Below are 144,179 nucleotides of genomic sequence, written 5' to 3' on the forward strand. Positions count from 1 at the left end.
TATAATGAATGGATACAGTTCAGACACACATTCTATCCCTCTTAGTGATGCTAAGCCTAAGAATCTAGGAGTATAGAAACTTTAGCAAAATCCCGTATAAATGGACTGCATAGACCACATGAGCTGTGTTGTGACTTCCCTGTGAATGAGATGGGTCACACCATAAGATGATAGATAGTATCAAAACTTTGCAAAATTTATAATTAGTGGTACGGGGGGGGCGGGGGGGAAGTAAGACATTTTTTCCTTGCTCATCAAAAGGTTCATGGTTGGTAACTTCTAACAAAAGACAGATTCGCAACAGAAAAGTATAGCAAATTTACTTAGTAGAAGTTTCATGAGGCATGCGAGCCTTAAAAGTATGATTAGAACATTTAAAAATATGATATAATGGAAATAAACTTAGGAGGAGGACTTAGTGAGGTTTGTTCAGATTCTTAGTGGCCTCCCCATGTGACATTTTTTTCCCTCTGGGCATTGGTCAGGGCCCCTCTGGAATAAAGGGCTTATTACCTTCTCTCAGAACAGGTAGGTCTGAGAATTCTTTTGTGGACAGCTCTCAGGGGAGAAGGGCAGAAAAAATCAGAAAGTGACCTTTCTACCTCTTCAGTTTTCTCAGTTTTCTTCAGCTTATTTAGTACGTCAAGTTTGCATCTGATGAAAAAGCTGAACACTGTAAAATATTTAAAGAGGTTTATTCTGAGCCAATATGAGTGATGATGGCCAGGGAAAAGCCTCAGAAGATCCTGAGAAAGTGTTCCCAGGGTAACTTCTGTCTCCCTAAAACTTAGGGAAAGAACTTGCAGGCAAAGTCATAAATCAATACATGTAAAATATACATTGTTTCAGCCTGAAAAAGCAGGACATGAAGTGGAAGGCTTATGAGTCATAGGTGGATGCAAAGATTTTTCTGATTGGCAATTGGTTGAAAGAGTTAAACTAAAGACTTGAAGTCAGTAGAAAAAAATGTTTGAGTTAAGGTAAGGGAGTTTGTGGAAGCTAAGATTCTTGTTACATATATGAAGCCTCCATGTAGCTGGCTTCAGAAAGAATAGATGGTAAATGTCTCTTTTTGGACCTTAAAAGGTGTGCGCCTCACAGTCTATCTTTCCTGGATCTGGAAAAGGCCTAGCTGCACTAATGGCAGATGCAAAATTTCCCCCACAAAAGATAGCTTTGCAGGGCCATTTTGAAATCTGTCATATAAATATATTTTGTGGTAAAATATTTTTATTTCTTTCAGTGTCTACTATCTGTCATGTGATGCTATATGGGAGTTAGGTTGGAATTTGGTATCTTATTGTTTTGTCAGTCTTGTGATCTCTATTTTAATGTTAATTCCAAAATGGAGGGAGTGCAACAAGGTGTGCCCAATCCCCCTTCCCTCATGGCCTGAAATTTACTTTTTCAGATTGCTCTCAGCTCCACTGGCCAAGAAGGGGAATCCATTCAGTTGACTGGGGGGCTTAGGATTTTACTTTTAGATTTCATCAAGAAGCCATATTTGGAAGGATCATGTTCTGAGCCCTGACAGAGGAGTTTAAAATTTTTCACATCTGTCTATTAACTCATCATAGACTAAACTAGTTTACGCAGTTAAATAAAATAATGAACTATTTCAAAACAACATTTGACTCTAGTAGACAGTGTCTGCACAATCATAGCAATCCAGTTGTGAAAAATGTTATAAAAGAACCAAGAAATAACCGTGTGACTACAAAACAATGAGGGATTAGGCATCAGAAGACTAAAAATAAGCAACATACTTGAGTGTGCTCTATTTTCCATCTCTCTCACTTTATTGTATTTACTCTTGCATTCCATGAGACAGTGTTTCTGCCTCTATCCAAAATTAGACCTCCTACTTGGGCTCTGTGTTGCAACCTCAGAAAATAATAATAATAATAATAATAAAATAAATCCCAAGCCCTGTAGTTGACTGAATGGAAACTCTCTTGCCCAGGGAGATCTCAAAGAAATCTGAAAAACTAGTTCATGCCATGACAGGAAGGGAGGTCAGACATGACTCCTTGTACTCCGTTTGTTTGGAGTTTAGGTACAACTGACCAGCATTAACATTAACACAGTGATTATAAGACGGACAAAACAGACTGTGGCAACAATAGCAAATTCCAACCTGACTCTGATATAGAATCACATGACAGATAACAGGCCCTGAAGGAAATAAAAGTATTTTACCGCAGAATGTATTTCTTTGACATGTTTTGGAATGGCCCTGCAAAGCCAACTCTTCTGGGGGAAATCTGAATTCTGTATAGAATCTGCTTCCCTTTCTATGTCTCATAAGGATCCAGAAAACATTTAACTAAGAGTCTGACACCTTTTACCATCTATCCTCTCTGAAGCCTGCTACTGAGAAGCTTTCATAGGTGGATTAAAAAGTTTTTTGACTGGCAATTTGTTGAAAGAGTTAAGCTAAATACTTGTGGTCTCTAGCATTTCCATTGAGTGCTAAATGACTGACCAGCATTAACATTAAAACAGAGATCATGAGACTGACAAAACAGATTATAGGTGGTAATAAGATACTAAATTTCAACCTGACTCTCATATAGCACCACATGACAGATAGCAAACCATGAAGTAAATAAAAATACTTTACCCTGAAATATATTTATTTGACAAATTTTGAAATGGCCCTGCAAAGCTATCTTTTGTGGGGGAAATTTTGCATCTGTAGAGAAACTTTATTAATGCCGCTAAGCCTTTTCCAGATCCAGGAGAGAGTATCTAAGAACCTGACACCTTTTAAGGTGAAAGAGAGACATTTGCCAACTATTCTTTCTAAAGCCTGATACATGGAAGCTTCCTCTACATGACAAGAACGTTGGCTTCCGCAACCCCATTATCTTAACTCAAGCATTTCTTTCTATAACAAAAACCTTGGCTTCCACAACTATGTAATCTTATGCATTCCTTTCTACTGACGTTTTAAGTCTTTAGACAAAGCTTAACTCAACCAATTGCCAATCAGAAAATCGTTGAATCTATTTCTGACCTGGGAGCCTTGACTTTAACATGTCTAAATTTTCTGGAACCAATATATACCCTTCATGTATTGATTTATCTCTTTGATTATAACTTTGTCTCCCTAAAATGTATCAAACCAAGCTATAACCCAACCACAATGGACACATATTCTCAGGAACATCTGGGGTTGTGTCCTGGGCCATGGTCACTCATGGCTCAGAATAAACCTCTTCAAATATTTTAGAGTTTCACTTTTCTTCATCAACATTATTTGGTGCCCAATGCAGGACCTCAGAGAAGACTAAGGACTGTCCTCCCCAAAAGGAGTTGTGTGAACTTGGAAATAAGGTACCAATATGGGCTTGTTACCAGTGGAGGGTCTTGACTACAAGTTGTCCAGGTCCTGCTCCCAGACCTTGGTGTTTTCTCTTTTAGGAAGTTAGCATAAATTGGCCTTAAGTTCCCTGTCTCCAGGTCTCCAGATCATATTCTCCTGCTGCAGGCTCATTGAAAGCCTCCTGACTTTGAGCTTCTTCATAGGTGGAACTGGTAAGTAAGTCTTCCTGAGCCACAGAACCCTTACGTGGTTAATGGTACTTTGGTTTATTCTGAGCTGGTCTTTTCCTGGGAACTTGTTGTTTCAGATTCTAATTTTGGATTCACAGGTTCATTCTAGAGTCTTCTCATTGCTTTTTTCTCCAAAAATTAGTCTCAATTGGTTCATCTGTGCATTTGCTTGAAAAACCTGACTTTGTGTAAATGAATGAGAGACAGCTTCTGAGCCCCACTGCACTGAAACCCACACTACAGTCTGGCTCCTCCATTAAAAAAAAAGAAAACCTGGGAAGCAAATCCTCTAAGACTGAGAAAAGACAAGGAGATGACCTCCTTTGGGGCACCCATGGGGGTTTTATGGCACTTGCAATTGTTTGTGTAAATGTGAAGTTTTGAGAGCATGCTTGGTTTTCTAGTACTCTGGCTGGTTATGTATTATAATCTGTTCTGGCACATTTGTAAACTGATGGGTAAATTCAGAGCTCAAAGTTGACCTGCAACTATAGAATTAAATATGGCATCTGCTTAGTTCTTGATTTCTCTATTTTCTTTTTCTGTTTTAAATGTATTGTTGCTTTTCTACTGGTATTGAGATAAAACCCATTGTTTAAATTAAACCATCTTTTGCAAGCTGGTGAATCTGTATTGCTGTCTTGTGACTAGAGTTCTGAAATAAAATCTATGGGATCTTTGTATCCATGTATCTATGTTGAGTTGTGTTTATGTTACATGTACATGTATTTTCTTATATGTTGTAACTGCAAGGTATCAAATGGGCTTAAAAATAAAGGATTACTCATAAACTAATAAAGTCCAAATGCTCTTCAAGTTCACATGACAAGTAAATCTTCAATAAGTAATCTGGTTTTATAATTATTAGTAAAATAAAATTTGAAATGCCTTCAGAATTGTCAGCATACATTTTTGTCTGGATTTATTGGTAAAATAGTTTTGTATTTAGCTGTGTTGATATTATAAGGTACCAAACTTTGTCATGAAGGTTATAAAACTATAAAACCCATCCCTTAATGATCTTTGCATAATTTTTTATAAATAAGACATTTAATATTGTTGATTTATTGAAAATAGGTAAAACCTTAGCTGGCAAAAAAAAATCAAATAAACATATATTTAACATTTAGGTTCTTATGTAGGTAAACACCTGAAATAAACACAGCCTATAAGAATGGTTAGCTGAAAATAACTAATGATGACTAGCTTTGTCTAATATGTCAGTTTTTATAAGTAACCTAGGAAAACTATTTTAAAAAATAAGTTAGTTAACTTTAATGGGATAAGTGCTTATAAATGAACTTGTCATATAATTTAAAATCTTAAAGTTAAATTAAATAATACTCATTAAGTGTCTGGATCACTTCTAATTTAAAAAACAGAAAAACATATTTCTAAAATAATATAAAACGGTTCTCATCTATAAAATACTGATATATGACAGACAATTCAAGATTTACTACTTCCTAGGTTTTCACAAAAATTTAAGGTTACTAAGAATAAAAATTCTTGTTAATATATAATTCTGTATTCAAAGAGTGCCAAAGTAAGTTTTTTTATGAAAAAGAAATTATAATAAAGACATAAAAATATGTTCTTATTAAAAGGAAAATAATCTTTGTCAAATTCAAAGGCTATTATACAAATCCAAAGATGTATTTATTTTAAAAAATGGGTAAAAAGAATAATTTTGTATGAGAAAGAGTCTTGTATAGTAAATTTAGTCCTAAAAAAAAAAAAACTCGTTATTTAAGAAAGAGGGAAATTTTGGACAAAACAGAAAGTCCAAGTATGTCATAAATAGTCTGTGTAAGATATGATAAAGTTTATAAAGAGAATTTATGAAAGAAAAGTTTTGGAGGCTAAAGCTACTCTTTCTTAGATGGGAGGCTCAAGTAACTCCATCTTGAATGGTGATCTGCCCTGTTGGCTTCTGATTAACTCCAGGTGGGAAGGCCTTTAAGATTTCCAGTTTATTTATTGCTCCTTGTGTAAGAGCAGGTACTTATTATAAATCCTGCCCTTAGGACAAACAACTTTTACATTATCATACTTCAGTTGTCCCACACATGCCTTCTGAATCATTCCTTCCCTATGGCATATAAGCCCTGGGTTCTGGGGTTAATGGCACAGGAATTTACCATCTTATCTCACTGCTGCCTGAGACACAGACATGGCTTCTGTTCATAAGTCCCTGTTAATTGTTTCTGCCTAAGAAACTGTATTTATCAGCCTCTTTCTTCAGCATCTCAGCTTCCTCCAACTTTGGATAGGTTTGTATAGACCTGCTCACTGCAAAACAATTTTGTATGTGATTAAGCTGGTGATAATTTAAAAAGAATTATTCGTATTAGTGTTTTTAGAGATTGGGATTTAATATTAAAAATACAAATAGAAAAACCACCTATTGGGTACTATGCTTATTACTTGGGTGATGAAATAATCTGTACACCAATCCCTTGTTACATGCAATTTACCTATATGACACCTACCCAAGTACCCCCCGAACCTAAAATAAAAGTTCATAAAATACATGAATATAAAACTGAAGAATTGGTTAGAACAAATATATTTTCTTAAAGTATTGATTTACTTTTGATGAAATTACAAAAAGCTTTACATTTTTAATTCTATAATCTCTTTTTGAAATTTCTCTGAGGCCAGGCATGGTGGCTCATGCCTGTAATCCCAGTGTTTTGGAAGGCTGAGGTGGGTGGATCATGAGGTCAGGAGATTGAGACCATCCTGGCTAACACGGCGAAACCCTGTCTCTACTAAAAATACAAAAAATTAGCTGGGTGTGGTGGCGGGTACTTGTAGTCCCAGCTACTTGGGAGGCTGGGGCAGGAGAATGGCGTGAACCCAGGAGGTGGAGGTTGGAGTGAGCTGAGATCGCGCCACTGCACTGCAGCCTGGGTGACAGAGCGAGACTCCATCTCAAAAAAAGAAAGAAAGAAAGAAAGAAATCTCTCAGATTGATATTTCAGAAGCTTAACTCCTGATATACCCCACTGTTTTCAGCTTTTCTCCCTTTGAGAAGGCCTGGAATGGTAACTCCCTCTTTTAACTTTTGTTGTCTCCTATAACTTTTTTTTTCTTCAATTCTAACTGTGTTATAGCCTGATACTAAAATGTTTTCTTTTGAAGATTTAAAAAAGCGATGTCTTCCTCTGTTGTAACTTAATTTGTTACTCTTGACTTTTCTTAAAATGTGTAGGGCCCAGGGTCCCTTTGAAGGTTCACTGAAAAATCAACTCAAAAAAGACAGATTCATTGAGAAGCAGATATGCAGTTTTTTGGGCATGTATACATGGGTGTGCTCAGAACAAAGATCCAATAAATGGGGGAAATTGTGCATTTTTATGCTTAGGTTCAAAAAATTAGGGACATCCATCTAAAAATATGATGGAAAAAGGGTATAATTCAATGTTAGTGGACTGTGTGGGGAAACCCCAGCAAGGCCTGCCTGTGTAGATTCTTCTTAACCTCCTTGAACATTCATTTTCTTCCTTCTCTGTGTGGGGGTCTTACACTCTACAGTTCAAAAGGAAGATCAGATAATTTCCTTATGTTCTTTCACAGAAAGGCAGAGAAAATATTGGAGTAATATTTTTAGGTTTTATGGCTGGCTTTGAGAAAAAGGAGTTTCAGTTTTGAGGACTCATCTTGGGAAAGAGAGATTCTAGTTGCTACGACCTGCCTTGAGGGAATATGGGACTTGCAAACAGGAAGCTAGAAGAAGGCCAAAGAAAAACTTTTACTTCTGCAGCTGCCTCTAAATCCTTCATTTTGGGATATTGTTTTCTGAGCTCTAACATAGGTTTAAAAGTGCTCAGTATACCCAGGCAACATCCCATGCTGTTGCTAAGAGTCACATATTCCCCTGCTCAAGGTCTCTATAACAGTGTTCACTCATGACATGGAACACACTCTTCCTGTGTCTGATTAATTCACATTATCTTTTCATGAGGCTTGACTTTCAGGTTATCCAAATGGGCTTCCAATGACTCAAAACAATCACTCTGCATAAGGTTTTTCTTTACTTTTTGACAGCTAGCCTAGGAAATACAGATTTTAAGATAATTACTGTGTTGTTATAAAACCCTTAACCATTTTAAAACCTAAAAGTTTAGGTTTAAAACCAGGTAGGGTTTTATATTCATGTAACTTTCTATATTGCTTTTGAAGTCTTTTGATTACCATTCTGGTTAAATGAATAACTATTATTTTACAATGACTTTTGATTCATTTTAATCAAATGTTTTGAGCCTTTCAATATCTTTTGACAAACATCCTCAAAAATCAAATTCTAAGTTAAGTCTCTGACTTAGACTTATTGCTGGGGGTTCATCAAAACTATACAAATTAATTACCCAGCGCTATACCATCTTTTTACAGTTTTCAATTAAGTCATAAACTCCACTATCACCACCTCCAGCCTGATGATTAGATGTCACCTAAAAAACTCCCTCCAGCCTCATTGAAAAGGGTCTTTATCAAATATTGTTACTAACCTTTTTGCTCTTAAGTTTCAGGTATTTGACTTCTGGGTACACATATCTCATTTAAAAAGGAGCACTGACTCCTACTGAATCTTAAATGTCAATGCTGACATTGAAGCGAGAAATTTTCCCTGAGCCCTTTGTGGGCAGGAACTGGAGTGCATGGTGCCAGCAGGCGCAAACTCTGTTCACTCAAACCTGCTGTGATCAACCCGTCATGGGAGGGAGCATGCAGCTGAGCAGGTGCAGGAGCTGGGGCTAGCACTTTTGGGTGCCGGCAGGAACAAACTTCATTCTGGCCCCATGGCAGCGTCTAGGGGAGTGCCTGTGACCCCCAAAGCCCCAGAAGGAGTGTTACAGTCAGTGCCCTTTTAGCTTTGACATCCACAGATGGCTTAAGTGTTAATAGCTTAGTGGAGGGTAAGTGTGACAGCCTTTTGCACCTGCACCCAAGTTCTTGTCTGACATCCAGGAGGAATGAGGTTGCAGGAACAAATTGGAGATGGTAAATGCGGGGATTTCATTGCTGATGAAAGTGGGTCTCAGTGGGAAGAGGAGCAGAAAAGGGAATGGATTGGGAAGGTAAGCTTCCCCTAAAGCTCTGAAGCTATACCATCAAGCTGTCTCTCTGAAATGAAGCCAATTTGCTCCAATATCCAGGCATAGTCACTGATGTCCTGCTGCTTCTCTTCTTTGCCAGCTGAGCCTGGTATTTTATGGGCACAGGATGATGGTGGGGACAGGCCATTGGTAGTTTTAGAAAAGGCAACATTAGAGTGGGAAACAGGAATGTATGTTCTCACTCTGGGCCACGGTTCCAGGTTTGAGGGTGGGGCCCTCACCCACCCTCTTCGGCCCAGAATTTTTCTGCTTCCTGTCGCTATCAGTATCTGACATCAAATGTAAGTTAACCAAAGCCTCATCTTCAGAGCTGGGAGAAGATGAGAGTGAAAAAAACTGCTTTTGTATGACACTAAACCAGGCTTGTATACAAAGGCATGAATACTCATTTAATAATTTTTTCTCTATCTAAATTAATATAATTTGTTCTATGCCTCAATGTTAGACAATAAATGCTAGCTACCTGTGAGTTTCCGTCTTCTGTCAGAGCAAGGCAGGAATTAAGCTCTTTTTCTTTAAAATGTTGCTGATTCCTTACGTTTTGTTTTCCAGACTAAAAAAAAAAATGCCTTTTCCTTTTGAGCTATATGTAGCTTACAAAATTGGTAAAACAACACAGATAGATTACCTTTGTCTCTCTACCTAATATCTGCCAAATGTAAAACCTACTTAGACTCTCACTGGGCCTGATCTGTCTTCATTGCTAAAACCTTGCTGCTAAGGCTACATAGGCATCTTCCCTCTAGTCCCAGGGGCTACTGTGGAAGAGGTGGGCAGGTGAGCTCGTAAGGGATTAATTTCAGAGACAGAATTATTTCAGAGCCTCCAAATCAAGGACAGGCATCCAGATGCCTAAACAGCTGGCAAGGTAGGGGCCTTTTCCTCCTGGGCTGTTACATGGCTGCTTTCCATCCATCCCAACCATATAGAATTTTATGCTTGTCCCAGGATTAAAAGAAAATTACCAAGAGCATAACAAGAAACCTCGTCACAAAGCCTCCTGGATATACTGCTCCTAGCTGTGAGATTTATGCAGATATATGTAACTTTTTAAATCAGCCACCTCAGGACAAATGATGAAAAAGACCACGAAAAAGCACTGCAGCACAAAACAAGCCTCTGTGTTCTTTAGCTTAAATGGTTTCAACAAAATGCGTTTGTTATTTACAGCTAATTGCTAGAAGTCTGTAACAAAAATCAAGATTATTGTATTACTCAATGCATCGAATGTATTGATAAGTCAATTTTGTAACCTTATCTTTTGGTTTTGGGCTCTTATATTGCTTAAAGATCGTAAGGGCTGATAAATGCCTGCCCACCTCCATTCTCATCCGGCCCTACAACATTTAAATTGGCTATAAGTCTTTTGGCTCTAAGCCCCTTGGCCATACAGATCCCACCAAAGAACATGATGCACCTGGGGCAGATAGCCATAGCCACACACTCTGGCAACAATAGAGGACAAATAAAACTTTGGCCATCAATGTTGCCTCTGGAAAATCTTGACCTGAGGGAGTATAATGTAAACGAAAAATAAAAGTATAAGCCCCCGCCCCAACTGACACTCTCCTGGTTAAGGAGGTCGCAAAGAAACCAAACAACTAGAAGAGAGTTCAGACATGACTCTTTCTACCCCCTCTCTTTGGAGTTTAGGGACAACTGAGCAACAGTAACATTAAAATAGAGGTCCTGAGGCTGACAAAACAGACTCTCTGCAGCAACAAGATACCAAATTCTAACCTGACTCTGGCATAGTATCATATGACAGATAGCAGGTCCTGAAGAAAATCAAGATCTTTTACCCCAAAATATATTTTTTGACACATTTTGGAATGGTCCTGCAAAGCCATTTCTTGTGGGGGAAATTTGCATTCTGTAGAGAATCTCCTTCCCTTTCTGGGTCTTTTATGGACCCAGAAGATACTTAACTAAGAGTCTTACACATTTTACAATCTATTCCCTCTGCAGCCTGCTACTTAGAGGCTTCATCTACATAACAAGGACTGTGGTTTTGAAAACCATCTTACCCTAACTGAAGCATTTCTTTCTACTGATTTCTTAAGTCTTTAGACAAGGCTTAACTCTTTCAACGAACTGCTGATAATAAAATCTTTGAATCCACCTATGACCTATAAGTTGTCACTTCCAGAAGTCCCGCCTTTCTGTGCCAAACCAACATACATCTTACAAGCATTGATTTATGTCTTTGCCTCTAATTTCTGTCTTCTCCTTAAAATGTTTATTGCCTGTAATTTCTGTCATCTTAAAATGTATAAAACCAAGCTGTCACCTGACCAATTTTGGTAAGATTATTCTTGGGATTTCTTGAGGCTGTGTTACAGGCCATGATCACTCATATCTGGCTCAAAATAAACCTCTTCAAATATTTTAGAGTTTGGCTTTTGTCAACAGCATATATATATATATATATATATATATATATACACACACACACACACACACACACATATATACACATATATAAAATATATATATATAACATACATATATATTATATGTAATATACATAATAAATATAAAAATACATACACATATATGTATATGTACATATACATATATAAAAAATATTCCCTTAACCCCATGTCACTATCCATGTATAACTTTATATTTGTTCCATTATTCAGAGCAAACTTTTGTGATTTTCTTCAATTTTTGAGCCTCCTTTCTCCTTAGTCTACTTCACAAGATATTCTGTCCAATCACTCCATCGAAGCCCCTCTGTGAAGGATAGGAATGACTGCACTCTTGCACTCTCAGGCAATCAACTTTCTGTTTCACGTTACTTAAACTTTACCCAAAAACTCACATGTAGACCCCTCCCTTCTATTAAAAAGACTGTCTTTTCTAAGCTTCTACCACACCACACTCCTCTGGGTGCTCCACATCTTTTTTATCTCTTTCTTGTCACTTTTTTTGTGGTCTGACATTTAAATATTGAAATTCTCTTGTCCTGTTCTTTAATTCTCTTAACACACAATCTGCATATCAATAATTCTCAAACCTATCTTCACATCTACCACCTAAAATGATATCTAGACTAAAATATCTAGCTGCTTGACATTTTTATTTAGATATTCAATAGACATTTCAAACTTAACATACTCATAATAAAGCTCTTAATCTTATACACACACCCCACATTCCCCTGCAGATGACCGTGCTCATAAGAAAAAATATTGATGCATAAAATCATTGGATTGAGGTAAAACAGAGCTTTTTGGGGGTTTTTTTCTGTGTTTTCTTTTTTTTATTATTATACTTTAAGTTTTAGGGTACATGTGCACAATGTGCAGGTTAGTTACATATGTATACATGTGCCATGTTGGTGTGCTGCACCCAGTAACTCTTCATTTAACATTAGGTATATCTCCAAATGCTATCCCTCTCCCCCCGACCCCACAATAGGCCTTGGTGTGTGATGTTCCCCTTCCTGTGTCCATGTGTTCTCATTGTTCAATTCCCACCTATGAGTGAGAACATGCGGTGTTTGGTTTTTTGTCCTTGAAATAGTTTGCTGAGAATGATGGTTTCCAGCTTCATCCATGTCCCTACAAAGGACATGAACTCATCATTTTTTATGGCTGCATAGTATTCCATGGTGTATATGTGCCACATTTTCTTAATCCAGTCTATCATTGTTGGACACTTGGGTTGGTTCCAAGTCTTTGCTATTGTGAATAGTGCCACAATAAACATACGTGTGCATGTGTCTTTATAGCAGCATGATTTATAATCCTTTGGGTATATACCCAGTAATGGGATTGCTGGGTCAAATTGTATTTCAAACAGAGCTTTTTGAAAATGTTAAAGTTTTGAAAACATTACCCAAAGATTATTTTTGAAATGCCAAGATGCATAACCCAAAAGAAAAGTTCATAAGATGTATCCATCACTAGCCATTAAAAAGTACTTTAAATCAATAAAAGTATCTATCGCTAGCCTTTCCTAGGTGTTGACTTATGATATCTTCCGTCATTGAGAGTCAAATATAGTAATAACTGCTTTCTAAATGCTACTGCTTTTTGCTTTTTTTTTTCTTTTCTGAGACAAGGTCCCACTCTGTCATCCAGGCTGGAGTGCAGGGCACGATCATGGCTCACTACAGACTCAACTTCTCGGGCTCGATAAATGCTACTGCTTTCTGAAAGGCAAAACTCATCATGCTGTTATCATCTCTTGCTTAACTTGATACAATCAAAGCACAATATTCCTCAAAAACATAAAAAATAAATTAAAAGTATAGAAATGTCTTCACTCCATTTCAACAAATAGATCCACTATCAATTTTGTTGCTCAAGCTTAAAACCTGGGCACTCTTCTGGATTCTATTTCCTTCAGACCTCATACTTTATTAATCATCACCTGTTATTCACACCTTCAAGTGCATCCCAGTGATACTACTTCCTGTCACCTCTACTCCTAAAACTCTAACCCGTGCTGAAAGTGTCTCTCTTTAGAACGCAGGAAAAGCCTCCTAACAGGTGTTTTTAGTTCATTCTTTATAAAGCAGCTAGAGTAGCATTCTCAGAATGTTATTTATAATCTGTCTTTTCTTTGTTTGAAACCTCTCAATGGTTTTTCTTTACAAATTAAGTCAAGTTCCAACTTCTGTACCACAGCATGAAAGGCCTTTTCTGATCTGTTCCCTACCCATGTTTTCAGACTTGTCTTCTCCACCCATTACTCATTCGGGATCTGCATCACTGTCAAGCCTTCTGAACACATCATTGCCATTTCAGAACATTGGCACGTGTTATTCTTCCTACCTGGAAGGCTCTACACCTGGATCTTTCTATTCCTGTCTCTTTTTTTTTCTCAAATACAGCCTCAGAAACCTTCTTGAACACCGTATCTAGGGTAACCCTCCACCTACCTCCACTATCCCATTATACTATTGTATTTACCACATTATTATGAGTTATATTTTAAATTTGTATCAGAGCATAATGTACACACAAAAAGGTATTCAATATACAAAAAATTTAGACTTGATTGATTTTCTTAAACTGAACATTGGGTATACAATCAGCATTGACATCAATAAACAGAAATTCAAGAACATGCTCATGCATCCTTCCAGCCACCGGCCCTCCAACAGTATAGGATAGTTTTGCTGTATCTGTACTTCATATGAAGGTACTCTTTTGTAGCTTGCTTCATTAGTTCAACAGTATGTTTGTAAGTAGTATTAGAACATCTATTCTTATTTTATGAACATGTCACAATTTATCCATTTCACCATCAGTGGGCTTTTGATTGCTTCCATATTTTATGTTACCATATGTCTTTTGGTAACATTATGCATACATGTTGTCTGTTTTTTGTCATTGTAACAGCATATCTGAAGCTGAGTAATTTAAATAAAAGAGATTTATTTAGCTCACATTTCTGCAGGATATACAAGAAAAATGGTGCCAGTATCTGCTCAGTTTCTGGTAAGGGCCATGTGCTTGGTCAAAACATGGTAAAGGTCACAGGGTAAAGCAGATATGTGTGAAGAGAGAGGCAAAAACCAGAGGAACATCTGGCTTTATAGCCACCCACTCTCCTAGGAACTAATCTATTTTTGTAAGAACTAATCCAGTCTTGCCAGAGTGAGAACCCACTCACTATCACAAGAATGGCATGAAGCCATTCATGAGGGATATGACCCCATGACCCAAATATCTTCCACTAGGCCCCACCTCTCAACACCACCACATCGGGAATCAAATTTCGACATGTATGTTGGTAGAGACAAACCATGTCCCAACCATAGCATTCTGCCTCTGACTCCAAAAACCAATGGCTTTCTTACATACAAAAATACAATCATTCCATCCCAGTAGTCCCTAGAGTCTTGACTTGTCCCAGCACCAACTCAAAAGTTTAAAGTACAAAGTCTCATTTGAGACTGAAGGCAAGCTCCTTCCAACTATGAGCCTGTGAAAGCAAAGCAAGTTATTTACCTCCACATTACAATGGTGGGACAGACATTTGGTAAACATTCTCATTCCAAAAAGGAGAATTTGACCAAAAGAAAGAAATGACAGACCCCATGTAAGTCTGAAACCCAGCAGGGCACACATTAAATCTTAAAGTTCCAGAAAAATCTTACTGGACTCCATGATCCTGGGCACACTGGTGTAAGGGATGGGCTCCCAAGGCCTCAGGCACCTCCGCCCTTATGGAATTGCTGGGCATAGTCACATATCTGCTCTCACAAATTGGAGTTCTATGCCTGCCACTTCTCCAGGCTGAGATTGCATGCTGCTGGTGGCTGCAACATTCTGGGGCCCCACTCCCATGCTGCCCCCATGGTTCTGTTAACCATTGCCCCAGTAGGGACTCTCTGTGGCAGCTCTGGGCTCACATTTCCAGTGGGAATTGCCTTAGTAGAGGCTCTTGGCAGTGGCTCCACCCCTGTGGCAGTTTTCTGACTGGACTTTCAGGATTTCCAAGCTGTCCTGTGAAATCTAGGTAGCACATGTAATATCTCCATGGCTCTTTTAATTTTGGCACTTGCAGACTTACCATGTGGAAGCTATGGCTTACCATTTGGGCTCTCTGGAGTAGCCAGAGACACATATGGGGCTTTTTGAGCCACTGCTAGATGTACGAAGCAGGGTCCTGATGCAACACAGGGCACCAGGCTTAGGATAGTCTTTCAAAATAACTCTGTTTTCTCAGGCCTTGGGACTGCAAAGGGAAGGATAGCATGGAAGAGCTTTGAAATGCCTTTGGGATTTTGTTCCCTTTGTTTGGACTATTAGCACCTGGCTCCTTTTCATCCACACTAATCTCTTTAGCAAAGGGTCTGTTGGCTGTACCTCTGGTTTCCTCTCTTGAAAACACGAATTCTTTACCACATAGCTGGGCTGCAAATTTTCCAAAAATTTACACTCTGCTTCCCCTTTTCCTGGCAGTTAACCTTATGCAGTTAGAAGTAGCTACATAGCAGCATGAGAGCTTTTATGCTTAGAAATTTCTTCCACCAGATATTCCAGTTCATTACTCTTAAATTCAGTCTCCCATAAAGTCCTAGGCCATGGACATCATGGACCCAAGTTCTTTGCAACTGTAGAACCAGGTTGACCTTTCCTCCAGTTTCCAGATAAATACTCCTCATTTCCTTCTGAGAACTCATCACAATGGCCTTTACTTGTCTACATTTCTAACAGCATTTTGGCCAGAACCGCTAAAACAATTTCTAAAAAGTTGCAAATTTTCTCTTGTCTTTTTATTTTCTCCTGAGCCCTCTCTTTTCCTAAGCCCTCACAATAATTGTCCTTAATGCACCCTTCATGGTAATGCAGTTTTTTTTTAGCCCCCTCCTCCAAACTCTTCCAAATTCTGCCCATTACCCAATTCCAAGCCACTTCTATATTTTCATGTATCTTTATAGCAACACCCCACTCCCTGGTACCAATTTTCTGTCTTAGTCCATTTTATGTTGCTATTGAAGAATACCTGAGACTGAGTAATTTATTTAAAAAAAAGAAGCTGATTTTGACTATCGTTCTGAAGGCTGAGAAGTATGAGAAACATGGGGCCAGCATCTGTTTGACTTTTGGTGAGGGACAAATGCTAGCTCAAAACATGGTGGAGAAGGTCAAAGGTGGAGCAAAACCTGAAGGATGTACTGGCTTTATAACAACCCACTCTCCCAGAAATGAATTAATTCCTCCAAGAGGTAGTTCAGACTTGCCAGGGTGAGGACTCGCTCACTAACACAAGAATAGCACCAAGCCATTCATGAAGGGTCTGCCTCCATGACCCAAACATCTCCCACTAGGCCTGACCTCCCAACAACACCATATTGGGGATCAAATTTCAACATAAGTTTTGGTGGGGGCAAAATAAACCAAATTCAAACTATAATATATCTATTAAGAATTCACTCAAGAATGGACCTGCAGGGGTGCAGGATATGGATATGTTTAGCTTTAGTCACAGCTACCACACACAACATGGTGGATATATGTGTTTTTTTGCTTGCTCACTTGTTGTATTTATTTTTGTTCATTTTCTTTTCCACACTGGAATGCAAATTTCTCAAGTGCAATTGCTTTGTTTGTCTTGGTCACAGCTATAAAGCATGAATGAATGAATGAGGAAGCTGTATCTGAAGAATATAGTGTTCTATCAATCACATTTCTTGAAATTCTGCCATCTAGTCTATTAATTAGAATTATTATCCTACAGAATTTTCTTGCTTCCCTGAAACTTACTGTTCTTACATGTAAACTATGACTCATAACAAGTTCTGCTTCCTTTGTTATGAAGTTGTTAAAGGATGATGAACCTGGCAAGGCACATAAATTTTTAAGTTTTAGATAGAGATTGATGAATATGATTATGATTATGACCATGATGATGTTTGTATAATGATAACCCCACATGGTGAATTATAATTTTGATAAAGTCACCCTTTAGTTGATGAGTGAACTCTTTATATAATTGGGATACGAACCATGTATCGGCACATGCTTTCTTTCCTCAATTCCTGGATCCATATGGAACATGAATATTAACTATGCCCTAATACTATTACATGGCTGATATATGCTTAATCTTGATGATCTCATGAGATATTTGAAAAGCATTTTACTGCCTTCCTAACCCATCCCCCTGTATGTTTCTGCAGTGTTTTAGAAACCCCGTTACCCCTCAGATATGCAGTGTTCTCATGATGTCTTTTCTGGGCAATGTCCTTTGCTTTCATCCATTTATTTTAAGTTATCTGACAAATAGTTTTCACTAATGTGTTGCAAAATAAAAAAAGATAAATACCATACTTTTACTGAAAGTAATAAGCACCTGATTGTAGTGAGTACAATACCTATTTAAGAAGACTATGTTCAATGACTCTTTCTACCAGCTTGCAGATGGAAACACATTTTTGTGTTTATGGAGCCCTCTTGTATTTATTTAGAATACATGTGAACATGGCAGGAGAAAGGGAAGGTATAAGAAAAAAAGAAAAGAGAAGGAAAAGAGATCAAGAGGACTTTTTTTACATTAGTTTTTTTTTTCCACCAAGTTGTACGCTCTTTGAGGAAAAAAACACATGACACTGTTTTTCCTCTGCTTCCACACCACACAACCACCAACATATAAGATGTATGGGACCAAATGAGTGGGGGATTTTTGATACACACCAAGTAAACAATCATTTCTGCAGTGGACACCACTTGGTGTCCTCCAAATCAATTCCATTCGGTCACTATCTACAGTCAAATGCACTAGCCCAAGCTAAACTCCCATGACCATCGGCCACTATCTACAGTCAAATGCTCTAGCCCAAGCTAAACTACCATGACCATCTGCCACTATCTACAGTCAAATGCGCTAGCCCAAGCTAAACTCCCATGATCATCTGCCACTATCTACAATCAAATGCTCTAGCCCAAGCTAAACTCCCGTGACCATCTGCCACTATCTACAGTCAAATGCACTAGCCCAAGCTAAACTCCCGTGACCATCTGCCACTATCTACAGTCAAATGCGCTAGCCCAAGCTAAACTCCCGTGACCATCGGCCACTATCTACAGTCAAATGCGCTAGCCCAAGCTAAACTCCCGTGACCATCGGCCACTACCAACAGTCAAATGCTCTAGCCCAAGCTAAACTCCCGTGACCATCTGCCACTATCTACAATCAAATGCACTAGCCCAAGCTAAACTCCCGTGACCATCGGCCACTATCTACAGTCAAATGCGCTAGCCCAAGCTAAACTCCCGTGACCATCGGCCACTATCTACAGTCAAATGCGCTAGCCCAAGCTAAACTCCCGTGACCATCGGCCACTACCAACAGTCAAATGCTCTAGCCCAAGCTAAACTCCCGTGACCATCTGCCACTATCTACAATCAAATGCACTAGCCCAAGCTAAACTCCCGTGACCATCGGCCACTATCTACAGTCAAATGCGCTAGCCCAAGCTAAACTCCCGTGACCATCTGCCACTATCTACAGTCAAATGCTCTAGCCCAAGCTAAACTCCCGTGACCATCGGGCACTATCTACAGTCAAATGCGCTAGCCCAAGCTAAACTCCCGTGACCATCTGCCACTATCTACAGTCAAATGCGCTAGCCCAAGCTAAACTCCCGTGACCATCTGCCACTATGTACAGTCAAATGCTCTAGCCCAAGCTAAACTCCCGTGACCATCAGCCACTATCTACAGTCAAATGCTCTAGCCCAAGCTAAACTCCCCTGACCATCTGCCACTATCTACAGTCAAATGCGCTAGCCCAAGCTAAACTCCCATGACCATCTGCCACTATCTACAGTCAAATGCTCTAGCCCAAGCTAAACTCCCGTGACCATCTGCCACTATCTACAGTCAAATGCGCTAGCCCAAGCTAAACTCCCGTGACCATCTGCCACTATCTACAGTCAAATGCTCTAGCCCAAGCTAAACTCCCGTGACCATCTGCCACTATCTACAGTCAAATGCGCTAGCCCAAGCTAAACTCCCGTGACCATCTGCCACTATCTACAGTCAAATGCTCTAGCCCAAGCTAAACTCCCGTGACCATCTGCCACTATCTGCAGTCAAATGCGCTAGCCCAAGCTAAACTCCCGTGACCATCTGCCACTATCTACAGTCAAATGCTCTAGCCCAAGCTAAACTCCCGTGACCATCTGCCACTATCTACAGTCAAATGCTCTAGCCCAAGCTAAACTCCCGTGACCATCTGCCACTATCTACAGTCAAATGCGCTAGCCCAAGCTAAACTCCCGTGACCATCTGCCACTATCTATAGTCAAATGCGCTAGCCCAAGCTAAACTCCCGTGACCATCTGCCACTATCTACAGTCAAATGCTCTAGCCCAAGCTAAACTCCCATGACCATCTGCCACTATCTATCTGGAGATAGTGTCAGATCCCACAGGGTGAGGGCTCAGTCCCATAACACTGCCTTCCATTTCCAGTGCCAATTAAAAGCCCCAAGTTGTCCTGTACTTTTGACCAAGTGATTGTAAATTGGGGATCCCACGGCCCTTCCTTGGGTTCAGTTAGTTTACTATAAAGGCTCACAGAATTCAAGGAAACACTTACCTATGTTTACCATTTATTATAAATGATATTACAAAGGATACACAGAAACAGTCAGATGAAAAGACACAGAGGGTGAGGTCTGGAAGAGCATAAGAGCTTCTGCCTCTGTGGAGTTGGGACATGCCACCCTCCAGGCACATGGATGGGTTCTTATCACCCTCCTGTTCAGCTTCATGAGTTTAGCTGTCCAGAAGTTTTCTGTCCTCTCCTTTTGGCCCTTATATGGAGACTTTATTGAATAGTCACGATTGAAGCATGGACAATTGCATAGAAATATGATTGAACAAAGAGTATGACCTAATGTTGATAGAGTGAGTGGGGACACCCACGAAGGCCTGTCTGATCGGATTCTTCTTGGCCTCTCTGTATAGCATTCCCTCCCCCAGGGTATGAGAGAAGACCTCTTTTGAAACAGAGGTCTTATGACATACAGTCAGACAAGGTAGTCAGATAATTTCTTTGTGACCAAAAGCGGGGAAAGATTGGATTATATTTTTAGTTTCTAAGGCTTTCTTTGGGGAGAAAAAGAAGCAGGTGAAAAGAGGGAAGGCAAAGATCACAGAGAGAGATTCAGTTTTCTGAGGCCTAAAAAACCACAACATCATAACATAACTATGGAGTTATGAACCAGAAACCCTAGCCAAAAAACCAATATTGTAATCATATGACTCCCTCCCTTTTTGCTTCATCTTTTGATGAAAGCACAGCCACAGTGACCACAGAGTCTCCCATTTACCATATGCATGGGAAGGAGTCGACTGTCAAAAGACACCTCCTGACACCCTTTGAGGACCCTTGAACCTCCCCAAGGCCCTCTTCAGAGCTCCAGTCACATCCTTGTTTCTAAGGCTGTAGATGAGGGGGTTCAGCATGGGTGTGAGAATGGTGTAAAACACAGAGAGGACTTTGTCCTGGGCTGGCTTGTGGTAAGAATGTGGCAGCATGTAGGTGTACATGGCAGCCCCATAGAACAAGGACACCACAGTCATGTGGGATGAACAAGTGGCAAATGCCTTCTTCCTGCCCTCCACTGAGCTCATGCACTGAACTGTAGTCAGGATTCGGGCATAGGAAGCAAGGACTACAGAGAAAGGAATCAGCAGCATCAAAACACAGCACACATACATCACTGTCTCATAGAGGGCTGTGTCTGCACATGCCAACTTCAGGACTGCTGGTGCCTCACAGAAGAAGTGGTTAATCTCCCGGGAATTGCAGAAGGGAAAGCTCATGGTGATGGGGGTTAGGAGGAAGCCATCCAAAGAGCCCCCAAACCAGGAACCTGCTATAATCATCCAACAGACCCGGCGGCTCATGAGGACAGGGTATCTCAGAGGGTTGCAAATGGCCACATAGCGGTCATAGGCCATGAGGCCCAGCAGGAAGAATTCAGCTCCCACAAGGGTAAGGTAGAGGAAGTGTTGAGCTGTGCACCCCACAAAGGAAATGGTCCTTTGATCCAGCAGGTAATTAACCAGCATCTTAGGCACAATAGTGGAAATATACATCATGTCAATTAAGGAAAGGTGGCTGAGGAGGAAGTACATGGGTGTATGAAGGCGCAAATCTGTTTGGATCAGGAAGATCATAACCCCATTGGCCATCAGTGCGGTGAAGAAGATGATAGAGATGATGGCAAAAATAAGACCTGAGGTTTCCTTTCTGTTGAACAGCCCCATGAAAGTGAAGTCTGTAGAGGATGTGTTGTACTCTTCCATTGATCCTACAGTTGTCCCGATATAAGGTAATATCTTCCAAATAAGATGATAGCATTCCCAGGGCAGTAAAATAACAACATGTGAATTAATTGTTAGGGAGCAAACTTTTAAAAGTGGGAAGAAAACATTTAAAAAATAGTATTCTTGCCACATTGAGACTGATATCTAGCATTTAATCTATTCCAGAAGGTTTTTAAATAAAATTGGTCATTATTAATCAATAATTGCTTAAATACATTGGAGAAGATGAGGTCAGCAGATGATACTGTATTACGATGATGTGCATAACAATGCCTAAGGTTGCATACCATGCTACACAGCAGTTACACATACCATGGTCCAGTGTATGCGTGTGTGTATTACCTTAGATGCATTTAAATTTGTATTATTATTTAATGCGTCTTTGTATGGTCGGCATCACCACTACTTTCAAAACATCTTTGGTGCTGGCTGTGAGTAGCTCATGTCTTCCATTTAGCTACAAGTATGGGTTATCTAGCATTTGGATCACCAGTCACTGTCTACATCATGAGAGTATACTTGGTGTTAGTTTATCCATGTCCCAGACAAACTATAAGGGATGAAATAAAAAGGGCAACAGAAACTCAATGGAAACTACTCTTGCAAATTTAGACATAAAAATTATTCTCAAGAGACATTCAGTGTTGTAGAATTTTATTTATTTCCAATTTTAAGATGATGAAGAATTAGCATTAGGATTATGATTAGCATTACCATTAGAAATCAGTATTAGCAATTAATATTCAGAGGAAATACCACAGGGACGTAAACATTGAGCTATAATTCACTGATTATTTTTGGAAATTAGAATTTTTCATAGTTCTTCATAATTAATAAAAACTGAGTGTGTTTTATACAATTTCAGGTTACAATAAAGAAACAAATATCCACAACAAACTTCATGGAAGGAAAGGATGATTTTTCACATTGTTTAAGGCTAAAAGTGTCCCAAGAAAGACATTTTACCAACATATTTGGGAGTAAAATTTATCAAACTAGTCTAGTGCTCCTCTAAATATTCTAAAAATATTAGCATTTGAGTCAATTGCCCAGAAAAAGAAGTTGCTATTGAGAATAATGATGATGACATCGTGGAGTTTATTTTGCAAAGTGTCATGCTAAGAAGTACTTTGTAACTATTGACTCCCTGATCTTCACAATAAAACTAAGAAGTGAGGAGCTATAAAAGCCTCTCTCACCAATGACAGCATTGAGGGTAACGTGTTGGTGGTCACGGGGTCTGTTAGTGCCAGGAGTGTTTGGACTAGATAGTCTCAATTCATTATATATTCATACACATGGCATTGTGTATATAGGAAGCTTTATATGGGAATAGCAGCTAGACATTTACTGTAATTAGCAAATAAAATGTACCAAGCATGTGAACCTGCTAAATTGTTAACAATGTAATAACTAATGTGACTACTGAAAATTAGTCATACTTGAGAGTAGATCACATAAATTATTATAATCAGGATTGCTGTTTTATGGATATAAACTATGTGTACAGATATACACACATATATAAAAATGTACACATAGATACATCATATGTATATTTTATATATATATATAATGTATATTTTGCCAATTCAGAATATTTGGTGTCAGGTTTTATACATTTTTATGATACTATGTACAATGTCATCATTACTTACAACCTCCCTCATTTTACTTTTTTTAGGTTTCATTAATGGAACCTATAAAAATATATTTCTAAAGGGAAACTCCTCTCCAGTTTATGTCGCAGCCTAAATATTAGCAGTATTTCAACTACTTCCACACTTCCTACATTATGGGTTTGACTTTTATCATGCGATAAGACACCAGAAACAGAGGGAAAATCGTGTGCTGCTTCACAAAGTCAAACAGTGGTCTCTGCTGTCTGTTCACGCTTACTCCCATTTTATACACACACACACACACACATATGTAATAGCGCCCTCTGCTCTCTGTTCACGCTTACTCCCATTTTATACACACACACGTATATGTAATAGCGGGCTCTGCTGTCTGTTCACGCTTACTCCCATTTTATACGCACACACGTATATGTAATAGGGCCCTCTGCTGTCTGTTCACGCTTACTCCCATTTTATACACACACGTATATGTAATAGCGCCCTCTGCTCTCTGTTCACGCTTACTCCCATTTTATACACACACACGTATATGTAATAGCGGCCTCTGCTCTCTGTTCACGCTTACTCCCATTTTATACACACACATATATGTAATAGCGGCCTCTGCTGTCTGTTCACGCTTACTCCCATTTTATACACACACACGTATGTAATAGCGGCCTCTGCTGTCTGTTCACGCTTACTCCCATTTTATACGCACACATGTATATGTAATAGCGCCCTCTGCTCTCTGTTCACGCTTACTCCCATTTTATACACACACACACGTATATGTAATAGCGGCCTCTGCTCTGTTCACACTTACTCCCATTTTATACACACACAGACACACACACACACACACAAACATATATATGTAATAGCGCCCTCTGCTGTCTGTTCACGCTTACTCCCATTTTATACACACACACATATGTAATAGCGGCCTCTGCTATCTGTTCACGCTTACTCCCATTTTATACACACACACGTACATGTAATAGCGGCCTCTGCTGTCTGTTCACCCTTACTCCCATTTTATACACACACACGTATATGTAATAGCGCCCTCTGCTGTCTGTTCACGCTTACTCCCATTTTATACACACACACGTATATGTAATAGCGCCCTCTGCTGTCTGTTCACGCTTACTCCCATTTTATACACACACACGCATATGTAATAGCGGCCTCTGCTGTCTGTTCATCCTTACTCCCATTTTATACGCACACATGTATATGTAATAGCGCCCTCTGCTCTCTGTTCACGCTTACTCCCATTTTATACACACACACGTATATGTAATAGCAGCCTCTGCTGTCTGTTCATGGTTACTCCCATTTTATACACACACACGTATATGTAATAGCGCCCTCTGCTGTCTGTTCACGCTTACTCCCATTTTATACACACACACGCATATGTAATAGCGGCCTCTGCTGTCTGTTCACGCTTACTCCCATTTTATACACACACACGTATATGTAATAGCGCCCTCTGCTGTCTGTTCACGCTTACTCCCATTTTATACACACACACGTATATGTAATAGCGCCCTCTGCTGTCTGTTCACGCTTACTCCCATTTTATACACACACATGCATATGTAATAGCGGCCTCTGCTGTCTGTTCATCCTTACTCCCATTTTATACGCACACATGTATATGTAATAGCGCCCTCTGCTCTCTGTTCACGCTTACTCCCATTTTATACACACACACGTATATGTAATAGCAGCCTCTGCTGTCTGTTCATGGTTACTCCCATTTTATACACACACACACACACACGTATATGTAATAGCACAGGGACATACATATTGAGGTATAACTCACCGATGATTTTTGGAAATTGGAATTTTTCCGTAGCTCTGGCAATTAAGAAAAACTGAGGGACTGTTTTATACAATTTCAGGTTACAATAAAATCCACAACAAACTTCAAGAATATAAAGGATGATCTTTTATCCATTATATATATATATATATATAAGTATATACATTCATAATTTCCTCCCATAGATTTATATATGTATATATGTAACTCTTCTGTGGTTCTAGCTTTTTCTATGGCCAGCTAGCCCTGCAAACCTAGCAATGCAAAGGGAAATTCTAAAGTCTACTCCATTTTGCAGCCAACTGGCCTTACTTTTCCTATCTGCATACAAAAGATCTAATTTATCAGAGAACAAGCCCTCCTCAAAGTAAATTATGATTTTAAGTAAAATGTTTTGTAAAATTAATTATCTGCTCTCTCACTAGAGTGAGCACAATAAGTAACTATACTTGTTGAATATCTCCTGGGCATAGATTGTACAGCTTTGCTATGGTTTAGTACACATAAAAATAATCAGAAAATGTTTGGAATGATTCTGTGACTTTATATAGGCATTTGTTTCTGAAATGATGAAGGCAACATACAGTAAAACAAAATTTAGAATTAAATGAATTGAGTTCTTCCTCTGGTCACGACATTAATTAATTCTGTGACCTTGGATCCTCTTCCTAAACACCCTGAGCCTCAGTATCTGCTTATATTAATTGATATAATAAACATTCAGGGTTACTTTAAGAATCAAATAAGAAATTTATAGTTACAGGTGCAAATATTTTATACAATACCAAGTAAAATGTAAGATATCTGCAAATTATTTCAAAACTATTGGTAAATGGGTGCGAATTCTCAATCTCTCATTTAAGCAATCTACATATTCAACTAAAATCTATGAATTTAAATTGCAAATACCTCCTGATCTTCAGAAAAGGTCTGTAAACCCAGGTGCTCCCAGTGAAGTTACATCAGCAGTTAAAGTCTATCTTTTCCCCCAAGTATCCTTTGACTTGAAAGGATTGTTACTTAGTAGAAATTCTCAGAAAAAACTGTGCATTTCAATTAAGCTCGCAGAACATCTAAATGCCTTTGAAGAGCAGAAGTATGCTTGGCCTGCAAATTTTGAGAAAATTATTTTTAAAAAGTTAGTGGATAAAATAGACATAATTTTATTGGATAAGATTGTCTTTTAGGCCTACCTAAACTATTTTTTATTGCATAATACCGTACACCAAGAGATAAATCAATGCATTTATGTTATCCTGACATTTGTAAATATTCTCTACTATTTTATAAGGGGTACATGTTGGTTGAGTAGGGATGGCCGCAAATATTTTCCTCCCACATCACTACAATTTGAAGGTAGGACACAATGCTTGCCCAGGACTGTGATAATCACCAAGCCCATCCTTTAAATCAAGTGACAAGATAATTCCTAACTTGTAAGTTGCAGCCTTTGCTTGCTTCCCTATGACCACTGGTGAAGTTTCCGCCAAAGAAAAGAGCAAGCTGCATGCTCCTTCAATGCAGCAGCCTTGTTAGGAAACTCTGCATTAGCTTAGATTAAAGCTGCTTCATGCAGGATTCTTCCTTGCCTTCTGAATCTGCTTGGAACCAGTTTTCTCTCTTTGCAACATTCAACATTTCATAATGTGAATATGACTACAAGGTTTTCTGTCCTCCTTCTCTATACCAGTCATACTTCTCCAGTTATTTTATGCATTCATGTATGAATTTTTTTCCAAAGTGCTCAACTTCCAGGTATTTACCGGGGATAGCTTTTGCAATGTCTATTTTAGAATATAATACCTCAATTTCAACAGATTACTGTAGGTGTGGTTTTTCCTGTACAGAATACACTGGCAATATTACTTTTCTGTTGTTATCCCAGACACATTGAGTCATTATATACACATTCAAACTTACAGTTACCTTTTCACATGAGAAGTTCTCAAGACAGGTCAATACAGTGTTGTGCAATTTTGAGACTAAATACAAAAGTATATGTTCCTAGTTTTTCTCTGTGTTCCTAAATTCTGTTTAGTATTTCAAAAAGTTGGAATCATTAAGAATGAACTCATATTGAAATAATAATCATACAATTATTAGATAATAAAGCACTAATGTACTCTGACAATTTTAGAGTAACTTAGAACCACATTCTTCAACCCACACACACCTACAAGACCCACAAAGAGACTACACACTAGAATAAACCCCTCTACTAGAGAGACCTGTTATTTCTGATGAGAGTTTATTTTATGCTTGGTGTGATGGACACTAAAAAAATGCCTGTGAATCACTGGCAAAGTGGATCTGAGAAATCCAGGTGTCTGCACATTCTTTGAAATCATTGTGGAAAAAAGGATTTTTAAAATGCTTGCACGTTTGACAGTCAGGCAACGAGTCTATGCTGGAAATTAGAATGCCTGTAGGAGTCTGCCTTACGTCAGCTCTGTGTCTTTAATGCAAGCATCTTCAACTCTCCAGTCATCAGTGTTCTTATCTGTAAAATGAGGGGAAGGAGACAAAGACAATGCACTGTTCAGAGATTCAGGAAGCCTGGTTCCTAGTCTGTACTTTAGAAACTAGGAGTAAGTACAGGTTTTTCCTTTAGATCTTTTGTGCCTTTCGAACAGTATTGTCCTTATCCTATCTAATTCATAAGACTAAGGTTTCCTTAAATTATTTTTTTAAAAAAAGCAGCAAACATTTAAGAAAAGATTCTTTGCACTGTTACACTCAATGGCATCCTTATACCTGAGATTTACAATACTCACTCCATGTAATTCCCACAGATAATCAAACAGGCAATCTTTTTCTCAATGCACTTGCATTTGGCATGGAGGGAATGGGACAGTCATTCCTCATTATACTTGTGCCTGAGATTTCCAGCCCAGGAGTTGCAGACAACTCTGCCTCAACTTTCTTAGATCCAGTTTACGTAAATCTTGTTTATGTCATATAAAGAACGTAAATTCAGTCAGACCACAATGAAATGTTCTGGAAACCCAGTCATTTGCATATGCACCAAATATTTAAAGTGCTACTATGAGGAGGAGTCAGTCTAGGTGCTCATCAGCATTTGACTTCTTACCTGTGAAATTCCTGCATAATTCCAAAAGACCTGGATTTTCATTAAGGGAATAGGAAGAGTGGAACAAACAAAGTGAGTCTAAGTACAGCAGAAGCTCCTAGATGATCCATTTTAATTGCCTAATTTTACTCAGGGATGTTGCATCATTTAGACAAAACCGTAACTATTAAATCCAATTATTTAATTTTCAAAGAGCTTCATAATGTATTCATGTGTTCTATATGTTCTCACATTTCTCATATCTCCTCTCATTCATGCAATCTGAATGCTACCCACTCAAAACAGCATGTGACACACATCACTAAGTAGACATCAAGGAATAGAATATACATAATTTTCATAAAAATTATCCAAATATCTAATTTTATTCCAAACTGTATTCCAACAAAAGATGATTATCTGTCACTTACAGAGAGCTGAATCTGTTAGGATAGCCATTCAGAGTAGTAGATAGAGAAGGTTATGTATAATTTAGTAAATCAAAAACTTACTGATAAACTACATCAACTTTATGTAACTAAACAAGCGATGAAGAACTAAGACTTTTTAGAAGGTTGAAGGTGATATTTTGCTAGAAGGAAAAATGATTAGATTTAGTAGACTTAAATTTTCATCTAACTTATACCAAGAAGAAAACACACAAAGCAATTCATAGTCATTGGTACCCACAACAGGAAATCCTTCAACATCTAGGCCATCTGGATGCCAAAGTGCTGTCAGCATGTTACCGTGAAGATCCAGTATGCATAGATTTCTAATTTGGATTTATGAACTTGGCATGACTGAAGGTATCCTTAGCAACTGATGATGGAGTTAGGACAAAGAGAGACATGCAACAAGTTTATTAGGAGCTATTTTTGTAATATAACTCTGCAGAAGGAAGTATTATTAAGCCAAACAAATAAATGCCACCTTAGAAATCCTTGAAACAATTTGCATTGCCAGGACAAATTGCATAAATTCTCCAGCCTTCTAGAAACATGTAATAATGTCTATTTCTTATCTTTACAGGGAAATATTTAGCAACTAAACAGGTCTGAAAAACTAAAAATGCAGGGAGAAAGCAGCAGACCAGTAAAGAGTGCCGAATTATTCTGAGTGTTCTGCTTTTGAGATCCCTGGAGCGACAAGGGAGCGCCCAGATTGAAAAGAGGCATGAGTTTAAATAGTTTTCTTTGAGGGACATGGAATGAAGTGCTCTGGGAAGGAGCAAGTTTCTCCCTTTTGGATCTCAGGAGACTTTAATGAGACGGACTTATTACAGCTAATGAGAAGTGTATCGATGGAGTGGAAAACAGTGAACATTTAAGTGACATGGGCTTTGAGAACGTGTTTCGACTCCTGTGCTTCGAAGTGTAAAACTGATTTCCTGAGTGTTTCATCAGAAAGTTCTGCCAGCAGCTCTTCCTCACAGAGAAATGTGGGAATAAATGTGGAAAGCCATTAAAAAGATAAAAAGTAGCTTTATTTCTATTATATTTTAGTAACATAACATCTGTTATGTTTATTGGTAGTTTAATAATTATTATTTTATTTGAGCATAAAGGTAATGCATACCCATCGGGAAAAACATAATACCAGAGAGGGTTATCGAAAACACATCATAGAGATGATTATCCTTACAAAATTGCACTTATACTGTATGTGTTTGTTTGTGTGTGTGTATGTTCGTGGGTATGTGTGTGTATGTACCAGTAAACTACAAGAGCTTTATGTAACTAAGCAAGAGGTAGAGAACCAACAGAGAGACACATGCAGAAACTTAAACACTATAAATAGATATGGCATTTACACAACAACATATATGTGTGTGTGATGAGTGTCTGTGGGTTTACATGTAATTCCACAATTTGCATTGTTCACAAAATACAACATAAAAAGTGCCCCGATGTGAAATATTCTCCCAAATGTAGCATGCACTATCCACAAAGTACTATACTTTATGGATATGCTCAATATTATTTAATTAATGCTCCATTTTTATAACATACATACAGTTTTAATTTGGGGGACTAAAAAATAATATGCTGATTAAATCCTTATGTCTAATTTGAGTATAGATTTTGGAAGTTTTCTTCATTAACTTTTCCTCAGTCAATATTATTTAATTCATTTGTGTGAATATTTTTAAAGTTTTGATTTTGTTAAGTTGCACCTCAAAAATATTATCAATTTATTTTTTATATTATCAATTCATATCTATATATCAATCATTTCATCTATCTATAAATAAATAAACACAAACACACACAGATCTGGAAATTCTGATGTAAAAGGACTAGATTTAATGTTTTCTGTTGTTTTTCCTAGAAAGGTTGATTACTTTTTTTAACTTCAACTTTTTTTTTTTTTTTTATTATACTTTTAAGTTTTAGGGTACATGTGCACATTGTGCAGGTTAGTTACATATGTATACATGTGCCATGCTGGTGTGCTGCACCCATTAACTCATCATCTAGCATTAGGTATATCTCCCAATGCTATCCCTCCCCCCTCCCCCCTCCCCACAACAGTCCCCAGAGTGTGATGTTCCCCTTCCTGTGTCCATGTGATCTCATTGTTCAATTCCCACCTATGAGTGAGAATATGCGGTGTTTGGTTTTTTGTTCTTGCGATAGTTTACTGAGAATGATTGTGGAAGTCAGTGTGGCGATTCCTCAGGGATCTAGAACTAGAAATACTTTTTTTTTTTTTTTTTGAGACAAGAGTCTCACTCTGTCTTGCCCAGGCTGGAGTGCAGTGGCATGATCTTGGCTCACTGCAGCCTCCACCTCCAGGGTTCAAGTGATTTTCCTGTCTCAGCCTCCCGAGTAGCTGGGACTACAGGCACACACCACCACGCCTGGCTAATTTTGTATTTTTAGTAGTGATGGGGTTTCACCATGTTGGACAGGCTGGCCTCGAGCTCCTGACCTCAGGTGATCCATATGCCTTGGCCTCCCAAAGTGTGGGAATTACAGGCATGCACCACTGCACCCGGCCAACTTTTATATTTTTACTATTCATTTATTTAACTTCTTTTTAAAAAATCATTTTATTTATTTATTTATTCATTCCACTTTATTTGAGATTCATGGTGTACATGTGCCTGAGTATATTGTGTGATGCTGAGGTTTGGATTATAAATGATCCCATCACTCAAGTAGTGAGCATGGTACCCAACAGTTTTTCAGCACCTACCCCCTCCCTTCCTCCCACCTCTAGGATGTAATCGTTGCCATCTTTGTGGCCAGGTGTTCAATGTTTAGCTCCCATCTATGAGTAAGAACATCCAGTATTTGGCTTTCTGTTCCTGTGGTAATTCACGTGGGATGATGGCTTCTGGCTCTACCCATATTGCTGCAAAGGACAGGATTTCATACTTTTTTAATGGCTTCATAGTATTTCGTGGTGTATATGTGCCACATTTTCTTTTTTTTTTGCCACATTTCCTTTATCCAATCTACCATTGATGGGCAACTAGGTTGATTCCATGTCTTGCTATTGTGAATAGCATGGTGTTGAACATATAAGTACATGGGTCTTTTTGGTATAATGATCTATTTTTCTTTGGGTATATACCCAGTAATGGGATTACTGGGTCAAATGGAGCTCTGTTTTAAGTTCTTTGAAAAACCTACAAACTGTTTTCTACATTGGCTGAACTGATTTACATTCCCACCAACAGTGTATAAACATTACCTTTTCTCCACAACCTCAGGAGCATCTGTTGTTTTTGGCTTTTTAATAATGGCCATTTTGACTGGTATGAGATGGTATCTCATTGTGATTTGATTTGCATTTCTATGATGATTAGTGATGTTGAACATTATTTCATGTTTGTGGCCAATTATATGTGTTATTTTGAGAAGTGTTTTTTCATGGTATTGGCCACTTTTTAATGGCGGTGTTTGTTTTTGCTTGTTGAATTATTTAAGTTCCTTATAGACTGCAGATCTTAGACCATTTTGGCATACATAGTTTGTGAATATTTTATCCTTTTCTTTTTTGGATTAAACGAATTTTTAAAATTATACTCTAAGTTCTGGGGTACATGTGCAGAATGTGCAGGTTTGTTACATAAGTATACATATGCCATGGTGGTTTGCTGCACCCATCAACCCGTCACCTACATTAAGTATTTCTCCTAATGCTCTCCCTCCCCTTGCCCCCCACACTTCAACAGGCCCCAGTGTGTGATGTTCCACTCCCTGTGCCCATATGTTCTCATTGTTCAACTTCCACTTATGAGTGTTAACATGTGGCATTTGGTTTTCTGTTCCTGTGTTAGTGTGCTGAGAATGATGGTTTCCAACTTCATCCATGTCCCTGAAAAGGACATTGACTCATTTTTTAAATGGCTGCATAGTATTCCATGGCGTATATCTGCCACATTTTCTTTAACTAGTCTGACATTGACAGGCATTTGTGTTGGTGTCAAGTCTTTGCTATTGCGAATGGTACTGCAATAAACATATGTGTGCATGTGTCCTTATAGTAGAATGATTTATAATCCTTTGGGTATATACCCAGTAATGAGATTGCTGGGTCAAATGGTATTTCTAGTCCTAGATCCTTGAGGAATTGCCACACTGTCTTCCACAATGGTTGAACTAATTTACATTCCCACCAACAGTGTAAAAGTGTTCCTATTTCTCCATATCCTCACCAGCATCTGTTGTGTCCTGACTTTTTGATGATTACCATTCTAACTGGTGTGAGATGTTATCTCAGTGGTTTTGATTTGCATTTCTCTAATGACCAGTGATGAGCATTTTATTATATGTTTGTTGGCCATATAAATGTCTTCTTTTGAAAAGTGTCCATTCATATCCTTTGCCCACTTTCTGATGGGGTTGTTTTTCTCTTGTAAATTTGTTTAAGTTCCTTATAGATTCTGGATATTAGCCCTTTGTCAGATGGATAGATTGCAAAAATTTTCTCCCATTCTATTGGTTGCCTGTTCACTCTCAGGATAGTTTCTTTTGCTGTGCAGAAGCTCTTTAATTTAATTAGATCCCATTTGTCAATTTTTGCTTTTGTTGCAATTGGTTTTGGTGTTTTAGTCATGAAGTGTTTGCTCATGCCTATGTCCTAAATGGTATTGCCTAGGTTTTCTTCTAAGGTTTTTATGGTTTTAGTTCTTACATTTAAATCTGTAATTCATCTTGAGTTAATTTTTGTATAAGGTGTAAGGAAGGGATCCAGTTTCAATTTTCTGCATATGGCTAGCTAGTTTTCCTAACACCATTTATTAAATACGGAATCCTTTCTCTATTGCTTGTTTTTGTCAGATTTGTCAAAGATTAGATGATTGAGCAACCCCAAGACACGTAATTGTCAGAGTCTCCAAGGTTGAAATGAAGGAAAAAATGTTAAGGGCAGCCAGAGAGAAAGATCGGGTTACCCACAAAAGGAAGCCCATCGGACTAGGAGTGGATCTCTCTGCAGAAACCCTAGAAACCGGAAGAGACTGTGGGTCAATATTCAACATTCTTAAATAAAAAAATTTTCAACCCAGAATTTCATATCCAGCCAAACTAAGCTTCATATGTGAAGGAGAAATAAAATCCTTTACAGACAAGCAAATACTGAGAGATTTTGTCACCACCAGGCCCGCCTTACAAGAGCTCCTGAAGGAAGCACTAAATATGAAAAAGAAAAACCTGTACCAGCCACTGCCTAAACAAACGAAAATCTAAAGGCCATTGACACTATGAAGAAACTGCATTAACTAATGGGCAAAATAACCAGCTACCATGATATTGACAGGATCAAATTCACGCATAACAATATTAACCTTAAATGTAAATGGGCTAAATGCCCCAAATAAAAGGCCCAGACTGGCAAATTGGATGGAGTCAAGACCCATTGGTGTGCTGTATTCAGGAGACCCATCTCATGTGCAAAGACATACATAGGCTCAAAATAAATGGATGGAGGAAGATTTACCAAGCAAATGGAAAGCAAAAAAAAAAAAAAAAAAAAATGCAGGGTTTACAATCCTAGTCTCTGATTAAACAGACTTCAAACCAACAAAGATCAAAAAAGACAAAGAAGGACATTACATAATGGTAAAGGGATCAATGCAATAAGCAGAGCTAACTATCCTAAATATAAATGCACCCAATACAGGAGCACTCTGATTCATAAAGCAAGTTCTTAGAGACCTACAAAGAGACTTAAACTCCCACACAATAATAGTGGGAGACTTTAACACCCCACTGTCAATATTAGACAGATCAATGAGATAGAAAATTAACAAGGATATTCAGGACTTGCACTTAGCTCTGGACCAAGCGGACCTAATAGACATTTACAGAACTCTCCACCCCAAATCAACAGAATATACATGCTTCTCAGCACCACATAACACTTATTCTAAAATCAACCACATAATTGGAAGTAAAACACTCCTCAGCAAATGCAAAAGAATGAAAATCGTAACAAACAGTCTCTCAGACCACAGTGCAATCAAATTAGAACTCAGGATTACAAAACTCACTCAAAACCACACAACCACATGGAAACTGAACAACCTGCTTCTGAATGACCACTGGGTAATTAATGAAATAAAGGCAGAAATAAGTAAGTTATTTGAAACCAATGAGAACAAAGACACAATGTACCAGAATCTCTGGAACACAGCTAAAGCAGTGTTTAGAGGTAAATTTATAGCACTAAATGCCCACAGGAGAAAGTGGGAAAGACATAAAATTGACACCCTAACATCACAATTAAAAGAACTAGAGAAGCAGGAGCAAACAAATTCAACAGCTAGCAGAAGACAAGAAATAACTAAGATCAGAGCAGAATTGAAGGAGATAGAGACACAAAAAAACCCTTCAAAAATTCAATGAATCCAGGAGCTGGTTTTTTGAAAAGATTAACAAAACAGAATGCTAGGCAGACTAATAAAGAAGAAAAGAGAGAAGAATCAAATAGACACAGTAAAATATGATAAAGGGGATATCACCACTGATCTCACAGAAGTACAAACTACCATCAGAGAATACTATAAACATCTCTATGCAAATAAACTAGAAAATCTATTTTATCCCTTTCTATAGGTTGTTTGCTTACCCAGTTGATAGTTTCTTTTGCTGTGCAAAAGCTCTTTAGTTTAATTAGGTCCCTCTTGTCAATTTTTGTTTTGGTTGCAATTGCTTTTGAGGATTTAGTCATACATTATTTCCCATAGCCAATGTTCAGAATGGGGTTTTGTAGGCTTCCTTCTGGGCTTCTTAGTTTGAGTTATTACATTTAAATCTTTATTTCATCGTGATTTAATTTTTGTATATAGTGAAAGGCAGGGGTCCACTTTCATTCTTCTGCCTATGGCTATCCAGTATTACAGCACCATTTATTAGGTAGGGAGTCCTTTCCCCATTGCTTGCTTTTGTCAACTTTGTCAAAGATAAACAGGGTGGAGGTCTGTGGCTTTATTTCTTTGTTCTCTATTTGGTTCAATTTGGTCTATGTGTCTGTTTTTATACCAGTACCATCTGCTTTGGTTACTGGAACATTATAGTATAGTTTGAAACCAGGTATTGTGATATCTTTAGCATTATTCTTTTTGCTTAGGGTTACTTTGGCTTTTTGGTCTCTTTTTTTGTTTCATCTTAATTTTATAATAGTTGTCTCTAATTCTGTGAAAAATAAAGTCTGTAGTTTTTTATGAATAACATTAAATCTGTAGATTTCTTTGGGCCACTTTAATGAGATTAATTCTTCTAACCAGTGAGCATGGAATGTTTATGTGTTTGTTTGAGTCTTATTTACTTTCTTTCAGCAGTGTTTTGTGGTTCTCCTAGCAGAGATCTTTCACCTCTGTGGCTAACTGCATTCCTAGATGTTTTATTTTCGTGGCTGTTGTAAATCGAATTGAGTTCTTGATTTGGATCTCGACTTGAATGTTTTTGGTGTTTAGAAATGTCACTGAATTTTGTACATTAATTTTGTATCCTGAGTCTGTTCTTGAAGTTGTTTCTCAGTTCCAGGAATCTTTTGGCAAAGTCTTTTGGTTTTTGGGGGGTATTGAATCATATTATCAGCAAACAGACATAGTTTGCCTTCTTCTTTTCCTTATTTAGATGCTTTTTTTTCTTCTTGCTGTGCAACTGCTATGCTATAAACCATTAGATGGCACTTGTGGGTAAGAGCTGACTGCAGCCAATGTGGCACCCCATGCCCTAGAACTCATCCCGAGGCTCCCACCTGTGTCCATCCTGGCTAATTAGTTTACATCACTCTTCCCACAGAGCCTACATGTGACCTCAGAAAAATCCTCAGCACAGCAATCCAAAAACCTAGCAGTGATCTTTGCAACTAGCATGTACCAAAAACTCATCAGTTTGACAAAACTACCTTGAATTCTTCTCCTGTATTAATAATTCTTCACATTTCATTTGAGCATCATTGTGAATGCCTGATGCTTGTCAGGCTGAATATCTCTGGATAGGTCCTAGAAGGCGCCAGACTCCTGTTGCTCTATGGTCCCCAATCATTCCACCTACACTCCTTCCCATGCACAGTCCTGCATTTTTTAATGTAAAACCATTGACTTCTTGAGAACATCAATTCATATCAAAAATCACTCTATGTGCTACACAATGCCTACATATTTCTAAAGTCTAGTAATAAAATGACATATATTTATGACATTATGAATTTCAGAATAGTGACAAAAACCTTTAGAAATGTTACTCACGTTCTTCCTCAAGTTTCCAAAAGGGTGGTGCATGACTTGATAGTTGGCGTGTTAATTTTGTTCTGAGGGAATCGACAACCATATCTAGGAGAGTATTCCCTATTCACTTCAGTAGAAACTCAGGCTAAGGCAACAGAGTCATCCAAATGGTAGACTGAGTTACTGGGAGAGCTAAAAGAAAAATTAATCTCTCTTCTAGCCATTACTAATTCTTCTTTGAGCACAAATTATGCATTTTGCTAGCTGGTTCCAACCAGGGGAAGCGCAAGTTTCTAAGAGGTTTCCCGCAGAGTCAGGCTGAGTTTTGAACTGATTTTCCTGCAGGGATGGCCAAATGGCCCACAAGTGGCTTCACATTCCATCAAAGGCTGAATATCTGAACTCGAGATGAAATTCCCAATGATGGGTCATGAATAATCAAATTCTTTAAAAAAAATTCACTCACTCCAAAAAGGCCTTCTCCTGAAGCAGCATCCCTCTTTTAATAGGTTTTGGTTTTCTGGTGTGAGGTAATATAGACATTTTCCCCCCTCTTCCATATACAGATGATGCATTTCCAGTATTTTCTTATATATGCAGAACAGGGAAGGAATGCTAACTTGGAATGAGGGGCTCCTACCATATGCCCCAACCATAAAACTAATTAATATTTGGCCCATGTTCTTCTAACTTTCCAGGAAATATTAGCCTCACTGCTCCCGCGTCTTCAAAACAACATATAACCAAACTCCCAAAACAAGACCAATTAGATTAACAAACTTTTATTATTTCATCCCCATCCCCTATCCTAACTTCTACAAACACCACAATTCTTTGATGAGAACTCCTAATGATTTACTGACTGAAATCCAATCAAGAAATATAGTATCAGAGAGTTATATAATTGTTAGAAAACTGTTTTAAAATGAAATTTTATATTTTAGAACAATGAGGTTTACCAAAAAATTGAATGGATAGTTCAGAAAGTTTTTATATATCCCCTCTCTTTTCCCTATTGTTAACATCTGGCATTAGTGTAGTACATTTGTTACAATAGATGAATCAATTTTGATACATTATTATTAATAGTTCATATTTTACATAAGGATGAGTCTTTCTGTTCCAGAGTTGTATGTTTTTTTCCACAAATACATAGTACCATGTAGCATAATCTTATGTAACATTAATTACTGTGTCATATAGAATAGTTTCACTGCTCTAAAAGTCCTCTGTGCTCTGTCCGTCCATCCATACTTCCCCCAGACCCCTTGCAACACTTATCTTTTTCCTGTATCCACAGTTTTGTTTTTTCCAGGATGTCATGCAGCTGGAATCACACAGTATGCAGCCTTTTCAGATTGGCTTCTTTCACTTCACAATATGCATTTAAATTTCCTCCATGTCTTCCAATGGCTTGATAAATCATTTATTTTTAACACTAAATAATAGTCCACTGTATGCATGTGCCACACTTTATCCATTTAATTTCTGAAGGACATTCTGATTAAGTCTATGTTTTGGAATGTATGAAAAATCTACTATGAACATAAGTTTCCAAATCAGCAGAGTTAATACCAAGAAACACAATTGCCAGATCATATGATAAGATTATGTTCAATATTGTAAGAAACTGTCAAACTGTATTCCAAAGTGGCTGTACAAGAGAGTGTGCTTTTGTCTGTAACGGATCGATAGAAATGAAAGAAATTGTAAAAACTGAATATAAAAGTCAATCATCTTTTCAAAGAATAGCTGAAATAATGACTAGCATTTATAAGGTTTTATTGCATTCATCATTTTACTTGATTTTAAAATCTTACAAGAAAAAAAGTATGTATTAAGTCAAATTTTATAAAAAAGAAAGTTGGTCCTCAGAAGCATTGTATGATTGACAGAAATTCACATGGTATTTACGTGGAGCTGAAACTGATGATCAGTTCTTATGGGCCAGCCCTCTCCTTCTCTTCTGATTTGTTGTGTTTTTTGTACCTCAACATCTTCTTGGTTGGAAATGCTCCCTCATATTATCTGGCACATACTGTTGTCCAAGACAGTCTGACAAGATTGAGGAGATGTTGAGCCTCCAGCTGAAGAGCCTTGGAAAAGCTCTTCCTGGATTTCAACTGAAAACCCTGCTCTGTTAGGCAAGACCAGGTCTATTTTCTTGATTAAATGCTCAGCCCAATGCCAAGCTGAGCTGTTCTATTTGGCTAAATGTTTTGTCAAATACCCAGCAGCTTTTTTCAGTACAAAAGGAGGTGTGGCTATCTTTCATTCACCCACCATCTTCAGTCGCTGCAGAACATCACTGAACCCAGCTTGGATTTTGTTAAACCAATGACAGTACAAAGCCTGGCACAGCAGCTTGTAGAGGTGGCCTGAGGGGTTTGGGATGTGGTCCTGGTTTTTACTACTGTGTCTACAATTTAGGCCAAACATTTTTTCTCCAGTTCTTAGCCACTTAAAAAGAAATCATACTAAGTGTATAGAACACCCTTGACGTAGCCAACTCAATCTTAGAAAAAGACTTTATTTTATATTTCATAGAGCACTTTTCCAACAAGGATAAGATGTGTTGTCTACTAAACAAATTAAAAAATAAAAGACTGTATCCAACCAGATAAGGACTCAAACAAGCACACTCTTCCATGATCAGTTCTCATGGGAGGACTCTGTAACCGTAAAAGAGCAGGCCTTCAGCAGCTCGAAATAGCCATGTTAACTGACACCATCTTGCAGTCACTGGTGATGAAAACTTGACATCTGCTGCTGAAGTCTCTGCCACCTCAGAGACTCTTTCTTGCAAGACTGATGGACCACCCGGCCTGGACCAGGACCGCTTTTCTCTTCTTCTCTCCCCCTGGACTGGTTTGTGATCCTTTCTCCTATCCCTTTTCCTTCTTGTGTTAAATGTTAGTTTGTTTGTTGTGAAATGTTAAACCTATAACATTTACATATTGATTAAGTATACTATTATGTATGGTTTGCAATATTGACTGACTTGTGGAGTGGCTTGAGTCTGTGTGCCCGCAGCACTGACTACCAAGTGAATGAAAAGTATTAAGGAGAGTTGCCCCCTTGGGAACTCTATGTAGCTCATGGTGGCTTTTGTGATTGAAACAGCATCAATAAAATCCTGACATTGTGGAAAGACACAAGCATGTGTGGTCCTGGTTATTTCTAACCTTGCACCGCTCATGACACTAAGTCATTTACAAGGGTTTCCAGTTCTAATTTTCACATGAAAAGCTGGGTATTTCCTTCCCACTTTGCAATGCTATCCAATGCAAAAGCCAGTGCTATAGAGAAGGAAAAATATGATGCTGTCTACTACTTTTTTAAAAGAGAAAAGTTGGTAGAAATAGCTCCAACAACACTAACATCTGCACAGGGATCCCAAAAGTCTAAAAATGCTAGTGAATTGGAGAAGAAGCTGTAAAGTGATTACAGAAACTGCTAGTTAATAGGGCATTTCGTTCTCAACTACCTTTTGCTGTGTCTTCCAATGTAACAGTTAGTTACCATATTAAAAAAATAACATTACAGACTCCCTCCCCCATAAAGATTTAGTCTTGGCATTTCTACAAAACACATGATTCATTTTTTTTCAGCTCCAAATGTAGACAAAGGAGGAGTATTTTCAGTGGTTACTCAAAGAAGAGATATTTGGATTTTCTAAATCTTGGTGTAAGTCTATGGAGATTTTTCTTTTACAGTTTTATGACAGTTTAGTCTCTTCCATATGTCTTTCAAACCTTGGCATCCCTAAACCTTTGATAAGCCAATTGATGGATTGTTTAAACAATATAGTCAAAATCACCAGTTCTTATGGAGCCATTGAAGATGGGCAGAATATGTAATATTAACTCAACATTTTGGGGCATTCATATACACAAACTGCAATCAGAGAAGTGATATGAGAGAAGACTTGGAATCAGTAGAAACAAAAGAAGAATAAACATGAGTGGTGTTTCTAGAACTCTGGCATTATTTGTGTGTGACTGTTACAGCAACTTCCCATTTTTGATGGGGGTACTGTTGATACACCATTTAGCACAGCTGGTATTGGCAGTTCCTGTCAGCATCATCTGTGGTATCCATGATATGACCCCATATATGCCTGAACAGGATGTGGAGGTTTTAGACCATCAGAATTCTTTCCTCATCACACCACATGTCCCCTAACATCTTGCCACAACTCTCTTCAAGGCACCCATCACATCCCTGTTCCTCAGACTGTAGATGAGAGGGTTTAATAAGGGTGTGAGGATGGTATAAAAGGCAGAGAAGACCTTATCTTTGATTGGGGTGTGGTAAGATTGGGGAAGCATATAGGTATACAAGGCAGCCCCATAGAACAATGTCACCACCATCATGTGTGAAGAGCAGGTGGCAAAGGCCTTCTTCCTCCCTTCAGCCGATGTCATCTGATGCACTGTGATGAGAATCCTGGTGTAGGATGCAGTCACCACCGAGAAGGGGATCAGCAGCATTGCAACGCAGCACACGTACATCACTGTTTCATAGGTGGTTCTGTCCCCACAGGCCAGCCTCAGCATGGTGGGTGCCTCACAGAAAAAGTGATTGATTTGGTGAGAGGCACAGAACGGGAGACTCATGGTAATGGGGGTGAGGAGAAAACTGTCCAAAGCCCCACCGAACCAAGAGCTGGCCAGGATCATCCAGCAGACCCGCCAGCTGATGAGGACAGGATAGCGCAGTGGGTTGCAGATGGCCACGTAGCGGTCATAGGCCATGAGCCCCAGCAGGAAGAATTCAGCCCCCATAAAGCCCATGTAGAGAAAGCACTGAGCGGTGCAGGCGATGAAAGAGATGGTCCCCTCGCCCATGAGATAATCTACCAGCATCTTGGGCACAATGGTGGAGATGTATAATGTGTCAATGACGGAGAGGTGGCTGAGGAGGAAGTACATGGGGGTGTGGAGATGAGGGTCTATGTTAATCAGGAAGATCATGACCCCATTAGCTATCATGGCCATGAAGAAGACGGCACAAATGACACTGAAAAAGAATCCTGAGCCTTTATCGTGAGTGAAGAGCCCCATGAGGGTAAAGCCTCTGGTCAAGGTTCCATTGTTTTCATTCATGGTGCTGAGTTTGAACTGGAGGCATAAGAAGAGAAGCAGGGTCAATGAAAATGACAAAAGATAAATCACTTAAACATGTCTGTGTAAACATTATTAGATTAAAATCTTTTATGTAGCTAATATAAAACTTTTTTTGGTGTGGTAGATTTGTAGCTTCCTTTTTCTTGGCTATTTCTTTTTGATGAAGAATAATTTCAACATTAGGACCCCATGGGACGAAGATGAATGAATGTTTGGCAATTGATACTTGGCTTAAGGGAGTTTCATTATGATTGAAGAAAATCTGGGCCCTAGAGAGGATCCTTCATTTGGAGTTGGCTCCATTTACTTAAAATGTGGATACAACTGAAAGACTATTGATCCAATCAATTCAAACAACCCAATAAAATAATTCAATAGGCCATTGGCTCAAATTGGGAATTTCTGTGATAATTTCAAAACCTATTGGTCTCATCCAGAAATAACCATAAATTGTAGACACAACTGAAAACTATGTTGAACTGTAATAAACATGATTACATTATCTGCCTGATCATTGGCCATTCTTATGTGTTCTCTCACCATTTGTCAATTTCTCATCCATTTGCACACTTAATCTTTATTTATGGAGAGAGTACTGTGCAGTGATCTAAGCTCTGGGGATACTGTAGTAAATAAAAAGAATATGAATCATGTGACTTACATTCTAGTTATGAAATAAGCACAGTAAATCAAAAGTGGGAACCATGGTTCCAGGTAATGCAAATAAGGGCTTTGCGGAAAACTTCAACACAGACAATGAAAGATAAAAGAAAATTCATGTGAAGATTTAGGGCTAGGGTGTTCCTACAAAATAAATAGCAAATGTGACATCCCTAAAGCAAAAAGGAGTTTGGGATAGTCAGGAAACAAAAGTCAGTTCAGGAAGAGAATTGCAAGTGATGAAGACAGTGAGATATTAGTGATCAGTTCTTCAAGGTATGCAGGCTGGGGTAAAGAGAACAGAATTATTTTCTAAGTGTTATCAGTAGAATTGAGTTGCAGTTTGTAACATGTAACAGTTTAACTTTAACATGTTCATTATGATCTTTCTGTTTTTTTCTTTTTATCTCTTTGGTACATTTGAGTCATTTTTTGTTTTTGCTTAGTGTTGTATTTTTGTGGGTCTTGAGGGCTTAGACTGGGATAGACCAGGTTGTGCTTTCTGTCCTAATATCCTCCTCATTTCACTCAAAACTTCCTGATTTGGTTGGTCAGTCGTAAGCCTTGGAGATGGTGACTGAATGAAATGCATAAAAGATCTTGTAGGCCAGAGGCAGGAAACCATACACAATCTTAGATAGCTATGGGTGAGGCATTCACATCTTGAATACACGATGAATATAAGAATATCTTTTAAAAGTTTCCTCATCAGGTTTAACACTCTTTGAAATCCAACTTGATTTTTGAATTCTTGGACCCTTCTGTGTGCACTCAGGTGTTACACCAGACAGAGAGGCAGATGATGTAGCAGTAAGTGCACAGAGCCGGCAGCCAGCTTCCAGAACACTGTTTTGGAGTAGGGGGTTGCTCAATTCTGAAATACTTGCACTAAGAATGCTTGTTTGGGGTCCTGGCTTCATCATTTGCAATGTGCCCTAATGCACATTACTTAAAATCTTAGAGCCCGTTTCCTGATCTATAATTAGGATATCACAGGAAACTTACGGGATGTTGTCATGATCAAACGTCATGTAGCATATGCAAAGGACCACAGCTGAGTAAATTCAAATGCTAATCTATGATAAGCTGTTGCGCTTGTGAGAGAATGCTGATAATGAGGACACACAATATCTTGCCGAAGGCAATATTGCATTTCTTAGCTACTGTGTGTATACCACAGGCACAAACAATAGGAGACACACTCTAAAAAGCACGTGTCACCTGTTGAGCACTAGGGGACACACTCTAAAATTATGTGTCACCTGTTGAACACTAACTAGGCAGGGCTGCAGGCTTGTGCATTGTCTTCTGAATTATTTAAAATGATAAAATCTCAGAACATTCTTCCTGATCATGCAAATAATTGCCATTAGAGGAATCTTTTAGCAAAAGATATGGACTCGTAAAAGACTAGTTTCTGGGAAAACTCATTCCAGGAAGAAGACTGTCATTTCCTAAGTTCACTCTCAGATTAAACAATGAGAATCAAGATGTTAGGTAATAGCATTACATGAACAACAGGGCCTAAAAAATAATTTGCAAGTGTCTACATATTCTCCAGGGTGGCCTGTTTCAAACTTCTCAGTACATGCTCACGAAACCACAGAAACGATTCAATTTTTTATCTACACTGAAAATTAAAAATCTTGAGTACTAGAAAAAGATGAACCCTAGCGACTCCTCAGTAGAGAAAAGCCTCTTCGGTTTTGGCCAGCACACGTACAAGGTCTCTCATGGCATGAACCACTCAGAAAAAGGATTGGCTGTGTGTCTCTGTGCCAGATTTTCTCTGCAGCAGGGTCTGCTTCTCTGCTTTCCCCATTCTTACCCTCCCCTAGCCAAGAAATTGTGGAGAAAAAGGGTAGAGTTTTGCAAGTAGACCAACAAAGGAGGTTCTTGAAGGAGTGTTCTCAGCACAGTGAACAGGAGACTTCATTTAGGAAAGTGAGAAATACACAGACACAAGGAAAAATGCTAGCTAACAAGAAATCGAAACCTTTCCTTTCTAAGTTTTTCCTTCTCTTTCAACAAAAATTCAAACATAACTGCACAGTTTTGCTTACTGGTTTAGAAGAGGCTGAGTGGATCAGGTGGTGAGGGGAAAAAGGGGCTGAAGATTTATTCTGTCCACTGTCCACCCAAAATGCAGATCCTCCATCTAATGGGTAGCATCTCATCTAATGAGCTCCTCATGATGACCTGATGAATTAGAAGGAGCTTCCTGCAATGTCAATGGGAGCAGAAACAGACGATAACATTAGGGAGCACTTCAGGAGAGGATGAACACACTCAGGCTAGTGCAGTGCTTTACCCATGACGATAACACTAGGAAACACTTCAGGAGAGGATGAACACACTCAGGCCAGTATGGTGCTTTACTCATGATGATAACACTAGGAAACACTTCAGGAGAGGATGAGCACACTCAGGCTAGTGCAGTGCTTTACCCATGATGATAACACTAGGAAATGCTTCAGGAGAGGATGAACACACTCAGGCTAGTGTGGTGCTTTACTCATGATGATAACACTAGGAAACGCTTCAGGAGAGGATGAACACACTCAGGCTAGTGTGGTGCTTTACCCATGATGATAACACTAGGAAACGCTTCAGGAGAGGATGAACACACTCAGGCCAGTGTGGTGCTTTACTCATGATGATAACACTAGGAAACACTTCAGGAGAGGATGAGCACACTCAGGCTAGTGCAGTGCTTTACCCATGACAATAACATTAGGAAACACTTCAGGAGAGGATGAACACACTCAGGCTAGTGCAGTGCTTTCCCCATGATGATAACACTAGGAAACACATCAGGATAGGATGAGCACACTCAGGCTAGTGCAGTGCTTTACCCATGATGATAACACTAGGAAACACTTCAGGAGAGGGTGAACACACTCAGGCAAGTGCGGTGCTTTACCCATGACAATTAAAAACAATTCCAGGATGAGACGTTACAAGAAAGGCTGCAAAGAAGAGCGCTGAAGACATAAAATTTTGTTAGGGTTGTGGAGGATAAAACTTGAGTAGCTCTCCGGGATGCAGAAAGGCAGATATTAAATGGTAAGAAAGATAGACATGGGCTGGGCACGGTGGCTCACCCCTGTAATCCCAGCATTTTGGGAGGCCGAAGTGGGCGGATCACCTGAGGTCAGGAGTTCAAGACCAGCCTGGCCAACATGGTGAAACCCTGTCTCTACAAAAATTAGCCAGGCATGATGGCGGGTGCCTGTAGTCCCAGCTACTCTGGAGGCTGAGGTGGGAGGATCGCTTGAACCAGGGAGGCAGGGGTTGCAGTGAGCTGAGATTGCACCATTGAACTCCAGCCTGGGCAACAAAGAAAGTCTCCATCTAAAAAAAAAAAAAAAAAAGAAAGAAAGGTAGACATGGAGTATTGGAATTACAAAAGCAAAATATAAATAATCAGTGTTTTAAAAAGAGTGATTTCACAAATAGGAGAGAATTATTAATAAAAATTGAAAAGGAAAACTTGGGAAAGGAACAAAAAGACTCTGTATATGGATGTTTCATTTCATTAATAAATACACTGTGCGTGTCTGGGAAAGTTATTTGAAGTAAAAGCATCTGGCAGCATCTAATAAAAACATAGTTGCATGCAAACAAAACACAAGAAAAGGAAAACACAGTCACCTACACAGGCTAAAATTCACACTGACCACAGGTGTCTTCCTGATAAATTCCAAATAAAAGTGAAAAAATGTCTAAACTGAAGATATACAATGTTTCAGTAAAAAGAGAGAGCTCTGGAGCCAGAATTTCCTTGGGTTTGATCCTTTCTCCACCACCAAATTGTGTGACCACAGATACTGAAATTATTTTTGTATCCGTTTCCCCCATTTGCTCTGTAATAATAGAAAGGGCCCAAGTTTCAAAGTTTACATCATTCACACACATCAGTTTCTTAGACTAGTATCTAGAATGTGCTATCTGTTCAGTAAAACTTATTATCGATATCATTAGATACATTTTAGTTGAGAGTAATGTGTGGCTCAAACAGGAAGACATTCTGAGATAAATTAGCGGGAATAAACAGTAAGATACAGCTGAATATTTTTGTAGATCAAACAAAATTAAGAAAAGGGAAGAAACTGTAATATTACTAACAGTAAACGTTGAATTCAGGTTAAATATATATATATTTAAAAATAATGTAAATATGATTGCCTCATTGCATAGAACTCAAAAGATTCTTATCAACAAAGACATATATATGTAGAAATAGATAGATACATATATATCTACGACATCTAATCTGTAGACACAGATAGACATACCTATCTCTGTCTATACAGAAAACAGGGTCTGAAAATGGAATGCTAATACTATACATGCAAAACAAATTCTATTTAAATAGAATGTAAAATTAAGAAGTACCAGAAAGCAGCTTTCATTCATTTATGTATTTATACATTCAAGTATTTATTGTGATCCAGTATTCACTAGACATTTTTCTAGGAGCAGAAGATACCATTAACAATATTCCCTCTTTCTTGGAACATACAGGGCAAAGGGCTGATAATAAATAAAAACATATACAATTATGAAGAATCTAACATTTTTTCTAAGTAAATGAGCCAGAAAAAAAATACATTTTTTTTTTCTGGAGCCTATGACTCCAACACAGAGGCAACTATAAGAATAAGAACAATTTTGAAAAAGATTAACCAAATCAGTTACTGGTATTAAAATGAGTTAAAAGAATGTTTGTATGTGTGTACATGTGTGTTTGGGTGTGTATTAAAATGGTTTAAAATAATGAAAGAAAAAAAGGCATAACAGCACAGGAAATTAACACGAAGCATATGATGAAATGAGATAGAAACAACTAGGTTAATCATGGCTACGACATCATTCAGAGTAAACATCCGCTTTCAAAGTGTAGATTTACTCTTCAAAGAAAACAAAACAAAATGTACAAAATGGAAAAGAAAACTAAAAAATGCAAAAAGGAATGACATAGTATATATAAACTACAATATAAGGTGATATTATAAATGGAACAAAGAGAACAATTCTGTAATTTGGATTTTAAATGGAAATGTATTATGTGCTTAATATATTCAGTTAGCTTCCATAGGACAATCTCTTTTTTTTTTTTTACTAAAATATATTAGAATTCTAAAATCATAATAATAGGTTCACATCTAAATCAGAGAATTTGAAATACTTTAACGTATGCCTAAAACACTACTTAGACCAAAGGAAGTTCAAACTTTCATTAAATTAAATATATTATGTATGGAAGCCTATAGGATATAGCTAAAGATGTATCCAGACAAAATTTTATAACCTTTAATAATGTAATTCTTATAGAAAAAATATGTGATGTTAATAAAGATTCAACCCAATACATTAGAAAAATATCTGCAAAATACATTTAAATAAGAGAAAGACCATATAAAAGACTTAAATAGATATTAATGGATTTTAAAATAAGCAGACTGAATATTTAAAGTTGATTCTTTAAAACTGAAACAAAATAGACCTATTTCTGGCCATGCTAATGATATTTGAGGGCAGAAAGGATGACACAAAACATCATTAAAAGTAAGAAAAATGATCCAACTACAGATATGAGAAGAGTGATAAAATATTTATAGTATGAGAAGTTATTTTAACATTATATTAATATAGTTTGAAATTTTAATGAAGAAGAAGACGATTTTAAAGTATAGTTTTGTATGAGTGCATGCATACACATAATATGCATATATAGTTATAAGTAGATATAATGCATACACACAAATATAGTCAAAATTCTTAATATGCATATATAATTATAAGTAGATATAATACATACACACATACAGTTAAAATTCTTAATGTGCATATATAATTATAAGTAGATATAATGCATACACACACATATAGGTGGGGGGAGGGACAGCATTAGGAGATATACCCAATGTAAATGACGAGTTAATGGGTGCAGCACACCAACATGGCACATGTATACATATGTAACAAACCTGCACGTTGTGCACTTGTACCCTAGAACTTAAAGTATGATAAAAATAAATCAAAAAAAAGAAAATACCAAAGAAGATCTCTAAATTTAGAACAATTTAAAAGTTTTAATGGAATTCTGCTTTCCCAAAATTCCTAGTTCAGAAAACATCCCATAAAAATCTTCTAAGGACAGAAAATTTAAAAATCTTTGTATACAAAAAAATGGAATTAATTAATCATTTATTTTATAAATATATATAGCCTTCAAAAGACAGAAAACTCTCATAATTATAAACCAAGTTCACATATATAAATATTTCCCAAATGAATATTAATTATTAAACTCAGAAGTACATTAATAACAACACATCTTCAAACCTGTTCATATAAACTCCTTCTTTTCCCATTCTATCCCCCTTCAAAGATTCTTGGTTGTTTGTGAGCTAAAGATCAAGTTTTGATTGTGGTTTGTATGTCCCTAAGTGACCTGGATACTCAGCTCTCTACTCTGCAGCACTCTGTCAATTCCTGGCACCTCTCTCCCAGAAAATAGCCTGACTCAGGAGCTCTCTCTGCCTGGAGCACAATTCTCTCTTCATCTGGTTACTGTAGACCCAGGTCTCAGGTCACTTATACTTCTTGCAGGAATCCCCTATGGTTTTAATAACAATGTCAAATGCCCCAGCATATATGAACAAGTAGTTACTCATAATATCAACAACATATCTACAAAAATATTTCTTTTTCTTTTTCTTTTCCTTTTTGAGACAGGAACTTGCTCTGTTCCTCAGGCTGGAGCACAGTGGCACGATCACTGCTCATTGTAGCCTCAACCTTTTGGGCTCAAGCAATTCTCCTACCTCAGCCTCCTGCGTAGCTGGGACTACAGGCACAGACCACCATATCCAGCTTATGTTTTTGTATTTTTTGTAGAAACAGGGTCTTGCCATGTTGTCCAGGCTGGTCTTGAACTTCTGGCCTGAAGAAATCTTCCTGTCTTGGTCTCCCAAAGTATTGGGATTACAGACATGAGCTACCGCACCCAGACACAAAAAAAATTTCTATATAATAACAATAAAAATGGTAAAATAACTGGTAATATGCTAAACTTTTGGAGAACATTTATAAAACTAAATAATTCAGTATTAATTTAAAAAGCAATAGAAAATTATTCTAGAGGAATTTGTCAAAATGATTATAAATTTGATCTGAAAGGACAAACACATATGAATTGTCTGGGGAAAAACAATGATAAAAATTGACTTTGACCTCTGTAGGACCAGTGTGAAATGTAAAGGATGAGTAACTGAATAGAAAAAACAAGGCTCAACAACTAAACGGAAGAGTATCTGGAAATAAACACTGCTGTCTCCCGCCAAAATACAAAAAACCCACATATGCGCAAATGTTTCACACAAGTAAGATGAGAATTCGGATAACTGGGAAAGGTAGAGTTTATATATATGAAGAAAACAAAATTGCAACTTAGAGGTAAAGAGTAAGACTTTAAAACGCACACTCCAGATCAAGTGGCTCAAAAATTTAAGTACAAGAAATAAATACATTCCTTTATGAAAACTTTTTTATGATGTTTGAGTCTCTTTAATGAAAAGGTATGTTGTTTGTATTCTGAAAAAATGCTAAAGTAATGACAATAAATTAGGATTTTTATTGTGAAGAAGCGGGGAACATCACACACTGCTAGTGTAAGTACAAATTGAAACCATTTTTTTCTGTAAGTGTCTGGCATTTAGCAAACTTAAAAAATCCATCTTTTAGCCACTTTCATCAGTTTATTCTGAGGAAATAAATAGTATGAAGTGGGAATAATATGTGAAGACATTAAATAAATTATTGCCATTGATTGTGAAAATAAACTAGAAACAATCTTAATGATCAACATTAATGGGTTGACTAAATCAAACATTGCTCAATTTACATTATACTCATTGATAATGGTGTAGCTTAGTTGTCTTTTCATGTAAAGATATACATAATGTATTTTTAAGTAGGAAACATAGCACTGCCTATTTACAAACATATATGTGCATAGATAAATTATAATCACGTGTAGTCAGCCTGGAAAGTTTTGGGTTGGGATAGGAAAAAAATGCGCCCAAAGGCAGAAATGAAGCTCAAGGTAGAGCAATCAGGAGATTTTGCTGAACTGAATGGAGATTGAAGAGTCAGGAATACACTTTACCAGAGCATCCGAGAATCTAATTATTTATTTTACTCATCACATACTATGAACTTTGTATTTCATGCCTTTCCAAATAAGATGGACCACACTCGGATGGTTACCAGAGTTTAATGAAGACATCTCGAGTCTTTCTGTGATGCGCTCTGACAGGGGCGAGCCCCATGCTGCCCTTGCCCTCATGACACCTCTTCAACTTGTTTCTACAACTCTCTTTGTTGTTTTTATTTGCTGCATGCTTCTGCCTCCTCAAATATAATATGAGCTCTTTGAGGGTAGAGTCATCCTCTAAATAGTCCTTCTATCAACAGCCATTAGCACAGCCTTGTATGTATTAGGTGGTCTATACATCAATTGATTACTCCTAGAACACTTTATCTTTTCCCATTTCAACCTCATACTAATAATTTGAGAGCACAAATGACAGAAGATTTGCTTTGATATCTTCTATGATATTGCATTGTGACAAGTGGCTAACTTTGAAGACCACTTAAATGCAAATAAAACTGATCTTTGGAAAAGAAAGCAAGCTAATGATGCAGTCCAGAAGGCAATAGGAATATGTAGGCCACTTGGTCCCTTCTAACCTCACAGGAAGTGTTATGCCCGTGCTTTCAACATAGCCTGACTGACAACATCTGACCAACCAACCATCACACGATAGCAAGAATGTTCCTGTCTTTCAGATACTGTCTCTTAGTGTGTCCAAAATGGGTCACAAAAAGCAATCAATAAAATAAGTTCACAAAAGAGTGACTGAATCTATCAAAATGCTATCAGGGTAGTTGACCATTTTTAAACATTTTTTCAAGAAAGTGATGTTTGTTTTAAATAAGTGAGTGGCACTTATGAATAAGAGCTCAACATTTATATACTCATAGACATAAAGATGGCAACAACAGAAAATAGAGACTGCTAGAAGGAAGATAGAGGGGCAAGGATCAAAAACTAACTATTGGGTATATGCTGGGTGCCCGTATGATGGGATCATTTACACCCCAAACCTCACCGTCACAAAATATTACCAGGTAACAAACCTGCACATGTACCACCTGAATCTAAAATAAAAGTTGAAAAAAATTTAAAAATTAAAAAAATTAAATACATACATGAGTGGGTATTTTATAGATGAAACAACAGAAAATGTACAGCCTTCCTCAAGTGTTTCCATGGTTATTGATGCCCAACTGGTGACTCCATTTAATTGTAAAAGTTCCACTTTTCCCTGAAAAATGTATCTTTAAGTGTGCTAAATGAAGAGTTTGACAGTATTCAGGAATAGTTCAACAGTAACCTATGTTTTTAGTTTTGACAACTAGGTTTTTGTCTAGTCTTTCCTTTGTTAGTTCAGTTAAAAGTATTTACCTCTGTACTCCTGGAATATGCTTAATTCATTTCCTTCAATCAAATCTTCTTAAAGTAAACATGCCAATTACTCATACCTCCACCAAAATTCCTACCTTCCAATCCCATTCGATTTAATTATTTTGATCATCTTACCTAATTCCCTGTAACTTAGAAGATATCACATTTGTGAGAACTGAACATGCACAAAATATCTGAATTATCTTAAATGAGTGAACTTCCCTATTTGTTTTTCTCCTACTCACACACATTATCTAAGAGAGCCAAATGGCTTTCTTACTGTGAGTATGGAGATATAAGTTGATGATAGTGGATCACTTACAGGTATAATATATCCAGAGAGAGGAATATGAGGTAAAGACAAAATTGTTTACAAACAACTTCACAAGAGGTGAGACCTTAGAAACAAGAGATAAAAGGGAACCTTCTTGATCTTCTTGTTTTCTGTCTTCATATTAGTGTCTTTCCTTGAAAAGATGAGAGGAGATCCAGGTTAACAGGCAAAAGCTTCAAAAAAAAAGAGAGTGCCAGTTAGAGGTATTTGAAGATGACCACTTAACTGAAGGCATGGATGTCACACTTCAGCACAGTGCACACAGCTCCAGGAACCAAAGAGGGAAGAGTTTAAGTAATCTAGTATGTGACATCATAAACATCCTGAGATTTCTCATGGAGAAAACTCCTTCTAATAATCCAGAAGGAATATCAACTAAACTGGTTCTGATGGGTACTGAAAACTGTACTCAAAACATGTAAGTGGCAAGCAGAGAATGTGTTCCACAACAAATGCCTGGGCTGCCTCCTCTGCAGTTTGTTTGTTTGTTTTGTTTTTAATTAACAGCTTGAGAACAGCTGTTTAATGCATGTTTCATCACAAAACTCTGTTATTTGTTTCCCTAGAGGGCAAATGAGTAATATTGGAAAAATACCCAAGGAAGAGAAGAGAAGTTTTTTATGTGGTCATTTAATTTCTCACTTTAACAATAGTCATGATCTAATCTTTTCATTTTTCTCTTGCATTAAGCAGCTTCCCAATAAACATCACTCATTTACTAAATGTCACTAAGAAAAACTTTTAATTGCCAATTCAGTAAAGGTACCAAACAATCTGTTAAGAAAATATATCAGGCAGGCTCTTGATGAACAGGTTAGTGTAAAAATCCAACTTACGGAAACTATTGCTACAAAACCCTTTTGAACACATGATAAGAGATGAAGTTGATGAAAATCACTTTATACTCGATGGGTGGTTCTCATTCTCCTGAGCTCAGGCGACCTGCCTGCCTCGGCCCCCGAAACTGCTGGCATTATAGGCGTGAGCCACTGTGCCCGGCCTGGTTGCATTCTCTTGATGCATAAGGTGTACGGTTATGAATCATTTTTGTTTAGTCTTCTCATAGTAATATATATGAATGTAAATTATATTGTATTACCGATGTATCAACTTTAAATGATAAATCTATGCCTGGTTTAAAAGATGAAATTGACACGTGCATATGTGCTGTTTTCCAACATTCTATTTTTTTGCCTGCTAAGTTTTGTTAGTTATATTTTGCTACTTATCTTGTGACACATCATAACATACACATTCAATTTTTAACTGTAGAGATATCAACTGGGCTTTAAATGTGTTTAATCATAAAACCTAAAGAAAACAAAACAGCATGTAAAATAGTTTGTGTCAATGTTAGTTCCAAGAAAAGGAAACAATGTGACTTAAAGGTTTAATGGATTCTTGACTCTTTTCTATTTCAGATTGCCTCTCTCTGCGCCTTTCACCATCCACCTCAGATTTCCTTATTCATATACATGGCAACTTCTATTAGTTTTTTTTAAGGGATACTACTCATGTGAAAATGCCTACGTCTTAGTTTTAGCACATACACACATATATATAAATGTAACAAATATTTATATGTACATAAATATATATTTATGTGTGTGTGTATATAGAGAAAGAGAGAATATGAGTTGTAAAGTAAAAAATGCAAACATAGACAATGACAATATTAGGTAGCCATAACTGGAAACACTTTATATGTACAAAAGACAATCATGACAGGCATAATAAGCTCAGTTATGTTATTTTAAAGGAATCAAAATTTGGAAGGAGGAGGAACAAGACGGCAGAATAGAAGGCTCCCCCAATTGTTCCCACTGCAAGGACACCAATTTAATAACTGCCTACACACAAAAAGCACCTTTATACAAACAAAAATCAGGTGAGCACTCACTGTACCTGACCTTAACTTTATATTGCTGAAAGAAGCACTGAAGAGATAGAAAAACAATTGTGAATTGCAAATGCACCCTTGCCTCATCCCCCAGCAGCATCAGCATGGTGCAGAGAGCAATTCTGTGCTCTGGGGAGAGGGAGAGCACAGCAATCGTGAGGCATTGAACTCAGCGCTGCTCTGCTGGAGCAGAAAACAAAGCTGGACCAAACTCAGCTGATGCCCATCCATGGAGGGAGCATTTAGACTAGCCTGAGGGCAGCTGATGCCCATCCATGGAGGGAGCATTTAGACTAGCCCGAGGGCAATTACCAATCCCAGCCGTCTGAACTTGAGTTCCTGCAAGCCTTTCCACCATAGACTAAAGTGCTCTGGGGCCTTAAAAGAAACATGAGAAAAAGAAACCAGGCCACAATGACCACAACTCCTAAATGAGTCCAAGCGCTGACCTGGCCCAGAGCCTGTGGACTATGGGGGGACACAACCTACTGAGACACCAGCCAGAGCAAGTAAGGGGGTGCTGGAACCCCTCCCCTAGCCCCAGGCTGCACAGTTTGTGGCTCCAAAAAAACCCCTTCCCTCCACTTGAGAAGATAAGAAAGAGTGAGGACTTTTTCTTGCATCTTGGAATCAGCTCAGCCACAGCAGGAGAGGGCACCAATCAGAATCATCAGAAATCACTACAACTAATCAGTACCACTGTGCCAAAGCTTTGAGAATTTCATCATTGATCTAATCATTGCCCCACCCCCTAGCTCCAGGCCCTAGATTGTGGACATTTCTAGACACTCCTTGGGCCAAAAGGGAACCTGTTATTATGAAGGGAAGAACCCAATCCTGGAAGCATTCATCACCTGCTAACTGAAGGGCCCTTGAGCCCTGAATAACCAGCAGTGATACCCAGGTACCACGTTGAGGACCTTAGGTGAGCCTCTGAGATTACTGGCTCACAGATGAGACTCAGCACATTCCCACATGTGGTGGCTATGGGGTGAAACTCCTTCTGCTTTAAAAAAAAAAAAGTGGAGGAAAGAGTAGACGGGACTTCGTCTTGGACTTTAGGTATTAGCAAGACCTTAGGAGGGTAGAGCGCCAAGTGGGCTCTTGGTTTCCTCAATTCTCGGACTTGGCTCTTGGGCAGCATTTCTGGTCCTGTCCTGGGCCAGAGGGGAGCCCACTGTCCTGAAGGATGAGTCCCAAGCCAAGGAGCCTTCCCCACAAGCTGACTGAAGAGCCCTTGGGCCTTGAAGGAACATCAGCAGTAGACTGGCAACATTTCCCATGGGCATGTGCTGGCCATGGCCATAGGGTGAGGCTCCTCTGCTTTTGAAAGGGGAGGGGAGAGTGGGAAAGACAGTATCTTGTGGTTTGAGTGCCAGCTCAGCTGCAATACAACAGAATATCGGGTAGATTTCTAAGGTTTTTTACTTTTGTCCCTGACTCCCAGATGTCACCTCTGGACCTTCCTGGGGCCTACGGGACCTTGATACCCTGAAGAGAAAGATACAGGCCTGGCTGGCTTTGTCACCTGCTGATTTTAGAGCTGCAGTGCCCTGAGCAAACATGAGTGGTAGTCAGGAAGTGGTTACAGCAGGCCGTGGCTGAGATTCAGTGTTGTGCTAGCTGCAGGCCTGAACCAGGGCACTTTTAGTGGTGGTTGCCACGGTGGTGCTTGTATAACTCCACTCTTATCTCCAAGTGGCTCAGAACACAGACAAAGATTTCGTTTGTTTGGGAGAAAGTAAGGGAAGAGAACAAGAATCTTTGTCTGGTAATGTGTAGAATTCATCCAGATCTTGTTCAAGAATATCAAGGTGGTACCTCAATGAGTCTCAAGAACTACAGCATTACTGGGCTTGGTGTGCCCCCTAAGGTAGACACAGCTTAGATCACAACACACATGTACTTTTGAATATCTTGAATGCCTTCCCAAGTAGGATGTGTACAAAAAGCCCAGATAGTGAAGACTACAATAAATACGTAACTCTTCAATGCCCAGACACTAAACATCTACTATCATCAACACCATTCAAAAAAACATGACCTTACCAAATAAACTAAATAGCCAACAGGGAACAATCCTGGAGAAACAGAGATATGTGACCTTTCAGACAGGGAATTCAAAGTAGCTGTTTTGAGGAAACTCAGGGAAATCCAAGCTAACACAGAGAGGGCATTCAGAAGTCTATCAGGTAAATTTAACAAAGAGATTGAAATCATTAAAAAGAATCAAGCAGAAATTCTAGAGCTAGAGAATACAATTGGCATGCAATACATTAGAAAGATCACTCATCATGACCAAGTGGGATTTATCCCTGAGATGCAAGGATGGTTCAACATAGGCAAATTTATCAATGTGATGAATCATATTAACAGATGAAGGATAAAAGCCATATGATCATTTAAATTGATGTTAAAAAAAGCACTTGATAAAATGCAACATCGCTTCATGATAAAAACCATTTAAAAACTGAAGATACAAGGAGCATAACTCAACATAATAAAAGCTATATATGACAGACACACAGCTAGTATACTGAATGGGGAAAAACTAAAACCCTTTCCTCTAAGATCTAGATTATGACAAAGATGTCCACTTTCTCTACTATTATTCAATATAGCACTGGAAGTCTTAGCTGGAGCAATTAGACAAGAGAATGAAATAAAGGGTATCCAAATTGGAATGGAAAAAGTAAAATTATTCTTGTTTGTGGATGATATCACCTTATATTTGGAAAAACCTAAAGACGTCACCAAAACCTCTTGGAACTGATGAACAAATTCAGTAAAGTTGCAGGATACAAAATTAACATTTAAAAGTCGGAAGCATTTCTATCTGCCAACAGTGAACGATATGAAAAAATGTAATCTCATTTATCATAGCCATGAATAACATTAAATACCCAGGTATTAACTTAACCTCAGAAGTGAAAGATCTCTATAATAAAAACTATAAAACACTGATAAAACAAATTGAAGAGGAAACAAAAAAATGGAAAGATATTCCACGTTCATGAATGGGAAAAATAAATATTCTTAAAATGTCCATACTATTTAAGCAGTATACAGATTCAATGCAGTCCCTATCAATATACCAATGACATTTTTTACAGAAATGGAAAAAACAATCCTAAAATTTATAGCAACCCATAAAAGACCCTGAATAGACAAAACTATCTTTAGCAAAACCAAAACTAGAGGAATCACATTAATTGACTTCAAATTATACTACAGAACTATATAACCAAAATAGCAGGATACTGGCACAAAAACAGACACATAGACCAATGGAACAGCATGAAGACCCAAAAAGCAAATCCACACACCTACAGTGAACTCATTTGCAATCAAAGATGCCAAGTACATACATTGGGGAAAAGACAGTCTCTTCTATAAATGTGCTGGGAAAACTGGATATTCACATGCAGAAGAATGAAACTACACCCCTATCTCTTGCCATATACAAAAATCAAATCAAAATGGATTAAAGAGTTAAATCTAAGACCTCAAATTATGAAACTACTACAAGAAAACATTGGGAAAAGTCTCCAGGACATTGGTCTGGGCAAAGATTTCTTAAGTAATACCCTACAAGCACAGACAACAGTGCAAAAACGGACAAATAGGATCCCATCAAGTTAAAAAGCTTCTGCACAGCAAAGGAAACTATCAATCAATGAAATGAATAGACAATCCACAGAATGGGAGGAAATATTTGCAAACTACCCATCTGACAAGGGATTAATAACCAGAGTATATAAGGAGCTCAAACAACTGTCTAGAAAAGAAATCTAGTAATATAATTATAAAATGGGCAAAAGATCTGAATGCACATTTCTCCAAAGAAGACATACGAATTGCAAACATGCATAGAAAAGGGTGCTAAACATCATTGATTATAAAAGAAATGCAAATCAAAACTATAATGAGATATAATCTCACCCCAGTTAAAATGGCTTATATCCAAAAGGCAACAACAAATGCTGGCAAGGATGTGGAGAAAAGAAAACCACTGTACACTCTTGGTGAGAATGTAAATTAGTATAACCACTTTGAAGAATGATCTGGAGGTTCCTCAAGAAACTAAAAACAGAGCCATTATATGATCCATCGATCCCCCTGGATATACCCAAAATAAAGGAAAAGAGTATCAAAGAGATATCTGCACTCCTATGTTTGTTGTGGCACTTTTCACAATAGCCAAGATTTTGAAGAAACCTAAGTATCCATCAACAGATAAATGGATAAAGAAAATGTGGTACTTATACACAATGGATTACTATTCAGCTATAAAAAATAATGAGATCCTTTAATTTGCAACAACACGGATGGAACTGGAGGTCACTATGTTAAGTGAAGTAAGCCAGGCACAGAAAGATACGCATTGCATGTTCTCACTTATTTCTGAGATCTAAAAGGAGAATTAATTTATTTCGGGAAAGGAAGAACGGTTTCTTGTTCTGTTTAATAAACCTTGACATTGAGATGCACTCAAGAGCCTGGGGTAGAAGTGGAGAAATGACCCACACTACCTCTGCCCTTCTAAAGCCTAGAGCAGGCAGATCAGGTCACTCCAGGTGAAAGAACACTCAGGAGTGGATGGAGCAGGCAATGTGCCCTTTAAGAGGAGCAGGGCAGAAGTCTTCAAGGAATGATAAAATCATTGCCCAAAAGTTATAAATTTCCTGTACAATATAAAATGTTCTCAGCCACATAAGAAAACTCAAGAGAATTCTACAAAGTTTGAAATATGCAGTCCATATCCCTAAGCCATATTGAATTAAACCAAGAAAACAACTTAACAAAAATATATACATTAATGACCACAGTTATGATCAATAATTACAGCAATAGGCCAGACGCCATGGCTCATGCCTGTAATCCTAACACTTTGGGGGGCCGAAGTGGGTGGATCACTTCAGACCGGGAGTTCAAGACCAGCCTGGCCAACATAGGAAAACTCCATCTCTACTAAAAATACAAGAAATTAGCTGGGTGTGGTGGCCCACGCCTGTAATCCCAGCTAGTCTGAAAACTGATGGATGAGAATCTCTTGAAGCCAGGATGTGGAGGTTGTCTCCAGCCTAGGGGACAGAGCAAGACCCTGTTAAAAAAAAATTACAGCAATGTCCAGATGCACAGTTTCCTTGTACAGTCTCTCTAGTTCAAGAAAATTGTATTAGCGTTCATGTATTCTGATTTGAAACTTGTATTTAAATTCATTTCACTTATGTTTTACAAATGATTTTTTTTATTTTTATTTTGAGACAGAGTCTCACTCTGTTGCCCAGGCTGAAATGTGGTGGTGTGATTCATGGCTCACTACACCCTCAACCTTCTGGGCTCAACTGATCCTCCCATATCAGCCTCACAAGTAGCTTGGACTATAGATACCTGCTACCATGCCAGGATAATTGTTTTATTTTTTGTAGAGATGGGGTCTCAGTATGTTGCCCAGGCTAGTCTTGAACTCCTGGACTTAAGCAATACTTCCACCTCCGCCTCCCAGAGTGTTGGGATTACAGGTGTGATCCACCATGCCTGGCCCCAAATGATTTTGATTTCCCTTTTCCCCTATGTTAGTTTACTTCATTGTCCTGATTCTTCTATGTAATTTTTATCCCACTAGCCGTTCCCTAAATTTTTCTTTTCAATATTAAATGATGTTTTCAAAATATAAATTTCACTGTTAAGTATTTTGAACAAATCTTATTTATGACTTCATGGTAGACATTTACTTAATACAATTTTTCCTATTTCCCTCCCACCTCCATAAGGCAGGGAGTGATCTTTCACTTGGTGAGGACCCTGCAAGACCAATTCTCATTCGTTTTAAAAACACATTTGTCTCTTGGTATTCATTGTGGGGTTTGGTTCCAGGACACCTTGTAGGTACCAAAACCTGAGGATGCTTAAGTGCCTTATATAAAATGCTGCGGTATGTGCATGTAAGCTATGCACATCCTCTCACATACTTTAAATCATCTTTAGATTACTTATTATACCTCACGCAAGGTCTATATATCACTTCATTGGGATTGATTCAACATAGTGCTCAGAACATGGCAAGTTTTGCTTTTTGGAACTTCAGAACATTTTTTTCTGAATATTTTTTATCTGCAGTTGATTGAATCCACAGATGCAGAACTCGGATAAAGAGGGCTGACTGTATTTACTAAAAGCTTTTGTAATTCATCTCTGCTTACTCTACCACTGAAGTAATTCATTCTCAACATATCTTTTGTGAAACTCATTAATCAGTATCTGTGGAATGGGAATAACCATAGCTATTAGAATGTGTACCTTCTACACCCGGTAGCTCTGTCACCATCATGGAGCTGTTTGTTTACTGCAGTTACATGTCTCCTGTCACACTGGAATGCTCATTGTTCTTTTTCCTTCCTTTACCGAAATATAATTGCAAAATTAAATAAATATGTTTTGAAACAATTAAGCCTAAATTGAACAAATTATTCTGAAAAACAAAATAAAAGATAAGTTTTATAAAAATTGAGTAAAATGTGGATGGTAACAACATTTTTTAAAATTATCAAACAGGCCAGGCATGGTGGCTCATGCCTGTCATCCCAGTACTTTGGAAGGCCAAAGTGGGCGGATCACCTGAGGTCAGGAGTTTGAGACCAGCCTGGCCAAAATGGTGAAACCCAATCTCTACTAAAAATACAAAAAATTAGCCAGGCATTGTGGCAGGCACCTGTAATCCCAGCTAGTGAGGGGGGTGAGGCAGGAGAATCGCTTGAACCCAGGAGGTGGAGGTTGCAGTGAGCCGAGATTGTGCCATTGCATTCCAGCCTGGGCAACAAGAGTGAAACTCTAAAAAAAAAATTTTTTTTAATTATCATACAGTTCTATTATAATAGGAACTCTGAATGATTTTTAAACATTTTTGAATTTACAGGTCACATTTTAAAACTGTAAATCATTTGACTATTTATTTTCATGCATAAGAGCTAATGAAAATTTTCTGTGAAAGGAAACCGACTCTAAATAAAATGTATGATTATTTTTCACACACACACACACACACACTGCCCTGTGGAAATATTTTGAAGCACATTTAAAATGTTATTTCATAAAAATAAAATTTAGAAATAAGGAGGACTTAGAACTAATAAAATAAATTATAAACTTACCCTATCAAAAATGAGCTAAAATTATTCTCAAATGAACACACATGCTTTTCAAAGCTTTTTTAAATCAACAATGCAAATATGTTGGGAACAGACAACCAAAAAATTTTTTTAAGTCAAACAAAGACAATTTGGTAAATCTGAAAGCAAGAGGCTGAAATACAGCTTTAGACAGGGTATTTTCTCCCAGCCAAAACTGAAACTTAAAATCATGTTTTAAAATAAACACTGAAAGAGTCAAAGCATCAACCAAGAACTGACCAGGCCCATTATGTTACATGTTTTTAGAGAAGTTGTCTTCTTGGAATAAGTTGAAAAATTATTGTGAATTATTTGGAAATACTATTTCTCAAGATTTTGCCTAGTTCCATGGGATAACCCTATGTGAAAATAAATTTCTCTCATAGTCTGCCAAACAAACAGTGACACTTAAAAATAATTTATTCAAGTGAACTTCATGCAATGTAAAATTAACCATTTTAAAGTGAACAATTCAGTGGTATCTTATACATTCACAATATTGGGCAACAACAACCTCTACTTCCAAAACATCTCCACGATCCCAAGCTGTAAAACCCCTTACTCATTAAGCAGTAATAAGTGTTGGTGAGAATATGGAGAAATTAAGACTCGTGCATTGCTGGTGGAAATGCAAAATGGTTCAGCCATAGTTGAAAACAGTTTGACAGCTTTTCAAAACACAAAGTATAGAATTATTATATTACCCTGCTATTCCACTCCTAGTTATATACATAAAAAGTACCACTTTTAAATTAATACTCTGATATTCAACCCAATAGATATACATTTATAGAAATTATACATTAACAACAGTTAGCAATTGTAACAGTAAGTTAAAATATGTACATGAATTATTTTCAGAGTAAATGCAAGTTAACATTTTGCAGTCACCAGATAGAAAGAACTAGTTATATAAAATTGATTTTTAAAAAATCTGAGCAGCAACTGACTCATCAGCAAATTTGTGGGAAGCTGAAAGACAGAAACTTTTCAACTATTGACAAGGAGTGTAACTCAAGAAGTTGATATACAACAAGGTGTCAAGAGAAATATAATTACAGGTGTGCAAGAAAGAATAAATCCATCAAATAAAGAAGAAAAGAAACTGGAGAGCACAAACCTTTGTCATCTGTGTATACCATATAGATGGTCTGTATATGTGTATGCTATTTCCAAAGAGCAAATGTCTTCAAGTTACAAGCACAAAAGAACTTTGAGGTTTCATTCAAATGCCTGTTCAAGCTATGAGGTTTTTTCAACCTTCCTAGACTTTCAAATGACCTCCCAGCACATTCAGTCCAGAATCAGTCATTACTAACATGCCTAGATCCTACTCACAGCTAGAGCTCTCAGTCAAGGTAAAGCCTCGGGGCCTCACCTGTTCTGCCTGTATCAGGTCAAGGAGTTGGCCCCAAGAGTGGGGAGACAGGACCCAGCATCCTCTGCCTCCCCCAGCTCATGCATTCTTCACTTCAGCCCACTGTACCCTCAAAGTTGGAGGTGGGAGGGAGGGAAGTTGTCTCCATGTCCTCACCAACACTTGTTATCTTTTGTCTTTTTGATAATAGCCATTCTAACAAGAGTGAAGTGATATCTCATTGTGGTTTTGTTTTGTGTTTCCCTGATGATTAGTGATAATAAGCATTATTTTTCATATACCTGTTGGCCATCTGTCTGTCTTCTTTCCAGAAATGTCTATTCAGGTCTTATGCCCATTTTTAAGTTGTGTTATTTATTTTCTTACTATTGAGGTTTTTGAGTTCCTGATATATTTTTTCTACTAATCACTTATCAGATAATATAGTTTACAAATACTTTATCTGATTCTGTGGGTTGTCTCTTCACTCTATTGGTTGTTTCCTTTACTGTGCAGAACCTTTTTAGTTTTGCATAATCTGATTTGTTTATTTGTGCTTTTGTTCCATGGGAGTTTGAGTTTATATCCAGAAAAACATTGCCCAAACCAATGTCACAGAGCTTTTCCCTATATTTTCTTCTAGCAGCTTTACAGTTTCGGGTCTTATATCCAAGTTTAATTCATTTTGAATTGATTTTTGTATATGGTGTGAGAAAAGGGTTCAATTTTGTTCTTTTGCGTGTGGATATCTAATTTTTCCAGTATCATTTGTTGAAGGAACAGTCTTTCCTCAGGTGTGTTTTTGGCACATTTGTCAAAAATCAATTGACTATAAATGTGTGGGTTTATTTCTCAGCTCTAAATCCTGTTCCACTGGTCAATGTGCCTTTTGTAATGCGTGTACCATGCTGTTTTGAGTGTCGTAGCTTTGTAATATATTTAGAAAAAAAGTAGTGTGATGCTCCCCTTTTGTTCTTACTGTTCATATAAATCATTTTTTTCTCCAGTTCTGTGAAAAATGACATTGAAATTTGACAGGAATGTCATTAAATGTGTAGACCCCTTTGGGTAACATGAAAAATTTAACATATTAATTCTTCCAATCCATGAATATGGGATAGTTTTCATTTATTGGTGTCTTCTTTAATTTCCTACATCAATGTTTTATGCTTTTCAGTGTAGATATTTAACCCTTTTGGTTAAATTTATCCCAAAGTTTTTGTTTGTTTGATTTGACACTATTATAAATAAAATTGTTTTTAAATTTCTTTTTCAGGTATTTTGTTGTTAGTGCATAGAGAAATTATTGATGTATGTTGATTTTGATTTCTGCAACTTTATGTGAAGTCTTTCAATTGTTCTAACAGAGCTTTTGTGGAGATTTTAAGTTTTACATGTTTAGGATCATATTGTCAAGAGGAAAGCAGAATCTGTAAATCTGAAGGCACTTGATTCTTCACAAGCTGGACACAGGCAATTGGAAAATGATACATCTGCAACTAGGTCTGTAATTATAATCCAATTGGTTTGACAAAGTCTCACATCCCTGCATACCCCAAACATTTCCTCTCCCTAAGTCCCTCCTGGTGGTAAGGTACACATCGTTCCACTCAGATCATGCAGTTCACCATCCTCACTCACGTGGTCTGCCTTCCACCAGGTTTGCACTTCTCCAATCTATTGTCACCAAAGTAATATTTCTGAAATGCAAGACTGATCATTTTCTACTGTTTGTAGACATCTGGGTCACAGAAAGCAAGGAATTATTCCACAAAACAAAACAGGAAACAAGGCACGATTAGAATATTTGCCACTCCTGCTTGGTCAATTGTCTGACCTTTGCTCTTGCTGTGCCTTTTCCCTGGCATCATCACATCCCTGACAAAGTCCCTCCCCCTTCCCCAGCCATGTGTAGTTATCTGAGGGGAACAGCTAGGCACCTTTAACACTGAGCTCCTGGGGCTGCACTCAGCATCTTCTGCTTGATTGAATGTGCACAGCACAGGAAGAAGCGAGGTGCCAGAATGAGCTATACCCTTTCCACATGTGCATCAAAGCATTTCATACACTTTATAGCACCTATTAGCACACAGAATTACTAGTTCAAATTTCTTGGGGAAAGCAGTATGTAGTATTCACCTTTGAATTTTATTTAGTGAATATTTTAGATTTAATATAGCATAACAAATATTTACTGGATAAATGAACAATTGAATATTTGATACTCTACCTCTTCTTATTTGTCTAATAAATTACATACTTCAAAACTCAGCTCAGATGTCACTTTGTGCTGGAAATCTTCTCTAAAGCTTCTTTTCACCCCAGGCTAATATGTTTTCCACAGTCTCTTAACGGAATTCGGGATTCAAAACCTAGCACTTGATGAAGACTGTTAACCTCAATAACAGACCTTAATCTTTCAGGAACCAACCATGTGGGCCAAGACAGCCTCCAATAAGGGTGGACAAATGGCTGGATTGTCTCAGCAGTGAATAACTACATTGCAATCAGCAAGTTTTCTAAGATATTATATCATGTGTACTGCTCAAAAAAGGTGGGAGGGAGGGGACATATTTTAATTATTTATTTAAAATTAATTTCAATTATACAGAAAATTAGCATAAATAAAAGTAGTACAAAGAACATCTATATGAACCCTTTTTCTTCCTCATTTCTCCCTCTCTCTCAATTTTATGCCTTATAACCTTTATCCTCTAAGTAGTATCATTATGTATTCCCAGAATATGAAAATCTCCTATAGAATTAGAAAGTAGTTATGAACTTCAGTAACTGTAACATCAATATAATATGACTGAATAATGCATTTTGAAGTGAGACGGAGTATAAATTGAAAAGCTTTCTAGTACAGGAAAGCGATTTCTAAAAGAGGTGTGAAAATGAGATCAAACACCATGGCAGTCTTGGAGTCTGGGAAATAACACTGGTATAACATTCTCATATGTGAAGTGCAGAGAGAAGGAAAAGTAAATTACTCTCAAAATGGTCTACTCCATAGCTTTTTGAAAGGCAGGTCCCACTGTTAACATTTTCTTCAGAGCCCCCATGACATCCTTATTCCTAAGACTATAGATTAAAGGGTTCAGCACTGGAGTGAGGATGGTATAGAAGACAAATACCATCATGTCCTTCTCAGGGGTGTGGTAGGAGCTGGGGAGCATGTAGGTGTACATGGCAGCCCCATAGAAGAGGATGACCACAGTCAGGTGGGAGGAGCAGGTGGCAAAGGCCTTTTTCCGGCCCTCTGCTGAGTTCATCCTGTGGATAGTGAGGAGGATGAGTAAATAGGAGCTTGAAATGATCACCACAGGGATGAGGAGCATGAGGACACAGCAGAAGTACATGAAAATCTCATAGAGTGAGATGTCTGAGCAGGAGAGATTCAATACAGCAGGAACTTCACAGAAGAAATGATGAATCTCCCGGGATCCACAGAAGGGGAAGGTCATGGTGATGGGAGTGAATGTGAAGCCATCCACTGAGCCCAGGAACCAGCAGCCTGATGACAGGAAGAGACACACCCTATGGTGCATGAGGACAGGGTAACGGAGAGGATGGCAGATGGCCACGTAGCGGTCATAGGCCATGGTGGCTAGAAGGAAAAATTCTGAACCTGCTAGTGTCACATAGAAGAACATCTGCATCCCACACTCAGGGGCTGAGATCTTATTCACACCCATGACCTGGTCCAGGAACATCTTGGGCACAGTGACAGAAACGTACACCATGTCCATGAGAGACAATTGACTGATGAAAAAGTACATGGGGGTGTGGAGGTGGGCGTCACAGTGTATCAGAAGGATCAGGACAGCATTTCCAGACAACGCCATCAGGAAAACCACAAAGATGACCACACTAAGTAGAGCTGGATGTTTGGATTGTCTGAAGAGTCCCAACAGGATGAAATCCGACCATCCAGTGTGGTTGGCCATCCAGGTGATATTGGCCATTGGATGTTTGGATTGTCTGAAGAGTCCCATCAGGATGAAATCCGACCATCCAGTGTGGCTGGCCATCCAGGTGATGTTGTCCATGAGGTTTCACCTAGGCCACCAAGGAAAGCTTGGGGTTAAAGTAATTTGAGCCTCTGAAACAAATTGTGTGTGTGTGTGTGTGTGTGTGTGTATTCTAACCAAAGAAAGGCCCATGGGCCTGTAGATTTGGGTGTTATAAATTATCTGCAATTCAAGAAATTTACCAGGAACTAAGAATTCACAACTGTGGATCAAAAGGGTGATTTGTACTGAAGTTGCCACAGTTCTGAGTCATGAGATTTCCTGATGAGAGTGTCTATTATAAACAAGTCCTGGAAATTGGCAGTGTCACTGCCTTATGCAGACATGAATAGTGAATTATTGAAAACAAAGGAGAATTTTGTCCCCCTGTTTTTAGAGTTGTTTAGAGAAGTCTAAAGTGAATTACATTCTCTGGTTTAAGGATCCATCTGGAATCTTAAAAACTCCCAAAAGTGTATTCCATATAGGAATGATTTAGAACGTGACTAAAATATCACTTGTGGAAAATCCATACCAAACATCTGCACCCTTCTACCCACAGTATTGGACAATGCTGTGAGGCTCTGTGGTTTCGTGGAGCAAAACCCCACACATCCCCATGAGCAAGCCAGGGTCCTCCTACACACCAGACTCCTCAGAAACCAGAGTCACATGGGGTGAGGAGCCCAGGGACCGTGGCTGGACTGCAGGGTGGACCCAGCTTCCCCTCTACCTGCTATTCCTCTGTTTACTGCACATAAAAATAGATGGTAAGAAAAGGTTTGACCTCAGGGTTGATGAAGATTAAATGCAGAAAAAGTAATGAAAGTGCTTAGAATATTACCAGTTACAAATGAATAAATACATACACTGTCAAAGAGTTAATATCTACACAAATTATTCTGCAGACTGTATTACTATAATCATTTTATGATATGAGCTTCATTACTTCAGTTTGCTGATTTTATCACTTAGTCAGACTTGTAAGAATTTGGATTTGATAATTTCTCTAGTGCCAGACAACTTGTATGTATACAGTTTACATTTATTTTATATAAATTTATAGATATGCATTTTTATATATGTGCAGATTTACAAATATAAGAATACATTGTATATGCATATTTACAAATAGAAATGCATATATTAATGTAAGGTATGTCTCTTATTTTCATGTTGAGCAGAGATTTATGCAGAATCCACCTTCTTTGTGACAAGTGCATGCTTCTCCAAGCTCAACTCCTTAATGCTCCTGTCATTCGCATTAAATCTCAGGGGGGCATAACTGGGATTTAGAAACTCCCTGCTATTTACCAGGCAAGGCTTTTGGTGTTTTTGCAAATATCTGCTTTATTGCCTGCTACAGTGAATTTTTTCATGGAAACTGTGAGGCAGAAAAGAAAATAAAACACTAAGATGTCTCTCACTTCAATTAAATTCCTTCCTCTATCTTGCTACTCACAGCCTGACTCTGTGTTAGCTAGTGCAGGAATCAAAGACAAATTATATTTGATTAAGCTTGAGGAGGTCACAGTCAGTCTATTCAGGAAAAAACATATAAACATGATTTAAAGTACAACTTCAGATTAGAATAGCTATGAGCTACATTAACAAGGCTAATAGAAGCAAAATACATTTAACCTTTCTGAAGAGAATCACTGATAACTCCTACATTTTCTCTTAAGAAGATTAAAACTTTGCAACTTTTCAATTTCTGACATGTTGTTAAATTTTAGTATTTATCAATAGGAAGAAAATATAGGGTCCTTTTTCTGGGAAGACTTTAGCAGTGGTTATCATACAGTCATATTTCAGGAAGAATTTCCAAGTTTCAAATACATTTTGAATTCTTTTAATAATTCTAATTAGACTTATTAATATTTTCAAGTTTTTGAGAATAATAATTAGATGCGGAGACTGGGCAGCTGTTTGCTAAGTGAATGGAGGGAGACCAAGAGGGCAGTGCGGGAGGGGAGGTGGATGCTGCGCAAATCTCTGCTGCACTTTTGTAAATGGGAGTCCCTGTCATTAAGCCATGCTGAACCTGGGACACCAGATCAGTGAGGGAAAACTGTGACTGCAGCATGCAGCACAACTGGACTTTTTCTTTCTTTTATTTTTCTTGATCACATTGCTTGAGTTTCCAAACAGCACAATGCATGTTTAACCCAGGGAATAATTAATAGTGGTGGTAGGGCAATATTGAGCATTTATGTGAAGCTTACAGTATCCTAGGAATTGTTCTAAATGCCAGTTTACCACTTTTAATTTTCCTCAAGAACCTATGAGGTATATAATCTAATTTCACCATTTACAGATTTAAAAGTTCAAGTTCTGGGGTATCTATCTAACATCACACAGCTAACCCCATGGAGTAAGTACATTGGTGCAGGTGCGGGACCCAGAGCATGTCACTTACCTCAGTTCTCTTGGGGACACAGTCCTGCTTCCGTAGACTAAAATTTGGGTTTTAGATAACTCACTATTGGTTTCACCAGGGAAACATAAATATGATTGAAACATTTGTTGCTAGTGTTTTCTAACTCTAAGACCTAATTTCCATTCAAAGAAAAATTAGTTGTTTTTCCTCTGCAAAATTTTCATCCCACTAAAACAAACGTATCATTCAATAACAGAGGAAGAATATATATGATTTTGTCCATAAATAATTTGGAAATGAAAAACCCGTTTACTAATATGTTGCAGTAAATAAGTATTATATAAAATGAGACTCAAAGGAAAAATAAAACAGATTGGCTTTTCTCCATAAAAATAGATGATAGAGGAAAATGAGGAAATACAGTCAAGAACTAACAGAAATGTTTCAAAAGCAGAACAAATCAAGAACCGTGACCACCTTTTGTTCCTGCAATACTGTCTACCTATCTGGTGGAACTCACCATCAGATGATGTCTTGACCCTCATTTGGAGGGGCTCATGGTGTGTGGCTGGCTTAACTGTGCAAAGAAAAACAAAAGTGACATCATCCCTGGCTTCACTGTGTCCATTAGGGGCGTAGATAAAAGTTTTCTGTTAATAAGTCCTCTCTGGGGTTTTGAAGAAGAATGCAAATAAAGGAGCTAAAGAAGCTAATAGGTATCTCTGTTGCCTTTTTCTGATTTTCCTCTCATTTTTTTTTAAGCGACAGAATCTTACTATGTTGCCCAGGCTGGAGTGCAGTAGATTTTTACAGGTGAGATCACAGTGCACGAAGGCCTCGACCTCCTGGCCTCAAGTGAACCCCCTCCACATCACTCTCCTGAATAGCTGGTACTACAGACACACACCACTGTGCCCAGCTGTTTTGTTGTTGTTATTTAATCTTCTTTTATTGTTAAACTGAAAATCTCAACAAATATTAACAATAATGTCAAAGTTAGCCATTACTAATGAATTTTTACCTATGATATATGAGTTAGTTATATATGGCCTTTTGTGTTTTACACAATATTTTCATGTGTATGTGCCTCCTCCTTTAAACTTTAGGAAATTTTTATAAAATATTGCTATTTGTGTTCCAATCTTTCACAAATATAGGCTTTGAAACTCAGAGTTCAGTTGATGTGTCAAAGAGAGTATCGCTGATCAGTAATGAACTCCATACTAAAATTGAGGTTGTCTTTTTCACATCTTCATTGCTATCACTCTTCATTAGCTTGTTATGTTCTTTCTTCTGTTATTCACCTGCAAGCTGTGTTACTTTAGTGATGCATTTAATTTTAAAGTTTGTTTTTATTTTAAATATTGATATGACTAAAAAATCTAAAATCACAGTCTAGTACAAATAAAATTTAAAAATCAACCGTAATGTAATAGTTCAGATAGAAACAAAACTTTAAAATTCATGTCTTGACTTCATACTATGAATATTTATGAAGTGTACACCATGTAACAGACAGTTGGAATAAAATAGGTAACCAGGTGGAAGCAACTCCACCCTCTTGGATCTTGCAGACAAGTATTTCTGAACCGTTTTCTGTGCGTGTGTTCTAGAATGATGTTGATCGTGTTACCATGTCATGGAGGTCTTTTCATGAAAAAGTTTGTCCAGATGGTGTCTGTCTTCTGTTTGTTGGGCCCACGCTTTAGGGCTGGTGCCTCCACTGACTTCTAGGGCTTCAGCCTGCAGAGAGCTTGTCCTGACTCCTGTGCTACCTGGTTTCCTGTAAGGCTATGAGAGGGCAGGCCCTGGTGGAACACTGGAGAGCAGGAGAAAGAAGGAAACTGTGTCTTATTTCCTGCTTCTGGTGATGATCTGTGGCGGCAGCAGCAGCAACTGCAGGCAGCAGGGGTCCTGAGGGAGTTGTGGGCTTACAGTCAGTTTCAGCTGCATTTGTGGGGATGCAGGCATCCAAGTTGCCGCATATCAGCATGGGAAAGTCACACAAGCAGCCCTGGGTGTGCAGTCTCCATCAGCTCAGCACTGAGGAGCATATGAGGCGCCACTGGTGACAACTCCTGGTCCGTGAGTGATAACACTCGGCTCCTTGCTGCATCAGCCTTCCCTCCAGCCCTTTGTGCCACCCTGTAACCACTTTTGTACATTAAATCTATTCTATTTAAAATGGGTTAAGTGTATATATGTGACTAGACATTGATATCCTATCAAATTAATTATACCACAATTAAAATCCAAATAGTGGTTATTTAGGTTGTGTTCAAATTTCTAAGTGATAAATTGTTTGACATTTTTAATAGATTATGTACAAAGGATTCTCTTTTTATTGTATATATTTAAGGTATGCAACATATTTTTATATACATAGTGAAATTATTGCTATTACTACAGTCAAGAAAATAAGCATGTCCATCTTTACTTTGTGTGTATGTGTGTGTGTGTGTGTGTCTACATGTGCTAAGAGCACCTGAAACCTACTCTCTTGGCTACTTCCCAGTGTACAATACAATATTATTAGCTATAGTCATCATGCTATACATTAGATCTCTAGACTTATTTATCCTACACAACTGCAACTTTTAACTCTTTGACCAACATTTCCGTATACTCTCCCCCGCCACCTTTCCCAGATAGCATTCTCTAAGTGTGTTTTTTCCTAAAGTGATTTGCAAGAAGATACAAAGTTTTCAAATTTCTTAATATCCATCAACTAAATTCCCTGTCCAAAAATGTTTTCAACTTGTGTTACAGCATCACAGCAATAAACTTTACATGTACCAGGACTGAATTCTATGCACTTTTCCATCTTAGTCAATTTGATAGGTACATCATTGTTCAATTTGCCTTTTTGATTACTAATGTTTACATGACTTTTGATGTGTTTAACTGTTGCTTTGTGAAATATCTGTCAAATCCTGTGCACATTTTTTCTATTTCCACATGTGTATGTGCATATATATTTATATTTCATGTGTATATATTAATAATTTTTTCTATTTTATTAAATTTTATTGTATTTTAAGTCCTGGGATATACGTGCAGGATGTGCGGGTTCGTTGCATAGGCAAAAGTGTGCCATGGTGGTTTGCTGCACCTATCAACCCATCACCTAGGTATCAAGTCATTGATATATACTCATATATTAGCTATTTATATATGATTTAGCTAGTATATATAATATACTCATATATTAGCTATTTATCCTGATGCTCTTGCTCCCCCCAACCCCCTGAGGTGCCCCAGTGTGTGTTGTTCCCCTCCCTGTATGCATGTGTTCTCATTGTTCAGCTCCCACTTATAAGTGAGAATATGCAGTGTTTGGTTTTCTGTTCCTGCAATAGTTTGCTGAGGATAATGGCTTCCAGCTCCACCCATGTCTTTGCAAAGGACATGATCTCATTCCATTTTATGGCTGCATAGTAATCCATGTTGTATATGTACCATGTTTTCTTTATCCAATCTATCTTTGATGAACATTTGTGTTGATTCCATGTCTTTGCTATTGTGAGTAGTGTCGGAATGAACATACACATGCATGTATCTTTATAATGGAGTGATTTATATTCCTTTGGGTATCTACTCAGTAATAGGATTGGTGGGTCAAATGGTACTTCTGGTTCTAGGTCTTTGAGAAATCACCACATTTTTCTCCACAATAGTTGAACTAATTTACATTCCCACCAACAGTGTAAAAGTGTTCCTATTTCCCCACAGCCTCACCATCATCTGTTTTTTCTTTACTTTTTAATAATCACCATTCTGACTGGCATGAGATAGTATCTCATTGTGGTTTTGATTTGCATTTCTCTAATGATCAGCGATGTTTAGCTTTTTTTCATGTTTGTTGGCCACATAAAAGTCTTCTTTTGAAAAGTGTCTTTTCATGTTCTTTGCCCACTTTTTAATGGGATCCTTTGTTCTTTTTCTTGTAAATTTGTTTAAGTTCCTTCTAGATTCTGGATATTAGACATTTGTCAGATGAATAGATTGCAAAAATTTTCTCCCATTCTGTAGGTTGTCTGTTCATAATGATGATAGTTTCTTTTGCTGTGCAGCTCTTTAGTTTAATTAGATCTCATTTTTCACTTTTTGGTTTTGTTGCAATTGCTTTTGCTGTTTTTGTCATAAAATCTTTTCCTGTGCCTATGTCCTGAATGATATTGCTTAGATTTTCTTTTAAGGTGTCTATAGTTTTGGGTTTTACATTTAAGTCTTTAATCCATGTGAGTTAATTTTTGCATAAGGTGTAAGGAAGGTGTCCAGTTTCAATTTTCTGCATATGGCTAGCCAGTTTTCCCATCACCATTTATAAAATAGGAAATCCTTTTTCTATTGCTTGTTTTTGTTGGGTTTGTTGAAGATCAGATGGTTGTAGATGTGTGGTCTTATTTTTGAGATCTCTATTCTGTTCCATTGGTCTCTGTGACTGTTTTTGTACCAGTACCATGCTGTTTTGGTTACTGTAGCCATGTTGTATAGTTTCAAGTCAGGTAGTGCGATGCCTCAAACTTTGATCCTTTTGCTTAGGATTGTCTTGGCTATACCGGTCCTTTATTTGGTTCCATGTGAATTTTAAAATAGTTTTTTGTAATTCTATGAAGAACGTCAATGGCAGTTTAATGGGAATAGCATTGAATCTATAAATTACTTTGGGCAGTATGGCCATTTTCACAATATTGGTTCTTCCTATCCATGAGCATAAAATATTTTTCCATTTGTTTGTGTCCTCTCTTATTTCCTTTAGCAGTGGTTTGTGCTTCTCCTTGAAGAGATCCTTCACATCCCTTCTTAGCTGTATTCCTAGGTAGTTTATTCTTTTTGTAGCAATTGTGAATGGGAGTTCATTCATGACTTGGCTCTCTTCTTTTTTTTTTTTTTTTTTTTGTTGAGATGGAGTCTCGCTCTGTTGCCCAGGCTGGAGTGCAGTGGTGCAATCTTGGCTCACTGCAAGCTCTGCCTCCTGGGTTCACGCTATTCTCCCTGTCTCAGCCTCCTGAGTAGCTGGGACTACAGGGGCTCTCTTCTTATCTATTGTTGGTGTACAGGAATGCTTGTGACTTTTGCACATTGATTTTGTATCCTGAGACTTTGCTGAAGTTGCTTATCAGCTTAAGGAGCTTTTGAGATATGATGATGGGGTTTTCTAGATATAGGATTATGCCATCTGCAACAGAGACAATTTGACTTCCTCTCTTCCTATTTGAATACCCTTTATTTCTTCCTCTTGCCTGACTGCACTGGCCAGAACTTCTTATACTATGTTGAATAGGAGTGGTGAGAGAGGGCATATTTTTCTTGTGCTGGTTTTCAAGGGGAATGCTTCCAGCTTTTTGTACATTTAGTATGATATTGGCTGTGAATTGTCACAAATGTCACAAATAGCTCTTATTGAAATATGTTCCATCAATACCTAGTTCACTGAGAGTTTTTAACATGAAAGGATGTGGAATTTTATTAAAGGTTTTTTTTCCTACATCTATTGAGATAATCATGTAGTTTTTGTCTTTAGTATTGTTTATGTGATGAATTACACTTATTGATTTGCCTGCGTTGAACCAGACTTGCATCCCAGGGATGAACCCGACTTGATTGTGGTGGATAAGCTTTTTACTGTGTTGCTAAATTCAGTTTGTTAATATTTTATTGAGGATTTTTGCATTGATGTTCATCAGGGATATTGGCCTGAGGTTTTTGTTGTTGTTCTTGTATGTCTGCCAGGTTTTGGTATCAGGATGATGCTGGCCTCATAAAATGAGTTAGGGAGAAGTGTCTCCTTTTCAATTGTTTGGAATAGTCTCAGAATAAACGGTGCCAGCTCCTCTTTGTGCATCTGGTAGAATTCAGCTGTAAATATATCTGGTCCTGGACTTTTTTTGGTTGGTAGGCTATTACTGCCTCAATTTCAGAACTTGTTATTGATCTATTCAGGGATTCAACTTCTTCCTGGTTTAGTCCTGGAAGAGTGCTTGTGTCTAGGAATTTATACATTTTTTTCTAGATATTCTAGTTTATTTGCATAGAGGTATTCTCTGATGATTGTTTTTATTTCTGTGTGGTCAGTGGTAATAACCCCTTATTGTTTTTTTATTGTGCCTATTTGATTCTTCTCTCTTTTCATCTTTATTAGTCTAGTTAGTGGTCTCTCTATTTTATTAAGTTTTTCAAAAAATAAGCCTCTGGATTCATTGAATTGTTGAAGGTTTTTCATGTCTCTATCTCCTTCAGTTCCACTCTGATCTTGGTTATTTATTGTCTTCTGGAAGATTTTCAGCTTGTTTGCTCTTGGTTCCCTAGTTCTTCAATTGGGATGTTAAGGTGTTGATTTGAGATCTTTCTAGCTTCTTGATGTGGGCATTTAGTGCCATAAAATTTCTTTCTTTCTTTTTTTTTTTTTTTGAGATGGAGTCTCACTCTGTTGCCCAGACTGGAGTGCAGTGGCGTGATCTCAGCTCACTGCAAGCTCAGCCTCAAGGGTTCATGTCATTCTCTTGCCTCAGCCTCCCGAGTAGCTGGGACTACAGGCACCTGCCACCATGCCCAGCTAATTTTTTGTATTTTTAGTAGGGATGGGGTTTCACCGTGTTAGTCAGGATGGTCTTGATCTCCTGACCTCGTGATCCACCCGCCTCAGCCTCCTAAAGTGCTGGGATTACAGGCGTAAGCCACGATGCCCGGCCAAAATTTATTTCTTAATACTGCTTCAGCTGTGTCCCAGAGATTCTGGTACATTGTCTCTTTGTTCTCATGGGTTTCAAAGAACTTCCTGATTTCTGCCTTAATTTTATTATTTACCCAGGAGTCATTCAGGAACAGGTTGCTCAAGTTCCATGCAGTTGTGTGGTTTTGAGTAAGTTTCTTAATCTTTAGGTCTAATTTGATTACACTGGGATCTGAAAGGCTATTTGTTATTATTTCAGTACTTTTGCATTGGCTGAGGAGTGTTTTAATTCCAATTATGTGATCAATTTTAGAGCAAGTTCCATGTGGCATCGAGAATAATGTATATTCTGTTGTTTTGGGGTGGAGAGTCCTGTAAATATGTATCAGATCTACTTGATCAAGGGCCGAGTTCAAGTCCTGAATATTCTTTTAAATTTTCTATGTTCATGATCTGTCTAATATTGACAGTGGGGTGTTAAAGTCTCCCACTATTATTGTATAAGAGTCTAAGTCTCTTTGTAGGTCTCCAAGAACTTGTTTTATGAATCTGGGTGCTCCTGTATTGGGTTCATATATATTTATGATATTTAGCCCTTCTTGTTGAATTAATCCCTTTACCATTATGTGAGGCCCTTCTTTGTCCTTTCTGATATTTTTGTTTAAAATCTGTTTTGTCAGAAACTAGGATTGCAACCCCTGCTTTTTCTGCTTTTACTTGCTTAGCAAATTTTCCTCCATCCCTTTATTTTAAGCCTATGTGTGTCTTTGCACACGAGATGGGTCTTTTGAATACAGCACACCAATGGGTCTTGACTCCATTCAGCTTGCCATTCTGTGTCTTTTAATTGGGGCATTTAGTCCATTTACATTTAGGGTTAATATTGTGTGAATTTGATCCTGTCATCATGATGTTAGCTTGTCATTTTGCAGGCTTGTTGATGTAGTTGCTTCATAGTGCCATTGGTCTTTCTACTTCAGTGTGTTATTGCAGTGGCTGCTAACGGTTTTTCCTTTCCATATTTAGTGCTTTCTTCAGGAGCTCTTGCAATGCAGGCCTAGTTGGTGACAAATTCCCTCAGCATTTGCTTGTCTGAAAAGGATTTTATTTCTCCTTCACTTATGAAGCTTAGTTTGACCAGATATGAAATTCCAGGTTGGAAATTCTTTCCTTTAAGAATGTTGAATACTGACCCTCAATCTCTTCTGGGTTGTAGGGTTTCCACCGAGAGGTCTGCTGTTGTTCCGATGGGCTTCCCTTTATAGGTGATCTGTACTTTCTCTCCAGCTGCCCTTAACACTTTCTCCCTCATTCCAAACTTAAAGAATCTGATGATTATGTTCCTGGGGTTGATCTTCTCATGGAGTATCTTACTGAGGTCCTCTGAATTTCCTGAATTTGAATGTTGGCCTGTCTTGTTAGGTTGGGGAAGTTCCCCTGGATGATATCCTGAAGTATGTTTTCCAACTTGGTTTCATTCTCCCTGTCTCTTTCAGGTACACCAATCAGTCAAAAGCTCAGTCTTTTTACATAATCACATAATTCTTTGAGGTTTTGTTCATTCCTTTCCTCCAATCTGTCATTAATGGGCATGTAGGTTGATTCCATGTCTTTGCTATTGTGAATCATGCTGCAATGAACATTCATGTGCACGAATCTTGAGGTGTCTTGGGATCCAAGGCCCTGGTGGCCTGGGCTCATAAGGGGGATCTCCTGAACCATGGGTTGCACAAATCCATGGAAAAATCTGATTTCCCAGGCAGGGTAGCATGATCACTCACCGCCTCCCTTGGTTAGGGGTGGGAGCTCCCCTTGTCCCATGTGTTTCCCAGGTGGGCCGTCACACCACCATACTTTTCCTTGCTCTCCATGAGTCATAACAACTCCCTAGTCAGGCCCAATGACAGAACCTGGATACCTCGGTTGCCAGTGCAGGATTCACTCACCATTTCACTTCTTCTGTGTGGGAGATTCTGCCCACAGCTGTTTCTAGTCAGCCATCTTGGCTGTATGTTAAGATTAGTTATCATTTTCACATAGTGTATACTACAGTTGTTTTTTTTTTCAGTTTTGGTTTTGAGAAATTGTGTGCCATCAGAATCTTTAAAATGTTTTGTTTAATACATTAGTGCTAATGATTCAGTTTAGTGCTTTTGGGACTAGAAAGTCCTCACATATTTTGGAATCATTTATCTTTATATTTTTCAGTAAATGAGCTTAAGGATGTTTTTTGGTACATTTAACTTTTAATACAATAGTAATTTGGGATGTGATATTCAGTGGACTTCTAACAATATTGTTTTCAAGTAGAGCATAACTTCAAATGTTAAATGCTTCTTTCTTTTATTCATGCATTCAAAAATATTTATTCAATATTGGTTATGTGACAGCCATTATTCTATGCTTATTATGGTCAGAGACTCCACCTTTGTTCAGCTTATATTCTAGGATAACTAAAAGCAGTAAACTAATAAACACATAAGATAAAATCAGGTATCAATAACCATAGTGAATAAAAATAAAGGCAGGGTGAGGGGATAGAAAATCATGAGGGAATCTATTCTGTACTGGCTGGTTAGACGAACTTGATTTAGCAGGTGAAATTCTATCATACACATGAATGAAACAAGGAGTTAGACACTAAACATCTAGGCAGAGATTTTTTATTTAACTTCCTTTTAGGTTCGGGGGTACATGTGAAGGTTTTTACCCAGGTAAACTCATGTCATGGGGGTTTTTCGTAGAGATTATTTCATCACCGAGGTATTAAGCCCAGCACCCAATAGTTATCTTTTCTGCTCCTCTCCCTTCTCCCACCCTCCACCCCCATGGGTGTTAACTATAACTATTGTTATAGTTAACAATAATGTAGTGTACATTTCAAAATAGCTAGAAAACAAGACTTTGAATGTTCCCACCATAAAGAAATTATAAATATTTGAGGTGATGGATTTGCTAATTACCCAGATTTGATCATTACAAATGTATATTATTTTACATTATGATACATGTATAAATGTATTGAGACATCACACTCTAATATCTAGATTATGGACCAATGAAAAATTAAATAAAACTTTAAAGAAAGTAGAATATCTATCATGACCCATTCAAGTACCTTTTTCATACATGTTCCTTCTAATTTGAAATAATTTTATCTACTCATTAAATTAATTCCATAAACATTGGAAAAAAGTATCTATTATGGGTGAGGAAATATAATTATTTTCTCATCTCCTAGACAACAAATTAAGAGGGATCTTGGCCAGGCACAGTGGCTCACGCCTGTAATGCCAGCACTTTGGGAGGCTGAGGTGGACGGATCACAAGGTCAGGAGTTCGAGACCAGCCTGGCCAACATGGTCAAACCCTATCTCTACTAAAAATACAAAAATTAGCCGAGTGTAGTGGCATGTGCCTGTAATCCCAGCTACTCGGGAGGCTGAGGCAGAAGAATAATTTGAACCCAGGAGGTGGAGGTTACAATGAGATCATGCCACTGCACTCCAGCCTGGGTGACAGAGCAAGACTCTGTCTTAAAAAAAAAAAAATCCCAGTAGCTACCAAGACCATAAGACCATCTTTGTCTCAAGGATTTTTCCTTTTCTCCCCTCGGTGGCATCAGCTGCCTGCAACACTCTGATGGTGTAAGGAAAGTGGCATCCAGGAAGCTGATGGACTTCAAGGACTGGGAAAGTCAACTGGAGCGCATCCAGGAATCCTGTCTCTAGCTGTCTAAACACTTGCCATGAGAACCAAGGAAATCACGCAGAAAAGTAATACCTTTTCTTAACATGGAAAAATAATGCCGTTTCTTAACATGGAAAAGTTCTCAATGAGTTTTGTAGTCATGAATACACTCTTTATCTCTGCTAAAACTAACCTTTTCACTGAATGAGCAGAAATGATGGCTTCCCTCCAAAATAGAACAGACTGTTGGGTCTGTGCGGAATTGCCCCTTTCTTCCACCACAGTCTTGCCATGACGCATTCAAGCCACCAACCTAAGTACTTGGAGTCATTTCTATACCTGGTATGGGGCGTTTCACCCATTTCCCTCTCATGACCGTAACCCAACTCACCATAAACCTCATGAATGTATTGCTGTTGTACACGCTGCATGGGGATACAGGACTGACTTTCTCAGATATTCCTAGGTACCAAAACATAATGTTCCAGCAAATTCCTACTGCAAGTCTAGGAATTCGAGAATATCTCTAACTCCAAGTGGGCAGATTCCATTTCAGTGTCTCCTAACTGTGCCCCTCTTCAACAGAAAATGGCCAGATTTATTGCATTTCTGACTTACCATAGAAATGGAATGAAATTTGACATTGGGCAGTTATAACTGAGCAGCTTTGCTTCAAAATGCATTTTTAAACCTTTTTTTTTCCTCCAAACTCTAATATAGCCTTGATATACATTTTAAAACTCTTTATTTTTCTCCCTTTCCCACAGGCCCTCCTTTGCACCGCACTCACTTATCTATTTATGTGCTTATTTAGAAATTCTAGGGGCTAATTTTAAAACAAACCAGGCATACAGACCTATCTGTGAAATCCTCCTTCTTAGAGGGTGTCACAAACAATTAGTCCACCACGAGTGGGCCAAAGTCAAGATGACGCCAACCAAACCTCTGGATGGGTGATTACTCAAGATAACCATCAGAATAAGACACACAGACCGTGCACCCTGCAACATTTCTGCATGTTTCTCATACCAAGTTTCCCTTCTTAAACCCCCTCCCCCAACCCAAAGAGTGGAGATGGGTTTTTAGAGACTGGAGTTTGGCCATTCTCCTCAACTGCTTGCCTTTGAAAAATAAAGCTGCTTTCCTTTCACCAAACCCTGTTTCTCATGTCCTGGCCTCCAAGTGGTGAGCAGTCAAACTTGAGGCTGTTATAAGGATAATGGGGACTCCATCACCTTAAATATTTGTCTTTTCTTTATGCTAGTAAGATTCCAACTATTATCCCTCACCTATTTTGAAGTGTACAATAGATTAATGTTAACCATAGGCACCATACTGATCTATGAAGCATTAGGTCTCATTCCTTCTAGCTGTATATTAGTACCCATTAATCAATATCTCTTTACACTCCCCCTGCCCTACATTTACTGGCCTCTGGTAGCCACCAATCTACTCTCTATCTTCATGAAATCCATCTTTTTTAAGCTTCCACTTGCAAGAGAAAAAATGTGATATTTGTCTTTTTGTGCTTGTCTTATTTCACTTCACGTAATGACCTCCAGTTCCATCCATGTTTGAGTGGAGCTGGTGGTACTGGTGTGGCTAAAAGAGTGGCTGTTTGCTTTCTGAATTTATTAGCAAATTCTTCTCCCTCCTTGGGCAAGCCCCAGGGTATGGTCTGAGGCTGGGCCTGGAGGCTTGCTATCTAGGGGTCTGAGCCAGGCAGAATTTCCCACCTCTTCTAGGGGCAACCAGCTCACATTTGCAGGTGGACTATACTGCTTGCTAGTACCTCTCTGATCAAACACCACTGCTGGCAGGTACACTGAGGTTTCACTAACATCTGTGCATATATCTCTGTGGGCTCAGCCTCTCCACTTTGTTTTTTATCTCACTTCAAGTGGTCAAGCCATTCCTTTCCCCCCTAAATTCTCATTTCCATGAGGTAAGAATGGAATGAACTTTCTGGGAATTGTCTTAGAATGCTAAGGAAGGTGGATGTGTGCCTCCCCAGTTCTCCTGTTTCAATGTGGAGAATATGGGCTCTGGATAATCCTTTTTTAATTGTATTATGTATTATATTGATGTCGACTTGTAGGAATTCCTTATGTATTTTGGATATGAATTGCTTACCTGACATATGGTTTTGAAATATTTTCTTCCATACTGTAGGCTGCTTTTCATATTGTTGATTGTTTCGTTTGCTGTGCAGAAGCTTTTTAGTTTTATGTAAAACTAGTTGTTAATTTTTGTTTTTGCTGCCTGTGCTTGTGGTATCATATCAAAGAAATCTTTGCCAAGACCAGTGTCAATAATTTTCTTTAGGTTTTCTTCTAGGCACTTTATGGTTTCAAGTTGTTTGTTTTAATTGTTAATCCATTTAAGTTGATGTTGGCATATGGTATAAAATAAGAGTCCAATTTTATTGTTTTGCATGTGTATTTGTGGATATCCAGTTTTCCCAATGCCATTTAATGAAGAGAGTATTCTTTCCCCATTGTGTATTCTTGATACCCTTGTTGAAGATTAGTGGACAATGTTTATGTGTGGATTTGTTTTTCTGGGCATTCTATTGGTCTATATGTCTGTTTCTATATCAGTGCCATACTGTTTTGATTATAATAGCTTTGTAATATATTTTGAAATCAATGTGATTCCTCTGGCTTTGATATTCTTGCTCAAAATTGCTTTAGCTTTTCTGGGTCTTTTGTGTTTCCCTAAAAATTTCAGAATTTGTTTTTCTATTTTTGTGGAAAATTTCATTAGGATTTTGATAGGGATTCCCTTTAATTTATAGATTGCTTTGTAGAGTATAGACATATTATCCATATTCATTCTAGTTCATGAACATAGGATATCTTTCCACTTATTCTAGTCTTTTTTTTCATCAATGTTTAGTAGTTTCCAGTATACAACTCTTTCACTTCCTTGGTTAAATTTATTTCTAAGAGTTATATTCTTTATTATGAATATATAAAGGAGATTTTTTCTTAATTTCCTTTGCAGAAAATTAATTGTTAGTGTACACAAATTCAACTGATTTTTATAAGTTTTTATAAGTTGGCTTGGTATCCTAAAAAATATTGAATGTATTTATTAATTCTAACAGTTTTTTGGGTGAAATCTTTAGACTTGTCCAAATTTAAGGTTATGTCATCTAGTAATATAATTTTACTTATTATTTTTATTCTTATTACTTAGATGTCTTTTTTATCTTTTGCTGACTTGCTCTAGCCAGGACTTATGGAGGCAAGCCCTTTCTTCACTCTGTCAGTGTTGTTTGAAGGCTGGGGAAGGGGAATAAAATGTATTGTATAATATGGATTAAATATGTTTTAGCTGATTTTTATAAGGGGTTGGTACATATATTTTGACTGTAGATTAACATAAGTGTATAAAGGGAATTAATATGTTTAAAGAAGAAAAAAATTGGTAGCACACCTTTCAAAATAATATTTTGTTCATGTGATTATAAAATATTACATACAGTTCCAAAATAAATATTTTATATAAAAATTGCTATTGCTCTTTTTAATTCTCTTGTTGACATATGGTTAAAATATTCATGACAAAAATGACAGAGTGTAGATGAGAATCAGATCCCATTTGTATCCAGTTTCTTAAACATAAAGATATGCTTTCTAATTGTTTCTACTGTCTGTCATTTAAAGTTAATTTCTTCTTGTTTAAAATTTTAATGGTCAGAAGAAAATCCATACTCATAAATTTTCTTCAGTTTTGGATGTTGATAGAAATGATCACCCATTAATATATACCGAGTGTATATAAAATGACATGGAAGTTTAATATAACTTTTGCAGAGGATTCTTGGGTATAAGACAGAAACATTAGAAATTATTAGTCATATTACTTCTCTGAAAATAGTAGTTTTAGAATGACTTTGTATTCCTGTTACAGTTAACTTGGATTATGTTGTATTAAACTGTTTTAAGTTATAAAATACCTAAGTATCACAATACCTTGCAATAACAAAGGTGTGTTTATCACTCACACTTCATCATGGCTTATTGATGGTTCTGCTCTGAGTCCTCTTTAATCCAGGACGCAGCCACTCTGTGGGACTTAGCACCATGGATGGCAAAGAGAAAACCTTCCTGACTGTGAACCACATAATGACCCTTAAATTTTCTGCTTGGAAATGCACATGTTACTTCCATTTACTCATATTGACCAAAAAGATCAAGGCCTAGCCTTCTAGCAATGGGAGAGCATAATTCCACCATTTTAGGTGTTGAGGGGGAGGTTGCATAGGAATGAGCAAGAATATTTTAGACCATAATATCATATGCTTCACTACCAAGTAAACTATTACAAAATCTTAGAAATCCACAATAGTATTTTTAATTGGAATTTTGGAAATATTATCCATGAAATTGTCACCAGCAGAGTGGACCTATGTGAAGTGGGAGAGAGACAGGAAGGGAGGGAAACAGAGGAGGAGAAAGAGAGAGAGTGAAAGCGAGAGAGAGAGGGAGAGACAGAGAGAGAAATATTATTTGGTAGCTTTCATCCTTAAACCTTTCTCTTGTACAGGTACTATTTATTTAAATTAATCAAGAACCACATTCCCTATGATTGGTAAAAGTATCACCAGATTTATATTCATTTATGTACTTACTTGTTCATGGTGATGAGTTACCTTTTCCATGTGGTAAAGTAGAGTACACTGTATTTTGTCTGCAACCTTATTTTCTGTCTGGCTTTTTGTGAGAACATGCTCCTACAGAACTTTTCTTTGTTCTCCAGGGTATAAAATAAAATATTATTTGTTGGAATGGGAATTCTATAAAGGCCAAGATGAATTACCCGTGGTTTTGGGAATAGCTGCCTGGGACTATAGAAAAGTTAAAGTCTCTGGACCAAACGAGAGGCACAGCTAGCTACTATGTGGGAAAATCCTGTCCCAAAGGCTCTATGATGACACTGGGCAGAGCCAATCTTTGTTATCATTTAAATAATGCCAAAGATGGCTGAATAGGAACAGCTCCGGTCTACAGCTCCCAGCGTGAGCGACGCAGAAGATGGGTGATTTCTGCATTTCCATCTGAGGTACCGGGTTCATCTCACTAGGGAGTGCCAGACAGTGGGCGCAGGACAGTGGGTGCAGCGCACCATGCGTGAGCTGAAGCAGGGCAAGGCATTGCCTCACTTGGGAAGCGCAAGGGGTCAGGGAGTTCCCTTTCCTAGTCAAAGAAAGGGGTGACAGACGGCACCTGGAAAATCGGGTCACTCCCACCCTAATACTGCGCTTTTCCGACGGGCTTAAAAAAACGGCACACCAGGAGACTATATCCCGCACCTGGCTCGGAGGGTCCTACGCCCACGGAGTCTCGCTGATTGCTAGCACAGCAGTCTGAGATCAAACTGCAAGGCGGCAGCAAGGCTGGAGGAGGGGCACCCGCCATTGCCCAGACTTCCTTAGGTAAACAAAGCAGCCAGGAAGCTCGAACTGGGTGGAGCCCACCACAGCTCAAGAAGGCCTGCCTGCTTCTGTAGGCTCCACCTCTGGGGGCAGGGCACAGACAAACAAAAAGACAACAGTAACCTCTGCAGACTTAAATGTCCCTGTCTGACAGCTTTGAGGAGAGCAGTGATTCTCGCAGCATGCAGCTGGAGATCTGAGAATGGGCAGACTACCTCCTCAAATGGGTCCCTGACCTCTGACCCCCGAGCAGCCTAACTGGGAGGCACCCCCCAGTAGGGGTAGACTGACACCTGACACGGCTGGGTACTCCTCTGAGACAAAACTTCCAGAGGAACGATCGGACAGCAGCATTCGCGGTTCACGAAAATCCACTGTTCTGCAGCCACCACTGCTGATACCCAGGAAAACAGGGTCTGGAGTGGACCTCTAGCAAACTCCAACAGACCTGCAGCTGAGGGTCCTGTCTGTTAGAAGGAAAACTAACAAACAGAAAGGACATCCACACCAAAAACACATCTGTACATCACCATCATCAAAGACCAAAAGTAGATAAAACCACAAAGATGGGGAAAAAACAGAGCGGAAAAACTGGAAACTCTAAAAAGCAGAGCGCCTCTCCTCCTCCAAAGGAATGCAGTTCCTCACCAGCAATGGAACAAAGCTGGATGGAGAATGACTTTGACGAGTTGAAAGAAGAAGGCTTCAGACGATCAAACTACTCTGAGCTACAGGAGGAAATTCAAACCAAAGGCAAAGAAGTTAAAAACTTTGAAAAAAATTTAGACGAATGTGTAACTAGAATAACCAATACAGAGAAGTGCTTAAAGGAGCTGATGGAGCTGAAAGCCAAGGCTCGAGAACTACGTGAAGAATGCAGAAGCCTCAGGAGCCGATGCGATCAACTGGAAGAAAGGCTATCAGTGATGGAAGATGAAAAGAATGAAATGAAGTGAGAAGAGAAGTTTAGAGAAAAAAGAATAAAAAGAAACGAACAAAGCCTCCAAGAAATATGGGACTATGTGAAAAGACCAAATCTACGTCTGATTGGTGTACCTGAAAGTGACGGGAGGAATGGAACCAAGTTGGAAAACACTCTTCAGGATATTATCAAGGAGAACTTCCCCAATCTAGCAAGGCAGGCCAACATTCAGATTCAGGAAATACACAGAATGCCACAAAGATACTCCTCGAGAAGAGCAACTCCAAGACACATAATTGTCAGATGCACCAAAGTTGAAATGAAGGAAAAAATGTTAAGGGCAGCCAGAGAGAAAGGTCGGGTTACCCACAAAGGGAAGCCCATCAGACTAACAGCGGCTCTCTCAGCAGAAACTCTACAAGCCAGAAGAGAGTGGGGGCTAATATTCAACTTCTTAAAGAAAAGAATTTTCAAACCAGAATTTCATATCCAGCCAAACTAAGCTTCATAAGTGAAGGAGAAATAAAATACTTTACAGACAAGCAAATGCTGAGAGATTTTGTCACCACCAGGCCTGCCCTAAAAGAGCTCCTGAAGGAAGCACTAAACATGGAAAGGAACAACCGGTACCAGCCGCTGCAAAATCACGCCAAAATATAAAGACCATCGAGATTAGGAAGAAACTGCATCAACTAACGAGCAAAATCACCAGCTAACATCATAATGACAGGATCAAATTCACACATAACAATATTAACTTTAAATGTAAATGGACTAAATGCTCCAATTAAAAGACACAGACTGGCACATTGGATAAAGAGTCAAGACCCATCAGTGTGCTGTATTCAGGAAACCCATCTCACGTGCAGAGACACACATGGGCTCAAAATAAAAGGATGGAGGAAGATCTACCAAGCAAATGGAAAACAAAAAAAGGCAGGGGTTGCAATCCTAGTCTCTGATAAAACAGACTTTCAACCAACAAAGATCAAAAGAGACAAAGAAGGCTGTCACATAATGGTAAAGGGATCAATTCAACAAGAAGAACTAACTATCCTAAATATATATGCACCCAATACAGGAGCACCCAGATTCATAAAGCAAGTCCTGAGTGACCTACAAAGAGACTTAGACTCCCACACATTAATAAGTGGAGACTTTAACACCCCACTGTCAACATTAGACAGATCAACGAGACAGAAAGTTAACAAGGATACCCAGGAATTGAACTCAGCTCTGCACCACGTGGACCTAATAGACATCTACAGAACTCTCCACCCCAAATCAACAGAATATACATTTTTTTCAGCACCACAACACACCTATTCCAAAATTGACCACATACTTGGAAGTAAAGCTCTCCTCAGCAAATGTAAAAGAACAGAAATTATAACAAACTGTCTCTGAGACCACGATGCAATCAAACTAGAACTCAGGATTAAGAAACTCACTCAAAACCGCTCAACTACATGGAAACTGAACAACTTGCTCCTGAATGACTACTGATATATAACGAAATGAAGGCAGAAATAAAGATGTTCTTTGAAACCAACAAGAACAAAGACACAACATACCAGGATCTCTGGGACACATTCAAAGCAGTGTGTAGAGGGAAATTTATAGCACTAAATGCCCACAAGAGAAAGCAGGAAAGATCCAAAATTGACACCCTAACATCACAATTAAAAGAACTAGAAAAGCAAGAGCAAACACATTCAAAAGCTAGCAGAAGGCAAGAAATAACTAAAATCAGAGCAGAACTGAAGGAAATAGAGACACAAAAAACCCTTCAAAAAATTAATGAATCCAGGAGCTGATTTTTTGAAAGGATCAACAAAATTGATAGACCACTAGCAAGAATAATAAAGAAGAAAAGAAAGAAGAATCAAATAGATGCAATAAAAAATGATAAAGGGGATATCACCACCAATCCCACAGAAATACAATCTACCATCAGAGAATACTACAAACACCTCTACGCAAATAAACTAGAAAATCTAGAAGAAGTGGATAAATTCCTCGACACATACACCCTCCGAAGACTAAACCAGGAAGAAGTTGAATCTCTGAATAGACCAATAACAGGAGCTGAAATTGTGGCAATAATCAATAGCTTACCAACAAAAAAGAGTCCAGGACCAGATGGATTCACAGCCGAATTCTACCAGAGGTACAAGGAGGAATTGGTACCATTCCTTCTGAAACGATTCCAATCAATAGAAAAAGAGGGAATCCTCCCTAACTCATTTTATGAGGCCAGCATCAACCTGATACCAAAGCCTGGCAGAGACAACAAAAAACGAGAATTTTAGACCAATATCCTTGATGAACTTTGATGCAAAAATCCTCAATAAAATTCTGGCAAAATGAATCCAGCAGCACATCATAAAGCTTATCCACCATGATCAAATGGGCTTCATCCCTGGGACGCAAGGCTGGTTCAGTATATGCAAATCAATAATTGTAATCCAGCATATAAACAGAACCAAAGACAAAAACTACATGATTATCTCAAAAGATGCAGAAAAGGCCTTTGACAAAATTCAACAACGCTTCATGCTAAAAACTCTCAATAAATTAGGTATTGATGGGACGTATCTCAAAATAATAAGAGCTATCTATGACAAACCCACAGCCAATATCATACTGAATGGGCAAAAACTGGAAGCATTCCCTTTGAAAACTGGTACAAGACAGGGATGCCCTCTCTCACCACTCCTATTCAACATAGTGTTGGAAGTTCTGGCCAGGGCAATTAGGCAGGACAAGGAAATAAAGGGTATTCAATTAGGAAAAGAGGAAGTCAAATTGTCCCTGTTTGCAGATGACATCATTGTATATCTAGAAAACCCCATTGTATCAGCCCAAAATCTCCTTAAGCTGATAAGCAACTTCAGCAAAGTCTCAGGATACAAAATCAACGTACAAAAATCACGAGCATTCTTACACACCAATAACAGACAAACAGAGAGCCAAATCATGAGTAAACTCCCATTCACCATTGCTTCAAAGAGAATAAAATACCTAGGAATCCAACTTATAAGGGATGTGAAGGACCTTTTCAAGGAGAACTACAAACCACTGCTCAATGAAATAAAAGAGGATACAAAGAAATGGAAGAACATTCCATGCTCATGGGTAGGAAGAATCAATATCGTGAAAATGGCCATACTGCCCAAGGTAATTTATAGATTCAATGCCATCCCCATCAAGCTACTAATGACTTTCTTCACAGAATTGGAAAAAACTACTTTAATGTTCACATGGAACCAAAAAAAAGCCCGCATCACCAAGTCAATCCTAAGCCAAAAGAACAAAGCTGGAGGCATCATGCTACCTGACTTCAAACTGTACTACAAGGCTACAGTAACCAAAAGAGCAAGGTACTGGTACCAAAACAGAGATATAGATCAATGGAACAGAACAGAGCCCTCAGAAATAATGCTGTTTATCTACAACTGATCTTTGACAAACCTGAGAAAAACAAGCAATGGGGAAAGGATTCACTATTTAATAAATGGTGCTGGGAAAACTGGCTAGCCATATGTAGAAAGCTGAAATGGATCCCTTCCTTACACCTTATATAAAAATTAATTCAATATGGATTAAAGACTTAAACGTTAGACCTAAACCCATAAAAATCCTAGAAGAAAACCTAGGCATTACCATTCAGGACATAGACATGGGCAAGGACTTCATGTCTAAAACACCAAAAGCAATGGCAACAAAAGACAAAATTGACAAATGGGATCTAATTAAACTAAAGAGCTTCTCCACAGCAAAAGAAACTACCATCACAGTGAACAGGCAACCCATAAAATGGGAGAAAATTTTCGCAACCTACTCATCTGACAAAGGGCTAATATCCAGAATCTACAATGAACTCAAACTAATTTACAAGAAAAAAACAAACAACCCCATCAAAAAGTGGGCAAAGGCCATGAACAGACAATTCTCAAAAGAAGACATTTATGCAGCCAAAAAACACATGAAAAAATGCTCATCGTCACTGGCCATCAGAGAAGTGTAAATCAAAACTACAATGAGATACCATCTCACACCAGTTAGAATGGCAATCATTAAAAAGTCAGGAAACAACAGGTGCTGGAGAGGATGTGGAGAAATAGGAACACTTTTATACTGTTGGTGGGACTGTAAACTAGTTCAACCATTGTGGAAGTCAGTGTGGTGATTCCTCAGGGATCTAGAACTAGAAATACCATTTGACCCAGCTATCCCATTACTGGGTATATACCCAAAGGACTATAAATCATGCTGCTATAAAGACACATGCACACGTATATTTATTGCGGCAGTATTCACAATAGCAAAGACTTGGAACCAACCCAAATGTCCAACAAGGATAGACTGGATTAAGAAAATGTGGCACATATACACCATGGAATACTATGCAGCCATAAAAAATGATGAGTTCATGTCCTTTGTAGGGACATGGATGTAATTGGAAATCATCATTCTCAGTAAACTATCGCAAGGACAAAAAACCAAACACCGCATGTTCTCACTCATAGGTGGGAATTGAACAATGAGAACACATGGACACAGGGCGGGGAACATCACACTCTGGGGACTGTTGTGGGGTGGGGGGAGGGGATAGGGATAGCATTAGGAGATATACCTAATGCTAAATGAGGAGTTAATGGGTGCAGCACAGCAGCATGGCACATGTATACATATGTAACTAACCTGCACATTGTGCACATGTACCCTAAAACTTAAAGTATAATAATAATAAAATAAAATAAAGTAAATAAAAAATTTAAATAATGCCACGATAAAAAGAGTGAAACACAGTAGAGTGGATGCTGCCCTAATGGCGATGGTATTTTACAGACATTCGTGCCATCACAGGAGGAATGAAGGAAAGCAAGTCCTAAATAAAGAAGTCCATGTTTTAAAGAATGGCAACTGTAACAGATTGTACCAATGAATGAATGAATCTGCTGAACTCGTCCACAGTCTCTAGTTTAATCAAATATCTCATGCTCAAGACAACAACATAGTGTAGGGGTCACATCAGCTAAATTCTTATTTATTGCAAAATAGAGAGAAACATTTTTTATTGGTTTACATCAAACAAATTATAGGATATTGAAACCATCTCCACAGAGAATGTGAAGCAAGTTACCCAGCTGTGCTCACACTGTGCAAATTAAGTAAGCTGTGATCTGTGCACTTTATCACACACAAAAAAGATTCTGTATAATTAGAAAGATCTATGCTTCTTTTATGTCTTATTTTGTTGCTTTTTTACATTGACATACTTTGAAGATATTTACAGTACTGTGAATCACATTTCAGATGCATAATCACTTTTCAAAAGATAAAGCTAGATGTTTCTGCTTAGCAGCATTTCGATAAAGTTAGTCCAGAGACTTTAACTTATCCTAATACTATTCCTAAGAATAATGGACTCATTGTAGTAATAGCATTTATTTGATTTTATTTGTGGAACCATTTGCCATATTGAATTCATTTACTTTTCATTGTTATTTCATGAGTCTCTGTATTAGTATTAAAATGCATGGTAATCAGTCATTAGTTCACTCTGATATCTTCAAGCATATGTATACTTATATTCTCATTTTCCACTTGGTTTCTGCAGTCACATTTGAATTCCCCATTTCTTAAAGAGAAGGAGATCATGATAAAAAGACAAAATGCTATATTATAAATTTACTAGATTAAACATTTTGTCAAAAGTTCTCTAGTAAAGGCATACAAAATTCCATGTATTCAATAGGAAACCGATGGTAGTTGCCAAGCTTTAATACTGAAGTTATTAAGATGTCAAAGCCGAGAATCTGAAGAATTTGTTATTAAACACAAGACGGAAGCTATTTAGTGAAAAGTTAGAAAGGCTCTTGACCCTTGGCTAAGTCTGATTAGAGCATCTTCAATTTCCAAGAGAGATCAAATTCTCAGTTTGTTACTAAGCTCCAATAATGTACTGAATTTTGACATTTTAAGTGCTTGGCTTTACAGATTTATTTTTCTTCATAAGAGAAAGTGATTTTGAAAGTACATTGTCAATGGACTCAAAAATTCGTAATTTACTATGTTTTTAGCTCATTTTATCTAAGTATTCATCTAGCTTCTGTGAAAAGTGGCTATGTCATCTGTTATAATCTGTCATGCTTTTATTAACTTAAAATTACCATCTAAAGATTGTGCACATTCTTTGCATTTGCATAGAGATCATTAAAAGGAGAGATAAAACATATTTTACCATTTTCTGTTGATAAATATTTAGACTTTTTACAAATGAATGATGTTGTGTGTAATTTAGACTGCACATATGTGAGTGATCCTAGGATAAATTATAGAAATGCCACCTGAGTAAATTTGTGCATTTAATATTGAACTAATTTATGTTCTCCTTGGCAAGGTATGAGAGTATCAATTTTTACACCTACTAGCTAATACAATTTCACCAACTGGCATGTAATATACAACTACTGAGTATCATTTTAATTTGCTTTTTAATTTGTATGTGATTAGAAGGATTTTTCTAATATCATCTAATAAAATAATCATTGACCACATGAGTGACTATTATTTTCCATTCTACTTTTGCTTTATTTCTTACCGTCTCTTAGATCTAACTTCTCTCCTTAAGAACTTTAATCTCATGGTCCATCTTTAGGGGGATATCTTGCAAACAGTCCAATAAGCATTTTGCAACTTTCTCTTGCCTCAGAGCTGTGTTTTCTTCTCTATGTTTTCTTGCCATCACTATGCCATCTACTCTCAAATTTGAATCTCCATTTCCAATCTCCTTTTTGAACTCTGGCTTTAAATGTTCAATAACCTAATTCAATTCTGCAGTTGAGTGACTAATGAACGTTTCAGTATTATGACACTGGCCTCCACCCACAAATGTTTATGCCATCCACCCACAAATGTTTCCCACCTAGCTCACTAGATGGGAACTCTACTTTTTCAACCCTAGATTCTTACTTCCTTTCCATCTATTACCAACATTGCAGCCATGGCCTGTTGGTTTCACCTTGACAAGCCATTCATCTATCCACTCTCGCAATTCTCCAGAGACTTTGATTTTCCTCAGAGTCCTCACAATGGTCTACAAAGCACTGAAAAATATAGTCTACGATGCTCATTTCTTCTTGGATCAGATCTTCTACTGTTTTTTTCTCTCGGTCTTGATTAGACCACTTATTTCCTCTTCCTGTCTTGTTGCCTGAATAATCTGTTTACCCAGAGTGCCCTCTCCACAGATGTTTTTGTAGCTAACGACTTTCCTTCTTTCAATTATCTGTCCAAATGTTACTAGTTTTGAGGGTCTGACTCTTTGAAAAGTATAATTCTCTATGAACTCACAAAGTATTTTCTCTTGCAGATTTCATATTTTGTGTTTTTTCCATAGTGTTTTAAATTTTAACACAATATATTGCTCCGTTAATATCTGTTTTCCCCAGTAGAATTTTAGCTCTCAATGGTCAGGAATTTTGTGTGTCTTATTTACTGATGTTGCCCAAGTACCTTGACTAACCCCTAACACATATGGAAATCAACATATAGTGTTGAATAAGAATCCATTTAAGTCAATGCATAATTTTTTTTTCTAATTTTGAAGAATTACTTATGTATGTTTTCTATTTTATTTTAGGAAGATACGAATGTAAAAAATTAGAGAGAAAGTTGAATGAAAGAAAATTCAAGAGAAAACTGAATTGAATAAAATTGAGGCAACTGGAAGACAAACAAGGAGAATTATGGAAGAAACTAGAATGTTAAGAAAATAAACAAAGAGATTCATAGAATATGATACATAGAAATTAAAGTGGAATGATGGCAAGAATTCCAGTCACCTTCCTTAGGTTTTGACAAATTCAGCAGGTGGGAAGACCAAAATATATGATCCTTAAATATTTCAGCACAGCAGCTTTCATGTCCTTGTTCCTTAGGCTGTAGATAACAGGGTTCAGGGTTGGGAAACTACTGTATAGAACACAGACACCAGAAGGTCAGAAACAGAGGGAACATCTTCAGCTGGCTTCAAGTAGGCCATTGCAGCAGTACCAAGAAAAAGAGTCACAACAACAAGGTGAGGAACACAGGTGGAAAAGGCTTTGGACTGACCCAGAAGAGATGGGATCTTCAGCACTGTAGAGAAGATGTGGATATATGAGAGAGCAATGGTGATAAAGCAGATAAAACTCAATGAGGAGGTGACAGCGACTGCTCCAACTTCAGCCAAGTACTCATCTAAGCAAGAGAGTTTGAGTAACTAAGGGATCTCACAGAAGAACTGATGCACCAGCCTGGATGCCTTGAGGGGCAGAGAGAACGTTGTGGCTGTGTGCAGGATTCCAGACGCTCCACCACTGAACCAAGAGTAAGTGACCATGTTGATGCAGGCACCCCTCTTCATAATGACCTCATAATGCAGAGGGCGGCAGATGGCCACATATCTGTCATAGGACATCACTGTGAGCAAGGCCATCTCTGTGCAGGCCAAGAAAACCACCAGGAAGACCTGAAGGATGCACCCCCAGAGAAAAATGGAGCTACTGTGGGTCACATTGCCCACAATGGCCTTGGGAAGGGTGACCAAGGTATAACAGAGGTCTAAGAAGGGCAAGTGTTTGAGGAAGAAGTACATGGGATTATGGAGATGCTGATCAAAGGTGGAAACCATGATAATAAGGAGATTGACAATAAAAGCCACCAGAAGAATTAGTAAAAGCATCGCACCAGACATAAGCTGCTGCCACCAAATGTCAGAAAATCCCATGAGTTGGAATGCAATCACAGATGTATGATTTGACACAGTTTCGCTAGGATTAGAAAGAAAATGGTTTTATAGACAGAACTACCAGGGTATTGAAAGTAGTTTTCTCATAATCTCTAATTTGTCTACCCTTAATACGTTGGAGAACAGAGGCTTGCATCTCCCATATTTTTTACTCTTTTTTGAGGTAAGTTAGAGCAAAATCATGGTACCAATAAAACTAATTATTAAGTGAATGAATTGAATTTATCTACTTTTCTCACTCTATGCGTAACAGCTCCTGGAGATGTCATCTTTTGTTATCTGTCACATTTACCTTAGCCACTCTCCACCATCCCCATGACCTTCCTAAAATAAAAAATGAAATAAAATCTGTATCTCTTAAGCCAAGGGGGGAAAGTCTGTTAGAATAGACAACTCAATGGTCATCTTTATCAATGAGCAGATATGTCACTGGATGAACTCACTTGCCTCACAGCCTCAGTAAAAGATAACTACATAAATGGTTTCATTGCAATTGTGAAATAAATACAAGAAGTGTGTCTAAGCACTTTATTTACAAGTCTCATGAAAAAGGAGAAGAAAGAATTTCTAGGCCATAAGTCAATATGTTATCTAATCATATTAAATACCAACTCAGTGGGTTAGCATGAGGCTCGATCCTATATTCCTGAAAATTCAAAAATAAAAAGAAAATTTGCTTTTTCTATTACATTTGCAAGTGTACAGACTAAAAAAAGGAGGACAGAAGGCTGAGATCAGGGAGCAATAGCAAATCAACACAGAAGAACACCAAATATAATGATCAGACAGAAGGAAATATGTCAAAGAAAGGTTATATAGTGATCAAGAGAGGATCACTCCTGTTTGTCTCACTCTCTAGCCTCTAGTAGACTCTGTCAACCATTGCCAACACCAACACCCCCATGGTATTATGAAAATTTCAACTTACACGTATTGAGTAGTACACCTGTTGGTCATCAGAATTTAACTTTTAAAAATATTCCAACAAATATTGGATGGGCTTCAAACTTTGTCACTTTTCAAAGTTATTTTTTTCCCTGTATGATTATTTCCAGTATTAATTCCCCCAGTATTTGAAAAAATGGAAACTTAAAAAGTACTATAAAATAAAATTAAGCCAAATGTCTAAAGGGAGAGTGCAACAGAAGAAAGGTCACATAATGTAGTAAACTTCTCTTCTCCTAAATCAGTAATGTTGCAAAGAAAAGAGATCCCAGCTTCATTTAGACTTCTCCCCTTTTAATATTTGTGACAAAAGTGATTAGGGAATTAAGAATGAAATTGGGACATGACTTTAAAATTAGGTATAAACATAAGCTTCTTGGAGCCCAGGAGAGGGTCAACAGGGACACTTTGATGATTAGCCCCAGTAGATTATGTAAGGAAACAATGAGGATTCTTACCTACAGGAGAGCTTTGATAAATTTGTCTTGGTGACTATATAAAGAACACTAGAAATATTTCCCTTTTGACTCCTCAGAAACCCAGGCTTGTCATTCTTAAGAAGATCCCTTTACATTTACTAAAACAGAAACCTTTAGTCAGTACAGTTAATAACTTCTTAGTGTTTCCTTAGTAGTCATAATAATTCACTGCATTGGCCCCCCTCTCTGTTCTCTTTTTATTCCAAATTTTCTTGCAAGGAAAAAGTTTTAAGAAAATGCACAATAAAACAAGTATTTACAATAAAGCAAAGAACCCCCTAAAATCACAAAATATAAAGAATGTTATAAAAAGTTCCAGAACTAAGAGTACACTTGTGTTTTATATCAATAATAATTTATAGTTTACATTTACCATGACAAATCAAAACCTTGCTATATTCCAGTATACCTAAAACAGAATGATTGAGAAACTTGAAGATAATATGGAAAAGTAACATCTTGAAGGTATAATATAGTAGTAACTGATAACTCCGCAATTCCATAGTCAGTGTTCTTTACCTTATCTGTATTTGTATGTGTGCTTATAGTACTGATGATCTATCTATCTCTCTACATATACATGCATGTATGCATATATTTTGTACGTATGTATCTATTCATCATTTTTTCATTCATTTATTTGTCAATCTATCTATTAATGTTAAACTGTATGCCCTGATGTGAGATAAAACTCTGAATGACACATTTCTTATTGCTGGTGAAACCAACACAGATACTCCTTGGCTAAGTGATAAGTTAGTTACTTGCAATCATACCAAGGGTATATTTGCAATTTGCTGCACACATCAGATAAACCAGAAATATTGCCCAGGGCAGAGCCAGCTGAAACCTTTTCAACCACACAATCCTCATTAAAGTCTTTTGCAAAATTGTAGTGGGGAGTACCCATATTTCAGTACGTGAGATGGACACCTGACATTTTTAAGCAAGGCAGCCTCTCTGGAGGTTGGGTGTCCTATGTGCAAGGCTACAGCAGGTCAGAATGTGAGGTGGTCTACTGCTATGAAGGGATGCATTTTACCTCAGAGTTATAGAATATACTCTATAAAGTTATATAGAACTTTATATGGAAAGTTAAGGTTCTTGGGCATCCAGCAGTATCCCAATGTCTTCCATGCACATTTTTGAACACTTTGCTGCAAAACCAGAACAAGGGTCATCTCCAAGATGTACGGGTCATCTCCAGAACTCATGCTAACTAGTCAGCAGGCTTCCTGTAATCAACTCTGCTGAGGTATATGAAGTATGTTCTTGACCTTACTTCCAGTATTTTTCATTTTAATTTATACTTTTTACATTCCTTTCATATGCAGATGAATATGAAAACAACATTTCTTTTTCCAGAACAAAAGAAACCATAGTATCTATAAAAGTGTCTACATCTCTTCATTATCTTATTATATTATTGGTCATATTTGTATGAATTTTAAATTAATTATTACTTATTTTGTCCCACAAGTGAAACTTGTAAAATTTTATATATTTTTTAAAAGTGACTCAAAGCTAGTTACAAATTTACATTTTCTAACTAAATCCTCCTGGCCTGTTTCTTCCCATGTTTGCCATATTCACTGGTGGTTGAAGTTCAACTCCTTTATAGATATTTTGCAAATGTTGCCTGTAATGGCACTGGGGTTTCATCTGATACATTTGACATTTGAACTGCAATTATGTTCATTAGTTTTGCTTTTTATACAAAATTAATATTATACTTTGATTAGAACATAATAATACATCATTCACAGGACTTGCCCAATAATTTTTACTTTTCTCCGCACATATTATACAGAAAACACTACCAGAGTAGTTAATCTAATGCTGTGAATTATTCATCTCATCTTACCTGGACATAAAACTATGCTCTCTATAAAATATAAGGTCCCTGAAGGCAGAAGAGTGTGAGTTTTGTACCACTCACTCCTGAAACAGTTCCTGTTATTGGCTTTTAATAAGCAGACATTGATTTTTTTCCTGCCACCATTTCCCTAGTCTTTTTCTTCATCAGAAGCTCTTGTTTGCTCATATTCTTGAAGCTACACACAAAAATTATTGAGGTTATTGCCATCACCCATATTTCCTGAACAAATAAATCTCTTCAAAATATCAACTACTACCAAAAAGACAGGAATCTTAAAAAATTTCATAAACATTTAGGAAACAACTACATGTTATTTTAATGATACTTGAATATAAACATACAAACTCCTCTATGACTTTTCAAAGCTAGAATAACATTGACATATTGCTGATATTGCCAGGTAAGTTCATACTTTATTTCTCAAACTTTTAAAGCTTACTAGCCCCTCCTGATAGTATTTTAATAAATTATTCAGATTTACCTTTTGCTTGCTTATTGTTAATTTAATTATCAGATATTTTACAGATATTTGTGTCTTACTAAATTAACAGTTTTAAACATAATTCTTCTAAACACTTTTTTGTTTGTGCACAGAATAATTATTTTATTTTTTCATTTTATTATTCATTATATTTCATTTCATATAATATTATGAATTTGTCCATGGACACTTTACTGAGTTCATTATTTTTATCATTTTTATCTTATTTTGTATTTTCCAAAGAAATAAATTTATTTTAAAAAAATTTTGTTTCCGTAGGTTGTTGGGGAACAGGTGGTGTTTGCTTAAATGAGTACCTTCTTTAATGGCGATTTGTGAAATTTTGGTGTACCCATCAACTGAGCAGTATACACTGCATCCAACTTGTAGTCTTTTATCCTTTACATCCTTTACCCCCTTACCACCCTTTCCCCCTGAGTCCCCAAAGTCCATCGTGTCATTCTTATGCCTTTGCATCCTTATAGCTTAGCTCCTACTTATGAATGGGAATATATGATGTTTGGTTTTCCATTCCATTCCTGAGTTACTTCACTTACAATGATAGTCTCCAATCTCATCCAGGTTGCTGCAAATGCCACTAATTCATTTCTTTTTATGGCTGAGTAATATTCCATCATATATATACATATATGATATATATCATATATGTATATATCATATATGTATATATACATATACATTTATCCACTCATTGATTGATGGGCATTTGGGTTGGTTCCACATTTTTGCAATTGGGAATTGTGCTGCTATAAATGTGTGTGCAAGTATCTTTTTCATGTAATGGCTTCTTTTCCTCTGAGTAGATACCCAGCAGTGGGGTTTCTGGATCAAATGGTAGTTCTACTTTTAGTTCTTTAAGGAATCTCCACACTGTTTTCCATAGTGGCTGTACTAGTTTACACTCATATCAGCAGTGTAGAAGTGTTCCCTGTTCACCACATCCACCCCCAACATCTATTTTTTTTATTTTTTGATTATGGCTATTCTTGTAGAAGTAAGGTGGTATTGCATTGTGGTTTTGATTTGCATTTTCCTAATCATTGGTGATGTTGTGCATTTTTTCATATGTTTGTTGCCTGCTTGAATAACTTCTTTTGAGAATGTCTGTTCAAGTCCTTAACCCACTTTTTGATGGGATTGTTTTTTGTTTGTTCTGTTTGTTTGTTTGTTTGTTGCTAATTTGTTTTAAGTTCATTGTAGATTCTGAATATTAGTTATTTGTGAGGTGTATAGATTGTGAAGATTTTCTCCCACTCTCACTCTGTGGGTTGTCTGTTGACTGTTTCTTTTGCTGTGCAAAAGCTTATAAGTTTAATTAAGTTTGAGCTCTTTATCATTGTTTTTATCGCATTTGCTTTTGGGCTCTTGGTCATGAAATCCTTGCCTAAGCCAATGTCTAGAAGGGTTTTCTGATGTTATCTTCTAGAATTTTTATAGTTTCAGGTCTTAGATTTAAGTTCTTCATTCATCTTGAGTTGATTTTTGTATAAGGTGAGAGATGTGGACCCAGTTTCATTCTCCAACATGCAGCTTGCCAATTATCCCAGCACCATTTGTTGAGTAGGGTGTTCTTTCCCCACTTTATGTTTTTGTTTCCTTTGTCAAAGATCCGTTGGCTGTAAGTATTTGGGTTTATTTCTGGGTTCTCTATTCTGTTCCATTGGTCGAGGTGCCTATTTTTATACCAGTACCATGCTGTTTTGCTGACTATGGCATTATAATATAGTTTGAAATCAGGTAATCTGATGCCTCCAGGTTTGTTCTTTCTGCTTAGTCTTGCTTTCACTATGTGGGCTTTTTTTGATTCCATATAAATTTTAGGATTGTTTTTTCTAGTTCTGTGAAGAATGATGGTGGTATTTTGATGGGAATTACTTTGAATTTGTAGATTGACTTTGGTAGTATGGTCATTTTCACAATATTGATTCTATCCATCCATGATCATGGGATGTGTTTCCATTTGTTTGTGTCATCTATGATGTCTTTCAGCAGTGTTCTGTAGTTTTCCTTGTGGAGGTCTTTCACTTCCTTGGTTAAGTGTATTCCTCAGCATTTTGTTTTATTTTTTGCAGCTATTGTTAAAAGGGTTGAGTTCTTGATTCAATTCTCAGCTTGATTGCTGTTAGTGCATCACAGAACTACTGGTTGAAATAAGTCTCTTATACAAAAGATCTCTGTGCCATCTTCTTTCCAATGTTCATGCCATCTATATGGTGGAAAATACTAATATATATCTAATATATATGAAATACATGCCACCTATATTTACTACATATAACTGTTTTAGATATCATGTCTTATTGAGTGTTCAATAATAATAAGGGTAACTAGTACACAAAGGTATCGCCATCACAGGTTCTGGGGCTAGAAGTTCTGGACTTGGAACCTGACTCTCTCGATTAATTATATGACCATGATCATTTTATGAAATGTTTTTCCTTCATCTTACTTATATGGTGATATAATATGTGATTAATACAATTGTGATAAATGTTTAAATTGGTCTCAAATATTTTAATTATACTATTTGGTGAGGCCTAAAATTTATTCATAATTTTGTTCTATTACTAGTTGTGGGATAAGTAGTTTTGGAGAAAGAGATGTATGATGGTCATCTTCATTAGGCCAATGACTTTTTGAGAGTTTGGCCTCAATAGGGAAATAATCTGCTATTCATGTGAAGTAAGCTAAATATGTGATTATCTGTTTGAGATGGCACATTCAATAGGTATGCGATTGCATGGTGATTAAATAAAGGCATAAATAATTTTATAATGTTTTCTAAGCTGTCTTAAGTATCTGAGTTTTAAAATTTATTATTTTATGAAAAGTAAAAATATAAATATTTTTGCTTTTTTCTCTTCATTCTTAATTTTTACTCACTCTCCTAATTAAAGTATACATGTCTCATGTTTATCATTTGGCAGTATTCCCCAAAGATATCTACAGTTACGATGCAATAGATTTTTTTTTCAGAAATGGAAAAGCCAATCCTCAAATTATCATGAAATTTTAAGGGGCTTTAAATAGTCAAGTCAATATTTAAAAAGAAATCCAAAGTTGGAGGGCCAATCACTTCCATTTAAAAACTTACTAACATACTGTGGTACTGACACAAAGATAGGCATGTAGATCAATGGAATACAACTGATAGGCCAAAAAGAGTACCATTTTTTTCTCAAGATGGCAGAAGAAGCTTTTAGCATGCCTCAGCCACTTGGAAATGCAAAATCATGCATAAAGACTAACTCTTTGAGCTTTAATACAACAAGGAAAATGGAAATCCTCCAGAATAGTGAAGGGCACCCCATATCCTGGGAAGGAGGTGGGCAAATGGTCCCACGATGGTATCTGGCTGATAAAAGTTAGTGAAGCCTCAGTACAGGAGAACAGCAGGAAGTCTCTCTCTGTGACTCATATTTCCACTGGGGATCCCTGGAATCTGGGCCAACGAAGGGCACTTTTTTTTCCCTCAAACCCTGGAGTTAACTTGGGGAGACACTTGGAGATTCTCAAAGGGAAAGCATCCAGGAAAGCTACAGGCATTTTTCCCAGACCCAGGACTGTGAAAAGGATGCCATTTTTAATCCAGGCTCATACAACGTCAGTCATTATTTGGCAATCCAGCAGCATGACCATGCAGAGATTGTAGCACATAGTCTCAAGCAAGGTAGGGGACTCCAAAGCCAGAATTCAGTGGTGAGTGTGGAAAGTGCACCAGTAGTAGGCGCTGGATTGGTGCTCTTTCATCACGGATCTGTGGCCTGAGGAGAGCTGCTGTAGTCACAGTTACTCCTGGGTGATGAGACTTGCATTCATAGCCAGCTTGGCAACTTGAAACCGGTCTGCATATGTCATTGCTGGGTGTTCCAGTGTGCTCCCCTAAAGTTGCTGTACAGTGGAGCCCTCTGCTCCACTCCTAGGCATATCTCCAGATATTCAGAGCACCCATTCACCTGATCAACAGCTTAAGCTGCCCCATTCTTCCTGAGCAGAGACCATGGTGTAGCGAGTCCCTCTCCACTCCATGTCCAGGCAGATCTCCAGGCATTTGAAACATCTGCTTGTCTAGGTCAGCAGCCTGAGCTGCTCTACCCTTCCTGGACATAGATTGTTGTGCAGTAGGGCCCTCTCTGCTCCAAACCCAGGCAGATCTACAGGCATTTGGAGCACCCACTCACCTGGATCAGCAGTGTGAGTTGCCTACTATTTCTGTGCAGACACTGTGGTAAAGCAGGGCCCTCTCTGCTTCATGCCCAGGCAGACTTCCAGGCAGTTGAACATATGCTCATCTGGATTAGTAGCCTGAATCTCCTCACCCTTCCTATTCAGAAATTATAGTATAACAGGCCCCTTTATGCTCCACAATCAGGCAGATCTTCAGGCAGTCAGAATATCTACTATCCCAGAGTAGGAGTTTAGGCCACCCTCCTTCCTCGTGCAGAGAATTTGGAGACAAGAAAGATTCCCAGCTCCACACCAAGGCAAACTTCTGGGTGCGGTGGCCACCCACTGGACTCCTCATCAGTGCTGGTGCTTGTTTCTGCCACTGAGGGACCTGCAGGTGGATTTGCCTCATCCAGCCCTGCCCATCTTTGTCCCCCTCTCCAAGGTGGAGCAGGAAGATCAGATCACTGTGAACTCCATGGATCAGACCATCACATAAGGCAACAGAGTTTATCCCGGTGTAGAAGAACCAAGCATATATCTATCTGTTTTGGCTGCAGCTGGCTCTTAACCATAAGTGTCATATATTGGCCTATAGGTCAAACCACAAAGCTTGATATAAAACCGCCACAGTCAAAAAGGACAAAGAAGGACCTTACATAATAATAAAATGTTCAGTTTAACAAGACTCAGTGACTATTATAAACATCTGTACGCACACAAACTAGAAAATGTAGAGGAAATGGACAAGTTCCTGGAAACACACAATCTCCCAAGATAGAAACAGGAAGAAATTGAAGTCCTTAACTGACTAATATTTAGTCCCAAAGTTGAATCGGTAATTAAAAAACTACCAACTAAAAAAGCCCTGGATGAGACAGATTCACAGCTGAATTCTACCAGATGTACAAAGGAGATCTAGTACCAATTTCACTTGAAACTATTCCCCCAAAAAATCAAGGAGGGACTCCTCTCTTACTGATTCAATGAAGCCAGCATCACTCAAGCCAGCATCACTCTGATATCAAAACCTAAAAATGACACAGTGAAAAATAAAACGACAAGCTAATATCTCTGATAAACATAGATGCAAAAATCCCCAACGAACTCTCAAACTATCAAACAGAATCCAGCAGCACATTAAAAAGTTAATTTACCATGATCAAATAGATTTTATTCCTGGAATGCAAGGTTGGTTTAATATATGCATATCAAAAATGTGATCTATCACATAGTCAGAATTAAAAGCAAATTCCACGTGATTTTCCAATAGTTGCAGAAAAAGCTTACAAAGAAATGTAACATTCCTTCATAATAAAAAAGAAAAGCCTCAACAAATTAGATATCAAAGGAGCATACCTTCAAATAAAAGAGCCATCTGTGACAAATCCACAGCCAACATCATACTAAATGGGCAAAAGCTGGAAGTATTTTCCTTAAAACCTAAAACAAGACAAGAATGTCTACTCTCACTACTCCTATTCGACATAGTACTGGAACTTTTAGCCACAGAAATAAGGCAAGAAAAAGAAATAAAAGGCATCCAAATAGGAAAATAAGTCAAATTATCTGTTTTTATTGATGACATGATTCTATGCCTAAAAAATTCTAAAGACTCTGGCAAAATCTCTTAGAACTGATAAATGACTTCAGCAAAGTTTCAGGATACAAAATCAATGTACAAAAATCAGTAGCATTTCTATACACCAATAACATTCAAGCTGAGTGCCAAATCAGGAACACAATTCCATTTACAGGAGCCACAAAAAATAAAATACATAGGAAAATATCAAACCAAGAAGGTAAAAGATATTTACAAGGAGATCTTTTACCCAACCTCAAACTATACTACAAGGCTACAGTAAACAAAACAACATCGTTGTGGTACAAAAACAGATGCTTAGAGCAATGAAACAGTATAGAGGACCCAGAAATAAGGCTGCACACCTATGACCACGTGATTTGCAACCAAGTTGTTAATAATAAGCAAAGGGAAAAGGACACCTATTCAATAAATGGTACTGGGATAACTGGCTAGCCATATGCAGAATAGTAAAACTGGACCCCTTCAACCATATAAAAAATTAACTAAAAACAGATTAAAGCCTTAAATGTAAGGCCTCAAACTATAAAAATACCAGAAGAAAACCTCAAAAATACCATTTTGGACATCAGCTTTGGCAAAGAATTTATGACTCAGTTTTCAAAAGCAGTTACAAAAAATTGATAAGCCAAACCTAATTAAACTAAAGAGTTCCTGCACAGTAAAATAAACTATCAACAGAGTAAACAGTGTACAGAATGGGAGAAAATAATACAAACTATGCATTCACAAAGGTCTAATATCCAGAATCTATAAGGAATTTAAACAATTCAACAAGCAAAAACGAACCCCATTACAAATATGGAAAAAAACAAAACAAAACTCAACATCACTGGTCACCAGAGAAACTCAAGCTAAAACCGCAGTGAGGTACCATCTCACACCACTCAGAATGGCTCTTATTAAAAAGTCAAAAGACAACAGATGTAGGAGAGGCTATGGAGAAAAGGGAATGCTTACACACTGTTAGTGGGAATGCAAAATAGTTTAGCCACTATGAAAAACAGTCTGTAGATTTCCCAAAGAACTTAAAGTAAAACTACCATTTGATTGAGCAATCTCATTACAAAGTATATACCTGAAAGAAAATAAATTTTACCAAAAAGACACATGCACTTGTATGTTAATTGCAGTATTTCACAATAACAAAGGCATAGAATAAACTTAGTTGCGCATCAGTGGTGGATTAGAAACAGAAAACGTGGTACATATACTCCATACAATACTATGTGGCCATAAAAAAGAATGTCCTGATGTCCTTTGCAGCAACATGGACACAGGTAGAGATCATTATCCTAAACAAATTAATGCACAACAGAAAATCAAATACCACGTGCTTTCACTTACAAGTGGGAGCTTCACATTGGGTACACATGGACATACAGATGGAAACAACAGACACTGGGGAGTATTAGAGTGGAGAGAGAAGGTGGGGAGCAAGAGCTGAAAAAGTCCTTACTGGAGATTGTCATAGGATCATTTCTACCCCATATAGCATCATGCAGTATACCCATGCAACAAACCTGCACATGTACACTCTGAATCTAAAATAAAAGTTGAAATTATAGAAACAAAACAAAACAAATATAATGCGAAAATTTCTGACCAAATGAACTTTTTTTCTAAGCCCAAATTATGTTCTCAGAGTTCCCAATTAAATTTTGACAAGCCACACCAACACTTTTCAAAGGGGAAAAGAATTGTCTTTTCAAAAACATTGCCAAAACCACAGCTAACTGCATGCTAAAGGATAAAGTTTGAACTTTACCTCACTTTATACACAAAAAGTAACTCAAAATGTATCAATGGCCTAAATATAATATCTAAAACTGTAGAAATAGTATAACAAATATAGAGGTATTCTTGACCTTGATTTTGGCAATTGGTTCTTAGGTTTGACACGAAAAACATGACCAACAACAAAAAAGTAGACGAACTGGACTTACTCAAAATTTAAAACATGCTTACATCAAAACATATTGTCAAGAAAATAAAAAAGCTGCCTACAGACTGAGAAAATATTTATACAACATATATCTAATAAAGATTTTTATAGGCAGGGTATATAAGAACACACACAACTCAACAATAAATACACAAGCAAACCAATTAGAAAATGTGTAATGGACTTGAATAGACATTATTCCAAAGAATGTGTACAAATGGCCAATCAAGAAGATGCTTACTATCATTGTTGAATTTGGAAATAAAAATCAAAACCACAATAAGACCCTGATTCACACCTGCTAGTATGACTAGAATTTTTAAAAAGTGAAAAAGTAAGGGTTGGTAAAGATGTAGAGAAATTAGAATACTTAATTATTGTTTGCAGGCATGTAAAATAGAGCAGCCAGTCAGGAAAGTAGTTTAGAAGTCCCTGAAAGCTTAAATATGGTATTACATCTAATTTAGCAATTACATGTTTAGGTATATGCCCAAGATAAATAAATGAGTATATTCACATAGACCCTTATACCAAAATATTTACAGCAATGCTATTTACAATAGTCAAAAGGCAGAAGTAACTCAAATACTTATCTGATAAGTATATAAACAAATTTTTATGTATACATGAAATTTATTACATACTAATTAAATAATACTTATTACAATAATATTCAGACATAAAAATGATGAACCTTAAAAGCAAAGTATCAAAAAGACACACATAAAAGGTCATATATGGTATGACTGCTATTATATGTAAGATCCAGAACAGGCAAATCCATCGAGACAAAACAAGTTAGTATTTGCTATTTGTGTTCCTCAAGGATCTCCAGAAAAACAAAAACAATAGGATATATAATGACATATGAAAAGATTTATACTGGAAATTGTCTCAGGTGATCACAATGGAAAATTTTAAAGACTACCTCATTTTGCCCCTGACTGGCCTGACCTTCCTGTTTACATATAAAAGTGTAACTTGTCAGAGATCAAGCCTTCCTCCATATGAACTATAATCCCAAATAAAACCTTTGATTAAACTTATTATCTGCTCTCTCACTGTTGGGGGAGCATGATGAGAAGGACAGATACTTCACTTTCTCCTGAGCACAGACTTATTTTGTTATGGATTAGTACACATAAAAATAATCAGAAAATGTCTGAAATGATTCTGTGACTTTATATAGGAATTTGCCTGTGCTCAGGGGCCTGCTGAAGGTCAATATTAGAGCTAGAGCTTAGGTACATACCATGGTGACTTCAGGGCCGTCACCAAACACTTGGGGCTTGTCTCCTCTGGGCATATGAGAGGATCCTATTTCTCTGGCTCTTGCAGTAAGGCTTTGCCCTAGGACTTCCTTCAGCTGATGAAATATGAGAAGAGACATGTGTCACTGCAGGTGGAAGCTTTTACAAACCACAGCAGGCTTCTCCCCGTTCCTCTTTTCCCCACCATGGTGACTATAGAAGCATATATTGTTTCTGAGATGACAGATGATGAAAACAACCTGGAATTCCAAGCCAGCACATGGAGAATTGCTGCTCAGGAGAGCCACCAAGTCCCACCACCCACTTTGCAGGAGGAAGAGACAATCTTTCGCTTTTTTGAAGATTGAAGTTTTAGGGCTAGTTATGGCAGCTTAACCTACCCTTCTGACTTTTGCTCTGTGTCCGTTTCTCTATCTGTATTATGGAGATAATATTAGTACCTACCTCATAGAGCTGTTTTAAGGATTAAAAGAGTTAGTATATATAGAGCTTTGAAAACAGTGGCCACATATTGTAATCTCTCAATAAATGTTAGCTAACCTCCTGGAAATAATATTTTTCAATGGTTTAAAACTTATAAATGTATTTGTGGATGATGCATTTGGTATTTTTAAACACACGATGGAGACAAAAACACATAATGATATTAAGCTAAAATAACAGCTATAGTTTCTGAGTCTTGTATTTTCTTGAAATATGTTATTTATTATCTGTGCTGAGTTATAGTTTAGAATTTTTAAGAAACATAGGCATGTAGTATATAATGTTTTCTTTTCTCCAAATATAAAGAAGTGTATGTATTTGACAAGCATATAGAATAAAATGGAAGCTGACAGGACTGATCCTGTTTTCCCAGAACCGTTTATTGAGACTGTCTTCTCCCCAGTGCATGTTCTTGATGCCTTTGTTGAAAATGACTTTACTGTATATCTGTGAATTTATTTCTGAGTTCTCTATTCTTTTCTATTGATCTACATGTCTGTTCTTATACCAGTGCCATGCAATTTTGGTTTCTACAGCTTCATACAACATTTTAAAGTCTGGTAGTGTGATACCTCTAGCATTGTTCTTTTTTGTTTGTTTTTGAGACGGAGTCTCGCTCTGTCTCCCAGGCTGGAGCGCAGTGGCGGGATCTCAGCTCACTGCAAGCTCCGCCTCCCAGGTTCATGCCATTCTCCTGCCTCAGCCTCCTGAGTAGCTGGGACTACAGGTGCCCGCCACCACGCCTGGCTAATTTTTTTGTATTTTTAGTAGAGATGGGGTTTCACTGTGTTAGGCAGGATGGTCTTGAACTCCTGACCTTGTAATCCACCTGCCTCAGCCTCCCAAAGTTCTGGGATTACAGGCGTGAACCACCGTGCCCGGCCAGCATTGTTCTTTTAACTCAGTTTTGCTTTGGCTAATCTGAGTATTTTTTAGTTCCATATAAATATTAGAATTAATATTGCTATATCTGTGTGGAATGTCATTGGTGTTTGGTAGGGATTGCATTGAATGTGTAGATTGCTTTGGATAGTATGAACACTTTGACCTACGGAAAACAGTATAAAATGGTCAGAACCAGCCAAGACCAGTGACAACTGGCATAATCTAAATTCTGGCTAGTCAAAAATTAGTCACAATCAGTCATGGCACATCATAATCAGTGCAAACTTGTTGTGGCTAGTTGAAACAAGCCTAAACCACTTGCAGCCTGTCAGAACCAGTCCAAATTGAGATCAGTTGAAACTGGCCTACACCATTTAGAAATGGATATGATGACTCAGAACCAGCATCAACTTTGCCCAGTCAAAACTGACCTAAACCAATTGTGGCTAGTCTAAATCAACCTAAACCAGTCATGACCCAGCCATACCAGTTCCTTTGGCTTAATAGAACACTCTTTCTGGTCCTGCAGTGCCTTTTAGTGTTTAACTATGGCAAGTTAGGTAAAATGACACATCTGTTCAAGATTATATAATAGGAAAGTAAAAAGGTTTCTAAGGTCAAAGAGAAAATGTAAAAGGCCCGTTTAGTCTCTAGTAATGACCTTTCCCCTAAAGAGATGTGAGCATTTCTTGATTGTGTGTTTCAGTTCTTGTCATACTGGTGTTAGTAAGAAGTGTCTCAAAAGAAAACTGACAAGAGCATGACTAGTCAGAACCCATATAAACTTATTTTAGCTGGTTGCAATTAATCAAGCTTGGTTGAGACTGCTCCCAGCCAGTCAGAGCCACTTGTGGCCAACTGAAACCAGTCTAAACCAGTCAGAGCCAGACATGACCAGTCAGAACTGGCAGAAATGGATTGTGGCTGCTTAAATATGATAAAAAGTGGTGTGGCTGGTCATAATCAATCCAAAGCAGTAATGGCCATTTGAAACCAACCCTAACTAGTTGTTAATGATGATAACTAATCTAAGCCCATTGTGGCCAGTGGAAACCAGTCTACACCATTCTGAACTGGTCATGACCGATCAGAATTGGCAGAAAATGATTGTGGCCAATCAAAACCAGTTAAAACCAGTCAAGACTGGCATAGCTAGTTTCAACTAGTTGTGTTTAGTTGAAGCAGAATAAAATGAGTTGGAACTAGCCATCTTTGGTCATAACTGGCATAAACTGATTACGTTTAGTCAAAACTGGTCAAATCCAGTCATGACCGGTCATATCTGGTCCAAACCATTTGTGTCCAGTTGAAACCAACTTAAACCATTTTCAGCCATTTTTAAGTGGCTCAAACCATTGGTGGCAGCTGATACCAGTCTGAAAAGATCAGAATTAGCCATGGGAAGACAGAATCATTATAAACAGGTCAGCACAAACCAGTCTAAACCATTGCCTCCAGTCAGAACTAGTCTAAACATTATAACATGTTGAAACTGTTTTACACCAAGAATAAGTGACCATGACTAGTCAGAACCGGCCAAAACTGACTTTGGCCAGTCAAAACTAATTGTGGTCAGTTATAAGCACTCAAAGCTGGTTATGTCCAATCTAAAGCAATCTAAACCAGTTGTGCTGAAAAGAACTGGTCTAAAGCAGTTGGAGCCAGTTGAAACCCAGTTGTAACCAGCCATGACAAATGGATAGCCACCAAAACTGCTCACAGTTGATCTAGACTGGCCTAATGCTTAAGGTGGGTCACAACCCTTTCAAACTGGTTGTGGCCAGCGGTAGCCAGGCTAAATTGGTTGCATTGGCCAGAACTAACCTAAAGCAGATGTTGGTAGTTAAAACCATTCTAAATCATTTGGAGCTAGCCATGCTTGTCCAGAAGGTGTCCAAACAAGTTTCGGCTAGTCGAAGCCAGTTAAACTCAGTCACAGCTGGTTGTGGTTCATTATAACTAAACCAGTTGTGGCTTATCTAAACACATCTAAATTAACTGTGACCCATTAGTAAAAGTCCCCTTGGCTTAATGGAATGCTCTTTCTGGTTTTAGAGTGCCTTTTAGTGTTCTGTGTCTGCTCAAGGTTTTACAATGAGAACATGAAAAGATCAAAAGGAAAATTTAAAAGATCCCCTTTAATCTATAATAGTGACCCTCTTCTCAAAGAGGTATCTGTGTTTCTTGTTTGTGGGCTCTTGTTCTAATCATATGCATATTCCCCATTTGGTAAGGAGCCTCTCAAAAGAAAACTGCAAAGGCTGACATAAGGAAACAAATTCTACAAGTAAGCGATCTAACCACGAAGCTGGTCAGAACTAGTCCAAACTGGCTGTGACCAGCTGAAACTGGTCTAAACTGGTTAAAACTTGTTGTGGCCCATCAGGACCGGCATTAATCAATTGCAGCTTGATTTAACTTGTTGGAATACCTTTAAAAGAGGACTGAGGCTTTCCCTGAGGTGAGAAAGGCTCTTCTGTGGACCTGGAAAAACAAGGTACCAGGAGTCATTCAGCTGAAAAAAATGAATGATTTCAACCACCACTTGAGCTTGGAATATGACTCTTAGCTTTATACGACACTGCAGCCCCAGCCAACAACTGGATTGCAATCTTATAATACCTTAAGCAGAATACCCTGCCAAGACACGTAGGGACTTCTGACCCATATAAATTGTAACTAAATGAATAGTTGCAATTTACAGCTGCTAAGTTTGCTGTACTTGTCATGCAGAAAAAGAAAGCTAATATGGTGGGAATGTTACCATAGACTTTTCTTTTTTTTTTTTGAGACTGAGTCTCACTCTCTCCCCCAGGCTGGAGTGCAGTGGCGTGATCTCGGCTCACTGCAAGCTCCGCCTCCTGGGTTCACACCATTCTCCTGCCTCAGCCTCCTGAGTAGCTGGGACTACAGGCACCCACCACCATGCCCGGCTAATTTTTTGTATTTTTAGTAGAGATGGGGTTTCACCTTGTTAGCCAGGATGGTCTCGATCTCCTGACCTTGTGATCTGCCCATCCTGGCCTCCCAAAGTGCTGGGATTACAGGTGTGAACCACCATGCCCGGCTGTTACCATAGATTTTTTAACACAACAGTTAATATTCTATATTAGGGAATGGCAGTTTTTTCTCATGAAAGATATAAGAATGTCCATAATTACATTTATTCTCATATAAATATCATTACAACAATATCTATGGTAATGCTATATATCAAATTATGGAAAACATGAAGACTTCAGAAAATATAGACTTCTTTATTAAATTAGATAAAATTACTAATAAATCCATCAAAAATTAATGTTATGCGATTGCAGTACACTACTCTTATAAAGATTAGCATATCTAAGAATGTAAAATTCACACTGAGAGAATTTTTATTCTCAGTTTAGTCTCTTGTGCATAATTTAGTGCCTGTGGAAGAAGGAAATAAATGAGATCTTCTCAATTCTCCAACACCCTGGAGGAAGACAGTGTCCATTACAAGACATGCACAATATGCCCAAACCTCAGTCTTACGTATCTTTTTTCTCCATCTAAGTTACATTTCATTTTTATAATGATTCTAAAGGCATACTTTTTAGTAGATAAATAATTTGTGATTCATACTAACACAATGATTAGTCCAAAGTGTGGTACTGAACTTAGTAGAATTCTTTGTTTTTCAAGGATAAATCTATGTATGTTAAAAGACACCAGATTTAATACATGCAGTCAAACAGTGAGGTACTATGATTGACAAATGTCTCTCATTTGTTAGATGATATTAAAAAGGAAAAAATATGTGGAGGTACATTTTCTATTGGAAAAAATATATACTTATAGCCATATATTGAACTAATCACAACAAAAATATGAAATATTTGAATGAACAAGAATGCAAACAATTTTTGCAATTTCTTAATCTTATGTTACTACCTGTAAATATATACAAATGAGTACATATTAGGTTCTGGATTACTTTAATTCAATACATAAATTTAAGCATAAAGCAAAGTATGTAAGAAAAAAGCAAAATATAATTAGGCAATTTACTCTTCAGACTTGCCCTTCCCAAATATCTTCATGAACCCTCTGGCCACTTCTTTGTTCCGGAGGCTGTAGATGAGGGGATTCAGCATGGGAGTGAGGATGGTGTAGAATACAGATACCATCTTGTCCTGGGTGGGTGAACGTTCAGATGTGGGTCGCATGTACATAAACATGGCCGCTCCATAGTACATTCCCACAACCATGAGGTGGGAGGAGCAGGTAGCAAAAGCTTTGCGGCGGCCCTCCCCAGATCCCATGTGAATGACAGCCAGCATAACTCGAGCATAGGAAGCAATGATAATTGCTACAGGGAAGAGAAGCATAATTACACAGCAGATGAATATCATCCTTTCAAACATCAAGGTGTCATTGCATGAAAGAGTAAGAAGGGCAGGTACGTCACAGAAAAAATGGTGTATTTCCCGGGCACCACAGTATGAGAAGGACAGTGCAACTGCAACTTCAGTTATGCCATCAAGGGAGCCAAGAATCCAAGAAGCAGCAGCCATGAGACCACAGATTTTTTGGCTCATGAGGACTGGGTATCTTAATGGGTGGCAAATGGCAACATACCGATCATAGGCCATTGCAGCCAAGAGGAAACATTCAGCTCCAAGCAGGGACACATAGAAGAATATCTGAGTTCCACAACTTGCCAGAGAGATAAAATTTTTTCCAGACAAGTAGTTGAAGGCCATCTTGGGTACAGTGGTGCAGATGAGCATGAGGTCCATGAGGGACAGTTGGCTGAGGAGGAGGTACATGGGTGTGTGGAGCTGGGTGTCCAAATAGATGAGGAGAACCATGGCAGAGTTCCCCATGAAGGTCACTGAGAAGATGCCCAAGACCAGAGTGAAGAGAAAAGTGTGAGTGGGGCTGTGATTAAAGATTCCCAGGAGGATGAAGTCAGAGATGAAGGTCTGATTCTCCCACGCCATGATCAATATGTTCACTGTGGAGAATACAACGTGTGAGAAATAACCAGAATTACGTCACAGAAATATCAAGGATTTCCCTCGGAGAACAACACGTCTACACAATGCAAACATGGGGACATTATTTGTCTGGGCATCAAATTTTTTATTTGTAGACTAGGAATTTTAAGAATTATTTTTAGCTTGATGTGATTTTTTAATGCACAGTACATAGCTAATGGATATGATAGGTTTCATAGTAAAAACATGGGATTTTTCTCAAGTTCTATAATCTAGTTGAGCAACAAGTCAGCTAAAAAATGTAATGTAATGCACGTTCTCACTCATAGGTGGGAACTGAACAGTGAGAACACATGGACACAGGAAGGGGAACATCACACTCTGGGGACTGTTGTGGGGTGGGGGAAGGGGGGAGGGATAGCCTTAGGAGATATACCTAATGCTAAATGACGAGTTAATGGGTGCAGCACACCAACATGGCACATGTATACATATGTAACTAACCTGCACATTGTGCACCTGTACCCTAAAACTTAAAGCATAATAATAATAAAATTAAATTAAATTAAAATATTACCAGAATTTTAAAAAAAGTAATGTAAATTATCCCTTTATAATTACACCGAAATCATGAAAATACTCATGAGTTTGGGGGAATTTCATTACATTACTATTGTATTTCCCACAGAAACTAATCACCTCACACTATGATGCTAACAAAATTTCACCTAGGAAAGTGTAGATGGAAACAACTAAAATGATACATGATTAGTTGAATGCCAGGTAATGAGAACAAATTAAAATACCAACATGAGGAGTATGCTACTTGATCCTTATTGCTAATAACTGTAAGTTTCAGCAGAAGGTGCTCACCAATAGGCCCTGGTCCCTAAAAATTAAATATGTCCATAAGACAGTCAGGCATAGTCTATTTTCCTGAAGAACCAGGCTACACAAGAGTATCAGAGCAAATTTCAAACTCTTTCAGCTGTGTGACGTTGGGTGATTATTTTCTGTAAGCTCTGTTTTCTACTCCATACGTTTGATATTTACAATATCTATAAGGTGTTATAAAGACTAAACGCAATTAGATTTTAAAGTATTTAGAACATTACATGGGATATGGTTTGTACAACACAAACCTTTGAAATTAAATACTATTGGAGGGAGTACAGTCTATTCCTTTCAAACATCTATTCCTATTTTAAGTCTATTCCTAGTTTAAGAAAAAAAAGATCTTCATTGTCTTTAGAAAGACACTTTTAAGAGCATTCTTGTGGCTAAAAAGTAGCATCCTTTTAATTTTCTATTTTTACATTCATTTTGTTTCCTTCTTGTGCCTCTTTCTCCATGGATTAAGGAATTGGCTTCCTTTATTTCTCTCCTGATACCCTTTGAACAAATTGTTCACACTGTCTTGTTAATTTTTAATATTTTTATCTATGTAGTAATCACCAGTTCTGTGAATATAATATTCTAGTTATAACTCTAGAGTTCACCACATCCTAAATTCCTAATCAGTTCTAAATTCTCTAAAATGTTTTTCACATTTACAGTGCTATTAAAAAACTCAACCCATATTGTGTAAACACATGCTACTTAATTTTTTCAGATATTTTGACTTCTCCCACTTTTCTTAAAACAATCACTAATTATATTTTCTAAAATGTTCTTCTATCGTTCATCCTAGTGCAAACCTTTCAATATACATCCCACAGAAAACTCTGCAATATATATATATATATATATAGAGAGAGAGAGAGAGAGAGAGAGACAGAGTCTCACTCTGTCGCCCATGCTGGAGTGCAGTGGCGATCTTGGCTCACTGCAACCTCCGACTCCCAGGTTCAAGCGATTCTCCTGCCTCAGCCTCCCGAGTAGCTGGGATTACAGGTGCCCACCACCACGCCTGGCTAATTTTTTGTATTTTTAGTAGAGACGGGGTTTCACCGTGTTGGCCAAGATGGTCTCGATCTCCTGACCTCGTGATCCACCCACCTCGGCCTCCCAAAGTGCTGGGATTACAGGCGTGAGCCACTGCGCCCGGCCAAAACATTTTTAAATATCCATAATTTTTTATGTTTGTTGATTAACACTTATTGCCCAGTGAAAATTACCACATTGCTTGGCTCAATTACAGTCCCTCTAATGAACAATATGTATTTTTTATTTCAAGTTCATCCATGTTGTTATACTTGTGTGAAATTATCTCTCTCCCCATGTTCTGAAACATAAATACTAAAAATTTATGGAAAATCAACATTTAACATATCAGCTCCTAAAAGTGCTACTTTTTCCATTTTGTACAAAACAATATTTCAGTTGAACAAACATTCAATCAAGAGCATGAGCGACGCAGAAGACGGATGATTTCTGCATTTCCATCTGAGGTACCGGGTTCATCTCACTAGGGAGTGCCAGACAGTGGGCGCGGGTCAGTGGGTGCGTGCACCGTGCGCCAGCCAAAGCAGGGCGAGGCATTGCCTCACTCGGGAAGCACCAGGGGTCAGGGAGTTCCCTTTCCGAGTCAAAGAAAGGGGTGACGGACCCACCTGGAAAATAGGGTCACTCCCACCTGAATATTGCGCTTTTCGGACCGGCTTAAAAAACTGCACACCACGAGATTATATCCCACACCTGGCTCAGAGGGTCCTATGCCCACGGAGTCTCGCTGATTGCTAGCACAGCAGTCTGAGATCAAACTGCAAGGCGGCAGCGAGGCTGGGGGAGGGGCACCCGCCATTGCCCAGGCTTGCTTAGGTAAACAAAGCAGCCACGAAGCTCAAACTGGGTGGAGCCCACCACAGCTCAAGGAGGCCTGCCTGCCTCTGTAGGCTCCAACTCTAGGGCAGGGCACAGACAAACAAAAAGACAGCAGTAACCTCTGCAGACTTAAATGTCCCTGTCTGACAGCTTTGAAGAGAGCAGTGGTTCTCCCAGTACGCAGCTGGAGATCTGAGAACGGGCAGACTGCCTCCTCAAGTGGGTCCCTGACCCCTGACCCCCGAGCAGCCTAACTGGGAGGCACCCCCCCAGCAGGGGCACACTGACACCTCACACGGCAGGGTATTCCAACAGACCTGCAGCTGAGGGTCCTGTCTGTTAGAAGGAAAACTAACAAACAGAAAGGACATCCACACCAAAAACACATCTGTACATCACCATCATCAAAGACCAAAAGTAGATAAAACCACAAAGATGGGGAAAAAACAGAACAGAAAAACTGGAAACTCTAAAACGCAGAGCACCTATCCTCCTCCAAAGGAACGCAGTTCCTCACCAGCAATGGAATGAAGCTGGATGGAGAATGACTTTGACGAGCTGAGAGAAGAAGGCTTCAGACGATCAAATTACTCTGAGCTACAGGAGGAAATTCAAACCAAAGGCAAAGAAGTTGAAAACTTTGAAAAAAATTTAGAAGAATGTATAACTAGAATAACCAATAGAGAGAAGTGCTTAAAGGAGCTGATGGAGCTGAAAACCAAGGCTTGAGAACTACGTGAAGAATGCAGAAGCCTCAGGAGCTGATGCGATCAACTGGAAGAAAGGGTATCAGCAATGGAAGATGAAATGAATGAAATGAAGCGAGAAGGGAAGTCTAGAGAAAAAAGAATAAAAAGAAATGAGCAAAGCCTCCAAGAAATATGGGACTATGTGAAAAGACCAAATCTACGTCTGATTGGTGTACCTGAAAGTGATGCGGAGAATGAAACCAAGTTGGAAAACACTCTGCAGGATATTATCCAGGAGAACTTCCCCAATCTAGAAAGGCAGGCCAACGTTCAGATTCAGGAAATACAGAGAACGCCACAGAGATACTCCTCGAGAAGAGCAACTCCAAGACACATAATTGTCAGATTCACCAAAGTTGAAATGAAGGAAAAAATGTTAAGGGCAGCCAGAGAGAAAGGTCAGGTTACCCTCAAAGGGAAGCCCATCAGACTAACAGCGGATCTCTCGGCAGAAACCCTACAAGCCAGAAGAGAGTGGGGGCCAATATTCAACATTCTTAAAGAAAAGAATTTTCAACCCAGAATTTCATATCCAGCCAAACTAAGCTTCATAAGTGAAGGAGAAATAAAATACTTTACAGACAAGCAAATGCTGAGAGATTTTGTCACCACCAGGCCTGCCCTAAAAGAGCTCCTGAAGGAAGCGCTAAACATGGAAAGGAACAACCGGTACCAGCCGCTGCAAAATCATGCCAAAATATAAAGACCATCGAGACTAGGAAGAAACTGCATCAACTAACGAGCAAAATAACCAGCTAACATCATAATGACAGGATCAAATTCACACATAACAATATTAACTTTAAATGTAAATGGACTAAATGCTCCAATTAAAAGACACAGACTGGCAAATTGGATAAAGAGTCAAGACCCATCAGTGTGCTGTATTCAGGAAACCCATCTCACGTGCAGAGACACACATAGGCTCAAAATAAAAGGATGGAGGAAGATCTACCAAGCAAATGGAAAACAAAAAAAGGCAGGGGTTGCAATCCTAGTCTCTGATAAAACAGACTTTCAACCAACAAAGATCAAAAGAGACAAAGAAGGCCATTACATAATGGTAAAGGGATCAATTCAACAAGAAGAGCTAACTATCCTAAATATATATGCACCCAATACAGGAGCATCCAGATTCATAAAGCAAGTCCTGAGTGACCTACAAAGAGACTTAGACTCCCACACATTAATAAGTGGAGACTTTAACACCCCACTGTCAACATTAGACAGATCAACGAGACAGAAAGTTAACAAGGATACCCAGGAATTGAACTCAGCTCTGCACCAAGGGGACCTAATAGACATCTACAGAATTCTCCACCCCAAATCAACAGAATATACATTTTTTTCAGCACCACACCACACCTATTCCAAAATTGACCACATACTTGGAAGTAAAGCTCTCCTCAGCAAATGTAAAAGAACAGAGATTGTAACAATCTGTCTCTCAGACCACAGTGCAATCAAACTAGAACTCAGGATTCAGAATCTCACTCAAAACCGCTCAACTACATGGAAACTGAACAACCTGCTCCTGAATGACTACTGGATACATAACGAAATGAAGGCAGAAATAAAGATGTTCTTTGAAACCAACGAGAACAAAGACACAACATACCAGGATCTCTGGGACGCATTCAAAGCAGTGTGTAGAGGGAAATTTATAGCACTAAATGCCCACAAGAGAAAGCAGGAAAGATCCAAAATTGACACCCTGACATCACAATTAAAAGAACTAGAAAAGCAAGAGCAAACACATTCAAAAGCTAGCCGCAGGCAAGAAATAACTAAAATCAGAGCAGAACTGAAGGAAATAGAGACACAAAAAACCCTTCAAAAAATTAATGAATCCAGGAGCTGGTTTTTTGAAAGGATCAACAAAATTGATAGATGGCTAGCAAGACTAATAAAGAAAAAAAGAGAGAAGAATCAAATAGACACAATAAAAAATGATAAAGGGGATATCACCACTGATCCCACAGAAATACAAACTACCATCAGGTAATACTATAAACACCTCTATGCAAATAAACTAGAAAATCTAGAAGAAATGGATAAATTCCTCGACACATACACTCTCCCAAGACTAAACCAGGAAGAAGTTGAATCTCTGAATAGACCAATAACAGGAGCTGAAATTATGGCAATAATCAATAGTTTACCAACCAAAAAGAGTCCAGGACCAGATGGATTCACAGCTGAATTCTACCAGAGGTACAAGGAGGAACTGGTACCATTCCTTCTGAAACTATTCCAATCAATAGAAAAAGAGGGAATCCTCCCTAACTCATTTTATGAGGCCAGCATCATTCTGATACCAAAGCCTGGCAGAGACACAACCAAAAAAGAGAATTTTAGACCAATATCCTTCATGAACATTGATGCAAAAATCCTCAACAAAATTCTGGCAAAACGAATCCAGCAGCACATCAAAAAGCTTATCCACCATGATCAAGTGGGCTTCATCCCTGGGATGCAAGGCTGGTTCAATATACGCAAATCAATAAATGTAATCCAGCATATAAACAGAGCCAAAGACAAAACCACATGATTATCTCAATAGATGCAGAAAAAGCCTTTGACAAAATTCAACAACCCTTCATGCTAAAAACTCTCAATAAATTAGGTATTGATGGGACGTATTTCAAAATAATAAGAGCTATCTATGACAAACCCACAGCCAATATCATACTGAATGGGCAAAAACTGGAAGCATTCCCTTTGAAAACTGGCACAAGACAGGGATGCCCTCTCTCACCACTCCTATTCAACATAGTGTTGGAAGTTCTGGCCAGGGCAATTAGGCAAGAGAAGGAAATAAAGGGTATTCGATTAGGAAAAGAGGAAGTCAAATTGTCCCTGTTTGCAGATGACATGATTGTATATCTGGAAAACCCCATTGTCTCAGCCCAAAATCTCCTTAAGCTGATAAGCAACTTCAGCAAAGTCTCAGGATACAAAATCAATGTACAAAAGTCACAAGCATTCTTACACACCAACAACAGACAAACAGAGAGCTAAATCATGAGTGAACTCCCATTCACCATTGCTTCAAAGAGAATAAAATACCTAGGAATCCAACTTACAAGGGATGTGAAGGACCTCTTCAAGGAGAACTACAAACCACTGCTCAAGGAAATAAAAGAGGATACAAAGAAATGGAAGAACATTCCATGCTCATGGGTAGGAAGAATCAATATCGTGAAAATGGCCATACTGCCCAAGGTAATTTACGGATTCAATGCCATTCCCATAAAGCTACCAATGACTTTCTTCACAGAATTGGAAAAAACTACTTTAAAGTTCATATGGAACCAAAAAAGAGCCCGCATTGCCAAGTCAATCCTAAGCCAAAAGAACAAAGCTGGAGGCATCACACTACCTGACTTCAAACTATACTACAAGGCTACAGTAACCAAAACAGCATGGTACTGGTACCAAAACAGAGACATAGATCAATGGAACAGAACAGAGCCCTCAGAAATAACGCTGCGTATCTACAACTATCTGATCTTTGACAAACCTGAGAAAAACAAGCAATGGGGAAAGGATTCACTATTTAATAAATGGTGCTGGGAAAACTGGCTAGCCATATGTAGAAAGCTGAAATTGGATCCCTTCCTTACACCTTATACAAGAATCAATTCAAGATGGATTAAAGACCTAAACATTAGACCTAAAACCATAAAAACCCTAGAAGAAAACCTAGGCATTACCATTCAGGACATAGGCATGGGCAAGGACTTCATGTCTAAAACACCAAAAGCGATGGCAACAAAAGACAAAATTGACAAATGGGATCTAATTAAACTAAAGCGCTTCTGCACAGCAAAAGAAACTACCATCAGAGTGATCAGGCAACCTACAAAATGGGAGAAAATTTTCACAACCTACTTATCTGACAAAGGGCTAATATCCAGAATCTACAATGAACTCAAACTAATTTACAAGAAAAAAACAAACAACCCCATCAAAAAGTGGGTGAAGGACATGAACAGACACTTCTCAAAAGAAGACATTTATGCAGCCAAAAAACACATGAAAAAATGCTCATCATCACTGGCCATCAGAGAAATGCAAATCAAAACCACAATGAGATACCATCTCACACCAGTTAGAATGGCAATCATTAAAAAGTCAGGAAACAACAGGTGCTGGAGAGGATGTGGAGAAATAGGAACACTTTTACACTGTTGGTGGGACTGTAAACTAGTTCAACCATTGTGGAAGTCAGTGTGGCGATTCCTCAGGGATCTAGAACTAGAAATACCATTTGACCCAGCCATCCCATTACTGGGTATATACCCAAAGGACTATAAATCATGCTGCTATAAAGACACATGCACACATATGTTTATTGCGACATTATTCACAATAGCAAAGACTTGGAACCAACCCAAATGTCCAACAAGGATAGACTGGATTAAGAAAATGTGGCACATATACACCATGGAATACTATGCAGCCATAAAAAATGATGAGTTCATGTCCTTTGTAGGGACATGGATGAAATTGGAAATCATGATTCTCAGTTAACTGTTGCAAGAACAAAAAATCAAACACCGCATATTCTCACTCATAGGTGGGAATTGAACAATGAGATCACATGGACACAGGAAGGGGAATATCACACTCTGGGGACTGTGGTGGGGTGGGGGGAGTGGGGAGGGATAGCATTGGGAGATATACCTAATGCCAGATGACGAGTTAGTGGGTGCAGTGCACCAGCATGGCACATGTATACATATGTAACTAACCTGCACAATGTGCACATGTACCCTAAAACTTAAAGTATAATAAAAAAAAAAAAGAAAAAGAAAAAGAAATAATAAAAAAAGAAAAAAAAAGAAAAAAAAAACATTCAATCCAATGTGCTGCATCCTTGAAAGACAATAAGAACCTTAAACATCAATTCTTTCCAGTTGTACCTAAATTAGATTAGTAATTTAAGGAAGCGGTGCATCCTGCGGAACGCCGTAGATCATGTTCCTTTTGACCTGTATTTGTCTCCTTATTTATGTTTTTGCCTAGCCGGGGACTTATTCTTCTGTTTCATCACAACCCTACACACATAGCTTGAATCATAGAGGGAACTAAAATGTCCTGGTCCCCATTATTAACCAATTACAGGACCTGACTCTAATTAGGTTTAATTTTACATCCGCATTTTTGCTGACAGTTGTTTTTCATGCCAACTGTATTAACAACAAACTGCAGCATATTTTAAATGTATACCTTATCACATTCTGTCTACTTATGTAAAATTATCTGTTCACTTTAGTCCATATTAGGACCCACCTGAAGAATAGCAGTGTGGGATGGTAGAGCTGATCAAGCCGAGCTGTTCTCTTATTAATTGCGAAACATTTTTCAGTTGTTAGTTCCTAGTAAAGAAATACATATCTACAGTGTAGCAGATGGAGAGATTCAACCTATATATTCCTCTAATATTTTCATAGTTCAGATATTTTCAAGGTTAGTTTGCATAGAAGAATATATTTATATTGTGTTACATTGTATTACCTCACTTTTTGCCAAAGCCAATCTTACAAATTATCCTTTTCTTTACTGTCCTATCGTGGAAGACTAAAGTAAATAGTGTTTCCTGGTTGTCAAGGCACTTAGTTCTGAGCACTCAGCTGTCTCCTTCACTTCAGCCTCACATAAGCAATGTCTTAGTGAAAGCTAGTTAAGTGATATTCGGAAGGACGCATTTATTTAGAGCTATACTAGCATGAAAGGTTAGTATGGACATTGGAGTTGCACGCTTAAAACGTAATGTATAATACAACATTGTTTATAAATTTTGTGAAAATTTAGTCACAAGTTCATATCATAGATTCTTGTGAAATCTCTTGTAGTGTGGAATTAGTAACCTTTGTCCCAAATATCTTAATGAGATTTTGAATCTAAGATTCAACTTTAAACAGCTTGTTTGGGTTTTTAATAATTATAAATATAGGCTAAAAAGGGTTTTACAAAGATAGTCTGAGGAAAGGGGAATTTAAGTTCGTGAAGTAAGAAGAGAGAAAAGAAGCAATGTTGACTGAGTATAGACAGAGTATCAAAAGGCAATTCACACTGAAAGAAGAAATGTTGGTGCTGTAGAGAAACTGAGAGGAACAGGGAGCAAAGGAGAGGAAAATGAGGCAAGAAGCAGTCCTTCAATGTTGGTAACTAAGCTCCATGTCTGCCCTAGATGTGCTTCATTGTGCCAATAGACAAATCACTCCCCACTTCCAAACATAGATGCGAAAACCAGGTACTACATTCTAGACAAAAATGCCATGCAAAAAATATCCTTGCTGAAACTTAGAAATTATCCATCACATACACCCCGCTGCCTACAGACAGAAACCTCAAATCACATTTCACAAAAAAGATTGCTGGTGTCTTTTAAAAAGGTTCATAAGTACTTTGACAAAAATCTTTGCATCTGTACCCCCTGGAGATTATGGATAAAACTAATCTTACATTCTTCAGTCTATCACAATACATTATTTTTAAATTTCTCCAAACACCATTTGATTCTATTAATAGCACTCTCCTCAAAGGCATTCAATGTCTCAATTTTTTTACAGAACAGATTACATTCCTTATTGATCTTGTTTGTGAGGAATTTCAGAAAATTGTTCAAGCCTCTATTTCAAGTCATCAGTTCTCTTTTTCTAATACAACTCCTTTGCATTTCTACTTACAGATCTCTATGATACAAAAATATGAGCTTAGGTCTTTCTCAGAAGGGTTGTCTTGCTTGAAATTATCTTTCTTCTCCATAATCCTTTACCTCTGTAAATCATATGTCTTCTTCCAGTTACAGCACACATGCATTTTTCTCCATGCTTGTTTCATCATTCTGCAGATAGCAAGCTCTGCCTTATTCAACTCACAGAAGACATGTGGACACTATCTGTTTTACACAAATTGCAAATGTCAAAAACCTTTAAATTAGATAAACCTGGGCTTACCTTTCTGCTCTAGAACCAACAATCTTGCCACCAGGCAAGTTAAATAATATATCTGAGATTTTTAAAAAAATTTTCTCATCAATGACAGAATTGCTATGAAGAATAATGAATTATTTCTTTAAAATTTTTTCCTTAAAATAACTGTATCACAGTAGGCATTCATCAGCTGACTGTTACCATCATTATATACATCTTGTCACACATTTTTTGGTAATCTTGCAATAAGCTTCACTGTTACTCAACAGAAAATATTTTTGAAGATATACTGTTTTTCTTACTAGATTGTTGGTAAGCTATATGCTTATTTCTTATGTGCTCTTAAACAAGAGGTTTACACAGTGATGGAGTCTATTCATCCTCCATAATTATTGAAAGCACAAACAAATAGACAAGATCCAGTGGAGTCTTACAATGATTCTTAACTTATGGTATTTTCTATTTGCTGTAAATAATACCTTACATTGACTTAGCACGTTCACAGGTATTATTTCATTTAGTCTTTTTCAAAAACTGTGAGAAATATAGAAATACACTGCTTTAATTTCACAGAGACTATAAAGAGATGTGTTGCAGATTAACATGAAACATTTACTTTCCTCTTTTGAGGACTGTAAAATAGCATAATTTTTGATATAGAACCTTTGAACAAAATGCAATTTCATTCATTGTGGTTGAACTCCAGAATGCCTTAGATATTTTGGACTAAACTCCATCCCTAAAATCTTACTTTCCAGATGTCTTCAACAGGATATATGGCTTCAAAATCGCTGAAAATGTTTAAATTTCTAGAGATAACCCTTGCAACACAATTATACTGAGTCCTCTGTGATTTACTTTTCCAATTCCTCCAGGATATTTGGTCCCTTGGCTTTAATTACAGTACTTTAAGTTAACATTCACTTTTTCTTGTAAAGCTTCATGTAATCGCATTTCCAACTTGAAAATATGATTCACCCATGCTTAATAAAGAAGCTTTTGTCACTTTTTTGATGAATAATATGAACTTCCAAGCAAGAAAGCAGAATAGGAGTTCACCCACTTGTATCCCACCACCACCACAAGAATTTTGCACGCATCTGCAAATAAAGGTCTCTTTGTGAGAGCCTTGGAATTCGGGTGGGAAGTTGTGAAATCCTGGTGGAGCCCAAGACAGAGGAGGTTGCTTTGAGAGTGAAGACCCACACTTAGGTGGCAGACATACCAATTAGGCTCCCAGGTACGAACTTGGAAATCGCCCCATTCCCCCAAAGGGCTTGGTTATAGCCCTGTTCAGCCTTGTGTCTGTTACCAAAACCATCTGCCAAGGAGTCCAGGGGGAATCATGCCCAGTAGTGCCGTAGCAGACAGGCTCATCTGCGTGCCTGCATCAGTCCCAGCCGTGGGCCTGAAAGCTTTCCTGTAACTTGCCTCCAGCTGCTCTTGGGTGTAATCCCAGCTTTGTACTGTTCACAAGAGGATTAAAAGGGAGACTCACTCCTCTGTGCAACCAGGACAGGCTTGTTGGCCTCTGTCCCAGAGTAAACTCTGAATAGATACTGTCTTAACTCCAGCCCCACTATGCTTCAGCCCAGGGAGTTTGCCTACCTGTGTAGGAAACTACTGGGAGACTCAGCCACTGAAATAGGCTTGCTGATCTCTGACCCCAAGAAGATCCTGACAAAAGCCCTGTCATGATTCCAGCCACTGTTTGCCATAGCCAGGGAACTCTCCCACTTATGCAGAAAACTGCAGAGAAATGTGTGATTCTCATCCACTGGCACAGGCTTGCCAGCCTTCATCCAACAGCAGATTCTAAAGGGGTCTAATCTCAGATCCAGCTCCTCTTACTGCAGTTGGGAAGCTATCACAAAGGCATGAGAATTTGTTTGGAGAATCACTCATCTGAACCACTGGGGAAGATTTCTGGCTTTTTTAAGATAGCAGCTCTAGAAAGGGCCCTGACTATCAGATCTAGCCTCTTTCAGCTGCAGTCTACATGCAATCCTGCCTACATAGGGAACTTCTTGGAGTCTTGCCTGCTGGTGCAGCCATGTCAAGCTTGCCAACATAGAACCCATAGCAGATTCTGAATTAGTCCTGAAGCTTGGTTTTAGCACCTCCCAGCTATGGTCTGGGAGCATTTATATACAGCCAGAGTCCTGGAGGGAGAGGCAACAATCAGAGTCCCTGTGGCAGGCTTGCCAACCTCTGTTTCTCACCAGGTTCTCAAATGTCATTGATTTTGGTTCTGGTGCCTTGTGTTTGCAGACTGAGACCACGTCTGCCTGCCTGGGGACTCAGAGGGAGGCACATCTGGTAGTGCTTCTGAAGGATAATGCCCGAATTTTGTTCACATTGTGGACATTGAAGTGGCCATATATGTTGACTCCAGGTTTTCTCAACTGCAGCCTGAAAGCAGAGCTACTCACCCAAGAACCCACTGGGAGGCATAACTATCCTCAAACCAAGAGACAGGATAGAAGATCGTTGTTGCTGTGGACCTAAAACATCTCTGTGTCTCAGCTCCAGCATGTCTCAGCATGGACTGAAGCAGTGCAACCAGCTCGGTGGCCCATCCAGTGATTCAGTGGGACTCTTCCCAGACATCTAGGGAAAGTCATATTTATCAGCATACCTAATAAAATCCAGCCATCTGTGAACCCTGAAGCAGACCACCAGCCCCACAGACCAAGGTCCTGGAGACATTTCAGTATATTCAGGAGCCAGATACAACATACACTCAGTATAGTTCATGGGAATAACCCCACCAACTGTGGCCTCCACTATGGAACTAGTATCAACCACAATACCCAGATCCAGTCCCACTCAACTGCAATCTCAGAAGCAATTTCAACAGTCAGGAGCCCTAGTTGGAAAAGACTTAACTTGTTACCAGTCTGTAAGACTAAAACAGGAGTGTGCTTCTTCGTGTGCTCAGAGGCCAACACAAGGCTACATGTTAACATAGAATGAGACAAACATGATACCACCGAAGGAAACTCATGAAGCTCCAATAATAAACCCTAAGGAAATGGAGATATATAAATTGCTTGGAAAAGAATTCTAGATGATCATCTTAACAAAGCTCACTAAGATACAAGAAAATACAGATAAACAACTACATAAACTTAGAAAAACAATGCAAGAGGCAAATGAAATTCTAAAATAATAAATAGAAAACTTTTTAAAAAATAACTAAAAGAATTACTGGAGCTAAAGAACACAATGACAGAACTGAAAATTTCAATGGAGTTCCCACATGAAACACAATCATGCAGAAGAAAGTATTAATGAATTCAAAAACCAGGTCATTTAGAGAAACAAAAAATTTCAAGAGTTAACAAAAATAAGGAATATATGGGACACCATCAAATGTACAAATATACAAATTATGGGAGCATCTGAAAGAGAGGAGAGAGAGAGAGAAAAAGCTTATGAAAAAAATTCTATCTGAATACTTTCTGAAGTTAGGAAGGAATATGGACATAAAGATTCAGAAAATTCAAAGGATCAAAGCAAGATTAATTTAAAAAGAATACTAAGAGGCATATTATAATCAAATTGTTAAGTCAAGGACAAAGTGAGACTCTTGAAAGCAGCAAGAGAGAAGAAACTTATCACACATAAAGGATCTCTCATAAGGCTATCAGTGAACTTCTAAACAAAAATGTTGCAATCAGAAGTGGGGAGACATATTCAAAGTATACAAACAAAAAAGATTGCAAACCAAGCATACCGTACCCTGCAAATCTGTTCTGCAAGTGGCAGATGAAGACAAACAAATGATAAGGGAGCTCATCACAATGAATAAATAAATTTAACCGAAGGTGAAAAGTCACTACAATAACAACTATAAAACACTGATGAAAGAAGCTGAAGACACAACTAAATGAGAAGATATCTCATGTTCATGGAACGGAAGAACTAGTATTATTAAAATGTTCATACTACTTAAAGCAATCTACAGATTCAATAAAATCCTTAACAAAATTCTAATGGCATTCTTTGTAAAAATAGAAAAAAGTCTAAATTTCATATGGAACCACAAAAGAACCTGACTAGCCAAAGCAATCTTGAGGGAAAGAACAAAGCTAAAGGCATTACACTGCTTGACTTGAAAATATACTATAAAGATATAATAACCAAAACAGCATACTATTAACACAAAAACAGACTGATAGACAATTGGAACAAAATAGAGAGCCCAGAAATATATCTAAACATTTATCTCCAACTGATTTTCAACAAAGATGCCAACAACATACACTGGGGAAAGGACAGTCTCTCCAATAAATGCTTTCGTATAAAGCTGGATATCCACATGCAGAATGAAATTATACTCTTTTTCTTTCATCATATACAAAAATTAACTCTATGTGGCTTAATGATTTAAATGGAAAACTCCAATTAATGAAACTACTAGAAGAAAATATAAGGGAAATGTTTAATAACATTGATATGGGGATTTTTTTTTTTAATAAGACCTCAAAGCACAGGCAACAAAAGCAAAGATTGACAGATGGGGTTACATTAAACTGCAAAAAGGAACAATCAACACAGTGAAGAGACAGCCTATGGAATGGGAGATAATATTTGCCAAATATACATCTGATAAGGCGTTAATATCCAAAATATGTATGAAACTTAATAGCAAAAAAAAAAATGAAAATAAAGCAAGAAACCCAGTTAAAAATGGTCAAAAGGCTTAAATAGACATTTCTCAAAAGAAAGCAAACAAGTGGCCAACAGGCAAATAAAAAGTGGTCCACATCTAATGATAAGGAGAATACAAATCAAAAACAGAAGAGATATCGCTTCACAGTTAGAACGTCTATTAAAAAAAGACAAAAGATAACGAGTGTTGGTAAGAATGTGGGGATAGGGAAGCCTTATTCACTGTTGTTGGCGGTGTAAATTAGTACAGCCATTATGGAAAACAATATGGCAGTTTCTCAAAAAATTAAAAATAGAACTACTATGTATATGATCCAGCAATACTACTACTGGGTATATATCCAAGGATAATGAAATTGGGATGTTGAACAGATACTTGCACTCCCATGTTTATTGAAGCAGCTTAAAAATACCCAAAATATGAAATCAACCTACATGTCCATCAATGGATAAAGAAATAAACAAAACATGATATATATACACAATGGATTTTCATTCACGCATAAACAGGAATGAAATTTTGCCATTTACAACAACATAGATGAACCTGGAAGACATTATATTAAGTAAACTAAATCAGAAATAGAATTTCAGATACTACATGCTCTCACTCATATGTGGAATCTAAAAAAGTTGATCTAATGGAAGTCAAGAGCAAAATAGTGATTACCAGAGGCTGCAATGAGAGAAAAATAGATGTTTGTCAGTAAATACATAGTCACAGCTAGATAGGAGGGGTAAATTACAGAAGATCTATTGTACAACAAGTGACTGTAGTAAATGACATTATATTGTACAGTCATGAACTGCACAATGATATTTTGGTCAAGAACCAACTGTATATATGATGGCGATCCCATAGGATTATAATGCAGCATATGTAGCACTTGACATTGGCATTGCAGATCAAGTAAGAGAAATAATTGATAGTAATGATGCCAGGACATTTGATTTTCATACACACACACACACACAGACACCGTATTTAGGTTTGTGAAAGTACACTTTAGGTTTCCCGTACAATGATAAACTTGCCTAACAATGCATTACTTAGTATCTCCATCATAAGTAATGTATGATTGTATTCTTTCAAAATGTAAAGAAAGTGGATGTTATGTGCCCTCACCACAAAAATAAATATATATAATTTAAAACTGACTACACCGAAATGTGAATAACTATCATAGAATATTATGAACACCTCTATGCACATAAACTATAAAATCTAGAAGAAATGGATAAATTTCTAGGTACTTACACCCTTCCAAGACTGAACCAGGAAGAAATTGAATCCCTGAAGGGACCAATAATGAATTCTGAAATTTGGGCCTTAACAAATCGACCAAAAAAAAAAAATGTCGAGGACCAGCTGGATTCATGGTTGAATTCTACCAGAGGTACAAAGAACAGCTGGTACCATTCCTACTGAAATTATTCCAAAAAATTAGAGAGGAGGGGCCACTCCTTAACTCATTCTATGGGGCCAGCATTATCTCGTTAACAAAACCTGGGAGAGATAAAACAACTAAAGAAAACTTTAGGCCAATATCTTTTATTATCATCAGTGTAAAGATCCTCAACAAAATACTGGCAAACTGAATCCAGCAGCACATCAAAAATCTTGTCCACTATGATCAAATATGCTTTATCTCTGGGATGCAAGGCTGGTTCAACATGCAAAGATCAATAAATGCTATTCATCGTATAAACAGAACTAAACACAAAAACCACATGATTACCTCAATAGCTGCAGAAAAGGCTTTTGATAAAATTCAACACCCATTCATGTTAAAAACTCTCAATAAATTAAAGAAACATACATCAAAATAACAAGAGCCATCTATGGCAAACTCACAGCTAACATCATACCAAATGAGTAAAAGCTGAAACATTTCCCATAAAAATAGGCACAAGACAAGGATGCCCTGTCTCACCACTCCTATTCAACATATTATTGGATATTCTGGCTAGGGCAATCAGGCAAGAGAAAGAAATAAAGTGCATCCAAATAGGAACAGAGGAAGTCAAACTATCCCTGTTTGCAGATGTTATGATTCTATATTTTAAAGAAACCCCATAGTCCTGGCCAAAAACCTCCTTTAGCTGATAAATAACTTCAGCAAAGTCTCAGGATACAAAATCAATGTACAAAAATCACAAGCATTTCTATGAAACAACAACAGCCGAGCTGACAGCCAAATCAGAAACACAATCCCATTCACAATCATGAGAAAAAGAATAAAATACCTAGGAACACAGTGAACCAGGGAGGTGAAAGATCTCTACAAGGAGAAATACAAAACACTGCTCAAAGAAATCAGAGATTACACAAATAAATGGAAAAACATTCCATGCTCATGGGTAGGAAGAATCAATATTGATAAAATGCCCATACTGCTCAAAGCAATTTATAGATTCAATGCTATTTCTCTTAAACTACAAAAGACATTCTTCACACACTTGAAAAAACTATTTTAAAATTCATATGGAACCAAAAAAGAGCCTGAATACCCAAGACAATTCTAAGCAAAAAGAACAAAGCTTGAGGCATCAAGCTACCTGACATCAAGCTATACTGCAAAGCTACAGTAACTAAAACAGCATGATACTGGTACAAAAACAGACACACAGACCAATGAAACAGAATAGAGAGCCCAGAAACAAAGCCACACACCTACAAATGTTTAATCCTTGACAAACCTGACAAAAACAAACAATGGGAAAAGGACTCCTTATTTAATGAACAGTGCTGGAATAACTGGCTAGCCATATGCAGAAGATCAAAACTGGACCTTTTTCTTACACAATATACAAAAATTAACCAAGATTAAATAAAGACTTAGATGTAAAACTCAAAACTATGAAAATCCTTGAAAACAACCTAAGCAATACCATTCTGGATAAGGGAAATGGCAAATATTTCATGATGAAAATGCCAACAGCAATTGCAAAAAAACCAAAAAATTGAAGAAAATCATGTATTTGAAGTATATATTTCAATATTATACTGTTATGACTTCCTAGGGATGTCAGTTCCTCAGCTAGAAACCTCTATGGCCAGTGGTGCCTTTGCCTGAGTTTTGCTTGAGCCTGCTGTGTTCACTTGGCCTGGCAGGCTGCACTTGGCTCGCATTACTGGCCTGGATCCCATGCCTGCCAAGGGTGAGTGGAGTGGTGATGGGTATGTGAGCGAGCAAGTGTGGGGTCCAGCCACTGTGCACAGCCAGGCACGCTAACTGCAGTGGGGTGGGCAGCTCTAGGAGGTGTCACAGGTGTGGCCCTCTGCAAGGCTGCGGCCAGACCAGGCATCAAGCAAGCAGCTTCCATGGCTGGCACCAGGGAATATGGTGGTGTCCAGGAACTTGGAGACACCAGGAACCACAGAGCCCCAAAGAAGATGTCACAGCTCTGGCTCAGGGAGTTCCTAGATCTGGGATCCTGAAAGGGATGCAGCTATTCTCTCCTTCTTGTCACCCATGATGTGGTGAGCCAGGAGCATGTTTCAGCCTTGTTTGTGTTACAGCTCTTTCAGACCTGCAATTTGATGGATCCCGAGTTCTTGTCCTATGCCCAGGAAGAATGAGGTATGTGGTGAAGTGGAGGTGAATTAGGTGAAGAGGAGCTTTATTGAGTGATGAAATAGCTCAGAGGATACTGGCAGTGGATAGCTCCTCTCCACAGCCAGGGTGTCCTGATGAGTGTTCAGCTCATAGCAGAGAGGAGACCGTGGTGTGGGTAGCTCCTCTCTGCAGCTGGTCATCCCATCAGCTCTCAGCAGAGAGGAGAACCTAGGGTGGGTTGCTCCTTTCCACAGCTGGTTGTCCCATTGTCTGTTCAGCTCTCAGCGGAGAGGAGACTCTGAGGTGGGTAGCTCTTCTCCACAGCTGGTTGTCCCATTGTCTCCTAGGCAATCAGCAGAGAGGAGGCCCTGGGACGAGTAGCTCCTCTCTGCAGCTGGTCATCGTTATCATCTACCCGAGTCTGACTAAGTCCAGGGTTTTTATGGAATTCAGAGCGGGGGAAGTGTGTGCTGATTGGTCCATAAGTGGCCATGGGTGGGTTTGGAAAAAGCACCATAAGTTCTCAATCCCATCCATGGGGCTGACAGCCTGGTCCCCAAGCTTCAGGCCTTCCCTGGCTTGAAGGTGGGGCTTCACCAGGGACCCACCCCTTTCCACCCAGGAACCTGCCTTCCTCCTGCAGCTGTTGATGGTACCCAGGCTGTTCATGCTGAGGGGCACCTGCAGGCCTTCAGCACCCCCTTGGCCTCCCTCCTGTGCTCCTCAGAACCCAAAGTCAAGAGGGGGGCCAAGCTGGCAGAGGGCTGGCATATCAGCAGTGCCTCAAGGGTGCGCACACCTGGCCAGGTTGCAACAGTGCCCTGGCTTGGCCTCAACTTTGCTCAGAGATGGAGCAGGCACTGGGAGCCAGGAGAGGACAGGCAGCAGGAGCAGGCATTTCTGAGCCTATGGGGGCAGGGGAGACCTTCTTGTGCCTCCAAGAGTGCAAAGATTCTTGAGTCCATAGCTGCAGCTTGGAGTCCTGCTCCCAGCCTCTAGGAGCACAGGGAGGCCTGGGTCCACAGTTGTGGCTAGATTGGCTGAAGCTGTGCCCAGGAGAGTGGGGATCCTGTCTGCACCTGGCCCCCAAGAACACAAGGAGGACTAGGTCTGCAGCCACAGCTGAGCAGCTGCAGCTTCTCCCAGGACTGAGCAAAGCTCCCATCCTGCCAACTCAGAAGGGGGTGGGGCTTCCGCCTATTCCTGGGTCCTGCCAGCTCCATGGAGTGCTCAGCCCCAGTTGCGCCTCCCTCCCTGCAGCCAACATCATGGCAGCAGCTGCTCTAGACAGGCCACCGCTGCCAAATATTCTATAACATTATGAATATTAATATATTTATATATCCAAATTATGCATTTGAATTATGTATTTGAAGAAAATGTATACACTCTACGCATGAAAGAAAGCAAGCTGCTCTCCCCATAAAGCCAATACACTGCAGTCTCTGCAGGAAGTTGCAAGTCAAAGACTCAGAACCCACAGACCGGTCATGTTCTTACACATGTTTGCATTTCTAGCACTGGTGAATTGTTTTCTGGGTCTCTGTCAGGCCTTGAGCAGAAGTCTTCACATGCCTCTACACAGACCTCATTATGAGAGGAAAAGACAAGAAACTAGAAAACTCTTTTCAAATTTTTATTTATTTATTTACTTATTTGAGACAGTCTCAATCTGTCACTCGCCCAGGCTGGAGTGCAGTGGCATGATCACGTCTCCCTGCAGCTTCGACCTCCCAAGCTCAAGCGATCCTCCCACCTTAGCCTCCCAAGTAGCTGGGACTACAGGCACGTGCCATGATGCCTGGCTAATTTATTTATTTTTTTTGTAGAGACAGAGTCTCACTGTGTTGCCCAGGCTCAAGCAATCCACCCACCTTGGCGTCCCAAAGTGATTGGATTACAGGTGTGATCCACCACACCCATCTAGAAAACACTTTACTTAGACTCAAATTTAGTCAAACTTTTCCACTCCAAGCCCTTCACCTTGGCCACAACCTTTATTTTCTATCCTTTTGTCCATAAAATAGCTTCTAAAAACTGACATACTTTAGTCAATAATTAGGACATTACCAAAATTTTCTTACATATATGACAAGAAGAGCTATTGCAATTATGTATTTTTGTGTCTTTTATAGACAGAAGTCTATAAGTTATCTGTGTGTATGCAGTAGGGAGAATTCTGAACTTTACCCCATCATCTATATTTCCTGATGTTACTCCCATGATTAGATTATACCATCAGGCAAGATTGAAGTGTAAAGATGTAATTAAGTTTTCAAATTTGTTAACTTTGAGTAATCTAAGAGAGATTATCCTAGATAGGCTTGATCTGACCAGTCAATGAACCTTTAGCAGTGGATTGAGGTGGCTGGGCCTGGTGGCTCATGCCTGTAATAACTGCACTTTGGGAGGCCGAGGCAGGTGGGTCACCTGAGGTCAGGAGTTCGAGACTAGCCTGGTCAACATGATGAAACCCCATCTCAACTAAAAATACAAAAAATTAGCTGGGCTTGGTGGTGCACGCCTATAATCCCAGCTACTCAAAAGGCTGAGGCAGGAGAATCACTTGAACCCAGAGGCAGAGGTTGCAGTGAGCCAAGATTGTGCCACTGCACTCCAGGCTGGGCATCAAGAGTAAAACTCCGTCCCAAAAAAAAAAAAAAAAAAAAAAAGTGGATTAAAGCCTTCCACAAGGACAGAGACAATCTCTTGCTGGCCTTGAAGAATCAGACTACCATGAGGTATTCATCGGCAATGAAATAAATTATTTAAACAATGACTTGAGCTCAAAAGACGACCCTGAGCTTCACATGAAACTGCAACCTCAGCCAATCCCTGGATTGAACCTTTGAAGATGCTGAGCAGAAGACCAGCTGAGCCTGCCAGGACTTTTGACCCATGTATACTGTGACATGATCATTACTTGCTATTTAGAGCTGCTAGGTTGGTGGTAATTGTTAATGCAGCAAAATAAAATGAATATAATGAGGATGTTACAACAAATTTTTAAGAGAACAGTTAAAACCTTATTAAAGTATAGGGGTTGTTTCTCATAAGAATATACAAACCACCGGAATTGCACTAAATTTTATATAAAGAATAATAAAATTACAATAACACCTATACTGTATGTGCCATAACACACTTATGGATAATAGAATATATCTAGACTTCAGAAAGTCTAGGCTTCTCTCTATTTAAAAAACTGATTACATTCCCATGCAATTGCAATCTATGATCCATATAAGAATCCGGATGGCCCTATAAGAATATAATGAAGCTGCCCTATACAGGCATATGTATGATTTTATATCATTTATACTACATGTTTTCTGTACCTTTTCTATGTTTAGATATACAAATATTTGCCATTGTTTTATAATTGTGTACAGTATTCAGTACAGTGACATTCTGTACAGATTTGTAGCCCAAGAGTCTTTTTTTTTCTTTTTTTGAGGTGGAGTTTCGCTCTTGTTGCCCAGGAGGGAGTGCAATGGTGCGATCTTGGCTCACCGCAACCTCCGCCTCCCAGGTTCAAGCAGTTCTCCTGCCTCAGCCTCCTGAGTAGCTGGGATTACAGGCATGCACCACCACACTTGGCTAACTCTGTATTTTTAGTAGAGACGGAGTTTCTCCATGTTGAGGCCGGTCTCGAACTCCTGACCTCAGGTGATCCGCCCACCTCGGCCTCCCAAAGTGCTGGGATTACAGGTGTGAGCCACCGTGCCTGGCATGCCTAAGAGTCTTATTTTTAGAGTATTACTTGGTTTATTTATTTATTTATTTATTTATATTTTACCTTAAGTTCTGGGATACATGTACTGAATGTGCAGGTTTGTTACATAGGTATACATGTGCCATGGTGGTTTGCTGCACCTATCAACCCATCATCTAGGTTTTAACTCCCGCATGCATTAGGTATTTGTCCTAATGCTTTCCCTCCTCTTTCCCCCAACCCCTTACCTGGTTTTTATTTCTGTAGCTTATAAACAAATCTTGATGTTACTGAAGATGTGTTATCTTGTGTCATTATTTTATTTGCTTTTACAGTATTAAGCATTCCAGGCTGGGCACAGTGGCTTATATCTATAATCTTACCATTTTGGGAGGCTGAGGTGGGAGAATCACTTGAGTCCAGGAATTTGAGACCAGGCTGGGCAACATAACAAGACCCCATCTCTACAAAAAAAATTTAAAAATTTGTTGGGTGTGGTGGCGCATACTTGTAGTCCTTGCTACTCAGGAGACTGAGCTTAGGAGTTCTAGGCTGCCATGAGCTATAATCTCACCACTGCACTCCAGGCTGAGTGACAGAGCCAGACCCTATGTCAAAAAAAAAAATGCACTAAGCATTCTTTATGTTTTATTTTCCATCGTAAGCTACTTAAATCTTGGCTTTGTTTTTTAAAAATCACAATTTTGTGCTTTAATTCCATGTTATTATTGATAACTTATTTATAACTAAAAATAATGTTTAACTGTTTGGATTATTTTCTTTATTCTGGACCTTTCTGAGAATTTGTTTGGTATAAATGGGCTTAGGCAGAATTGCTGACTTCTAATTGATATGAAAATATAAATTTCCTAGACACCAGCAGATTGCTCTTCAAGATATCAACATCACGAAATCCTGTCTCTACTAAAAATACAAAAATTAGCTGGGCATGGTAGCATGAACCTGTAATCCTCGCTACTTGGGAAGCTGAGGCAGGAGAATCGCTTGAACCCAGAGGGCGGAGGTTGCAGTGAGCTAAGATTGTGCCACTGCACTCCAGCCTGGATGACAGAGTGAGACTTTCTCAAAATAAAAAAAAAAAAAGAAGAAAGATACCAACATCAGATCATGTTTTCAAATGTAATTCCAAGCGTTCTTATTCCTTCACATCTTTTGCACCATTTAGCATTATTCAGCTCCTGAAATGTTGCTAATTTATTGGATCTAAAGTAATATTTTATTTTGTTTAATTGCCCTTTCTCTGATTACAAATTAAACTGGGCATCTTAAGTAATTCTCTGATTAAGTAATTAATTCTCTGATTAAGTAATTCTCTGATTAAGTAATTATCTGATTACTAATTAAAATGGGCATCCTAAGATGTGTAGGAATACATTGAATATTTTAGGTTTTATTGGCTTATTTGTCTCTGAGATGCAAATTATCTTCTTTCAATTTGTATTAGTATGTTGTTTGCCCATGATGTCATTCACTAGATAAATATTAATTTTTATGTAATTAAATATATTTCATTAATCTTTTGCTGTTGAAGTTATGTGTCCCTTCCACTTTATGAGAAAGAGATTATTTTCTATTACGTTCAAGTAACTCTATAGCATTACATTATGTATTTAAGTCTTAATCTGAAGTCTAGTTTCTATATATTTTTAAATAGAAATATAATTTTTTTCCTTAGTTGTTGAGCAAGTTTTCCCTATGTCGAGTAATAGCATGTTTTGTTCTTTCAATATAAAATTTCTCCTTTATTAGATACTGTTTCATATATTGTAAGTTGACTTTTGAGAGCAATAGTGTCCCAAGTGTTTCTCTATATTTGATTATAGAGATGTGTATATTACGATGTATCAGGATGATGTTATAAATATGACTTTATGTTATATAGCAATAGGTATTAGGAAAACTACTCATCTTTGTTCTTTACTTTTCAACATTTACTAAGTTATTTTGGACATTTATTATCTCTTAGTTAATTTATAATAAGGAATAATGTAGTAAGCTGTATTAGATCTTTAAAATAATTAAATATTTAGAAATTTGTATTGAGTGGAATTTACAAGGTTATATTGTGATCCCATCCTTGAATACAGAATGCCTACTTTTTCCAATATTCTAGTAAGTCTTTTATTACACTTTTAAATAGCATCTATTGAGGCAGATTTTTGCATTCTATGTTATATTAATTTTTATATATTATACACTTGTTTTTGTTATCAAGTACTGTATTATATGTTTCTCAAATCATTATCGCTGGCATAGAAAAAATGTTACATAATTTTATAGACTGGTCTTGATAAACTATCTTCTTGGTTTAATAGAGTATCTGTTAATTTAGTGTTTTTCTCTAAAAGACATTCATCAAAATTTTAAGCAATTGTGGTCATAGTGATCATTCCCATCTTAATTCTAATTGTAAAATAAATGTATCAATCTTTATGTAAACTTTGGTACCTTAAGTACATGCATGCACTGCATAAGAACATTTCTGTCCAGAATGGACCACATGTACGAAGTGGCCCCATAAGAATATAATGGAGCTGCCCTACACAGGTATACACATCATTTTATGTCATTTATACCATATTTTTCTTGTACCTTTTCTATGTTTAGGTATGTGTGTGTGTGTGTATATATATATATTTACAGTGGTTTTATAATTATGTACAATATTCAGTATAGGAACATTCTGCACAGGTTTGTAGCCTAGGAATACTAGGCCATACCATATAGCCTAGATGTGTAGTAGGCTATGTCATCTAGGTGTGTGTAAGTACATTCTATGATGCTCACACAATGACTTAATTATCTAACAATGCATTTCTCAAATATATCCCATTGTTAAGCATCACCGGACTTTATTTCCATTCTTTGTCTAGTGTTCTATGACTTATTATAATATATATATATAGAATATTACCAAGTTATTTTCATTTTATGCTAAGAAAGCCATATGAAATTCCTCTTTTTGCCTAGTACTATGATAATTTGCACTGATGGACATGGATCCTTAAAATTCAAATTTATGTTTTTGGCTCCTGATATATATCAAATAGTATGATATTATCTCTCAAAAGTGACATTTTAAATGTAGTATTTTGCTTATTGTTTTATGTCTAAATCTATTTTTACCTATTTTGGGTTTTGAGGCACTTTGATGTTTCTAAAGATTATAAAAATCTTCATCATTTTATGACCCGTCTCCTTAAAACTAGTCAGGTTTTTGTGACTGTTTGAGCCAATACAATATACTTTGTAACTTCCAAGACTAGGTTATAAAGATGAAGCAACTTCTGCTTCACTCACTAGAACAGCAATTCCTAAAACTTTTAGCGATCATGTAAAGTAGTCTTCCTAAAGTTAGGCCACCACGTGGTGAAAATTTCCAAGCCACAAGAAGAAACTATAAATAGGTGCTTTGTCTTTCCCTTGTGTCTTCCCTTCTGTCTTCCCCTTGTGAGGTTGTTTCTCTCCTAACACATTTTTATGTCCTCATCTCTAAATTCTACTGATACCCTGAGTCATGACAGTGAGTATCAGTGGACTTTAGAGAACATAGATAATTATATATAATCTAATATACATATACACATATATAATTCTACTACATATTAATATGTAATATTATATGTTTTATATGTATATATGTACATATCTACATTTACATACCCACATGGTAGCACATTGTTAGAACAATCATCTTTAGCATGCATATGGGAAACAGGAGGTGATAGGAATAAATTTGTTAAAGTTGAATAAAACCAAAATTTAAATTTACTCCAAATCTCCTTCTTTAGAGAATGCAATTTATTGGTTTCATTCTGTGATATAATATATATACATCCTATATATGTAATACATAATATGTATTTGCACATATTTACATATGTAAATACTTAAATACATAAATATTACATATATCTACATATACATATTACATATGTAAATATATAGTATGTAAATATGTATATAAACATATGTAATATAGTTATATATGTAATGTTATGCATAATATTTTGCATATATAAGATGTGTGTGTATATATATATTTCAGGATGTAACCAATAAATTGCATTCTCTAAAGAAGGAGATTTGGAGTAAAATTAAATTTTGGTTTTATTCAACTTCTAACAAATTTATTCCTATTGCCTCCTGTTTCTCATATGCATGCTAAAGATGATTATTCTAACAAAGTGCCACTGTGTAGGTTGATGAGATAATGCGTAAGTTTGGAGAACCATGTTGGACTCACAGTGGAATTCATAGAAAGACATTGATTTCCTAAATCCCCATGTTCTTCAAATGAAACTGAACATATGTGGTGAAATTTTATTGTTGGAGCCAACATTATAGTTGTATCAATGAGCCTGGAATGAAATTTAAGAGTTTTGGAGAAAATTCAAAACTGAAATTTCACTTTGTTATATGGTATTCAAAGAAAAGTGTAAAGGTTGAGGCTAAACCTCCCTAATCTTTACCCTCAATGGAGTGACTGTCACTTCTGGATGAAACATATATTCAATAAACACAAACAACAATAAAAATAAGCAAAAACAAGAGAAGTTAAAAGATGCAGCTTACATGGCAATAAACAGCATCAGGAATCCAAAATATGGCTGTTTCCAAACTGAGTACTATTGACTATCTTGCATTATATTTCTAAACTCAGAAACTCATTTGCTCAATGAGGGAGCATTATTATCCATCACATGAAGTTATCAAAGTGTTGCCTAAGATAATGCATTTGAAGAACGTTGCACAGTTCTTGTCGCAATATGCTAAAGATTTTACGGTTTAAAATTGCTGATACAAATGCGCACATTGTATCAGGATACATACAGGATACAGGATAGTAGAATTGCATGAGCAACAGACATTCAGAATCTGACATTTTATATTTTCATTTAGGGCGATATTGATCATTCACAGCACTCACTGGCATCATTGATCCCCCCCATTTTTTTTGCAGGTGTGGGGAAACTGTCAACACCCTCGCCTCTGCAGGAGGTATGGCCATGTAACGCATTGGGCCAAATGACTGGGACAGGCATCAAAACCAGTGTGCACTTTTCCGTGTTCTCTTCATTTGGGTAACCAGTTCCTGCCTGTGGAAATTTACCTTCCAATACTCAAAATAAATGAATATCATTTTCTGAAAGTTAAAACTCCTTTATGACTTCCTTTGTTTTCAAATGTACATTAGGATTTCATTTCACCTGAGTGCTTTATCCTTTAACTGTGATGACCCTTGAAGTCATAATGTATATTCAAATCTTTATTTCAAATATATATTTTACATTACTCATTATTAACTCTTATTGTCAAAATGAAGACTTGGATTGCTTTTTAAATATTATCAATTGTTCATTTGCTTGTGAGCTCAAGGGTCTCTTTCCACAGCAGATGCCAAAACAGTCAGGTAAGGCATGCAGGGGGATACTTTGGGTTATTTCCATATTCACAAAAGAACTCATAAAGCTGATGTGTTCAGCTCTAAGATGAAATAGTCGCTTAGGCTTTGAGGTGGGTGCTCCCATCACCTTTTCCAACTGGCATTTTTTGGGTCAATGCTTAAAATCATGTTTCAGTGTGACTGGCTTCTTATCTTGCATTTTATTTTTCAAGGATATACAGTACAGAGAGCCCTGCTTACGATCTGAATTTGAAAGATACTATAAACTAGAAGTAAACCTTTGTTATATTATCCTACTAAGAATTTGGGATTACTGATTATTGCAATATAAGCTACCAGATAACGGCTGTTACTATTGGCCATCAAAATAAATCTTTCAGATACATGACACCATCACAAAACAAGACAATACTATTAACTCCTCAAAGGCCTTAATGGATGTATGGAGAAGAAGGTGATAATAAATTGGAATATACAGTGTGAGCCACTTAAAACATATAATCAAATAAATGTATCCCCAAAGCACTTGAATGCATTTTTAGTAAAATCGTGGGCTGATAAGTATGATGTATCTAGAGCTTTTCTTTAACATAAAAGGAAGCTATGTAAAGTGTTACTAATCCCCTCATCTATGACCTGCCAAATCCACTTATCTTTTCACAGTATACATTTCACTCATATTCTTATGGTCCTCAAAAGAACATACATTTCTCATCTTTAACCTTGAATGAATGCACAACTGAATGTTTTCATTTCTTCTATAATACTAAATATGGCTTTTGAAAATTAATTGACACCATTTTTATTTTGGACTTACCAAAGTTGAAGAGTGGATGAATACAGAACAGAACTTTAACACAAAATACTTTTAAAGATAATATTTTAGGCTTTACGATTTTTTTTAGTGAGTCATTAACTTGAAAAACATGTACTATTAGAATTGTCTTCTTCATAACACCAGATTTTTTTACCCAATGGCATATTAAAATTATTCAAAAACTTTTGAAAGGAAATATCGATTTTGATACATGATGATTTTAGTAGCCTTATTTATTAAATTTACACTAATTTTATCTAATAACCACAATCAATTATTACAACTTATTCCTGCAAACATGAATATCACAAAACAGCCTAGGGTGAGCGTCTCGGGTTTCTTACACATTTTCTGAATAAAAAATTCTCTTCATGATTTTCTTGATGGCCACCTTTATTTGCTTATTTCTAAGACTGTAAATAATAGGGTTAAAGAGGGGAGGCATTACGGAACAAAAACCAGAAAGGATCACATCCTGGGTGGCTGCAGATATCGCAGATGGCCTGAGGTACACAGAAGAGCATGAACTGAGGAAGACTGACACCACCAGGATGTGAGGGATGCAGGTGGAAAAGGCCTTTGTTCTGTCTGCTCCTCTTGGAAACCTGAGCACGGTTGAAAAGATGTGAATGTAAGACCTGATGATAAAGATGAAACAGCCACCACCTACCCCCAGAGCAGAGACAACAATCATGACCTCATTGCTGAAGGTGTCAGAGCAAGAGAGCTTCAGCAGAGAGGGGATGTCACAGAAGAATTGATGAATAACGTTGGACCGACAGAAGGGCAGCTGGAATGTGCTGCCAGTGTGCACGCCTGCATAGACAAGACCACTGAGTAGGGAGGCCAGTGTCATCTGGATGCAGATTCGAGAGTTCACGATCACAGGGTAGTGAAGTGGCTGGCAGACAGCCACATAGCGGTCATGAGCCATAATGGTGAGAAACAGAAGCTCCACATATGCAAAAAAAACCACGAGGAAGACCTGAGCTACACATCCCGCCTTAGAAATGGTGGTGCTGTCCAGTAGGGAATTGACACATGAGGTAGGGACTGTAACAGAAATGTAGCAGGCATCCAAGACAGACAGATTCCTGAGGAAGAAGTACATGGGCATGTGAAGGCTGCTGTCACAGGTGGTGACGGTCACAATGAGGATGTTTCCCATTAGAGTTACCAAATACAACATAAAGAAGGATGCAGAATGTAAAATCCGTAGTGTCCACACATCAGAAAACCTCATGAGGAGAAATTCCATCACGGTGGTTGAATTGGGCATCGGTGGATGATGCAGCTTGGACCTGGGAAACAGAAATCCTGAACACTCACGAAGAATCAAATGATGGAAAGATGGTCCTTAAATATCGTAGTCTTGATCCCTTTCTAGTTGTAATCTACATTGTTGGTCCTTACATTTTTGAAGGCAAATCAAGTGGCCCTCTATGAACCTACATAATATTCTTTATATTCAAATTGGGCAGATGCTTTGTTGTTGTTTCTGCTGTTTAGAAGTTGTTCAAAATTAAATTTTATGCAACTTAGTGTCCTCCGTGGGTCAGATAAAGTTATTTACTTATATTTGATATTAAATAAATATTTTAATAATAAGTTATTTCACTCAAATATACTTATCGCTAGTTATTTATCAATACAGATTCTGATACAGAGAACAAAACTGT

The 144,179-nt window shown here is 37.9% G+C and overlaps 5 protein-coding genes across 7 annotated transcripts; all 5 read right to left on the reverse strand.

Moving 5' to 3' along the window:
* Window positions 1–19,590: 19,590 nt before the first annotated feature.
* On the reverse strand, window positions 19,591–26,055 carry OR2T1 (olfactory receptor family 2 subfamily T member 1). Its single transcript, XM_003308851.2, has 2 exons — window positions 25,858–26,055; window positions 19,591–21,501 (listed from the first exon to the last, which is right to left on the reverse strand). The coding sequence occupies exon 2, from the start codon at window positions 21,466–21,468 to the stop codon at window positions 20,512–20,514; it is 957 nt and encodes a 318-aa protein (XP_003308899.2). The 5' UTR covers window positions 21,469–21,501; window positions 25,858–26,055; the 3' UTR covers window positions 19,591–20,511.
* Window positions 26,056–39,217: 13,162 nt separating this feature from the next.
* Window positions 39,218–107,685, reverse strand: OR2T6 (olfactory receptor family 2 subfamily T member 6). Of its 3 annotated transcripts, XM_063789963.1 has the most exons (3): window positions 62,561–62,621; window positions 44,560–44,717; window positions 39,218–41,830 (listed from the first exon to the last, which is right to left on the reverse strand). In XM_063789963.1, exons 2-3 carry the CDS (start codon window positions 44,671–44,673, stop codon window positions 40,889–40,891), a joined length of 1,056 nt encoding a protein of 351 aa, XP_063646033.1. In that variant the 5' UTR covers window positions 44,674–44,717; window positions 62,561–62,621; the 3' UTR covers window positions 39,218–40,888. The 3 variants fall into 3 exon arrangements, with proteins under 3 accessions (XP_063646033.1, XP_016807211.2, XP_063646042.1); XM_016951722.3 differs by lacking the exons at window positions 44,560–44,717; window positions 62,561–62,621 and adding an exon at window positions 107,494–107,685; XM_063789972.1 differs by lacking the exon at window positions 44,560–44,717 and having other exon boundaries at window positions 62,561–62,622.
* Window positions 65,698–66,780, reverse strand: OR2T4 (olfactory receptor family 2 subfamily T member 4). Its single transcript, XM_001142557.3, has one exon. The coding sequence runs from the start codon at window positions 66,763–66,765 to the stop codon at window positions 65,803–65,805; it is 963 nt and encodes a 320-aa protein (XP_001142557.2). The 5' UTR covers window positions 66,766–66,780; the 3' UTR covers window positions 65,698–65,802.
* A 5,226-nt stretch (window positions 107,686–112,911) lies between the features above and the next one.
* LOC469769 (olfactory receptor 2M3-like) lies at window positions 112,912–113,914 on the reverse strand. Its single transcript, XM_009441868.3, has one exon. The coding sequence runs from the start codon at window positions 113,848–113,850 to the stop codon at window positions 112,912–112,914; it is 939 nt and encodes a 312-aa protein (XP_009440143.2). The 5' UTR covers window positions 113,851–113,914.
* A 28,893-nt stretch (window positions 113,915–142,807) lies between these two features.
* On the reverse strand, window positions 142,808–143,989 carry OR14C36 (olfactory receptor family 14 subfamily C member 36). The gene has a single exon (XM_525152.6). It carries the CDS (start codon window positions 143,777–143,779, stop codon window positions 142,841–142,843), a length of 939 nt encoding a protein of 312 aa, XP_525152.3. The 5' UTR covers window positions 143,780–143,989; the 3' UTR covers window positions 142,808–142,840.
* Between the last annotated feature and the right edge of the window lie 190 nt (window positions 143,990–144,179).

Source organism: Pan troglodytes, chromosome 1 (assembly GCF_028858775.2).
Source record: "Pan troglodytes isolate AG18354 chromosome 1, NHGRI_mPanTro3-v2.0_pri, whole genome shotgun sequence".
NCBI classification, from domain to species: Eukaryota; Metazoa; Chordata; class Mammalia; order Primates; family Hominidae; genus Pan; species Pan troglodytes.

Excerpts from the sequence above, each read along its gene's own strand:
- LOC469769 (XM_009441868.3), bottom strand. The coding sequence starts at position 113,850 with ATGGCGTGGGAGAATCAGACCTTCATCTCTGACTTCATCCTCCTGGGA.
- OR14C36 (XM_525152.6), bottom strand. The coding sequence starts at position 143,779 with ATGCCCAATTCAACCACCGTGATGGAATTTCTCCTCATGAGGTTTTCT.
- OR2T6 (XM_016951722.3), bottom strand. The coding sequence starts at position 107,631 with ATGTCTCTTCTCATATTTCATCAGCTGAAGGAAGTCCTAGGGCAAAGC. Across the intron at positions 41,831-107,493 it reads ACGGCCCTGAAGTCACCATG|TTCAAACTCAGCACCATGAA; the intron begins GTATGTACCTAA and ends TTATGCCTCCAG.
- OR2T4 (XM_001142557.3), bottom strand. The coding sequence starts at position 66,765 with ATGGCCAATATCACCTGGATGGCCAACCACACTGGATGGTCGGATTTC.
- OR2T1 (XM_003308851.2), bottom strand. The coding sequence starts at position 21,468 with ATGGAAGAGTACAACACATCCTCTACAGACTTCACTTTCATGGGGCTG.